This window comes from Balaenoptera musculus, chromosome 6 (assembly GCF_009873245.2).
Source record: "Balaenoptera musculus isolate JJ_BM4_2016_0621 chromosome 6, mBalMus1.pri.v3, whole genome shotgun sequence".
Lineage (NCBI taxonomy): Eukaryota > Metazoa > Chordata > Mammalia > Artiodactyla > Balaenopteridae > Balaenoptera > Balaenoptera musculus.
In genome coordinates, this window is record NC_045790.1 from 33,608,037 (window position 1) to 33,714,232 (window position 106,196).

The window sequence follows — 106,196 nt, forward strand, 5'->3', positions numbered from 1 at the left end:
TTCTATGACTATGAAATGCCCAGAACAGGTAAATCCATAGAAACAGAAAGCAGATTAGTGGTCGCCAGTGGCTGGGGAAGAGAGGAATGGGAGTGACTGCTAACTGGTATGAGGCTTTCCTTTTGGGGTGATGAAAATGTTTTGGAAAAAGACGGAGGTGCTGGTTGCACAACATTGCGAATGTCTAAAACGCTATTGAATTGTACACTTTAAAACGGTTCATGTTATGTTATGTGAACTTAACTTCAATAAAAATAAACGGAATTGGTAGCTAAAATATTGAAAGCAATGTGAATCTTTCTCATATTCATCTTACAAACTCCTGGAGAGTTCTCTGGCTCAGCACTATGCGAGGGGTCCCTGGGTAGTATTTACTTTGGCGCTAATATGGGAGGCGGGGCCTCCAGGTGGCCGGCTCTAGGCTCCTCCCTGACGGGGCGGGGGCATGGGCGGGGCTTGGCGGGCTGGGGCGGGGTCTGGGGAGCTTCCGGCCGCCCTGAGGGGCGGAGGAGCGTCAGCGCGGATTTTGCTGGTTGCCGGGAGAACCCACGACAACAAAAGGCGCGGGCTGCGGCGGTAGCGGCGGCGCGGCGGTGCGAAGTGAAGGCGAAGAGTACTGCGCTGCGCTAGCCGCGGGAGACTGGGGTTTCTCGAACCGGTCAGTGAGTGGCAGGCGGGCCGGGCCGGGCTGGCGGGGTCGGGCCTGGTGCGGCGCTGGCCTGCTCTCTGAGCTGGTGTCCCCGGCCGGCCGTTGGGAGGAGAGGGGGCCGGCCGGGGGATTGGGAGCCGCCGCGGCTCGGCTGGCGGGGAGGGCGGTTGGGGCGCCCGCAAGGCGGAGCAGTGCCCCCCGAGGGGCCTGGGCCTATGCTGGGACTCCCAGGCGAGCGGCCGGGGAAGTTGGGTGCCCCTTGAGGTAGAAGGGCTTGGGGAAGACGGACGCGCGGGAACCCCGGGAACCCCGGGAACCCCGGACCGAGCCTCACGGAATCGGATCCTGTGTATTTCTTGTTTTCATGCTTCCAGCTGCGGTATCTGAAGAGGGGTGGAAAGGCCCACCTTCCTTGGGGGTTTCGTTTTGTCACAGGCCTCCTTTTTCCATTGCGGATGTTGAAACTTCGGTGCATTCTAAGCTCTGCGGAAATCTGAAAGACCCTCCCTTAGAGCAGGTGATAATTGAGAAAGAAAGGGTGCCCAGATTCTTTCTTTGAAACACTTTAAAAATAAAACTTCGCCCACTCCAACTTTAAAAATCTTTGTTGTTTCCCCTGTTCGCTTCCTGTCTTCTCCATCTGTTCTTTATGCATTTGGGGCCTTTTCTGAGATCCTTATGAGATTCACTATCCATTTGCCAGAAAGTTTCTTACGAAAATATTACTTACAAACTACAATTTTTAGACAGTCACTACTTCTGAAAAGCCAAGGGCACGGGGTGGCAACGGTATTTGGAGACACTTTTCTGATCAACGACATGGCATCAGTGATCAAATATTTCTCCTTCCTTTGCTCAGATTTCAAAACTCCATTGAGTATGCCAGCCAGTCGGAGTTCACCTTTCTTTACATTGATTGGTGAGATTAATACGTACGCTTCTGATGGCTGTAACTGATCAGAATCTGAAGAAGTATAAGTGCTATGGATTTTTTAAAAGACATGTAAATTCTTTTTAAAATGTTTTAAATTTACTTTTTATTTATTTTTTGGCCGTGCCGCAGGGCTTGTGGGATCTTAGTTCCCCCACCAGGGGTTGAATCCCCGCCCACAGTAGTGAAAAACCCAGAGTCCTAACCACTGGACCGCCAGAGAACTCCCTAAACGTAAATTCTTGTATATTAATTTTTTGCAAGCTATATGTTTATGGGCCCTTATCGGTTTTTTACTGATTGGAGTAGGTGAATTTCTATTGCCTTTGTAGCCAGATTGTTTGTAGACATTCCTATTAAAGAAAAAAACCAAGAAAGTGAAAACATCTCAATTACACTTGGCACCTTTTATTAACAATTTCATTGGAAGTAGTTAGGTTTAGCTTAACATAGACCATGGCTTTTGTTTTAATGTGATGGTATAAAAAAAAAGAAATAGGGGCTTCCCTGATGGCGCAGTGGTTAGGAATCTGCCTGCCAATGCAGGGGACACGGGCTCGAGCCCTGGTCCGGGAAGATCCCACATGCCTGCAGATCAACTAAGCCCTTGCGCCACAACTATTGAGCCTGCACTCTAGAGCCCGTGCGCTGCAGCTGCTGAGCCTGTGTGCCACAACTACTGAAGCCCACATGCCTAGAGCCGGTGCTCCACAACAAGAGAAGCCACTGCGATGAGAAGCCCGTGTACTGCAACAAAGAGTAGCTCCCGCTCGCTGCAACTAGAGAAAGCCCACATGCAGCAGCAAAGACCCAATGCAGCCAAAAATAAATAAATAAATAAAATTTATATATAAAAAAATAAACTAATTTGTATGATAAAAACTCCTAATATAGGTGTTCAGAGACATTTGGAAGAATCAAGTCGTACTACATCCCTGTAGTTTCTTTGGAAAAGTTTGCAGTACCAAATGATTGTAGAGTCCTTTATTATCCAGGAAAAGATTTATCATATTTATGAATATTTATTTTTTCAGTGAAGAATTTCACTAGAATGATTAAAACTGCCAAGGTTAGGTGCATCTCTTTGGCCATTAAAGATAGTTTGTTGACTCTGTTTTGGGATTTTACAGCACAGGGGAGCTGATATTTTTTTACTCTCTTTGGACTCTTAGTAGAGTGATGTAAATGTTTTTCTGTTATTGTGATCTTTTTCAGACTGTCCACTCACAAAATTATAAATGCACAGTATTGCTGCAGAGTTTTTTTAAAAGGCTAGTAAGTATTAGATATGTCTTAACATTCCATTGCATGTAGTGCTGAAAATGTTATTTTAGTCCATTAGTCTGCTAGGTTACTTAATGATAGTGTTCAAGACTCTTCTCCAAAGAGCCCAGTCCCATCCTAAACTGATTATTTTTCATCTGCATTTAGATGTAGATTACTTGTCACTTTTCAAAAAACTTTTATATGGTGTAAGCGTAATGCTACCAAGACTGTGAGCATTCATGTACAAGTTTTTATGTGAACATATATTTTCATTTCTTTAGGGTATATACCTAAGAGCGGAGTTGCTGGGTCAAATGATAACTCTGTGTTTAACTTTTTGAGGAACTGCCAGACTGTTCCAAAGTGGCTGCATCATTTTACATTCCCATCAGGTTTCCATATTCTTTACCTTCTTGCCAACACTTATTATGATCTGTCTTTTTTATTATAGTTGTGTTAGTGGGAGTGAAGTGGTATCTCATTGTGGTTTTGATTGCATTTCCCCCATAGCTAATGATGTTGAGCGTCTTTGCATTTGCTTATTGATCATTTTTATATCATCTTTGAAGAACTGTCTTTTCCGATCATTTGCCCACTTTTTTTTTTTTTAGTTTATTTATTTTATTTATTTATTTTTGGCTGCATTGGGTCTTCGTTGCGGTGCGTGGGCTTCTCATTGCGGTGGCTTCTCTTGTTGTGGCGCACGGGCTCTAGAGCACAGGCTCAGTAGTTGTGGCACACGGGCTCAGTAGTTGTGGCGCATGGGCTTAGTTACTCTGCGGCATGCAGGATCTTCCCGGACCAGGGCTCAAACCCATGTCCCCTGCATTGGTAGGCGGATTCTTAACCACTGCGCCACGAGGGAAGCCCACCTTTGCCCACTTTTAAATTTGGTTGTCTTTTTACTATTTAGTTGTAGTAGTTCTTTGTATATTCTGGATACAAATCCTTATTAGTTATATGACTTGCAAATATTTTGTCCTATTCAGTGAATAATCTTCACTTTCTTTTTTTTTATGTTACAATATTGTATTTCTTTTTAAAAAATTTTTATTGTAGTATAGTTGATTTACAATGTTGTGTTAATTTCTGCTCTACAGCAAATTCAGTTATTTATATATATATATATATACACACACACACACACATTCTTTTTTATATTCTTTTCCATTATGGTTTATCACAGGATATTAAATATAGTTCCATGTGCTATACGGTAATACCTTGTTTATCCATCCTATACATAATAGTTTGCATCTACTAACCCCACACTCCCACTCTGTCCCTCCCCCACCCTCCCTCCACCTTGGCAATCACAGGTCTGTTCTCTATGTCTCTGAGTCTGTTTCTGTTTCATAGATAAGTTCATTTGTGTCATATTTTGTTTTATTTTTTATTTTATTTTATTTTTAAAATTTATTTATTTATTTATTTATTTTTGGCTGTGTTGGGTCTTTGCTGCTGCATGCGGGCTTTCTCTAGTTGCGGCGAGTGGGGGCCACTCTTCCTTGCGGTGCGCGGGCTTCTCATTGCAGTGGCTTCTCTTGTGGAGCACGGGCTCCAGACACGCGGGCTTCAGTAGTTGTGGCACGTGGGCTCAGTAGTTGTGGCTCGTGGGCTCTAGAGTGCAGGCTCAGTAGTTGTGGCACATGGGCTTAATTGCTCCACGGCATGTGGGATCCTCCCGGGCCAGGGCTCGAACCTGTGTCTCCTGCATTGGCAGGCGGACTCTCAACCACTGTGCCACCAGGGAAGCCCTCATATTTTAGATTCCACATATAAGTGATATCATATGGTATTTGTTTTTCTCTGTGTGACTTACTTAGTATGATAATCTGTAGGTCCATCCATGTTGCTGCAAATGGCCTTATTTCATTCTTTTTTATGGCTGAGCAGTATTCCATTGTGTATATGTACCACATCTTCTTTATCTATTCATCTGTCGATGGACATTTAGGTTGTTTCCATGTCTTGGCTATTGTGAATAGTGCTGCTATTCACAGCACTAGTCTTTTCACTTTCTTGGTGGTATCCTTTGAGGCACAAAACTTTTAAATTTGATTAAGTTCATTTTATCTACTTTTCCTTTTACTGCTCATTGCTATTGCTTTTGCTTTTGGTGTCATAAATGAGAAACCATTGCCAAATACAAGATTACAAAGAGTTACCCCTGTGTTTTCTTTTAAGACTTTTATAGTTTCAACTCTTACGTTTAGGTCTATGAACGATTTTTTTTTGTTTTGTTTTTTTAAACATTTTTGAGTATCTTTTTTTTTAAGTTTTATTTATTTTTTGGCTGCATTGGGTCTTCATTGCTGTGCGCGGGCTTTCTCTAGTTGCGGCAAGCGGGGGCTACTCTTTGTTGCAGTGAGAAGGCTTCTCATTGTGGTGGCTTCTCTTGTTGTGGAGCATGGGCTCTAGGCAAGTAGCCTTCAGTAGTTGCAGCACGCAGGCTCAGTAGTTGCGGCATGCGGGCCCTAGAGCATGTGGGCTTCGGTAGTTGCGGTGCACGGGCTCTGTAGTTGTGGCTTGCAGGCTCAGTAGTTGTGGTGCACGGGCTTAGTTGCTCTGCAGCATATGGGATCTTCCCAGACCAGGGATCAAACCCGTGTCCCCTGCATTGGCAGGCTGATTCTTAACCACTGCGCCACCAGGGAAGTCCTATGAACCGTCCTGAATTAACTTTTGTATACGATGTGAGGTAGAAGTCCAACTTCATTCTTATGCATGTGGATATCCAGTTGTCCCATGACCACTTGTTGAAAAGACTATCTTTTCCCCATTGAATTGTGTTGACACTGTTGTTGAAAATCAGTTGCCCATAAATGTGAGGATTTATTTCTGTATTCTCAGTTCTTTTCCATTGATCTTTAAGTCTGTCGTATGCCAGTACCACACTGTCTTGTTTACTGTTGCCTGGTTTTAAAATTGGGGAAGTATGTCCTCTAACTTTGTTCTTTTTCATTATTGTATTGGCTATTCTATGTCCCTTGAATTTCCATATGAATTTTAGGATCAGCTTGTCAGTTTCTACAAAGAAGTCAGCTGGGATTTTGGTAGGCATTCTGTTGACTCTTTAGATCAGTTTGGGGAATATTGCCATTTTAATATGTTAAGTCTTCCAATCCATGAACATATGTTTTTCCATTTATTTAAATTTTCTTTACTTTCAACAATATTTTGTAGTTTTCAGAGTGTAAGTTTTACACATCTTTTGTTAAATTTATTCCTAAATTTATTTGATTCTTTGTAATGCTATTGTAAATGGAATTGTTTTCTTAATTTATTTTTCAGGTTGTTCATTGTAAGTATAGCTGCCAATTTAATTTTTTTAAAACATTGTCCCTGCAATTTTTAAAAAATATTTATTTATTTTACTTTTGGCGGCATTGGTTCTTAATTGTGGCACATGGCATTGTTCGTTGGGACGCACAGGTTCAGTAGTTGTGACGCGCAGGCTCTAGAGTGCATGGGCTCTGTAGTTGTGGTGCACGGGCTTAGTTGCCCGTGGTGTGTGGGATCTTAATTCCCCGACCAGGGATCGAACCCACATCCCCTGCATTGGAAGGCGGATTCTTTTTTGTTTGTTTTTAAAAATAATTTATTTTATTTATTTATTTTTGGCTGCGCTGGGTCTTTGTTGTTGCACGCGGGCTTTCTCTAGTTATGGTGAGTGGGGGCTACTCTTTGTTGCCGTGCGCGGGCTTCTCATTGCAGTGGCTTCTCGTGTTTCAGAGCACGGGCTCTAGGCTCACAGGCTCAGTAGTTGTGGCTCATGGGCTTAGTTACTCCGCGGCACGTGGGATCTTCATGGACCAGGGCTCGAACACGTGTCCCCTGCATTGGCAGGCGGATTCTTAACCACTGTGCCACCAGGGAAGCCCAGAAGGCGGATTCTTAACCACTGGACACCAGGGAAGTCCCCCAATATAATTTTTAATGTATTAATTCCACCAGAGATCTTCAGAAATAAGTACCATGTAATTTAGGAGTGGAACAGCAGTTTTTCTGTTAGTTTTGGTTATTTTTGAATAGAAAATTTAGTTTTAAATTTACATTGACTTATAGAAATCCTTAAAACTATTTTCATGGATTGATTTCTAACATTTGCGACAAAGAGGAGATGTTATTTTTTTTTTTTTTGGCTACGTTGGGTCTTCGTTGCTGCATGGGCTTTCTATAGTTGCTGAGAGCAGGGGCTACTCTTCGTTGCGGTGCGCAGGCTTCTCATTGTGGTGGCTTCTCTTGTTGCAGAGCACGGGCTCTAGGCACACGAGCTTCAGTAGTTGTGACACATGGGCTCAATAGTTGTGGTGCGCAGGCTTAGTTGCTCCGTGGCATGTGGAGTCTTCCCAGACCAGGGCTCAAACCCGTGTCCTCTGCATTGGCAGGCGGGTTCTTAACCACTGCGCCACCAGGGAAGTCCTTGCCTTATGTTTCTAATTCCCCAATTATTCAATATTTAGATTAATGAGCTGGGAAACATATTACCACTATAGAAAGAATAGCATAATGGAATCCCATGCACTTATCACTTTGCTTCATCATTTACCAACTCAAGGCTCCCATCCCCTAGATTATTTTGCAGCAAATCCAGACATCATATCATTTCATCTATAAATTATAGGTATACTTTTTCAAGACAGATTTACTCTTTGTAGCTATCTTATATTAGAACAAAACCTGCTTTAATTGACTTTGCTTTAGAAGTTGCTTAGTTTATTAGGATAGAGAAGTCAATAACTAAATTTTGTTTTTATTTTGATACACAGGGGTCCAGATCTTACGTAAAATGGATGCTTCTCACACTAGATACTGCATATTAAGTAGAAAATCTATTTAGTAAAATCTAAGCTGCCATGGAAGAAATACCAGTAAAAGTTGCTGTAAGAATTAGACCTCTGCTGTGCAAAGAAGTTCTTCATAATCATCAAGCTTGTGTGAGAGTTATTCCAAACACCCAACAAGTTATCATTGGGAAAGATAGAGTCTTTACTTTTGATTTTGTTTTTGGCAAAAATTCCACTCAAGATGAAGTTTATAATACCTGTATAAAGCCACTAGTGTTGTCACTCATTGAGGGCTATAACGCAACCGTTTTTGCCTATGGACAGACTGGATCTGGGAAGACATACACCATTGGAGGAGGCCATGTTGGTAAGATTCTCATACTCTTTGACTTTTATTTGAGACAGTAGAATGAAGCTGAAATACCACAGTGCCTGACACATAGTAGGTGCTCAGCATATTAACTGAATGAAATAATCAATAGGATAACAGATGTGTTCATAAGATCATCATCTTTGAAAGATTTGTTTTAAATATTGAAGTTTCATTAAACAATTTATGATTATATTTGCTTGAGGAAAGACGTTTAAGACAATGTTCAGTATTCAGCCCTTTGCTGTTTTTCCCCAGTTTTGAGATATAATTGACATGTAACTTGTATTAGTCCAAAGTATATAGCATAATAGTTTGATATATCTATATATTGCAAAATGATTACCACAGTAAGTTCAGTTAACATCAGTCACCTCAGTTACATTTTTCTTCTTGTGATGAGAACTTTTAGGTTCTATTCCCTTAACAATTTTCACAGCTTGGTCACATACTTACAGCTATATTGTTTTTTTTTAAGAGGCCATGAATACGATTTTAATTCCTTAAGGGAAAAGGTTATTAAAGTTATCTATTGTCCTAAAATATTTTAGCTGCTCTAAAATACTTCATACCAAAAGAAATAGATCACCATTAGGAAGAGTTTTTGATGTTTTTTTCTGCTAGTTTAAAAAAAATTAATGTTCATTGTAAAAAGAATTGCAAGTGATGCTTAAGAAATCTAATTAAACAAATGAAAGCTCCTCTCATTCCCAGGAAATAACAGTTTGATGTATACATTCAGAGTCCTCTAGACATTTTTCTAGGTATATTACAAGTACTCACACATGTAGTTTTTTGTTTTTTTTGTTGTTAGTTTATTTGTTTGATGAGGTATTTCATACCTGTGATTCTGTAACTTTCTTTTTGCATTTAACGATATAAAATATCATTTCATTTCTTTCCATTTGGGTCATAGAATTTCACCTCATTTTTTTGGGCTGTACATATAATGTTCCATAGTTTGAATGGATCATAGTTCATCCATTCCAGTATTAATGGACAGGATTAGTGGTTGGTTTTGATTTTTACTGTTATAAAAAGTTACAGTGTACATATCTTTATACATTTAACTTTGCATCCATTTGTTAGTATTTCTGTAGAATAGATTCCTAGAAGTAGATTTGTTGAGTAATGGGTATGCACATTTAAAATGTGGATAGATACTGACAAATTATCCAAAAGGGTGTACCAGTTTATATCCTGCCACCAATATGTGAAAGCCATTTATTTGCTCATATCCTTGCCAGTTACTGGAAATCATAAATCCAAAATTTTTTTTTCACTATCTGATAAGTGAAGAATTGCACTTTGTTGTTTGAAGTTACATTTCTTGGTGTATTTGTGAAAATAGCATTTTTGATTTCCCAGGCTATCTGTAAGACACCAATTCTGGGTCAGTCATCTGCTGTTTGATTATTGACCATGGAAATAATGTAGTTTTTTTCTCCAATAAATAATTTATTGAGCTTTTGCAGTGGCTAGAGTACCATGCTAGGCACTGTGGTAGATGAAAATCTCTTATTTTTCAATATGATGCTTATCTAAACTACTGTTCATTTCCCTGCTTTTCAGAACCTTGGATTTACCAACTTTTTACCAGGCGTAATCTTCTCTAAAAACTTTCATTTGCATACTCTTTAAATAGTGTATAAGAGCTAAATGATGGCTATTAAAGTATAAAACTTTACAGTTTTTCTCTCTGAAATAGTCTTTCAGGAATATAAGAGTGACAGTGCAAATGTGATCTTTAGGTTACCAGAATACATTTTGAAGCTTTATTTGTAAATATTATTTGTAATTCAGCTTTTTTTTTTTTAAGTCTTTTGAGTTACTGTGCTTTGTTATCTGTTGAAGTGGGAAATGAATGAGCTATTTCTGATCAGCCTCATATTCTGGCTAATCTAGAATGCATATATTCAATATATGCTGGAGTTTATAGATAGTACTATTGGCTAGTTCCTGGAAGCTCTCCAAAAGGAATTTTCACTTTCTCTTGTACTGGAAAAACCTGCAGCTTCCCATATTTGCTACATGATGGCAATCAAAGGCGGTCCAAGTTAGTAAGGTTCAGATTTTCAGGATGTTTGTTGCCAAAAATCTGAACATTGGTAATCTTCAACTTGGAAGCAAGTTGTTTTTAAGGTTCATTTGTAAGCCACCTTTTTGTAGCTTGGAATATATTTTCCATGGAACAATGCTAAAAATGGTGGGCAGGTTTCTAAATTGGCCTACAGAAACTTATTTAACTTTAAGTCCAATTTATTCTTTTACTTATTCTAAATTTTATCTTGTACATTTTTTTTTTACTATTTTAAAAATTGTGGTTAAAAAAATAAATGTAAAACAAAATTTACCATTTTAACCATTTTTAATAGTACAGTTTTATGACATTAAGTATATTCACAGTGTTTTGTAACCATCACTGCTCTTTCCAAAATTTTTCATCTCCCCAAATAGAAGCTTTGTACCCATTAAGCAATAACTGTCCTCCCCCCGCCATCCCGTGGTAACCTCGAATTTACTTTCTTTGACTGTAAGTTTGCCTCTTCTAGATATTTCATAGAAGTGGAATCATACAGTATTTGTCCTCCTATGTCTGGCTTCTGTACTTAGCATAATGTATCTAAGGATATCCTACATGTTGTAGCATGTATTGGAACTTCATTCCTTTTTATGACTGAATGATTTTCCATTGTATGTATAAGTCATCTTTTGTTTATCCATTCATCTGTTGAGGGACACTTGAATTGTATTCCCCTTTAGGCTATTGTGACTAATGCTGCTGTGAACATTGGTGTACAAATATCTGAATCTCTTGTATGCATTTCTATTCATTCATGTTATTGTGTTAATCTGTGTTCTGCGTTGCGGAAGTGATGGAGGAGAAGAGGCAGTGATGCAGGAGAAGAGGTGTAGAGATGTTCCCTCCCTCAGTCCTGGATTGAGGTCTTGGCTTGGGCAGAACTGGTCTTTCTGTACCTCTCTTCTGCATATGTCCTTTGCTGCCATTAGACCCTGGCTTGCTCCCCTGTCCCTTTCTTATGCCTGTTTACCCTCAAACTACCTGTACCTTTCCATCCCAGAAATCTCAAAACATGCTTTTTGGCTAAATGTGAAGAAATATGACACAAATAATTTTTTTAAAAGGGTTCTTGCTAACATAAATGAGTTGCATTCCAATGATTGGGATTCTCCCCAGACCATAATAAATGATCTAAAGAGAGATATTTTAGATATTTTAGGTACTACCTGTACCTATTTTGAACTTCACTGGTGCCACTTATGCCTATTGCATTCCTGGGGTTTTCAATAAATATTTTCTTATTAAATCTTTTATTTTTGCCTTAAACTGTTATATAAATATCATTTAGTTTTTTTCATTGTCATGTCATTTGATTGTAAGCTTTTTTTATGCTGCTTCCAATTCTATACAGTATATTTAGTTTATTTTTAAGTTATTTATATTTAAAACTTTTATTTTTAGACTATATATATTTATTTCTAAAGGTAAAAATTCAGATATTACAACCATAAGATAAAAGTAAAAGTTTTCCTTTCTTTTCTCTCCCTGTTCTAACTCCCCAGAGGTAACCACCATTTTTTGTGAATTTTTTCAAAAATATTCTTTGCATAGATATGTATGTTTTCTTTTATGCAAATGAATTTGCTCTGCAGTTGCTTCTTTTAACTTTATGGCTCTTAGACATCTGTTTAACAATAGGTGCATGGTATACCATTGTTAACCATTCTCCTACTAATGGATTTATTAGTGTTTGGAATTTTTTATCAATTACAAGAAATTTTTACTGATCCTTATACAACACCTTTGGGTATGTGTACATGTATTTCTTTAAGACTATATCTGAGTCAAAGGGTGATCACGTTTCAACTTTTGATACTATTGATACTAATGTTTCTCCAAAAAAGCTGTGCTGGTTAACATTGTCATAGTATTCTAGAGGACCAATTTGCTCACCTTGAGGAAATGGGGCATTATCAAATTTAAAAATCATTGCTCACATGACATTTTAAACAGTGAATAATCATAAACAGTGATCACAGTTTTTCATTAATTACATTGATGTTCACAATTACATTGTGAATACAGTTTTTCATCAATTACAATGATGTGATTTTTAATAGTATTTTAGTGTTAATAATTGAGAGAATGCTGGGTAAATCAGTCTTTATTGTATCTTAAAATAATGGTTACATTTCTCACTTCCCCTCTGTTTTACCCACTCTCGCTGCCATCCAACACCCCACTTCTCTCTGCTCCTCTTTGCAGCAGAACCTTGAAGGTATTATCTGTGACTTGTGGTGTCAGTTCTCCTCTCGGTCTTTCTTACACTCACTCCGTTCAGACTTTCACCTCCACTACCACTGACACTGCAATTGTCAGGATATCACAAATGCCCTTCACTTTACTAAATTTAGTGGTCAATTCTCATCAAACCGGCCTTTCAGCAAATTTGATGCATGCTCTCCACTTGGTTTCCAGGCCACCACATTCTTGGTTTCCTCCTACTTAACTGGTCACTCCTCATGCTCTCTTGCTGGTTCCTGATAAGTGAACCAACAAATGATGAAGTGCCCAGGGCTCAATCTTTGGTATTCTTCTCTTCTGACTCTCAGCTTTTCCCCTTGGTCTCATCCAGCCCTATGACATTAAATACCATCTATATATAGCTTCCAGTTTTTTACCTCCAGTCCAGACGACTGTCTTGTACTCTAGTCTCATATATCCAACTGCCTATTCAACCTTCCCAATTGTATCCCTAATAGATACCTCAAACTTAATAGGTCAAAAAATGAACTTCTGCCATTTTCCCCTTAAACCAACTCAACACACACTCTTCCCTATATCAGTTGATGGCAACTCCACTGGCTCAAGACAAAATCTTGGAGTCATCCTTGACTCATCACTTTCTGTCACATTCCATATCCAATCTGTCAGGGAATCTTAATGGCTCTCCCTTCAACATAAATCCAGAATCTGGTCACTTCTCACCTTTCTCTGCTGCCAACCTTATGCCACCATCATGTCCACCTCTCCCCCGAACCCTCTAGACTCCTGGATTAGTGCACTGGTCTCCTAAGTGGTCTCCCCACTTCTGCCCCTACCCTTCTATGATTGAGGCAAAACGCAGCAGACAGAGTGGTCTCTTTTAAATCCCAAGTTACTGCTCTGCTTCAGTGGCTCTCATCTCACCCAGAATAAGACCTAAAGTCTATCGTGGTCTCCAAGGACCTACATGGTCTTGTTTCTGTCACCTCTCTGACCTCATGCCCTGCCACTCTCCCCTTGCTCCCTCTGCTCCAGCTACAATGGCCTCCTTGTTTATGGATCACACCATTTTAGCACCTTTGCGCTTGCTGTTCTGGGACATTCAGATACCTACATGGCTCCTCTGCCACCTCTTTCAAGTTTCTGCTCAAATGTCAGCTTCTCCGTGATGCCCACCCATCATGACTTTCCTATTTAAAGTTACAAGCACCTCCCATCAAATACACTTACACTTCCAGTCCCCCTTACCTTGCCCTATTTTCTTGTCCAGGCATACTTAATGCCTTTTAATATACTATATAATTCACTTATTCTTTTTTGCTGTTGTCAGTCTCTCCTAGTACAGTTCCTTAAGGGCAGGGATCTTTTCCTTGTTTTGTTCACTGATGGTTCCCAGGGTCCTAGAATACTGCCTGGCACATAGTAGGTACTATATAAATATTGAATGAATGCATGAATGAAGTTTGGGTAAGAGCATGCATGTGAAAACTTTCACTTCTGAACTTTATAGAAAAAAATGTTCTATTTTTCTATTTTAAAAATTTATAATAGAAATTTGAGAAAATAAATTTATTGATTGTAGCTTTTCTTATATCTTAAATTTCAGATGTGCTTTCTTTCTCTAAATTTTCAGCTTCAGTTGTGGAGGGTCAAAAAGGTATCATTCCTCGTGCTATCCAAGAAATATTTCAAAACATCTCTGAAAATCTTAGCATTGACTCTAAGATAAAAGTGTCTTATATAGAAGTATACAAGGAAGACCTAAGAGATCTTCTAGAATTGGAGACATCTATGAAGGATCTTCACATCAGAGAAGATGAAAAGGGAAACACAGGTAAAGTAGCCTACTTAGTTGATAGTCTTCATTAGCAAATGAATATGATTTAATTCAGTTTCTGGATATTTTCCAAGGATTCTTTAAAAACAGACATAGAAACAAAATGCATTTGTTTTTGCTTTTAAATTGAATAACTTATTGATTACCAGTAGCAGTTAATGCACCCAGGTGAAAAGTAGAAGTTCAAGGTGGTTGGTAAGATGAAGTTATTAAGGTGTAATTCCAGATACAGATGACCCTTGAACAATGTGGCGGGGAGGGTGGCGATTAGGGGTGCCGACCCTCTGCGCAGTCAAAAACCCAAGTATAATTTACAGTCGTCCTTCTGTATCCATAGTACTGCCTCAGCGGATTCAACTAACCTCAGATTGCGTAGTACTGTAGTATTTACTATTGAAAAAAATCCACATGTAAGTGGACCTGCACAGTTCAAACCTGTGTTGTTCAAGGATCAACTGTAATTATTTCCTATAATTGCCACCTCCCCCGCCCCTGGGCTGATCTTAAGAAAGTGTGACATAGGCTAAATTAATTTTTGTACTTTTTTTTCTCCCAGAGTTACCCTGAGGTTGGGGATGGCTTCTGCCTTTGGTGTTTTGGTGTTCATCCAAGTTGATCCAAGAACTCTCCTTTCTTCCTTTCTGATTTTTGTCCCAGCACTCCTATTGCTTCCTCTTTTTTTTAATTTTTTAATTTAGAGTTTATGTGTTTGCTCCTTCATATTGACATTTACTCGTCCTTTGTTGTGCTTCTCAACGTCTGACGTTCTGTGCTGTCAACCTGTTAATCTCGTTAAATATCTGTTTGTTTGGAAATGGGAGAACGTTAGAATGGGAAGGTCAAAATACAAGTATTTTAAAGAATAACACTTTCTGATTTTCTGACTTAAAAGGTAATATGTTCAACGTAGAACTTTTTGAAAACATAGCAAAGTATAAGGAAGAAGGTTAAAGATCATCTTTAATCTCAGAACTCAGAAATAGCAACTTCCAATTTTGGTGTGTTTCCTTACAGATTTCTTTTTCTACACACATCTGATTAAAAAAAAAAATACACTCACAACCGCACATATTGTATTGCATCTTATTTTTTCACTTAATATTTATATTGTAAGAATTTTCATGTCATTAAATATTTTTCAAATTTATGACTTCATGTGGTCATGTAATTTTGTCTTCTGAATATATTATAATAATCGATTTGACTAATAGTCCATTATTGGACATTTTGGTTGTTTCCAGATTTTCGTGATTATTAATAACAATGACTGTTCTTAGATGTCTTCTTCTCCTAGAAAACACATTTAGTGGAACCTTCCTCCTTCCTGGAGATAAAGGATCCTGCCAAGGGAGTGATTCCCTGGGGGAATTTCCTGGCAGTTAGGAAAATAAGATGGCTCGCTCCTTCAGCAGCAGCCTGCAGGGGGCAGTAAAGCTCGCCTCTGTAGGCCCTGTCCTGGCAGCTCTGGCATTGCTGGATGTTTGAAGAAATAGGTTATTGTTTTGTTTTTTAGAAAAAAAGCATACATAGTACTTTGTGACCTTATTAGATAATTTTGTATAGTTTATCTTTTCTGGATGAAATCCAGACTGATGTTTTGAGCTTCTGTAAAATGTAATTATTGAATGTTTTTATCTTTTATTAAAAGTTACAAAAAAAATACATGTTTATTGTAAAATAGACAGTACGGAAGTATACACTATCACGCCTCATAAACTTAGTGATGGAAATACTCCACACCTGATAGCAATCCTGCAAAAATTTTGGTAGGATGTAACAGTCTTAAGACAAATTACCACATATCTTATAAAATGTCCCAATCACAACCAAAATGCATTTGTTTGACATATTTATTGAGTTTCTCTGTATCAGGTGGTAGTTGGTATCTAACCTGGATGCTGCACAATTAGCATCATCTTGGAAGCTTTTTAAGAAATACTGATTTCTGGGCCCCACTTTTCACAGATTCTGATGAATTAGTTAAAGATGGGGCATGGGTGTTGGTACTTTCCCTTTTATAAAGCTCCCAGGTGATTTTCAGCTGGGTTTGAGGACCATAGATAGTGCTAAGCTATAGCCTAACATTAGAAAACTTTTAGAAAAGTTATATTGTGCTTTATGGTTAAATTGTTATATTTTATAATCACTGATAGTTTAGCACTCCCTGTTGTAGTACAGGTACATTAGAACTTTAAATGAACTGGGCTGTTAAAAAAGGTGTCATGATGGAAACAATGCAAGAAAAATGAATATTTTTTAAAGAAACAGTGACATGACAAGATCTGATTAAAGAGGGAGCTTGGTGCTGTAATTCAAGCACAGACTTGGGAGGTTTACTGCTGTGATTCAAATCCCAAATCCACCTACTCCTTTTTGAAATATTTTTGGATATAAACAAATAACACATGTAGTAAGCTTAGGTTATTTTGGGTTCTATTCTGCCGTTAAAATAGAAACTTTTTTGACTTTTTTGAATTGCCTTGCACTCTTATATTATGTAGGGGAAACCTGTTTTTAAAATGAATAAACAACTTTATTTATATTGAAATTTTCATTTATCATTGGTTATTTACCAAAAACTTTAAACCTTAGGATGGCTTGAATATTAACGAAACTCAAAAGAAACTAATTTAATTTAATTTTAATTAATCTACTACTGATTAATTCTTTTGAGTTATATATATAATTAATCTATTATCTTTCAATCAGTATATTAGACTCTACAAATCAAAATACTGGAATAAAGAATTTTTCTTTTGTCATGTGTTTTAAAGAATTGAGTGTGATGTGTGATTCCAAAAAAAACCCACAGATTGTTTAAAACATACATATATATATGACATCTTTTAGAATTTAAACATCAAAATGAATGCCATCTATTGAAATAGTCCTGTTAGAAGATTATCTAAAATTATTTAATGATGTTGCTGATGTTACTTTTATTTTGAAATGCTATGAATTTTTTTAAAGGGACTGTCTTAGCTGGGCAGTATAAGCAAATGATAATTGTTGTGTGGTTAATTTAACTCTACTGGATTTTTACTAAAACTTGCTGTTGCTATTTTAAGTGATTGTTGGGGCCAAGGAATGCCAGGTGGAAAGTGCAGATGAAGTGATGAGTCTCCTGGAGATGGGGAATGCAGCCAGGCATACGGGTACCACCCAAATGAACGAGCACTCCAGTAGGTCACACGCGATTTTCACAATCAGCCTTCGTCAAGTGGCGAAAAATAAAGAGGCAGCTGAAGATGGATCGTGGTATTCCCATCAGCATATTGTCTCAAAGTTCCACTTTGTGGATTTGGCTGGATCAGAAAGAGTAACCAAAACAGGGAATACTGGTGAACGGTTCAAAGAATCCATTCAAATCAACAGTGGCTTGCTGGCTTTAGGAAACGTAATAAGCGCTCTTGGGGACCCACGCAGGAAGAGTTCACATATTCCATACAGGGATGCTAAAATTACCCGGCTTCTGAAAGATTCCCTGGGAGGCAGTGCCAAGACCGTCATGATCACCTGTGTCAGCCCATCCTCCTCGGATTTTGACGAGTCCTTAAATTCTCTCAAATATGCCAACAGAGCACGCAACATTAGAAACAAACCCACCTTAAACTTCAGCCCCGAGTCAGACCGTATGGGCGAAATGGAATTTGAGATTAAGTTGCTTCGAGAAGCTTTGCAAAGCCAGCAGGCTAGTAGCAGCCAAACTAGCCAGATCCATCGGGAGGGGACTCCTGATAAAAATAGGATCCATTCTCTTGAGGAGCAAGTTGCTCAGCTACAAGGAGAATGTTTGGGTTACCAAAATTGTTTAGAGGAAGCCTTTACCTTCCTGGTGGACTTAAAAGATTCTGTCAGACTAAACCAAAATCAGCAACACAAACTGCAGGAGTGGTTTAACGTGACCCAGGAGGTCACCTCATTCAGAGGACACCAAGGCATTGGAAACCTGGAAGAAGGACCACAGCATATTACAGTTCTCCAGCTGAAGCGAGAGCTTAAGAAATGCCAGGTACTTAGACACTACCTTTGTAAGTAACTTGTTTAAAGACTAAATTTATCTGGGCAAGTAAAGAGTCGTTTTGGAATTTCAGAAGTTTTTTTGGAAAGGATTATATATAAAATCTCATTTGCCTTTACTCTGTTTCTTTTTCCCTTTTCCTATTGCTTTCTCCTCATAATTCATCTCTTTCTTGGCTCCTCCTCCTTTCTCCTTCAAATGTATTCTAATTTGTTGTATTTATTAAGTAGGCTCTTGTGGGACTGGTCATTAATTTAGAGGATGAAAAGAAACACAGTTTCAGAACAAAATTAGGTTAAGTTTTATTGAGTTTTTAATCCCTCTTTAGGTCAGTGCTTCTTGAAAGAAAAAAAGTACTTCATCCCTTGAGTTTGGTGTTTTGATTTTTTAGACAAACAAATAAATCATCATATTTGATAATATTTAAGGAATGTAGCTATGTACATGTATACATATTGTATATATGTATATTGAGTTGAAAATTACATTTTCCCACTTTTCATTTGAAAAACATTTGTTATTTAAAGATTATGTGTCACTGGGGAAATAATGGAGAATAGACATACCTAGTTCTGCTTATGTGGAGTTTGCAATCTGGTGGGCAAATGGATATTCCTCCATTTTTTTAAAAATAGGAAAACATACGTAATGACGGCTTTCTAGTTAGAAATCTTTCCTCAATATCTATTTGTATGTATTAGAAAGAAACCTCTATTACAGCAATTCTCAAACTTTTTGCTCACAAGGTTTCTTTACTTTCTTCAAATTGAGGTTCCCTAAAGAGCTTTTGTTTATGTGGGTTGTTATCTATTGATATTTACCATATTAGAATTAAAACAACAAATTTAAACTATTAATTCATTCAGAACTAACAATAATAACCCGATTACATGTTAATATAAAGAACATTTTTTCATTAAAAATAACTATTTTCCAAAACAAAAAAATTTAATAACAGTGGAATTGCTTTATATTTTTGCAAATCTCTTTTCATGTCTGATTTAATAGAAGACAGGTGGATTTTCATATCTGTCAGCATGCAATTTGTTGCAATATGTTGTTTTAGTTGAAGTATATGAAGAAAATCCAGCCTCATCTAGATTTGTAGTTGGAAGAGAGGAATATTTTAATGACTTTTTCAGATAATTGTGGATATTGTTTCACATTACATTAAAACTCAACAAGCGGAAATTTCCTAAAGTTTACCTGCAATGTGGGATTTGAAACCATTTTGTTACATTAACATTCACTGATTTTTATCTTGTACTTTGAATGGATATTTTATCCACACATGATTTTGAATCAACCTGCATTGGACACTTGAAAAATATTTGTTTACTAAGTTATGCAGATCTTTCAATGCTGACACATTTCACTATACAGTATCAAAAAAAATCACATTCCTTAATATCACCACTGACCTCACCTGCAAGGTCTTTAATTACTGAAAGCTGTCAAGTTTACAGTAGCAGAAGTGTTTTCCAAAATTCTAATTTTTGCATGAAACTTGAATTTTATCATTTGCAACAAATACTATTAGTTGTTTTCCTTGAAATGATGGTTCTGTCACACATACAAGTGTGAATAGTTTGTTGTTCTTTAGAGTAAAAATAGCACCCTATGAAAAATGTGGCTAGTTCAGCTTGCAACTCAAACAATTGCACAAGATTTTTTGCCCCAGATAACTATCACCCTTCAGTATACAGCAGAACTACTTTATGCATACCTCCTATTTGACACATAGAATACTAAAAAAGTACTCGTGTTGAGATTTAATAAAATCATGTTTATTTCTTCATCAAGATATTCTTAAGTGAAATAAGTGAAACTGACATTTGTTGGTTTGTTTGTATTGTTAGTGCACAGCAGTGAAGAATACAGTGACTACCACTACAGTTTGGTGACACTTTCTTTATTCATACTAGGAGCCAGCAGTTTTACATATCATTGTTTTTGCACCATCAGTACAAATGACAACATGGTGAAAAAGGCAAATATCATTTTAGTATAACTAGGAAAATGGTTTTAACCTCATGGATACCCTGAAAGGATCTAAGGTTAATGCTAAAAGATTCACTACTGAATACACTATGAGAACTGCTGCTCTTTTACAAAGCTTTGATCTTTAAATATAAGCATATAAAGTACTACTTTTAAAATCATGGATTTTTTTTTTTTTTAAGGCAGTAACTCTGCTCTGCCTTTTTCTTAAATAGAGCAGGCCTGGCCCTTCCTCTTTGGTGTAAGAAACTGGCAGAACATTAAGTACAGGTAATAGGAAGCTTGAACTTTGTGGTACACTATAGGAGTTGGTGGTAGAAAGCATGCTTCTAAGATGACTGATTTTGGAGGCCCACAAAATGCGGGTGAGATGGGTAGTAACCTCCTCTCTCCATCTGTTGGAAACTCTAAATTTAAACTTGCTCTATCTAGATTATGTACTCTAGATTATGATATCCCAAAGATATTAACAGTCTTGATGAAAAATGGTACCATGATCAGATTGTTTTGGGAAATGCTAGATTGCAAAAAACAAACAGGTTTCTTAATCCAAAGACTTCCCAGAACTTTGAAAAGTACAGATGTATATTATGAGTCTCCAGGTGAGAGATATAGCATTCAGTGTTTCCCAATTTAAAAAAATTGATTCCCTTTTTTGGTCTGCAATCTTCTAGGCGTAGTAATCTATGGATACCACTGAACAGCAAATAGACAAATGATTGGTGTCATTCCTTACCCCATATGTCTCTTTAAAAAATTGTTTTTTAAACTTCATTTTCTGTTCTTTTTTTTCTGTGAGAGAATATAGTAGTTAAGAACATGGGTAACAAACTTCCAAGGTTTGAATCCCAGCTCCTCTGTTTACTAGCTTTCTGACCTTGGACAAATACTTAACCCCTCTGTGCTTCAGTTTCCCTGCCTGTAAAATGGAAACACTAATAATAAGCTCTGTTTAGGGTTGCTTTGAAAGCTATTAGAGCATTATTAGTTCCCATAAAGTGATGAGAAAGATGCCTGAGCTATAGTAAGGCTTAATACACATTAGCCTATTATGATCTCCTCTCATTTATTCTTCATCTACCTGGGCCTAGGTTATACATCTGTGGCAGCTAAGGGATTGGACTCAGTAGTTGTAGGTAGGGCCACGTGCCAGGGGTTCTGTGAAGGCAGCTCGTCCCCTCATAAATACCTCTTAAGGCTCTTTGTTACTTTTTTATTCCATAATTTGAACACAAGAACAGTATGTGAACACGAATATACTCAACAGATAAACACTTTTAAATAAATAATAAACAATAAAACTGTAGTTTATAAAGTATATGTAAAAATATTTAAATATGCAGCACTGGGAGAGCAGTTACATTTTAAGCTTCTCGGATGGGCAATTAATTGCCCATAGCAGAGGGTATTAACTAATGAGAATTATAGTTATATTTTATTTTAAAAAGAGAAAAGTCATAAAGGTCATATAAATATATAGGGTTATAAGGACCATCAGGGTCATGCGTCCCCTCCTTATTTGGTCATTCAAAGATCCCAAGCAGAGAAAAGAGGGGACTTGCCCGAAGTCCCAAGGGAAGGCTGTAGCAAATTCAAGGCTGGCCTCAGTCCGTGGGTTCCCAGTTCAGAGGCCCATCCACCTCCACGCCACCACCTGAGGGGTCACGCATATGCTCTGGTTTTGTGAATTAAATCTTGTTTGTAAAGAGAGCACCATTTTGTAAATAGCTACTCATTCTTCTCTTTTCCTGTGGCTTAGCGGAAAGAGCATAGGGTTTGGATCTAGAAAGGCCCTGGAGCTGACTGTCAGGAATTTGGTTTATCCAGTGTGTTGTCTTGGGAAGAGGTGTTAACTCACTGAGCTTTAGTTTCTTCATGAAAAAGGAATCATGTCTATTCAGTGAGATGTTTTTAAAATGCCAAGTTACAATCTAACAAAGTAGACCCTTGACCAATGTTAATTTTCTGTTTATTTAGTTCAAAATTTGTTTTAAAAGTATTATTTGCATGTCCCGAGTTTATTTGGAGACAGGCAAACTAAGAAAACTATATGTTTAACCATATTTCCAGACATCTTCAAAATATATCTCTTTTTAGTGAAAGGGTGCAAAATTAGCAAATGTTCTTTATTTAAACATCCAAATGCATTGTTATACTCTATAGGCCAGTTTGGAAAATGTGACCTCTCTGATTTTTAAAAACCCACATTAAAATCTCATGGCAATTCTAGAAAACTTATAAAAATCTCATTGAATGTACTCTAGAACTTGAATAACTGGCTTCAATCTTAAAATGCAGGAAATAAAAATAAGGAAAATCTTCCTATCTTTGTGGTGATTAATTCTTACATTATAGCAGTAATAGGTCCTCTCAGCTGTTTCGGCCTTTCTTATAAAGAAACCAGAAACAAAGGATAAGACAATTTTAAGAGACATCTTCAAGGTGTCATTAAACCACAGTTTTTGTGGTATTATGTGGGCTCTCTCGAGTATTTTCCACATTGAATCTCTCTTGTGCTTTCTTTCCCTCCTCCCAGTGTGCTCTTGCTGCTGATGAAGTAGTATTTAATCAGAAGGACCTGGAAGTGAAGGAACTAAAGAATCAAATGCAAATGATGATGCAGGAAAACAAAGGACATGTTATATCTTTGAAAGAAGCGCAGAAAGTGAATAGGTTGCAGGTAGAGTTTTTTAATGTACCTTGCTCTGTATATTTCATTGGAATAGTACATGACTAAATAAAATAGCATTGTAAATGATAAGTGGGAATGTTTGCAAAAATAGGTTTCAGATGAAGAGTTCTGAACACAAGCACCTGAAAGAGTTATTACAGTTTTCCTCCTAAATTGGTGTGAAGGGAAAACATTTTTATTGTTAGCTTGACTTGTATTTCAAAAATACAAAACCTTATACCCAGGAGCTTAATTTGCAAATCATGTTATGGTTATCCTTTCTTTATACTTTCCCTTCCATTGTTTGCCAAGTAATAGGCAATGTGATATTGTCAGGTGTTGGAAGGTAAACACATAATTTAAACTTTTTGATTTGTTAGATTATTGTTTTATACTCCATCAGTGATTTGCTCTGTAATTTTGGCTAAATCTTTCAATTTCTCTATCTTAGCTTTTCTGTATTAACATGGATGTGCCTGCAGAGTAACATGGTATGTCCCTAAATATTATACTCCCTGGCTATGAACTCTTCCACCCCCCAAACAGTTAATTTCATTTAAAGCCTTTAGCTTCCTATCAAGGAGTAACTACTGCCCTGAGTAATAATCTGATTCAGGACAAATTAGACTTTGATTTTGACATTATTTTTGTTTTCTTTTTTAATTCTTCTAATTCTGTAATAATTTTAAAACATAAAACATATATAAAATAAAATGTGTTGTTCAGTGATTTATGACAAAGAGAACAGCTGGGTAACCACCACCAGTTCGGGAAATAGCACACTGCCAGCCCCTCGGAAGCCCTTAGTCTCTCCTCCTCGGAGAGAGCTGCTCTCCTAATTTTCATAATGATAATTTCCTTGCTTTGCTTTGTGGTTTTACTATGTATCCTTGAACACTACAGTTTAGTTTTTGTAATTTTTATAAATTTAATCATTCAATATATATTCTTTAGTATCTGGTTGCTTTTATTGAACATTTTATCTGTTCTGATTCATCCACGTTGTTGTGTGTAGCTGTAGCTTGATTAGTTTATAGCTGTACAGGATTTCATTGTATGAATATACCACAATTTATTTTTCTGTTCTACTGTTGATAGACATTTTTTTCTATGAATTTTCTTAAACATGTCTCCTGGTGCACACGCACACACATTTCTTTTGGATTTGTGCCTAGGAGTTGAATTGCTAGGTCATAGGGTAGGCGAATCTTCAACTTTAGTAAATGATACCGAACTTGTTTTCCAGTTTAAACTTGCACCAGCACTGTATGAGCAATCCTGCTGCTCCACTTGCTTGCCAGCATTTGTTATTGTAAATTTTTAAATCTTACGCAATCTGGTAGGTATGTAATATTATTTTATTGTGGTTTTAATTTGCACTTCCCCGATGACTAGTGAAGTTGAGCACTTCTTCATGTTTTTTTTCCTATTTGGATACCTTCTTTTGTGAAATGCTCATTCAAGTTTCTTGCTTGCTTTCCTATTGGACTGAGTCTTTCTATATTATCTTCTAGGAGCTTTATTCTTTTGCCTTTTACATTTTGCTGTACAGTTCTCCTGAAATTGATTTTTGTGTATGGGGTAAAGTAAAGGTCAAATTTCAATTTTTTCCCATATAGATATCCATTTGTTCCAGCGTCACTTTTTGAAAAGGCCATCTTTTCACCACTGTTCTGAGTGCTGTCTTTGTCATAAGTCAAGGTTCATTCATGCATGCATCTGTTGTATATTTCTGGGACTTCTGTTGTATCCCATTGGTTTTTCTGTCTTTGGACCAATGTCACATTTCTTATTTATTGCAGGTTCCTAATAAGTCTAGATATTCTGTAGAGCAAGGCCTCTGCTCTGTTTCCCTCCTCCCCAAGAATGTCTTGGTTGCTCCATATAAATTTTAGAATCAGCTTTTCAAGGACCACAAAAACAAAACAAAACAAAACAAAAAACTTTTTTGTGATTTTGGCTGGGATTGCATTAAATCTATAAGATACATTTGGAAAGAGTTAACATCTTTTGATCATGAGTCTTTTCACTAACCCATGAACATGGTATATTCCTCCATTTACTCATGCTTTCTTTGGTTTTTCTCAATAATGACTCTTTTGTGTGTATGTAGAAGTATTGCACATCTTTTGTTAGGTTCATTCCCAGGTACTTAATTTTTTTATGTGATTATAAATGGAATCTTTTCAGATTTTCATTTTCTTAATTGTTTGTTGGTATGTGTAACTGTATTGATTTGTTTATGTTGATAGCTTGTACCCAGCAACCTGATTGAATTCATTTTTTAATTCTGATATTTTATGTAAATTCTTTATGATTTTCACTTATAATTATGTCATCTGCAAATGATGACATTTTTATTTCTTCCTTTATGATCCTTATACCTTTTTTTTTTTTTAACTTTACTTCATTGACTGACATCTTTAATACAGTGTTGAATACAAGTGTTGATACCAAGCATCCTTGTCTTGATTCCAACTGCAGAGGAAAAGCTTTCACTGTTTCACTATTAAGTATCATGTTTGCTGTAGATTTTTTTTTTTTTTTTTTTACTTTTTGGCTGCATTTTGCGGTACGCAGAACTTCCCCGACCAGGATCAACCCGTGCCCCCTGCAGTGGAAGTGTGGAGTCTTAACTGCTGGACCACCAGGGAAGTCCCGATATATATATTTTTTAATTTATCCTTTATCAAACCAAGGAAAATTTCTTTGCTGAGAATTTTTATTATGAATGGATATTAAATTTCATCAAATGATTTTTCTTTATCATGATTTCCTCCCTTTATTCTGTTAATGTGGTGAATTATATTGATTTTTCTAATTTTTAAACCAATCTTATATTCCTGGAATAAACCTTTCTTTGGGTCATGATGTATTGTGTTGGGGGTCCCCAAGACCACCCTCAGGTTGGATGATGCACTAGGAGGACTCAGCATATAGTTGTGCTCATGGCTAAGATTTATTACTATGAAAGGAGAGCAAAGGGAACGGGGACATAGAGTGAAGTCCCGGAGAAACCAGGCACAAGCTTCCAAGAGTTGTCTCCTGGTGGAGTCACCCACATGTACTTAATTCCCCCAGCAAAGACTGTGACAACTCACGTGAAATGTTGTCTACCAAGGAAACTCAGTAGAGACTCAGGTTTTATTGAGGGCTGGTAATGAAGGCATTCTCTGCCCAGCATGTACCAAAATTCCAGACTACCAGAAGGAAAGCAGGTGTTCAACATAAACCACCTTGTCTGTACAAACACTTTGAGCACAGTGAGCCACTCTTACCAGTTAGGGTGTTGGGAACCCTCTTAAGATCCAAGTTCCCAGACACCAGCCAATGGACAACCTCTTAAGCAGGTCTTTCAAAGGATAGCAGTCAGGTCTGCTGTGTTAACTGTTTTCTACAAGTGTCCTTGATTTGGTTTGTGATTATTTTGTTTAGGATTTTAGCATCTCTATTCATGTGTGAGATTAGCCTGTATTTTCCTTTCTCAAAATATTCTTGTTAGATATTGTAACAAATTAGGTTAGCCTAATAATATAGGTTAGGTAGCATTCCTTCTCTTTCTATACTTTGGAAGAGTGTGTGAAAAATTAGTGTTATTTCTTCCTTAAGTGTTTGGTTGAATTCACCTGAAAAACATTTGGGACTGGAACATTTCTTTGTGGAATGTTTTATTATGAATTCAATCATATTTTCTTTTTGCCCCCCTTTTGATAAGGTGTATTTGTCTAAGAATCTGACAACTGTGTCTAAGTTTTCATACTTATTGGCATAAGTTTGTAATAGTCTCTTATCTCTTTAATGTTTTTAGACATGTGATGATATCCCCCTTTTCATTCCTGGTTATTTGTGCCTTCTCTCTTTTTTTTTTTCCTTGATCAGCTTCACCAGGGGTTTATCAATTTTATTAGTCTCTTCAGAGAAGAAATTCTTGACTTTGTCGATCTTCTCTAGTATATGTTTATTTATTATTTAATTAATTTCTACCCTTATCTTTATTATTTAATTTTTTCTGCTTTATTGGGGGATAGGATCCTATGCTATCTTTCTAAATTCTTTAGATGGATGCTTAGTTCCATTGATTTTTAGCCTTTCTATATATTTTTAGCCTTCTATAATATATGCATTTAAATTTATATGTTTCCTCCTAAGCTTATTTTTACCTGCATTCCACATTTGCCTCAAAATATTTCCTAATTTTTATTGTGACTTTTTTCTTTGACCTATGGGTTATATAGTTATTTTATTTCCAACACATGGAGGATTTCTTTTTATTAAGTTTTAGCTTAGTTGCATTTAGTAATTTTTAGCTTAATTGTATGATTTCAGTTCTTTGTGTTGAAACTTGCTTTATGGCTTAGCATAAGGCCAGTTTTTGTAGATACTACAGAAGTGTTTGAAAAGAATGTGTATTCTGCAATCATTGGGTTCTCTTAATCCTGTTTATCCTGTTATTCAAATCTATATTTTTACTCACTTTTTTGGGGTCTTTTTGTCATATCAGTGATTTAGAGTGATGTTAAAATCTCCCACTATAATTTTGGATTTGTCTTGAGAATAGTGACCATTTTATATATTTAAGCTCGGTTATTAAGTACATAGAAATGTAGAATTGTTACATCATCCTGGTGAATTGACCTTTTTTTTTTTAATCACTTTTTACTTCATTTTATCTCTTCTAATGTTTTTTGCCTTAAAGTCTATTTTATATTAATATAGCTATACCAGCTTTCTTTTGATTAATATTTACATGGTATCTCTTTTTCCATCTTCTTTTTAATCTTTCTATGTCTATTTTAGTTGTGTTTCTTGTAATTAGCAGGTTAGATAATTTTACAATTCTTTCTGACAGTCCTTATCCTTTAATTGGATTACTTAGTTCATTTCTGAATTTAACATAATTACTATTACATTCTGGTTATAATCCCACCATTGTGATTTTTACTTATCCTATCTGCTCTATGTTCCTTTTTCTCTCCTTCTTACCTTCTTTTGGATTAATTGTGTATTTTTAAATTTACTTCATTACCTTAGAAATTGTACTTTCACTTTTTTTAGTGGTTATTCTGGAGAGTATACCATGCACCCTTGACTTAGTACAGTCTAATATTAATTGGTATTTTTACCCTTTTCCTAGAGAGTATAAGGACTCCATTTAATATTCCCCGTCAACTTATATGCTATTGATATTTTATATTTTAATTATCTGAATACATGACTTTTAAAATAAAGTTACATTTTATAGCTCAGCATTAACACAGTGAAAGTTTAGGTTTTTTTTTTCTCCTATCTAAACATTTTAATACATGTGAAATATTAAGATGAATGACATTTCTTGTTTACATAATTTTGTGCTTATAAAACAAAGATTGATGTTAGAGCTTTCTAGATTGGATATACTTCAAAATTTTTCTTTAGAGGATATGTAAGAAGCTAAACCACACACGGTGTCTCTCTCCCCCCCCCCACCCCATAATTTGTTCTGCCTTTGATTTCCAAGTTCTTTCTCCCACGACTCTCAATTGCCTATCTTCTATCTCTTTGTGTTTCTGGCTTTATTTTTCACTGAGTAAAGGCTTTCACTTCACTGCACCTGTTACCACTTTCTGTCCCCTTTGCTGTCACCTCAGCTATTTGCAATTTTCTACACTTTTCAACTTTCTAGTCTCTTGTTACTTCTTGGATTTCACTCTGAAGGTTCAAACTTTTATAAAGATCAGCTAATCATAGTGCTTCAGGTTGGCAAGCTAACCAATCACAGTGTGTGGGGCACTGTCTTGCACACTCTTTAGGCTGTATTTATTGGTGCTTACTATTCAAAAGTTTTTACCACTCAGGACAATCCTAAATTCTTGTGAACACCAGAAGGCTAGTCTTTGTTTTTTTGTTTTTTGGGTTTTTTTTTTTTTAGAAAAAACAATTTTTTTTTTTTTTGGCTGCGCCACGCACCCTGCAGGATCTTAGTTCCCCGACCAGGGATGGAACCTGCGCCCCCTGCTGTGGAAGTGCGGAGTCTTAACCACTGGACCGCCAGGGAAGTCCCAGAAGGCTAGTCTTTGGATAAATGAGGTTTTACTGTTTTGTTAAGGTAGTTGTAATTTTGGTCGATGTACAGTTATTTTTAATCATTACACACATACTGAGGTTCTCTGTTTTTAAAATTCTTATCTCTCTTCTACAAAGAATGAAAAAATAATAGAACAACAACTTCTTGTGGATCAACTGAGTGAAGAACTAACAAAACTTAACCTGTCAGTGACTTCGTCAGTTAAGGAAACTTGTGGAGATGGGCCAGATGCCAGGATACCTGAAAAGAGACCATATACTGTACCATTTGATACCCGTTTGGGGCATTATATTTATATTCCAGCAAGATCAGATTCCAGGAAGGTAAAGTCTAAGCATTAATTTCTTTCTTAATATGAGATTTAAAAAATATTGTATATAATATAATATCACAGTGTATTTGTATAGTCTTAGCAAGGTTTTTTTCCATTTGGTTTCACACACTTTTGTTTATACTCTTCTTTTTTGTTTGTTATGCATACTCTTTTTTAAATCATGCTTCTTTTTAATAAAAAAATTAATAGGTAGGAGAATGTATAGATATATTTGGAAGGAATAGTTGAAGATAATGCTTACATTTATCAAGGAGAAAAAAGCTACCCTTTGCCATTGTATTTTTAGACATGACTAAGTCTGATATCTTCATGAATTTTTTCTATCTTTAATTATACCAAGTTGATGAGGTTGGAAGTATTTATTTTGACTTATTTGGTCTGTCTAATTATTTTCAAAATGACATTTATGTGTTATTCAGTCTTGCCAAGTCTGACATAATCAAGACTATATAAAAGTGAGAATGAAGTTTCATCTTAATTTTTATTTATTTATAAAAATATGTGTGTGGGTGGTAAATATGTGCACACACTGATTTCTCTTGAAAAATCAAGGAATCTCCACCATGGAAAAGACTAATTAGCAGATTCATGAATTTTGGTTTCCATTTATTAATTTTAGGACTGGAAATGATTTGTTTGAGATCTATACATTGGTTACAGTCAAAGGGATAAGAAATATGAGAGGTGTCATAGACTTTGCAGTCAGGCTGGCTTGGGTGTGAATACCATCTCTACGGTGTAGGCCTGGATGGATGACTAAAACCATGTGAACCCCAGGCTGCTTATCTGTCAGAATGGGGGACCTGTGGGAGTGTATGGAGGATTTACATGAGATGGTGACTCCAGAAGTGCCTGGCACACTGCATCCTAACACATGTTCATGGGGTGCCTCTACTGTGTCCCAGGCTCCATGCCTCAGAGCGAGTGGGAGAGATGCTACTGTTACCTCCATAGTTTTCAATTTTTTTTTAAGAAATTCACGTTCTTTTATTTATTTATTTATTTATTTATTTATTTATTTATTTATTTATTTATGACTGTGTTGAGTCTTCGTTTCTGTGCGAGGGCTTTCTCTAGTTGCGGCAAGTGGGGACCACTCTTCATCGCAGTGCGCGGGCCTCTCACCATCGCGGCCTCTCTTGTTGCGGAGCACAGGCTCCAGATGCGCAGGCTCAGCAATTGTGGCTCACGGGCCCAGTTGCTCCGTGGCATGTGGGATCTTCCCAGACCAGAGCTCGAACCCGTGTCCCCTGCATTGGTAGGCAGATTCTCAACCACTGCGCCACCAGGGAAGCCCTATAGTTTTCAATTTTGAGTGGTTGGATTTAAAATTTAAACCATCGTTACTATTAATTTCAGTTAAACTTTTTAGAGTTATTGACATTTTCTTCTTGGTTGAATACATGATAAATTTTCATAGAACATTTGAGAAGAAAGATAAGATCTTTGTAGGATTCAAATTGGATATCTATTAATTCAACTTAATTATATATCAAGTCTTCTATATTAAAAAATTTTTTTTTTTACTATTGGCTAGTAATGTGAAAGAATTTCCTGTTTCTGTTCATTCTTTGTTTTTTTAAAAAAAATTTTTTTTGGCTACGTTGGGTCTTCATTGCTGCATGTGGGCTTTCTCTAGTTGCGGCGAGTGGGGGCTACTCTTCGTTGCATTGCGCGGGCTTCTCATTGAAGTGGCTTCTCTTGTTGTGGAGCATGGGCTCCAGGCGCACGGGCTTCAGTAGTTGTGGCACGTGGGCTCAGTAGTTGTGGCTCGCGGGCTCTAGAGCGCAGGCTCTGTAGTTGTGGCGCACGGGCTTAGTTGCTCCGCGGCATGTGGGATCTTCCCTGACTAGGGCTCAAACCTGTGTTCCCTGCATTGGCAGGCAGATTCTTAACTACTGCGCCACCAGGGAAGTCCCTCTGTTCATTCTTTTTTTTTTTTTTTTTTTTTAAACATTAGTTTTTTTTTTTGTTTTTTTTTTTTTGTTTTTTTTTTTTAAACTTTATAGCTACTTTATTTATTTATTTATTTTTGACTGTGTTGGGTCTTCGTTTCTGTGCGAGGGCTCTCTCCAGTTGCGGCAAGCGGGGGCCACTCTTCATCGCGGCGCGGGGACCGCTCTTCATCATGGTGCGCGGGCCCCCCACCACCGCGGCCCCTCCCGCCGCGAGGCACAGGCTCCAGACGCGCAGGCTCAGCAGCTGTGGCCCACGGGCCCAGCCGCTCCGCGGCACGTGGGATCCTCCCAGACCAGGGCTCGAACCCATGTCCCCCGCATTAGCAGGCAGACTCTCAACCACTGCGCCACCAGGGAAGCCCCATGTTCATTCTTTTATTTTATAATAATAACATTTTTTTCTGATTATAAAAGTTAGACATATTTATTATCTCTCTCAGTCTCTGTTTCTTTCTCTTTTTACTAGACGTTCACACACACACATTCTTTGAGGAGACAGAGCTCCATGGTCTCTTGAGAAGGGGTTAGGCCCCTCTGTTCCTTTTTTTTCCAAGATTTTTTTAAAAAAAATTTTATTTATTTATTTATGGCTGTGTTGGGTCTTCGCTGCTGTGCACGGGCTTTCTCTAGTTGCAGTGAGCGGGGGCTACTGTTCGTTGCAGTGCACGGGCTTCTCATTGCGGTGGCTTCTCTTGTTGCGGAACACGGGCTCCAGGTGTGCAGGCTTTCGTAGCTGTGGCACGTGGGCTCAGTAGTTGTGGCTCCTGGGCTCTAGAGTGCAGGCTCAGCAGTTGTGGCACACGGGTTTAGTTGCTCCGCGGCATGTGAGATCTTCCCAGACCAGGGCTCAAACCCGTGTCCCCTGCACTGGCAGGTGGATTCTTAACCACTGTGCCACTAGGGAGGTCCCTAGGCCCCTCTGTTCTTATCTCTAGTTGTTTGCTTAGACCTGAAACAGCCATGACTGGAATAAAGACTAACACAGTTATTGTTTCAAATTAGCAAATTATTATTTTTTTAATTTTAATTAGTTTCATTGCCCCCTTTCACTTTCAAGGGTTTTGGTTTGGAAAACATATTGTGTGGTTACCATAGCTTAGGAGAGGGCAGATACACTATAAGACTTGTAGCTCCTCTGTGGTTACAGGTAATCTCAAAGTTCCCTTATGACCAAGTGGGATTAAGATGTAACAGAAAGAAAGAACCAGTGAGTTTGCCAAAAGATTGCTGTGACGTGGAAGGAAAAGACCCAACCAGAGAGACTGCATTATGTTGAGGAATGGCAACACTTACTCCCAGTGCTGTTTCCTTCACCATGGATGGACATATATTCAAATTAGCAAATTCTTAGTTTTGTTTTTAAAATTTTCCTTCTACCCCAAAAGAACCCTTCTAGCCACTAAAAGAAGGGGAAAAGGGAGAAAATGCAAAGGTAATATGATCAGCAGTTTTGAGAGTTCTCTTGCTCCTATTGTGTGTCCAGGAATCCTGACCCCCACTCTTGCTTGGACTGGTTACTGCAGCAGACATGAAGGCTTGCATGGAAAGACACAAAGCCTGCCAAGCCTTGTTCAAGTCCTGTTTCCTGTTCCATTGTTCTAGAGTGAGCGGAACGTTTCATATTAAATACCAAAACTAGTTAAATTAAGCTAAAGAAGACGTCTGAAATGTCATTTCATTTTTTCACCACTTCATTTTTTCCTGGATTTCTGTCTCCTTGGCAGAAGTTGAGCTAATATTTTCCAGCTCTAATATTTTCTTTTAGAATTTAGCTCAAATATTTTCTTGAAGTAAAAATAGTCTGACAGGGAGATTTTTCCTTGACTTAAAATACTTTCAAAGGAAAAGGGGAACAATGGCTTAATTAGTTTTTAAATTGATTGCGTAAAGAGTTTGATTTTATTTCTTATATGCTTGTTTATACATATTGGAGGGAAAGAGTGAAAAGATCTTATTTATTTTAAAAGTGTATTATATGTATATAAAACATATATATATACTTTTGTAGCTAGCTTTTGTCACTTAATGTATCACAAATGCTTGACAGTCATTAAATATTCTATATCATGATTTTGACAGGTAATAATATTTTATCCTAAGGACATACCATTGTATACTTTTTCCTATTGTTGCACATTTAAGTTGTTTGCAACCATCTCTTAATCTAAAAAGTTTAATTACAAAGTGGAATTTTAGGATTTATCTACTTATGTAGAAATCCTAAAGAAATTGCCCCTCACAACTAAATAGTATAATTTACCAAATTATTAGGAAAAACGAGAAAGAAACTCATTTGTCTCAACAGATACCAGAAACTCATCTAATGTAAACTCATGTAAAATTGAATCTAGATTTAAATTTAAGGAAAAAAATGTAACAGAGGTTTCTATTTTCTTAACATGGTAAATATGATATAATTAAAGCCAAATGCCAGTGTTATATCAGTACATACCAAAAAGGCACTTTGGAAGGAAAAAATTACAAAGTGGTACCAGTCTTTACTTAGGTTTAAAATAATACCACACATGCTGATGATGCTACCATTTTTCATGGATTATAAGACTCACATTTTTTTTTCACTTTATCATCTTTGGTGGTAGGATATGTTTTACAATTGATGGTATGTCATAGATGATAGCTTTTTTCTTTCTTGCTGGTATAAAAATAATGGTGTGTCTTACAGTTGATGACATTTTAGATTTGATAAAATATTGTATTATGAAAAGGAAATTAAAGCAATAGGTAAATAATATCACTTTCAGTACTTGACATAATTGTATAGTAAGAAAACCAACAAAAATGTTCTTAAGGGATTTTTTTTTTCTTTCTTTCTTTTCTTTTGGCTGCCTCGAGTCTTAGTTGTGGCACGCGGGATCTTTTTTTTTCATTGCGGTGCGTGGGCTCCTCGTTGCAGCACACAGGCTTCTCTCTAGTTGTGGCATGAGGGTTTTTCTCTCTCTAGTTGTGGTGCACGGGCTCCAGGGTGCATGGGCTCTGTAGTTTGTGGCGTGTGGGCTCTCTCATTGAGGTGCGAGATCTCCGTAGTTGTGGCATGCGGGCTTAGTTGCCCTGTGGCATGTGGGATCTTAGTTCCCTGACCGGGGATCGAACCCGCGTCCCCTGCATTGGAAGGTGGATTCTTTACTACTGGATCACCGGGGAAGTCCCAAGGGATATATTTTTTTAAACCTTCTGGAATCTCCAAACTCACAAAAGTGGAAATATCTGTAAAATCTTTTCTGTTTTTCCTGAATGAATTACATTTTTATTGAGTCACAAAATTCTTAAGCATTAAATCCCATACACTGAAGTCAACAGCCTTTTCAGTTTTCATTAAGATTTTATCTTTCACACAAAGGCCATTTTTTTTCTCACAAAATAATTAATTAGTTTTGCTTTTTAATCACTTCTTTGCATAGATTGTTGCTCATGGTGAAGCAGAGCTGTGTGAGATGTGTCTGCTGAGCTTTGACCAGGTTCCCTTGCCAGCCCAGCACTCATTCCTGCAAAACATACCAACTTCACAGTAGCAAAATGACAAATTACATCTTATGAACCTTTATGGAACTCTCAAATTCAACTATAAAATTAAATATGTGAAAGCCACAATCTGTGGTAAATGAGTTGCAACACATCTCATGAAACAAAATCAAATGCATCACTAGTGAGAAGAGATTATCTTATTGTATGATGATTGAGAATATTACGCTCAGGTCTGGGTACAACACCTAAGTCAAATTAGATTATTTTTGGAGAACAACCAAGTTGCTGAAGGACCTTGGAGAAAATCTGAAGTAACTCTAGATTTAGTCTGATTCAGAGGAGACATGACAACTGCTTTCAAATATTTGAAGGCTTCATTACTGTTAGACTTTGTCTCTAGAACTAGGACCAATGAGAAGCAGTGCTAAGGCAATATAAAGAGGGATTTATTAGTGAGAACTGTCAAAGTAATATGAGAGGTCTCAGGGCTTGTGCAGGTTCCCACAGTGAATTTGTTTAAGCAGAGGTTAAATGATAATTTGCAGTATTACAGAGGAGAGTCAAACATGGGATGAGTTGAACTCTAATCTTTAAAGTTCTGTCCAGTCCTGTTGCTATGTAATTCTTGGAAAAAATGGCTAAAATAAAAAAATTGCCTTCTAGTTGGATACACTTCAGTTATCTGAATTATTACTCAGCTTACTGAGTACTTACATTGTGATCAGTGTTGCTTGGGGTATGGTTGAAAATGCAAAAATATTCTTTGTTGGGAGCAGGGAGTGCAGAAGCAACTGAAAGAAGCAGGACCCAACACTTAGGTAGGAAGGGGCCAGATTATAGAAGGCTTGGTGAGCCAGAAGGGGCTAAGAACCATTCTTTTGGGTGGAATGACTGTTAAGGAATTAATTTACTGAATGTTACTCATTGTGGCAGAACCCATTTGGTGTTCATTATTAAGCTGGGTCATTTGCTTTTCTTTGTAAAAAGAAAATTTTAAAGCAAGTTACAATCCCAGAGAACAAAGTTTGATTCTGAACAAAAAGTTTTATTTGCTCCTGAAATAAAGCCCTCCTCCCAGCCCCCAACCCCACCCTCAACAAAGAGAAACCTTGAATCCTGTTGGTTATGGTGCAGACGGCCATGCTAGGTACAATGTGCTTGTTAGATAAATACTTCTTGAGTTGGTTGGTTCTTCTGTAAATAATCTCCGTACCCCAGAATTGGGAGGCCACCTAGAAAACTTTACCCCCCATCCATCATGGTGCTGATGTGACGGATGGTCTTATTAGGTGACCAACAGTGGAGGCACAAAAATCAAGTATCAAGGAATATCCAGTATCAGGTTGGCTTTCCTGGGAGGCGGTGTGTAAAGGACCTACGTCAACTGAATCTTCACACCATGTGATATACACATTCTACTGTATGTAGTAATTTTAATAGGTTATAATGATTTATGTTAATAAATTGAATGTCTCCTCTAAGATCTTATTATTTACCTTTTTTGAGAAATTACCCTGAGGTTTGGTTATAGAGAAGTGGTTAAAAAGGAAATATTTGGTAACAGAAACTAGAATAAAAGTATAAAGGCAGTATCTAATTCATTGTTTTCCAAGGTGAATTTTTGAGAACTTAAGGCCAATAGAATAATATCTAGAAAGTTTCCAGGCTAGTCCATGAAAATCTATTTATCCCATGATACATATTAAATGTCACTTAGAGCATTAATTCAGCTCTCCCTGACTACTACATGTAAAGTCTGAATAGATACATTCAAATTTCCAAATCGGGAATATTTTGCCCTGGCAGAAGGAGTGGTAGTGACTCTGGATTTCTCCATGTGGTGGGATTTGGATTAGAGGGGAATTGCAGATCCTTAGCAGCACTGCAATTCTCCAAGTGTTCAGAACTGGGAAGATTGCGGTGGGGTGGGTAACAGTTGTCTCCTATTACACTGTGTATGGGCTTCACATTTGTTGGGGAGTGCCTGAGCTATGTTTAAGAGCTGTGATGTTGGAACTTCCCTGGTGGTCCAGTGGTAAAGAATCCGCTTTACAGTGCAGGGCCTGGTCAGGGAACTAAGATCCCACATGCCGAGGGACAACTAAGCCTGCGTGCCACAACTATTGAGCTCACGTCTCAACTAGAGCCGGCGCACCACAACTACAGAGCCCATGCGCCCTGGAGCCTGCGCACCACAACTAGAGAAGAGAAAACCCGCAGGCCGCAACTAGAGAGAAGTACACACGCCGCAATGAAAGATCCCGCGTGCCTCAACGAAGATCCCGCATGCCGCGACTAAGACCCGACGCAGCCAAAAATAAATAAATAAATAAATAAATAATCTTTAAAAAAATATATTAAAAAAAAAAAAAGAGCTGTGATGTTTTCACTCATGCCTTTTTGGTTTCATCTTTGAGTGCTATTTTCCCTGAAGCTATACAAGCTTTCTAGAAGAGGAAGAGCTGTGTATAGATTCTGAAAGAAGTGTGTGTCCATGAGGCACAATAGTATTGTGAAATGAATTTTGACTTTTTTTGTGGGCGGGGGGGGGGAGAATGTATATTTTCAGTGATTGGCTATTTTAAGAGTACCTGTCTAACCCCTTTAAAAAACATTTTGAGTGATAGGATAAAAACAGACACTTTAAAAATCACTTTTTTTGTTGTTGGGTGGGGGAATCACTTGTAAGGTCTACACAAGTCCTTCTGTATACTCTCTGGATCGACTAGTTGCCGGATTTCGAACACGAAGTCAGATGCTGCTGGGTCACTTAGAAGAGCAGGATGAAGTCCTCCACTGCCAGTTTTCTGATAACAGTGATGATGAAGAGTCAGAAGGCCAAGAGAAATCTGAAATTAGGTATGTTAATATAGACTGATTTAATAAACATAATTACATGATGCAATTAATATATACAGATGTAGGTTTTTTTCATTATATCTTTTTCCATTTAGTAGGAGAGTAAGTGGTTTTTGCTACATGCACTGTCAACTAATGTGTTATGAAACCAGTGTTTGAACACAAGTCGTCAGTCTAACAACTGTAAAATAATTTTGCTTTAAAGCATTTATGGTGGTTGAATTTTAATTTTCAGAGAGAATGATTTTGGATTTCCTAATTCTGCTGCCACAGTGGCAACAAGCATGATGAATTTTCCACTGGGTCCAACATGGTGGGGGATATCTTTTTATTTTGTAGAATATTAGTAAGTTCCATTTATTTTATATTAATCATAATTTAAAGAATAATTTTGGGGGAAACATTTGAGGGCAGATTAGAAACCACTAACAGACAAGTTACCTTTGATCCTGATATTTTTTTTTTAGACATAAAGGTTGCTCGTGGATTCAAAAGCCAGGCTCTGTTTGTTCTCTTGTTGAATTGAATGATATTCAGGATCAAACACAAAAGTCAAGATTGGAGAATGAAGGTACACAGACTTTCTCAAGTACTTTAGATCTAATATTTATGACACCTCTCTTTTTCCTCAGGCAATAATTTAAGAAGCATCTGGGAATTCTCCAAGACGGGAACTTGATTAGGAGTGCTTTCCTGGCTTTTCCTCTCTACCTCTGATTTTTCGTCCTTTTTTACTCCTTAATGAAAACAGTTTTTCCACCAATCAATTCAAGCTAGAGTTATAGGCTAAATCTCTCAGAATGGGGATTTTATATTCAAACGTGAGTTGATATGCATTGTACTCTTGACTTCTTTAAGATGCATCTTAAGTAATTTACTAGCTGTTTACTGCTTCACTGGCACCGATGCCTACCATTAGTGATATATTTGGCATTAGAGCCAACTTAGTCTAGTGGGTGCTTGTAATGTTCACAATTGACGAGAATTTTTATGCATCAAAAAACAGCATAAAAGACATTCATGTTGCAAAAAGTATACGCGGAGATTTTAGCTCATTTCTCTTAGCCTATGTGTGGTCACAACACCAAGAGTAAAAGTACAGAGAATATAAATAACATGATAAGTCCTACACTGTGAAAATAGCATCTTTTTAAGAGCCTATGGGGGACTTCCCTGGTGGCGCAGTGATTAAGAATCCACCTGCCAATGCAGGGGACACGGGTTCGAGCCCTGGTCCGGGAAGATCCCACATGCTGCCGAGCAAGTAAGCCCACACACCACAACTACTGAGCCTGTGCTCTAGAGCCCGTGAGCCACAACTACTGAGCCCACCTGCCACAACTACTGAAGGCCGCACGCCTAGAGCCCGTGGTCCACAAGAGAAGCCACCGCAATGAGAAGCCTGCTCACCTCAACGAAGAGTAGCCCCCGCTCGCAGCAAGTAGAGAAAGCCTGCGTGCAGCAACGAAGACCCAATGCAGCCAAAGATAAATAAATAAATAATAAATAAATTTAAGCGCTTATGCGTGTAATATTAAAAAATGAAATTGAGATAAATTTTTAAAATGTATAAATAGTGTAGAGAAGTGCCACCCAAGTAGCCATCCTTGCACTGTTTGTTACTGGTCTACAACCAGGTAAGAAACTTAATGTCAGGATGTAAATCAGTGCACCAGCTCCTTCATTGAGGAAGTCTCACCGTGAAAAAAATGTCAGCTGAGCTAAAAGAGTGAGGTAATTGATTTACGTTCTGGTACAAGACAGAAACAAACAGTGTGAGGCCACACTCTTATTAGCCTGGGGTAGAGGGAGACTACATTCTCTGATTACCATAAAACTATGAGTTAATAGGAAAAAAATTAAAACCTCTACCTATCTGGAGATTTTATACCTTTCTTAAATAACTCAGGTTAAAGAAAAGTCAAATTGCAGAATATCTAAGGGTAATGAAAAACTGTATCAGAACCTACAGGATATGACTAGAGCATATACATATGTTTTAAGGAAAGGAAAACTCACTGTGAGCTGGGAAACTAAAGTCCCAATTGCCATGTATTTTTTCCTTTTTTTTTTTTCTCTTTCTGTCTGTCCCTTCCTCTGTTACCTCTAGACTGCTTGTGTGTCTGCCTTTTGTTTTTTTTAACTCTACTTCTGTCAAATATTTCTGAGCAGATAGTTTTATTTCTCAGTTTTGTTTCTTTTATTTTAAAGATTTAAAGATTGAATGTCTCCAGGAGAGTCAAGAGTTGAATTTGCAAAAATTAAGGAATTCAGAACTCATACTTACTGAAGCCAAACAAAAAATGAGGGAACTTACTATCAACATCAAGATGAAGGAAGATCTGATTAAAGAATTAATTAAAACAGGTAATAGTATCCTGTGAACCTGCTTATATGAGAAAGAAAAGCTTCTAAAGTTGCTTCTGATGTTGTAACATTTACTTTAATTTTTGATGCTCAGGACTATCCACGTTAGCTTGGAATTCAGTCTAACAGGGTGTGCTCTAGAGCCAGTGTGTGGAGGTTAATTATCAAAAGAACTTTGTTATATTTGATTTCATCTATGAATTTTTCTAACCAGTGTGAACTCTGTGTTGTGCTGAAACTCTATGGCACTTAATGTTTTTTGCCACTTTTTAGAAACATTATACTAGGCATCTGGGATAAGTCTGAGATGTTTTCCTAGTTCATTTTTAGTAAATACTTATTTTAAATTATTAGTCTTTATTTTCTTGGATGGTTCATTTTTAACCTTAATTATAAACTTTATATTTTAAATGTAGCTAATTTTTGTTTTTCTGAAGATATAAGGATTTGTCCTGGAGAGCTGTCCTCTTGAGTGAGCCAGGCTTTCATCTCCTCCCCTTAATCTACCAGGTTGGGCATATGTACCACATCCTCTCCTCACCCTCCAACTCCATTAGGCTTGCCCTAAAATGCACATCTCAAGCTTTTTGGGTTCCCCTCACTAATACACTCAAAGTGTAAGCCTTGACTACTCTGAAATTCAGTAAAGAACTGAAGGAATAAGACACACTAGCGTTTCTTTCCCCCAATTTCAATGCAAAACAACTCTGGTCACATTTGGGGAAACTGAAGGAAATACTATCCTCCTCTTCTTCAAGCCCAAGACTATAATCACACTCAAACTACACGAATTGTGGGACCCAAATCCTCTGCCAGCAAGGAGAAACCTGCCTGGCCTCTCCCTCCTCTTTCCTGCAAGCTTGCTTTCTGGCTGTCGGTCCTCCTTTCTCAACTTCCTCTCCTCTAGCTGCTGTCCAAAGCGTTTTCCTTTCTCATTCCTAGTGGTGTATGGGCTATGCATCGTCCCAGCTCCAGTTATCCCAGATGTTTGATTTTGACCATTCTCCTTCCTCATAGGCAGGATCAATGCCAGTAAACCTCTCTTAGGAGTATCTAGGAAATGGTTTAGGGGTTTAAATAGCTTCTCCATCCCCATGATTTTAGGATAGTGAGTGTAGAAATTGAGGATATTTACCACTCTGAAATAAACGACTTTCTTTCATATAGGTTATCCCACCATGGGATATCTAACTAAACAAGCACACTTTTGTAGCCTGGTATACCCATCCTGGTTGCCTTAAAATAGAGGATACCTGACCTTAAACAGAGAAGGTCCTCTTCTTGTTCATTAGAACGAAGGGCAGTTTGGAGCTTTCCTAAAGACCCTTAGAAATGGTGATTAGCAAAAGGGTCAATGTGTACTTACTTTTCAAAGTCCTCTCACTGAAGACTTCCCCAAACAGTAGCTACTTCAGCCAAAATTAATAACAATGACAATTATACTGTATTTCATCAATTTTAATACACACTTTTTTCACATTTTAATATCTCTGAAATCAGGATGCATCTTAAAAGTCAGTGACATTTTAGCATTTTGTCATGGTATAATTGGTACTGTATTTTTTTTTTCTTAGTGGTTCATAAAATATTGGCGTGTTAAACAATTTATGGGGTCATAGATTCATTAAAACATTGTTGTCATAGGTATTTTGAAGTTAGTTGAAATCATAGAATTGTAGAGCCAGAAGACAACTTACAGTGCATTTAGTTCAATAACTCCCTTTATTAAAAAATTAAGAGCTTTACAGTATACCAGTATAACAACATGTCCTGGTGATTATTCACCCCATGACCTCTAGACTCTTACTTCCCACCACCACTAGTTTGCCAGTCTGGTTCAGGACAGTTGACTATTCAGAATAAATCAGAACCAAATTCTTAGGGTCAGTAGCTGGGCTTAGAATGAAAAGAGATATAGAAATATCTATATTCTATTTTTCTCTATGTTCTAAATATTCATAAGAAAAGCATTTTAAAAAAATTTATCTTTAACAAGTTCAAATGAAATGAAAAAGGAGAGGGGGCCAGCTCTATATTAAAGGATTCTTAAGAAACATAACAAGAAGATGTACTGTGACCTTGTTTGGATTGTGATTAAAATAGACTAATTGTAAAAGACATTTTGAGACAGTTGGGGAAGTCTGAATAGGAACTGGTGGGTATTAGCATTGTTAGATGTGATAATGACTTTTTGGTTATTTTCATATTCTGTTTAGATGCTTATTGAAGTATACATAGGTGATGACATTATATCTGGGATTGCTTTAAAGTTTTTAAGTAAATTAAAGAAGAAAAAAGGTATAGATGAAGTAGCTGTGGCAAAATCTTGATAACTTTTGAATCTGGGTGATGGACTTTCATTATATTATTTCTCTACTTTTGATATGTTGAAAAATTTTCGTAATAGTAAAAGAAAAGAATTCGGAGACAGATTATGGGTGGTAGGAAGACGAAGTGTAGTAAGCAAGAGGCCAATGAGTCACCCCAAATACCTTTTAACTGAAGTTTGATGCCAGCAAAGGTAAACTGCAAATTCAGAACAAAAGATGAACCAGGGAGAAGATAGAATGGCACCAGATGGGGACAGTCATTAAGGAACTAATTATTAAAAGGACAGGTGGCAAGTTGTGTTTGATGGGGATGGGAGGGACAGCTGGATTTTTAATGCTATGCCTTAAATAGTTACTGCCCAGCTTTTTAAGAGTAGGGAAATTTTATGTTTTTGGTGTTTTACTTAGTTTTTAAACATAATTTATAATTGTTATTACTATTATTATTATTATGAAGGTAATGATGTCAAGTCCGTAAGCAAACAGTATTCTCTGAAAGTAACAAGACTTGAACATGAAGCAGAACAGGCGAAAGTGGAATTAACTGAAACGCAAAAGCAGCTAGAGGAACTGGAAAACAAAGATCTTTCTGATGTTGCTTTGAAGGTAAAATTACAGAAGGAATTTCGTAAGAAGATGGATGCTGCGAAGCTAAGAGTCCAGGTAATTTAAAAAATATAATTGAGAAAACGTATTTAAGGCTTCCTGATTTTGAGGATTCTTGTACCTAGTTAGGAAAGAAGGAGGATTCAGTTTTTACTAGCGGGAGGAACTGGACGGCAAGTTTTCTTTTCCAGTATGCTGGTGGGTTTACATAATTTTAGTCTGGGTAGTATATTTCTTCATTCAGGAAGTGTATTATTTTAATCTTTTTATCAAAAACCACATGGTGAGAAATAAAGATAACCACAGAAATAGTGTCCTTTTCTGAAGGATAAAAGATTAACTAATGATTAAATAATATATATAAAACATCTGGTATGTATATAGCACTTTCTTGACACTCAACAAATATGATAACTGTTTCAGACAGTTTTCTGAAATCATAACTGATTGGTTTAAGAAAGGTTAATAACTTTGAGTACTACATCTTATTCTTAATTTCCTAATGCTGGACTTTGCTATAACCTCAAATATAGCTACAGTTAAAAAATTCTATTCTTTGAGAAATATTCCATTATAGAGAGATTTTGTGTATGAAGCTGTTCCCAGATGCTTTTGGTATAGTCAGAGTGCTTTGTTAGTTTGCTTATAATGAATTTACTAAAATGCCTTTTCCAGTTCTTTTGATTCATAATCTATTTTTAAAAATATTTTATTTATTTATTTATTTATTTTTTCACTGTGTCGGGTCTTAGTTGCGGCATGTGAGATCTTTCGTTGTGGCATGCGGGCTCTTCACTGTGGTGCGCAGGCTTCTCTCCAGCTCACAGGCTCATTAGTTGCGGTGTGCAGGCTCTCTAGTTGTGGCGTGTGGGCTCCAGAATGTGCAGGCTCAGTAGTTGTGGTGTGAGGGCTCCAGAGTGCATGGGTTCTGTAGTTGTGGCATGCAGGGTTAGTTGCCCCACGGCATGTGGGTTCTTAGTTCCCTGACCAGGGATCGAACCAGCGTCCCCTGCGTTGCAATATGGATTCTCAACCACTGGAGCACCAGGGAAGTCCCTGATTCATAATCTATTGCTTTCATATTGTTTCCACTGTACATAGAATGGAATTGTAGTTAACCTAGTTAGAGCATTAGTTATCTATTTTTGAAACTGCCACAGTTATTTTCTTTCAACAAGATAAGTGTTCACCGCACACCTCCTGTGTGCCAGGTCCTATTCTAGGTGGGGATGCAGAAGTGAACAGAGCAAAAAAGTCCCTTCTTCAAGGGTTTTTAATGCCATCTCAAACATCTGCACATCGCCATTAAAATTTTTTTTTTACTTAAGTAGCTTCTCAAGTCAACACCAAGTTAAAATAACGTGACTTGACACTTTGCACTTTCCTTCAGAATACATATTTTCCCTTAGCAATTCACCTCAGAGAGTCTTGCGATCAATTTTTTTTTATTTCTTGACCGTTAAATTAAGGCTGCGACGTCTAACAAAGTACTCATTTTAACAAAACGTTAGTAGAACAAAACAATTAAGAGCTTTCCCTTATGATTATTTCGAAATTTATTTATAATTTCATAGGTTTATATCCTACCTTCAGTTCTTTTTTTTTTTAAAGACATTTATTCAGCCTCATGATCAGACTATTACATTTAGCAATCAACAGCATGAGTGCAAAAAAAAAATCTACATTAAAACCCTTTGTTGGAATGCTTTACACTTTCTGCAGAACAGAAACTAAAATAACCTGTTACACAATTAGTCACAAATACAGCCCTTGAGGTTTTTTTGCCCATACACATGAGTATTGTCTAAAACATGTCTTCTTTGTAGCAGCTAGGCCCTGCCACCAATGTGCTTAGCCGAGTTCACAAATCTGTTGTAACCTGTAGCTTCCCTGTCACTTCCCTGGCTCTCCTCTCCTGCTAAGCTTTGTTTCCTGGCAGTAATTAAAACCTTCTGCCACTGCCATAGCTACTGCTGCTGCTGGAACTACCATAGTCACCTTGGTTTCACAGTTTGGCAAAGTATTGGCCTCCACCACCATAGGGGCCAGAACTTCTGCCTCCAAAGTTTCCTCCTTTCATGGGTCCAAAATTTGAAGATTGTTGTAATTGCCAAAATCATTGTAGCTTCCGCCACCTCCAAAATTGCTTCCGTCATTACCAAATCCATTACTGCCATCCCCACTGCCACCATATCCCCCACCACCACGGCTGCCACCAAAGGCATCTCGACCACTGAAATTTCCTCCGCGACCAGAGTTGTCATTCCCACCAAAACCACCTCCACGACCACCACCAAAGTTTCCAGAACCACTTCCTCCTCTTCGGCTGGATGAAGCACTAGCCATCTGTTGCTTAGGTAGGGCTTTCCTTACTTCACAGTTGTGGCCATTCACAGTGTGGTATTTCTGAATGACAGTCTTGTCTGCGGAGTCATGGTCATCAAAGGTTATGAAAGCAAAGCCTCTCTCTGTTTTTGCCACTGCCTCAGTCATGATTTCAATCACTTCAGTTTTCCCACACTGTTCAAAATAATCTCTTAGGTGATGTTCTTCAGTGTCTTCTTTAATGCCACCAACAAAAATCTTTTTCACGGTTAAGTGGGCGCCAGGTCTTTGAGAATCTTCTCTTGAGACGGCCTCTTTGGTTCCCCGACTCTTCCATCCGCCTCGTGTGGCCCTGCATCCGTGGCCGCATCCACCTCCTCCGCAGCGGCATACGTGACAAACCCGAAACCTCTGGAGCGCCTGGTGTTTGGGTCCCTCGTTACCATACAGTCTGTGAGCGTTCCCCATTGCTCAGAATGGCTCCTCAGACTCTCATCAGTTGTTTCAAAGCTCAAACATCTGATGAAGAGCTTCCGCAGCTGTTCGGGCTCTTTGGGAGACTGACTTAGACACGACAGCAGTAGAGGGGGGAGACTTCAATGATGCTTACTCGGCGGCGTCCACGGGCAGAAAGGTTATCCTACCTTCAGTTCTGATTGTAATTCTTATACTCAATATTAATAAGTAAGAACCGATCTTTTACTGGTAATCTGTCTATTCAGATTTTCTATTTCTTCATGATTCAGTCTTGGAAGACTGTGTATATCTAGGAATTTATCCATTTCTTCTAGGTTATCCAATTTTTTGGTATATAATTGTTGATCATACTCTTTTTTTTTTTTTTTGGCTGCGTTGGGTCTTCATTGCTGCACACGGGCTTTCTCTAGTTGCGGTGAGTGGGGGCTACTCTTCGTTGTGGTGCACAGGTTTCTCATTGCGGTGGCTTCTCTTGTTGCGGAGCACGGGCTCTAGGCGTGCGGGCTTCAGTAGGTGCGGCACGTGGGCTCAGTAGTTGTAGCTCGCAGGTTAGAGCTCAGGCTCAGTAGTTGTGGCACATGGGTTTAGTTGCTCCGCAGCATGTGGGACCTTCCCAGACCAGGGCTCGAATCCGTGTCCCCTGCATTGGCAGGTGGATTCTTAACCACTGTGCCACCAGGGAAGCCCCTGATCATACTCTTATGATCCTCTGTATTTCTGTGGTATCAGTAGTGACTTCTCTTTCATTTCTGATTTTATTCATTTGAGCCCTCTCTTTTTTTCTTGCTGAGTCTGGCTAAATTGTCAATTTTATTTATCTTTTCAAAAAACCAGCTCTTAGTATCACTGATCTTTTCTATTGTTTTTTTTAGTCTCTATTTCATTTATTTCTTCTCTGATCTTTTTTATTTCCTTTCTTCTACTAACTTTGGGCTTTGCTTGTTCTTCTTTTTCTAGTTCCTTTAGGTGTAATGTTAGATTGTTTATTTGAGATTTTTCTTGTTTCTTGAGGAAGGCCTGTATCACTGTACACTTCCTTCTTAAAACTGCTTTTTTTGTGTCCCATAGATTTTGGACAGTTGTGGTTCCATTTTCATTTGTCTCAAGGTATTTTTTGATTTCCCTTTGATTTCTTTGTTGACCCATTGGCTGTTTAGTAGCACATTGTTTAATCTTCACGTGTTTGTGTTTTTTCCAGTTTTCTTGAAATAGCCAAAGTTATTATTTTTCTAAGAAGGTTATTATATTTACCGTATAAATCTATAGCTTAAGCCTTGTGTGTGGATTTAGCAAAGATTATTTTTATGGTTGTGATTAAAAGATTAAATGAAAGATTATTAATAGGGTTTGAATTATCATGTTCTTTTTGTTTTCCATGTTTCTTGTTGTGTATCTTTTTCTGCTGAGGGTACTGATGAGGAAAGGAAAGAACTTAATTAAATTCAAAAGAAACGTCTCATAGCCGGAGGACTGAAAGAAGTGTTCCACGTAGTTTTAGAGATTTCTGTGCCTTTGCCGTATGCATGCACGACTGATGGGGATGGGGATGCTAAAGATGATAAGGTGGTGGGGATGAGAAGAAGTGTGATAGTTAAGTGTCTACCAAGTGCTATATACATACTAGATGTTTTATATGTATTATTTAATCATTATTTAATCCTTTGAAGTGGGTATTTTTACACTCTTACAAATGAGGAAGCTAAGGTTTACAAAGGTAAAATAACTCAGAGTCACATAATTGTGATGATAATAACGGTTTTCAGTACTCTAACATTTCATACCATTTTAACATATTGAAATACTAGTGGTTTTATTGGTATAATGAATTTATTTTAGTTTTTTAAAACTTAAAAAATTTGTTTTAATTAAAAAAATCTAAAATCTGTATTCTTTGTCTTTAGATATATATAGCATTATATGCTGCATTATATGCTCTGTTTAATGCTAACAGAGGTGCACGTTTGAGCATCTGTGGAATAAGTGCAAATGACAACCTATCTCACTTTTAAATAAGATTATCAGTAGTTATACTGATATTTTCAATATCATGTGGAAAAGACACTAAAATTCTAGTATTAACATTTTTTTGCTCCAGTATTGCAATACTGTCAAAAATAAGTGACAAAGCCAGGGTCCAGATCCAGGCATGGGAAACTGCAGAGTCCTGTGGCCTCCACAAGCTAGTAGTACTCAAAGTAGTCCATCTGCAGATTGTTCATTATTGGTCTGCAGTGAGATAAAGGTAAATGGGAGCACAGCTTCTCTCATCAACAAAGTCTTGCATGAAAACATCATCAGCTGAATCTAATAATGTGCTTCATGGTGCAGGCTGACAACAGTCTGTGAGTGGTACCGGTCCACAGACCACATTTTGAGTAGCGCTGCTCTAAGCTACAATGCCTCTGTGAATACTTAGTTTAATTAAAACAAAATGTGTTTATGTCAACAATTTATCACCAAGATAAAGGAAATAATTGTAGTCTGCATAACTTACAAATGACTTCACCTTAACTTTTTTATGTCACATAAGAGGTACTTACTTAGTGCAATGCTAAAGTACAGCATACAAATCTAATATATGTTTGCTTGTTTGATCAGGATTAAATTGAAACACTCTGGTATTTTATATTAGTAAACTCTTCAAAAAATTTTAATGCTGTCTATGGATAACTTTACCTAGAGAGGAAAAGCCTTATTTAAGGTAATTAAAATAGTAATTACAATGGTTGGTCACTCAGGGAAAATGGTATCATTTCTGATCATCTTAACTCAGGGATTAATGATTTAGGCTGCAGCTGGATATTAAAGATGAGCACAGTGGAATACTATGCAGTCATATAGAAAGAACAAATCTATGAGAAAACACCTCTAAGATACGTTAAACAGAAAAAAAGGGGAGGTGGAGAATAGTCTACCTAGAATATAAAGTTACTTATGTGCATATAAATTATTTCTCAAGGAATATTTAAGAAATTGGTAATTTTATTTCAGGAAACAGGACAGGTAGATTAGGCGTCTGAGAGAAGAGTCTTTTTAATTATAAGTTTAGTTTTGTATTGTTTTAATTTTTATTATGTACATAAAATATTTTAAAATTAAAACAATAAAAAAAGCAACAATGTCAATTTTGTTCTGTTTGGCTGTCGGCACCAGGAAGTCTCATTATTCTTTATATCTGGTGAAAATTATGATATTTGCCTGACTGTAAAAGTAGAAATGTAGAAAACAGTTGTGAAACTATCAAGAATAAATTAAAATCTAGGCAAAAATGCCCACCTGTGTCATTAAATGAAAAGTTTAAGTTTACTGGAGGGATATGAGAGGTGCAGTTTTTCATTTTGAAATATTCCATATGATCCCAGGTCTTACAGAAGAAGCAACAAAATAGTAAGAAATTGGCATCACTGTCGATCCAAAATGAGAAACGTGCTAATGAACTAGAGCAGAATGTAGATCACATGAAACATCAAAAGGTACAGCTGCAAAAAAGACTTCAAGAAGAAAATGAGAAAAGGAAGCAACTGGATGCAGAAATTAAGCGGGATCAACAAAAAATCAAAGTAATATTGTCATACTTTCCTGCTAAGCATAATATGAAATGTTCAATGTCTCAGAGCTAATGTAACCAAGGTCTTGATTCAGTTGGCTTGTGAGGTATCTCACCTTGGCCTGTCCTTGGCTGCTGTCCTCATTCACTTTAAAACTTTGTTGATCTACATAGTAAAAGCTATTTATTGAATTCTGAGTACTGTCTTGAAGGCTTTGACTTCCCAAAAGAAAGTGCCGTGATAATTTCTCTAACTAGGATCTTAACTTCAGTTGAGGCTGTCAAAAACACAAATTTATAAAGCTGACTTTCTAAAAAAAATATCTAACATTTGAATAGGATTTGCCATTTTCAAAGTGCTTTGACATGCATCGTCCATGCGGCAGCATAGAAAAAAGTACAAGGTAAAATGGTACCATTTCATTCATAGTGTGCAGAAAAGTGATCAGACCTGTATGCCCAGCTGTTCTATAGAATGGATTGGGCCGGGGAGGAACTAGTGGTGTCAGCCTGGGCTCTGGAGCCAGGCTTGCATGTATTCAATCCCAACTCTCTCTGTTCCTGGCTAGATCATTTACTGAGAAAATCACTTACCCTCTCTGTGTCTGTTTATTCTTATCTAAGATGGCCTTATCATACTTGCCTCAGTAGGGCTCTTCTGAAGAAGAGAAGGATGATAATGATCATAATAACAACAAACACTTATCTAGCACTGTGTACCAGGCTCTGTTCTGTTCAAATGTTAAGCCAGACCCAAGGTTTGGAACATAATTGGAGATTTCCTAGATTTTAAACTTTGGAAAATAATATATTCTCAGACCTTAAAAAAAAAAAATGACAGAATTTAGTGATGGAAGGGAACTTAAAAGAGCATTTAAGCCAAATTACTGATTCTTTTTTTTTTTTAATCAGCTTTATTGAGAGATACTTCACATATCATACAGTTCACCCATGTAAAGCATACAGTGAGTTTTGGTATATTACATTATTGATTTTATAAATAATATAACATGAAATTGACCATTTTTACCTTTGTTTAAGCGTATAGCTCAGTGCCATTAATTACATTCGGTGTTGTGCAACCATCACCACTGTCTTCTTCCAAACTTTTTCATCACCCTTAATAGACACTTGGTAGGGGGCTTCCCCTCCCTGGTGACGCAGTGGTTGAGAATCTGCCTGCTAATGCAGGGGACACGAGTTCGAGCCCTGGTCTGGGAAGATCCCACATGCCGCGGAGCAACTAGGCCCGTGAGCCACAACTACTGAGCCTGCACGTCTGGAGCCTGTGCTCCGCAACAAGAGAGGCCACGATGGTGAGAGACCCGTGCATCGCGGTGAAGAGTGGCCCCCGCTTGCCGCAACTAGAGAAAGCCCTCGCACAGAAACGAAGACCCAACACAGCCAAAATAAATAAATAAAAATAGACACTTGGTAACCATTAAGCAATAATTCCCTTTCCCCTCTTCCCCCCCAAGCCCCTGGTAACCCTAATCTACTTCTCTCTTTATGAATTTGCCTATCCTAGATATTTCATAAAAGTGAAATCATACAATATTTGTCCTGTATCTGGCTTTTTTCCTTTAGCATCATGTTTTCAAGGTTCAGCCATGTTGTAGTATATATCAGAACTTCATTCCTTCTTATGGCTGGGTAATATTCCATTGCATGCATACACAACATTTTGTTTCTGCATTTATCTTATAGACACTTGGATTGTTTCCACGTTTTGGCTATTGAATAATGCTGTGATAAACATTGGCATGGAAGTAACTGTTCAAGTGGCCTGCTTTCAATTTGGAATTGAAATACCTAGGTGTGGAATGCTGGGTCATATGCTAATTCTATGCTTAGCTTTTTGAGGAACCACCAACTGTTTCTGATAGTGGCAGCACCATTTTACATTCCCACCAGCAATGTATGAGGGGTCTGATTTCTCTGCGTCTTCATCAACACTTGTCATTTTCTGTTTCTTTTTTATTGTAGTCATCCAAGTACATGTGAAGTGGAATCTCATTGTGGTTTTGATTTTCATTTCCATAATGACTAGTGGTATTGAACATCTTTTCATGTGCTTATTGCCCATTTGTATATCTCTTTGGAGAAATGTCTTTTCAAGTTCTTTGTCTACTTTTTTAATTGGGGTTGTCTCTTGTTGTTGAGTTGTGGGAATTCATTATGTATTCTGGACATTAAACTTTATCAGATACATGACTTCCAAATATTTTTTTCCATTCTGTAGATTATCTTACATTTTCTTTTCTTTTTTTAAATTTGTTTATTTATTTATTTTTGGCTGTGTTAGGTCTTCGTTTCTGTGCGAGGGCTTTCTCTGGTTGCGGCGAGCAGGGGCCACTCTTCATCGTGGTGCGCGGGCCTCTCACTATCGCAGCCTCTCTTGTTGCAGAGCACAGGCTCCAGACGCGCAGGCTCAGTAGTTGTGGCTCACGGGCCCAGTTGCTCCACGGCATGTGGGATCTTCCCAGACCAGGGCTCGAACCCGTGTCCCCTGCATTGGCAGGCAGATTCTCAACCACTGAGCCACCAGGGAAGCCCTTTAATTTTCTTGATAATATTCTTTGATTGTGGCAGCAGATTCTCAACCACCGAGCCACCAGGGAAGCCCTTACATTTTCTTGATAATATTCTTTGATGCACCAAAGTTTTACATTTTTTATGAAGTTCCAACTTATCTATTTTTCCTTTTGTTGCTTGTGCTTTTAGTATCATATCTAAGAATCCGTTGCCAAATCTAAGGTCATAAGGATTTACCCCTATGTTTTCTTCTGGAGTTTTACGGTTTTAGCTCTTATATTTAGGTTCCTGGTCCATGTTGAGTTAATTTTTGTATATGGTGTGAGGTAGGGGTCCATCTTCATTGTTTTGCATGTGGAAATCCAGTTGTTCCAGCACCATCTATTGAAAAGACTATTCTTTCCCTGTTGAATGAACTTGGTACCCTTGTCAAAAACCAATTGGCTGTAGATTTATGGATTTATTTCTAAACTTTCAGTTCTATTCCATTTGTCTATATGTCTATCCTTGTGCAAGTACACACTGTTTTGATTATAGTAGCTTTGCAGTAGATTTTGGGAAGTAAGTCCTCCAACTTTGTACTTTTTCAGGATTGTTTTGGCTATTTGAGGACTCTTGAAATTCCACATGAATTTAAGGGTCAGCTTTTCCGTTTCTGCAATAAAGGCCATTGCAATTTCTTTTTTAATGCTTTAATTGTGTTTAATGCATGGTTCTTTTTTTTTTTTTTTTTTTTACAGCAGCACTCAACAAATTTTTATTTTCAAATTATTCCTTTTACGACGATCCATTCTTGGCTTTTTCTCTGTAGATCCACTTTTTAAAAATTTATTTATTTTCTTTATTTTTTTGGCTGCATCTGGTCTTAGTTGAGGCATGCAGGATCTTTCATTGTGGTGCAGGCTCTTTGTTGTGGCGCAGTGGCTTCTCTCTAGTTGTGGCATGCAGGTTTTCTCTCTCTAGTTGTGGCGCATGGGCTCCAGGGTGCATGGACTCTGTAGCATGCAGCACACAGGCTCTCTCATTGAGGCGCGCAAGCTCAGTAGTTGTGGCACGTGGGCTTAGTTGCCCTGCGGCATGTGGGATCTTAGTTCCCTGACCACGGATTGAACGCAAGTCCCCTGCATTGGAAGGTGGATTCTTTACCACTGGTCCACCAGGGAAGTCCCAGCCATTGGAATTTTGATATGGATTGTGTTGACTATGTAGATCTCTTAGTGTAGTATTGGCATCATGACAATATTAAGTTTTCCTATCCATGAGCATGGGGCGTCTTTTCATTTATTTAAATCTTCTTTAATTTCTTTCAGAATGTTTTATAATTTTTAGTGTACTAGTCTTTTACCTCCTTGGTTAAATTTATTCCCAGATATTTTATTATTTTAGATATTATTATAAATGGAATTGCTTTCTTAATTTCCTTGAGTTACTCATTCTTAATAATAATGGTAATAATCATTATTATAGCAGTAAATAACATTTATTATTTGTCTTCAGTCAGTACTGTGCTAAGCGCTTACGTGCTTTATCTCATTTGTCTTTTTCTCTTCCTGTATTTTCAGCTTTTCCTCTTCTCCTAGATTCTTTCTTTAAACATCTTAGACTTTTCTTATCCTAAAATTATTCTCCTTCAACTTTATATTTCTCTCTCTCACTTCTCCCCTTTATAACCAAACTTCTTGTATTTGAGAAGTTTGAAAGTTTACTGTATTTGATTCTGTTTCCTTTCCTTTCATTTGTTCTCTTCTCCTCTCCAGTCTGGTTTCTGGGTCTTGGCTGTACCGTTCACTTCAAAGCTCTTGAGCAGTTCACTAGTGCTCTCTCTGTCACACCTCAGCTGCATCCACCATAGTTCACCACTCCCTCCATCTTGAAATATTTCCCCCTTTGCCTTTGTGAAATTATACTCACCTTGTTTTTTCTTCTCTTATTGCTTGTTCTTTGTCTTTGCTAGCTTATCCTACACTATCATTTCCTTACCTATGGGAATTACTCAGGGCTCTAGCCTATGCCCTCTTATCTTCATACTCGGTCCTGGGTGACCTCTCACCTTGTCTTTTTCCATGACTGCAGTTTAACTCTGACAACTCCCAGATTTAATCCTTAATACCAGATTTGCCATTTGAGCTCTGGATTCATATATCCAACCATTGACATCTTTATTAGGTTGTCTTATAGATGAATTCCCTTACTTATCTCCCCACTATTCCTCCTCCCTGCTCCCTTCATGGGGGAGAAAATATAGTTTTCCAGTGTACTTTACATGACATTTCAATGCATTCAGTTGGGTAAGCTAGAAATTTAGCAGTCATCCTTGACTCTGTCCTCTTCCTCATTACCCATATCCAATGAACCACAAAGTCCTATAAATTGAGTCTTCTAATATCTTGAATCTGTTCAATTCTCATTTCACTGCCAACAGCCTCGTCTGTTCGTTGCTGTCCTTCCTCCAGTGTGAGGATTAGGCCTGCCTGTCAGTCCTGTGGTCTTGGGTCTCAGCTTCTCATCTCTCATGAACCCTGGCTTAAACCAACAAGACATAGCACTCTCTAAATCTGTGTTTAGGGAAAAGAAAAAACTTTTGAGCAGAATGCATAGTCTGCTGAACTGCAACTCTGCCTGTAACTTAACTTTTACATTCTTATCTAGGGTAATTTTGTTCCTTCTTTCATTCTAGGGAAATATGACCCATTTAAGGGGAGAATGAGTATTCCAGAAAAAGGAACAGTCTGCCCCAAAGATATATTGAAGTTTCTACTACTTCATGCAAAAACAAAACCTGCTCAGAGTCCTAAGGGATATCTTGTCTTCTGTTTGGAGCTAACTCTCTAACATTCCATTTTTCACTTGACTAAACCATTTCCAGAGAATACTATGACTTCTGCATAGGTTCTCCGTAGAGCAGCAGTTCTTAACTGAAGACTATGGATGAGCTATAAAGGAAAGGTATGGGAACCCCTGAAATGTGACCTGGGCTTTTTACTTCTCTAAGCACCAATTTCCTCATCTATAAAATGGGATTTATTATGGTATCTGTTTCACAGGATTATTGTGAGGATTAAATGGGATAATTAAATAGACGTAAAAAGTGTAGCACAGTACCTGGTAGACGGTTATTTTACTATTATAATAGAGATTACAATATAAGGTAAGGTAATAATGTCTAGAGCAACATGCAAAAGAGGGGATTAGACCACCGCAGTACACTTTTAAAGCATTGTGTAGAAGAATAAGAATAGTAGGTAGTCAGCTCCAGTATAAGGTGCCTTTATTTCAGCATCCTGAAGTTGCTGTGACTGTGACAGGGGCTAAATTATAACTGTGACTAGAGCTAGGGAAGCATGAAATTTAATGGGTAGTAAATATAACAGGGTCCAAATGCACTCATAATTCAACTCAAGTGGGCATAGAAAATTTCTTTAGTCTATAGCAGACCTGTGTTCCTTATGACACCCCTCCCACCCTGCCCTGCCAAACCAGTCTGTTCAAACCTTATTCTGATAGTTTAAACATTTCCTTCAAATAATTCTCAGTTCTCTTGAATAAGAATATTCAGTCTCTTGGCCTCTTCCTCCCCATGATTCTCAAAGATAGAGTCTGGTATATGTGGTGTTCGGGTGTGTAGCTTTATTGCATCACATGGTGTTGAGGGGGAAGGGACTTCTGAGTTTCATTTGGTCCTGGATGTGACTGGCTGGAATCTGCTCTCTCTTGTTCACCTTTCCCTGCTTGGCACTTGATGTGAAGCCAGTATAGTTCATAGATTGGTCTCACTTTCAGCTTAGAGCCTGAGGTGCTTTGGCTTCATCTCATCTCCTAATGGCATTATAAATCCCTGTTGAGACTATCAATCTTCCATCCTAGCTGCTAGCCCAGTGGCCTGTCCTCACCTTCAGTTTTGGGGTCAATTCCCCACAATAACTGACCCTATTTGTTCTCAACTCAGGATCCTCGTCATCTGAGGCCAAGGAGTCCAATTAGTCTCTGTTTCCTGATCGTACTTCTCTGTTCTTTCAGCAAGACTGGGCAGAACATGTGGGTGTGGGGCCTCTGCACTTGCAGTCCTCATTTTCTCCGTCTGCTCTCAGTGATACTTTATTTATCATCCCCTTTCTGGGCCAAAACTCAGAGAGAAGAAAATTGGGACACACATCTTTTTTACTGTCTCTTTTCTCTTTCTTCCATTCCAAGGCTGAAAATGTAGACTTCCCTTTTACTTCCTTTTATCTAGTATTCTGAAAATTACCTATGGAAAAGATACAATTTTCATTTTATTATTAATTTGTCACAGCCCAATACCTTTGTAAACAAGAACTAGTAGAAAAATGAAATAAAAACTAAAATATACAGTCTATCTTTTAATTATTAGAATTCAACAGACATAAAATTATTCTGTTAAATTGTTGTAATAAGGTTCTAAACACTTACTTTTAATTTCTGTACTTATCCATCATGGACCAGTAAGAAATAACAGTGCGGACCAGTTCACTTTGAGTTCATGGCCTCCTTCCTGATTCCTGCTAAGCTTTGGGGGTGGATGGCAACATCGTCTCTAAACCCCAGCAGAACACAAGGGCCCTCTTGACTTGACTCTTAAGATGTGAATGGAAACTAAAGGAATTGGAAAATACTCTTCGGAGGACCATGATCAGTCTTGAAAGACTATTTTCATGCTGCAAATCTGATTTTTGAATGCTGGAACTGAATATAACTTTCTTTTATACATTTCTCCTGGATAAATTCTAATATCCCCATTGCAGATGGGTGCGTTGGGTGGACTAACTGAAGGTAGTGTGAACTCAGAAAGGCAAGAGAAGAAAGAGCAGATTTATAATTTTCATACTCTTATCCCTGTTATGCAAATTTGTAACACTGGCAAAGAATGAAAAAAAAATAACCTAGTTTTTCTAGTAAATCCTGATTTTACTGTGAGATTTTATTGCTTGATGAGGGGCTAAACATTATTTTCTTCTTAAATGGCCCCCAACCTTCATCTACTCGTTTTCTTTTTTTTGCAACTAAGAAAGTAAATGTTAAAATGATTATCTGCATAAATATTTTAATGATGACCATGTAGTAAAGCAATGAGGTATTTTCAATTCCTGTTTTCTATAGGAACTACAGTTAAAAACAGAACAGAAGAAGGTCTAAAAACTGAAAGCTGAGGACCTTGATGCATTTAAGATGAAAAAGGAGAAAAGGTTTCGTCTTGGAAAGTATAGACCAACTCCAGGTTTGGTCGATTCTATTTAGTGTTTCCTGGTTTCTCTGCAATTGATGATTGTCTAAGTAGGGGTAAAAAGTGGTGGACTCTGAATAAAATCTTCAAACACTAGACTTTGCCACATGAGTACAAAATTTCTAATATTTCTTGTGAATTTTTTGTGTTATTAAAAAATTAATTTCCCATCCGGAAATGTGCTATATTCTTATTTCAGTAGAAATGGGTTTATTTGAATGTTGTGGAATATAAACATGAAAACTAGATTGTATTTATTCCCATGTCAAGACTGGTTTATTCACCTGGAAACATATATTTCTAAAGATAAGAGCTCTCTACTCAAGCACAACCAAATTGTATATGCACCATATATAATATATTAAAAAGCTATTGTTTTAGTGCCACATTTAAAAAAATGAAATCCATAGATTAATATCAAAGTTCAAAGAAACAAAATTTTAATTTTATGAAATTAGAAATGGCAGTTCTAAAAGTCTTAAGATTACTGTGCTTAAAACTGTAATTACCCTCAAATGCAAATACATCACCTTAATTCTGAAAAATTTATTTGCTCTCTCTTCTTAAATCTTATATATTTTAATAGTAAAATTTAGGACATGAATGTATTCTCAGTTATTTTTCTAGTGTATTTTAGAAATTAGTTGAAGAGCTCTCTCTCTGACGTGCTTGGTAATATTTCTGGGTGGAAGGGTATGTGGGGGAGTAGGTGAGGTAGGAATGCATAGAATGGTTAGACCTGCTTTTCAGAATGTTAAGGATCTAAATTTAAATGAATACAGTAATAGATTCGCACAGCTTGCACTGATTATGTCAGGTTAAAAATAATAATAAAACAAACAAACAAACAAAACCTTCATGCTTTTTAATGTTGTAAAACAACATTTCCAGAATTTGACTCTAAACAAGAACAAGATTATAAATTAATCATACGACTATCCAAAGAGCTTTTACTAGGACATTGATTTGATATGAAGCTCTCTTATAAGAAGAGAGTATTTAAAATTGGAACTGTGTGGTAGGAATATTTATTTTAAGAAAGACAAAATAAGAAATTTTCAGAAAAGTTACTAAGATACAGTGAATTGCACAAATCATAACCTTTATTATATCAAATGCAGAAAAATCCATTCATTTATTATTATTTCCCTAAAAAAACCTGTATTATGTTAGCAGACTCCTACCCATTCTTCAAAGGCACAGCTAAAATATTGCCTACTCTGTGAGGGCTGGCACTGACATTCTTCCGTTTCTCAGACAGAATCCGATCTCTCCTTCCATTTTGCATACATAGTACCTAGGAGTTAGCTGTATACACATTTATTATCAAACCGTCATAATTTTTGGTTTCTTTCCTGTTGTATGGAAGCTTACAGAATATCTGTTATTCATCTTTCAAACCCCACTCACAGTCAAGAAATGTTTGTAGATATGTTTTAAGTTAATTGCTAGTCTTCATAGGGTCTCATATATGGAGTTTCTAAGGTATAGCTGGATAAACAAAGCTAAAGTATTTCTGTAGTTGCTCTGGGATATGCTTCCTGTTCCTAATAATTGTAGAGCTGCTATTTTTAGGCCTCATATTATTGGATGTGCTGTTGCTTATAGGACCATACTATCTAGGTCTGGATGGAAAACTACATAGCTCTGGACCTGCTTTGCCTTGGCCACTTTGCTCTCTTTTTCTCATGCATATTCACTTCTTGTTGTCATAATATAGATTTCTAGGGACAGTTTTTATCAAGTTTGAGAAGAACTGGAAAATAGTACTATATTGCTTTGTTTTCTTATTATTTGTTATTTAGGTGGCATTGCTTCATTACTATGTCCCAGTGCAGATGGGCACTTGGTAGAGTTCATCTTGGACAGTCATTCCATTCACATTTTTGTTTGTACTTATTTCTGGGTATCCTTAACTCAAGAGAATACTGAGATGTTTGTTTTGGAAATCTTTATAGCTCAATTTATTTTATTTTGTAATTATTTGATGTTGACAGGCTACAATGCAGAGTGGATTTCCATGCTCCATCCTCTATGTCTTCCACAATGTGTATTCATTTATTCACATCATTAGTTGATTGATTGAATCAAGAATTCATTTAACATTTTATTGAAAGCCAATCATGGGCCAGGCAGTAGAGCAGGCACTGGGGCTAGAGAGGCAAAAAGCACTGTCCCTGCAATCAGTCAAGGAGCTCAAGTAGGGGAGAAAGACCGTAGAACAATCAGTAGTATTAGTGCTGTGATAGAGGTGTGCACCTTTGTAACAGAGAAGATTTCCAGCATGTTCTCAGAACTAACTCTCAATATAAAGAAAAACTGTCAGCCTGAAAAATCTCAGACTCAAACATATTTGTGGAATAAATTTTAATTCCTTATAAAACAACACAGAAAGATGTTACTTAGAACCACTTATTTCTTGACAGTTTTGGACAGACACTATTTATTATTCTCACTGTTCATTTAAGGTATTCCAGATAGTTTTAAATGTTCATTTAAGGTGTTTTAGTCAATCTGAAGTTATATTATTACCATATAAATTTTATGGTGAAGAAAAACAAATTATAACATTTCTTTGGAATTTTAATGTAGAAATTGGATGAGCAAAAGAAATGGTTAGATGAAGAAGTAGAGAAAGTTCTGAACCAACGCCAAGAATTAGAGGAGCTGGAAGAAGACTTAAAGAAACGGGAGGCCATAGTTTGTAAGAAGGAGGCCCTGTTACAGGAGAAGAGCCATCTGGAAAATAAGAAGTTACGATCTAGTCAGGTATTCTATTTAATATGCTCTTTGATTCTGGTTGTAAGCCATATAAACTAGGATTTATTTTTCTCTATGAAGTAAATCATACCACTGTAAAGTTAGAAACCAAAAGAAAACTTTTCTGGTTTTCAGTGTATTTCGCTTATTGGTGCTTATTTAATGACTATCACTAAAATCTATCTTGAAAGTAAAATGTTCAATGTTCTACCAAGTATGATTTACTTATTATTAACTTTTTTGGGGTATTTAAAAAATTGTAGTATATTATACATAACATAAAATTTATCATTTTGACCATTTTAAAGTGTACAATTCAGCGGCATTAATTACATTTACAGTGTGGTACAACCATCACTGTTGTCTATTTCCAAACTTGTTATTGCCTCAAACAGAAAACTCTGTAACCATTAAGCAATAATTCACCATTTCCCTGGCAGCCCTATTATTAACCTTAGTGGATATTTTAAAAATAAATTGTACCATTTGATGCTGTAGAGTGAACATTGATAATTTGGAAGAATAGCACTTGAAACGTTCTATCACTACTCCCAGGGGTTTGCAGGTTCCTATAAAAGAAAGAAGAGTTTGTATAATGAAGATTTGTTTATTTTTCTAATTATAAAGACAAGGGGGACTTCCCTGGTGGCACAGTGGTTAAGAATCCGCCTGCCAATGCAGGGGACATGGGTTCAACCCCTGGTCTGGGAAGATCCCACATGCCTTGAGCAGCTAAGCCCGTGTACCACAACTACTGAGCCTGTGCTCTAGAGCCCATGAGCCACAACTACTGAGCCCACGTGCCACAACTACTGAAGCCCGTGCATCTAGAGCCCGTGCTCCGCAACAAGAGAAGCCACCGCAATGAGAATCCCACTCACCGCAACGAAGAGTAGCCTCCACTCGCTGCAACTAAAGAAAGCCCATGCGCAGCAATGAAGACCCAATGCAGCCAAAACAAATTTTTTTTAATAAATAAAGTTAAAAAAAAAAAAGACAAGGGTATCTTTACAAAAAATTTTGTTGTAGGACTTGGGTTCTCTGAGCCAGTCAAAGAAGTGGTTTTATGAAGGACTTCACCTCAGTTTCAGGTTTTGAAAAAGGAATGATTGTGGAGGGAGTAGAAGGACCAGGAGAAGCTTTTTTAGATATGTGTATATATATATTAGATATATACATACTTTCAATAATAGCAGTAGCAACAATAGCATCTAAAAATGAAGCTAGCTTGCCCCAGACTTGACAAAGACTGCCTGCACAAACCTTTGCCTCCAGCTGGCCTTGAGTCTGGGGTCAGTCTATAATATTGAGTCATGGAACAGAGAGATCAAGTGACCTGCCCTTTATTAAACCTGCCTGTCATCCAGCATCTAGACCACTGGGATCTGAGGTGATGGTGACATGTTCTTAACTTCTCCACCTCAGTATAACAGGTGGACAGGCATGGGGACCTGCACTTAACCTCTGCTCTGTCCTCTGTCCGCAAACATGTTGAAATAGCTTTTAGCAGCAGGCTGTTGGACATTGGGGTAGGGGCAGCCCCTCCAACCCGCCTAGTTGCTGGTGCTACATCCAGGTAGCTTTTTACATTGGCTGTCAGGGTCAGGTTTTAAAAGCTGTGACCCACGTAAATGACAGCAAGGAGGTTAACAAATTAACGTATCAAGTGAATAAATAGGAAGAAAATACCTGGCACCTTTATGATATGTTCTGTATCACAAAAGAAAAAAGAGGAAAAAATAAAAAAGGAATAAGAAGGAGACTTATTTCTGAAATACATTTACTTCATGATACAGGGGAAAGAAAGAAAAGAAATAGCGGTTTTCTAGTTTCAACAAGATGTAATATTTAGGAAGTCAGAACATACTGAGGTAAGCAGAGAGTGCAAATAAAGGAAACCCACAGGAAATCATAGCAAAATTGATTCTTTGAAGATTGTTTTAATAAAACAGAACAGAAACTTGAGACATATTCTGGGTTCTTTTTAAAACAAAAGTCGTAAGAATAATATTACATATTTTTTCAGTATTTAAGAAATACCATAAGATGCGATCATATGCATTTCAGACAAGAAACATGATATAAAAAAGCCTATATTCATAACATATACTGATTTAAGTCAAAATGAATCAAAGACCTAGATGTAAGTGCTAAAACTATAAAAGTCTTAGAAGAAAACATAGGTATAACTCTTTGTGACCTTGGGTTAAGCAATGGTTTCTTGGATATTACACCTAAAGCACAAGCAACAAAAGAAACATTAGATAAATTGGACTTCATCAAAATTAAAAATGTTTGTGATGCAAAGGACGTTATCCAGAAAGTGAAAAGATAACCCACAGAATGGGAGAAGATATTTGCAAATCATATGTCTGATAAAGAACTTGTATCTAGAATAGATAAAGAACTCTAACAACTCAATAATAAAAAGACAACCCAATTAAAAAATGGGCAAAGGATATAATAGAAATTTCTTCAAAGAAGATATACAAATGGCCAATAAGCACATGAAAAGATGCTCAACATCATTAGCCGTCAGGTAAATGCAAACCAAAATTTAAATGAGATACTGCTTCCCACCCACTAGGATGGCTAATCAGAAAAATAGATAATAAGTGTTAATGAGGATATGAAGGAATTGGAACTCTCATACACTGCTGGTGGGATTGTAAAATGGTGCAGTTGCTTGGATAACTATCTTGTAGTTCCTCCAAAGGTTAAACATAGAATTACCAAATGACCTAGCAATTTCCACTCCTAGGTGTATATCCAAGACAAGTGAAGACATACGTGCACAGAAAAACTTGTACATGAATGTTCATAACAGCATTATTCATAATAGTCAAAAAATGAAACAACCCAAATGTCCTTCAACTGATAATATATAAATGAAATAATGGGATATTATTCAGCAATAGAAAGGAATGAAGCACTGATACATTCTACAACATGGATGAACCCTGAAAACGTTATGTTAAGTGAAAGAAGCCGTCACGGTAGCCGTTCCATAGAGACAGAAAGTAGAATACTGGTTACTTAAGACTGGGTGGGGCTTGGTGAGGAAATGGAATGACTGCTAGTGGCATGGGGTTTCTTTTTTGGGGCTGACGAAATGTTCTAATATTGATTCTGGTGATGGTTGCACAACTTGGCGAATATACTAAAAACCATCTAATTATATACTTTAAATAGGTGAATTGTATGGTATGTGAACTATATTTTAGTAAAGCTATTACTCAAAAAAACTATAGGGCTTCCCTGGTGGCGCAGTGGTTGAGAATCTGCCTGCTAATGCAGGGGACACGGGTTCGAGCCCTGGTCTGGGAAGATCCCACATGCCGCGGAGCAACTGGGCCCGTGAGCCACAGCTACTGAGCCTGCGCGTCTGGAGCCTGTGCTCCACGACAAGAGAGGCCGCGATAGTGAGAGGCCCGCGCACCGCGATGAAGAGTGGCCCCCGCTTGCCACAACTGGAGAAAGCCCTCGCACAGAAACGAAGACCCAACACAGCCAAAAATAAATATAAAAATAAATAAATAAATAAGACCTGGTGCAACCAAATAAATATTTAAAAACAAAAACAAAAAAACAAACAAAAAAAAAACTATAAACCCATAAAGGGAAAAAACAGTAGGGGAGACAACAGAGGACAAAAGGTTACCAAAAAATGTAAGATGGAAAGCAGATAGATAAGTGGTTACTGACTTAGCAGAACAGAAGAAGCTGAAATCCAAATGTCTAGAAGAGGGACATCAATGAGAGCCAAGCCTTTAACTTTAGCTTTTTTTTTTTTTTTTTATAACAGCTTTAGGAGATATAATTCACATAAACGTGAAAAAGACTCAGAAATGAAGGGACCATGATTTTTAGACGGCAGGAGTGAGGCCTAAGGATGAAAACAGGGCATAGTCAGGAAAGCATCCTTTTCTGATTCTGGGACTAGATGATTTATTTTCTGAAGATTGAACCAGGTACAGCAGAGCGCTGGGGTAAGTCAAAATAAACAGGGAATGAATGAAAGTCTGAATCCTGAGATATCCATTTCCTAACCCCTACTTGGATCCCAAAATGCTGGCAGCCAGACTTATACTTCCCAGCAGGAGATTGGTGGATTTTTCTGAAACAGTCACAGAAAAAAATACCTTAAAAAATTTATATTTGGGAGCCCCCAACTAAGTAGCCATATCCCAGATATACCCTATTGTGACACATCTTACCCACCACAGTTTATCAGGATTTTAATACCTGACTCTTAAGTATGATGGATATTTCAGGAATGCTACTAACATTAAAGACAGAGGCCAAAACAAAAGAAAAAAAAAAAGAAGCTCAGATAAATTAGAGCAAGGAGCTGAAAAAACTTCTTAAAAAACCTTAATATCTTCAAGGTGGTAAAAGATGATACTCTATCCATAAAACAAGAATTGCAGGCTATAAAAAACATGAAAGAACTTTTGGAAATTAAAAGGATTGGAGGATAATGTTAAGGAAGTATTTCAGAAAGTAAATAAAAAGATAAATAGAAATTAGGAGGAATAAAATTTAATCGGCAGGTAAACCCACAAAGTCCATCATCCAAGTAACAGGAATTCCAGAAAGATACAACAGAGAAAACAGGAGAAGAGGAAATTATCAAAGACATAATACAAAAAATTTGCCAGCACTGAAGATATAAGACTCTGGGTTGAAATAGCTTATCAAAGGCACAGCAAAGAGTACTAAAAGCATATCATTGTGAAGTTTTGAGTACACTAAGGGAAAAAATATATCCTGAAAGCTTCCAGATAGAAGACTAGTCACTTGAAAATCTTGAGAGTCAGAATGGCATTAGACTTCTCAGCCTTCTTCATTAGACGTTAAAAGACCTGAAGCAGTCTTAAAACTCACAAGGAAAATGGTTTCCAAACAAGGATTCTCTTTTTAGCCTAACTATCAATCAAATGGGAAGGTAGAATAAGGATATTTTCTGGTGAAAAAATTATCTACTACCTAGCCTATCTCAGGAAACTACTAGAGGATGTGCTCCTTAAAAATGAGGGTGCAAGCTATGATAAAGGAAGACTCAGGATCCTGCAAATGTGATCTAACTGGAAATTTTCAGGATAATACCAGAGGAAGTCCAGGAACAACTAGTCCAGTTTGGAGCAGGAGGATGGCGGCTCCAGGCAGAATGTTCATGTATTCACAAAATCATGTAAACTGACCATTGGTTTATCTAAAAACTGTAATACAACTTATGTTGGGAGAATAGAGGGAGGGGAAGTACAGAAGAGGAGGCATAGGAGTGCTAAATCCTTGTCTTCCGTAATAGATAATCAGCAGACAGTATCTAAAATTGGTAATGTTATTTAGAAACATGGACATGAACACCAGAAGAAATAGCTTAAAAGGTTAAAGATGGTTGTTTCTAGGGAGCAGGACTCAGGGGAAAGTGTTGGGTAGGGGACTGCTTTTTAAAAAAATTATTAAACTTTATGGCAGTATATACATATAATTACTTTGACGAAAAACTCTTTTTAAGATTATCTTAAATTGGTCATAATGAAGATCACCGTAAATCTAACTGGCCATAATTTTGACCGGAATGAAATAAGAGTAGAAACAAATTGTATGTTTAAATAACAACAAACCAAATGTCAACCTCTGGGAAATGTTAACATAATTAATTCTACTATGTAACAGGCCAAGAAAGAAAAGTTTAATTTGGAAAATAATACGAAAGAAAAATACTGCCTCTCAAACCTGTGTTGTATAGTCTGGTTTGGCCAAGCAATACTTAGTAATAAATCCATTGTTTGAAAAATCTCCACTTTTTAAAAAAAGGTATTCAACTTAAGATTTTAGAAAATGAAGCTCCCCAGCCCCCCAAAAAAATCCATGGGAGAAAACAATAATGTAAAAGCTAAAAATATGTTCACTTAGTAATTTTCTCTGTTTTTCCTAATTTATTTACAGTCTGGATTTCTAATAACTGATCTTGGGGTGTCTGGTTGATTGTCTTTTTAGGCTTTAAACAGAGATAGTTTGAAAATATCAACTCGCCTGATCTTGTTGGACCAAGAGTTGTCTGAAAAGAATGTGCAGCTCCAGAGCAGCACAGCTGAGGAGAAAATAAAGATTTCAGAACAAGTTCAAGCCCTCCAGAAAGAAAAGGATCAGCTACAGAGACGAAGAAACAGCGTGGATGAGAAACTTAAAAATGGTAGTGTGTTATCACCTGAAGTAAGTCAGTATGCTTTGGAACTAGAAGTGCTGTATGATGGATCACTTGGATGATTTCCTCCATCTTTGTTACTTAAACATAAAAATGATAAATCTGGTCAACTTTGTTTCCTTGAGACTTTTGTCAGATGTAATGAGTCTACCTGTCACCTGTTTGGCGCCATGAGGCATGCTTGACTAGAGACTGTGATGTCCTCTCGTAGAGGTCCATGAACATGGCCCCTTCCAGGCATTGCCAGGGACTGGGAGACTAATGTTTCTTTTGAGTATGGTCTTTCTCAGCTCGGGTTTCTCATCTGAAATCACAGAACACAGAAAAAGATTTGAGGGACACTTTTTTTCATTTCTCCCAAAGAGGGCACCTGTCTCCTCTCTATGTATCTTTCTTGAATGATACTTGGTAATTCATCACATATAACAGATGTCTAGGTCATTAAGGGTTAATTCTTTCAGAAAGTGTGGGAGCATGTTCCACTCTAAGTCCTAGCCAAGTAGATGCATAAAACTCAAACCCCAATAAAAATACCTTTTAGGATTTTTCATTTAGGGGAGGATATGGCTTCTCTCACCTTTATTTTTTTTAACTATGTAAAAGATGTTTCATTTGTTGGCTAGCAAACTGTCCCAGACTTTGTCTTCTCAAAATTTTACTTCAGTTGGCAGTGGTATCCATACCTTATTACTTTATCAGACAAAGATGAACTTTTTTTTTCTTTTTTAAATTTATTTTATTTATTTATTTTTGGCTGCATTGGGTCTTTGTTGCTGTGTGCAGGCTTTCTCTAGTTGCAGCGAGCGGGGGCTCCTCTTCATTGCTCTGCTCAGGCTTCTCATTGCAGTGGCTTCTCTTGTTGCGGAGCACGGGCTCTAGGTTCACGGGCTCAGTAGTTGTGGTGCACGGGCTCAGCTGCTCCGCGGCATGTGGGATCTTCCTGGACCAGGGCTCGAACCTGTGTCCCCTGCATTGGCAGGCGGATTCTTAACTACTGCGCCACCAGGGAAGTCCCAAAGATGAACTTTTGAGCCTGGATTTTCTCTGCAAATATTTATAGTTGATGTCCAAAGTAAGGGAAAGCTGCTAAGAGAAAGTAAGTGGCTGGGAATCATCTATCTTGTAGTGTTTTAGATTGGAGCAAGTGTGACAAGAAGTGAAAGGGGCTGGTTAAGAAGGAACAGGGGAAAGGATTTCATGACATTATTGTTCATTGAGTTGATGAAAGAAATTGAAGACAACCTTGATTGGGGGCTATGTGACATTATAAGCTTCTACTGCCCTATTTTATAACTTAATTGGGGTAGCTTTGCCAAGGATCACAGAATGAGGTTGTCCTCCTGAGGCTGTTAAATTGGAGCCCCAAGCCTACAGATTTGAAGGTCTGAAAGCCTTAGATTCAGCAAAACATATGAGGATTTAAGGAATTCTTGCCTGCCCAGGACAGTTACTGGGCCCTATGGGAGAAAAAAAAAGAAGGAGAAAACATTATGCTTCTCTTGAGGAATTCATACTACATCTGAGGAGACAGACAGAAAGATGAGAAAACTCTAAACCCTGAAGAACATAAAAAAGCAAGTTATAGATAATGTAATAAAGCTATACTTACTACATTATTTATATAAAACAGTGCAGTGATCATTTGGGGGAAGATTCAATTAAGGCAGCCTTGGTAGATCAGAATCTTGAGCTGGATTATGAAAAACATGGTATATATTGATATAAGAAAGAAGGCCATTTTAGATAGAACACTGTTAAATAAGGCATAGAGATGGGAATGAGCAAATTATGTTTGCAGAGGGGTAGAGTGTCCATTCTTTTTTTAATTTTTATTTTTTTGTACAATTTTTAAGGTTACACTCCATTTACAATTATTACAAAATATTGTCTATATTCCCTGTGTCGTACAATACATCCTTGTAGCCTATCTTACTCCCAATAGTTTGTACCTCCCATACTCCCACCCCTATAATGCCCCTCCCCCCACACTGGTAACCACTATTTTGTTCTCTATATCTGTGAGTCTGCTTCTTTTTTGTTATATTCACTAGTTTATTGTAATTTTTAGATTCTGCCTATAAGTGATATAGCATTTGTCTTTCTCTGACTTATTTCACTTAGCATAATGCCCTCCAAGTCCATCCGTGTTGCTGCAAATTGCAAAATTTTGTTCTTTTTTATGGCTGAGTAGTATTCCATTGTGTATATATACCAATTCTTCTTTATCCATTCGTCTGTTGATGGACACTTAGGTTGCTTCTGTGTCTTGGCAGTTGTAAATAATGCTGCTGTGAACAATGGGGTGCATGTGTCTTTTCTAATTAGTGTTTTTTTTTTTCTGGATATGTACCCAGGAGTGGAATTGCTGGGTCATATAGTAGTTCTATTTTTAGTTTTTTGAGAAACCTCCATACTGTTTTCCACTGTGCACCAATTTACATTCCAACCAACAGTGTATGAGGGTTCCCTTTTCTCCACATCCTCACCAACATTTGTTATTTGTATTCTTTTTGATGATAGCCATTCTGACAGGTGTGAGGTGGTATCACATTGTGGTTTTGATTTGCATTTCCCTGATGATTAGCAGTGTTGAGTATCTTCTCATTTGCCTGTTGGCCATCTGCATTTCTAGAGGGTCAATTCTTATCTTCAAGAAACATTTAAGTTTCTATTTGATGAGGAATTCTGTAACTAAAAACATTATGTAGTGTTTTGTGGTGAAAATGCAGCACAATGCATGATACCTGTTTGGCAGCCACCCTGGATTTGTTTGAGGGAAGGGTGAGCCTCCTACAGTTGGTGGGGTTCCATTTAGTCCTGTGAGCGTCTGTGTACCCTGCTTCCACATGGTTGGTTCTTCTTAGTGTAGCTTTGAAATGGGCTCTGCTCTCACCACTGTTTTCACGCCAAGATTGATAGTACTAAATAGATCTCCAGTAGCAGGCGATCGGGAACATGAGATTCTGCTGTGACACAAGACATCAGTAAAATCTACGTGGAATGGTTTGCTGTTTTGATGTCTTTAAACTTGCTCAGAATTATTTTTTCTTTCCACAATAAATCACAATATTTTTTCTAATTGTATTACTTCATGGGAAATGATAGAAAGATTTTAGATCACTAAACTAGTACAGGATTACCCAACAATTTAATATAGACAAATCACCTCCTTTTTTGGGGGGTAAAATCCAGAAACTAAAATTTAGAAAAAATAAAATACTTGAACTCTATTTTTCTAATAATGCAGAACAGTTACCTAATAAGTGGAGTATAGGAAGAATACATATGAATATCTATGTTTATTTCATCTTTTACATTTTCAATTTCATGTTTTATCATTAGAAAATGCATATAATTTATAGAGAAATACATGCAGTGCTTGCTCAAAAGGTTTCGTTTGTCGTGTTTGTTTTTTACTAATGGGAAATTTGTGATCTAAAATGTTTGGAGACCACTGCTTTAGATCCTTGTTACTCTCAGTGTGATCTCTGTACCAGCAGCAATAGTATCACCTGGGAGCCTGTTAGAAACGCAGAGCCTCAGGCACCACCGAGACCTGCTGAATTAGAAGTCTGCATTTTTACAAGCTCCCTGGTGCACGTTTGGAAAGCAGTGCTCTGTGACAAAGCATAGTCAACTCTTGATAATCTAAGCTTTGAGTTGTGGCAAATTCTTCATCCTGGGACAGCTTCCCATTGCCCCTCTTCTTCTCAACCTACAACGTTTTGCTGGGTTAGATGGAACCACAAATATTTATATGCTGGAGCCTCACTAGAGCGGGCTATCCTCAGGGTTCTATAGATATGCTGCCTTACATTATCTCAGTGCTTCCCTAACTTAGATCCAAAACTATAGAAACTAAATTTGTACCAAATTGTTCTCAGCCATTACATAAAGGCAAACTCTTTCCACATTTATTTTTTTTGGGTTTTTTTTTTTGTGACCTTTCTAAACTGTTTTAACTTACAGGTCTTATAAAATGTCAGTTTTATGGCAATAAATATTAGCTCCTGTGCTTGCAGAAAACATGAACTTACTACTTTGCAGGAGAAAGAGTTATCAGCAGAACTACGTCTTTTTCACAAATAATGGGGCTCACTGTGCTCAGGTGTACTAGGTAATCCTTTCTCTCTTTTTTTTTGAATTTTTGAATTTTATTTTATTTATTTTTTTATGCAGCAGGTTCTTATTAGTTATCCATTTTATACATATTAGTGTATATATATCAATCCCAATCTCCCAATTCATCACACCACCACCACCCGCTGCCGCTTCCCCCCCTTGGTGTCCATACATTTGTTCCCTACATCTGTGTCTCAATTTCTGCCCTGCAAACTGGTTCATCTGTACCATTTTTCTAGGTTCCACATATATGCGTTAATATACAATATTTGCTTTTCTCTTTCTGACTTACTTCACTCTGTATAACAAACTCTAGATTCATCCACGTCTCTACAAATAACCCAATTTTGTTCCTTTTTATGGGTGAGTAATATTCCATTGTATATATGTACCCCATCTTCTTTATCCATTCGTCTGTCGATGGGCATTTAGGTTGCTTCCATGACCTGGCTACTGTAAATAGTACTGCAGTGAACATTGGGGTGCACGTGTCTTTTTGAATTATGGTTTTCTCTGGGTATATGTCCAGTAGTGGGATTACTGGGTCATATGGTAATTCTATTTTTAGTTTTTTAAGGAACCTCCATACTGTTCTCCATAGTGGCTGTATCAATTTACATTCCCACCAACAGCGCAAGAGGGTTCCCTTTTCTCCACACCCTCTCCAGCATTTGTTGTTTGTAGATTTTCTGATGATGCCCATTCTAACCGGTGTGAGGTGATACCTCATTGTAGTTTTGATTTACATTTCTCTAATAATTAGTGATGTTGAGCAGCTTTTCATTTGCTTCTTGGCCATCTGTATGTCTTCTTTGGAGAAATGTCTATTTAGGTCTTCGCCCATTTTTAGATTGGGTTGTTTGTTTTTTTAATATTGAGCTGCATGAGCTGTTTATATATTTTGGAGATTAATCCTTTGTCCGTTGATTCATTTGCAAATATTTTCTCCCATTCTGAGGGTTGTCTTTTTGTCTTGTTTGTAGTTTCCTTTGCTTTGCAAAAGCTTTTAAGTTTCATTAGTCCCATTTGTTTATTTGGTTTTTATTTCCATTACTCTAGGAGGTGCATCAAAAAAGATCCTGCTGTGATTTATGTCAGAGTGTTCTTCCTATGTTCTCCTCTAAGAGTTTCCTCTAATAGTGTCCGGTCTTACATTTAGGTCTCTAATCCATTTTGAGTTTATTTTTGTGTATGGTGTTAGGGAGTGTTCTAATTTCATTCTTTACATGTAGCTGTCCAGTTTTCCCAGCACCACTTATTGAAGAGACTGTCTCTTCTCCACTGTATATCCTTGCCTCCTTTGTCAGAGATTAGTTGACCATAGGTGTGTGGGTTTATCTCTGGGCTTTCTATCCTGTTCCATTGATCTATAGTTCTGTTTTTGTGCCAGTACCATATGGTCTTGATTACTGTAGCTTGTAGTATAGTCTGAAGTCAGGGAGTCTGATTCCTCCAGCTCTGTTTTTTTCCCTCAAGACTGCTTTGGCTATTCGGGGTCTTTTGTGTCTCCATACAAATTTTAGGATTTTTTTTGTTCTAGTTCTGTAAAAAAATGTCATTGGTAATTTGATAGGGATTGCATTGAATCTGTAGATTGCTTTGGGTAGTATAGTCATTTTCACAATATTGATTCTTCCAATCCAAGAACATGGTATATCTCTCCATCTGTTTATATCATCTTTAATTTCTGTCATCAGTGTCTTATAGTTTTCTGCATATTAACAAATTGAAGAATAAAAACCATATGATCATCTCAATAGATGCAGAAAAAGCTTTTGACAAAATTCAACACCCATTTATGATAAAAAACTCTCCAGAAAGTGGGCATAGAGAGAACCTACCTCAACATAATAAAGGCCATATACGACAAAACCCACAGCAAACATCATTCTCAATGGTGAGAAACTGAAACCGTTTCCTCTAAGATCAGGAACAAGACAAGGATGTCCACTCTCACCACTGTTATTCAACACAGTTTTGGAAGTCCTAGCCACGGCAATCAGAGAAGAAAAAGAAATAAAAGGAATACAAATTGGAAAAGAAGAAGTAAAACTGTCACTGTTTGCAGATGACATGATACTATACATAGAGAATCCTAAAGATGCCACCAGAAAACTACTAGAGCTAATCAATGAATTTGGTAAAGTTGCAGGATACAAAATTAATGCACAGAAATCCCTGCGTTCCTATACACTAATGATGAAAAATCTGAAAGAGAAATTAAGGAAACACTCCCATTTACCATTGCAACAAAAAGAATTAAATACCTAGGAATAAACCTACCTAGGAGACAAATGACCTGTATGCAGAAAACTATCCACATTTGTTTTTGGTAGAATATAATCATAGTGGTGCATTCTAAAGTCAAATATTTTCTTGGGTTATTCACTTTTTTTCTTTTTAATTAATTAATTTATTTATGGTTGTGTTGGGTCTTCGTTTCTGTGCGAGGGCTTTCTCTAGTTGTGGCAAGCGGGGGCCACTCTTCATTGCAGTGCGCAGGCCTGTCACTATCGTGGCCTCTCCTGTTGCGGAGCACAGGCTCCAGACGCGCAGGGCTCAGTAATTGTGGCTCACGGGCCCAGTTGCTCCGCAGCATGTGGGATCTTCCCAGACAGGGCTCGAACCCGTGTCCCCTGCATGGCAGGCAGACTCTCAACCACTGCGCCACCAGGGAAGCCCGGTTATTCACTTTTATTTTCTGGTTCTTCTTATTCACCTAAGTACCTTTCAGAATTTAAGTTTGTTTTTCTTAAAAAGGTGAATATTATTTTCTTCCTTATGGAGTGATTATCAAATCTTCAAATTCTTGATGGTTAGTAATTGCACAAAGAAATAAAATGGCTGCTGAACATTTTTTTTCCAAAATGGCTCTTTCAGGAGATTTTATAAAATGGCTTTAAAAAAATAAGTATTATTCAACCTCCCATTGGAATAGGTTATTACCTACCTTTTCCCTGAATTCCAGAAAAGGAGTTCCAGAAGTCATTCTAACTATTCTTTGGGGAGATCAGAAATAGTAACATTATTTTTCTTTGAAATGCTATGGGGAGGAGTGGAGAGAAATACTTGGGTCATGTACCCAAGACATATGAAAATGTTTTTTTCTCCTCTCCCTTCATTAAGTTGTTCAGCAGATACTTACTGAGTTTAAACTATGTAATATGTACTGTGCTAGGCAATAAGGATGTGAGTATGGACAAGACCATCTGCCCTCAGGGAACTTAAAGTTGAGGTGGCCTCCACCACAAGTACGGGAATACAAAAATATATATCCAAGTCTTACCACGTCCAAAATAATTTCTTACCAGAGATTTAGATCCCCCAAATAAGATGTTATTTGGATAATTCAGAGAACTGCTAGGTTTTCTGACAGGAATTCATCAGATTTTTTTTTTCCTACAGAGGAAATCTTCTTTGGCACATGAAAAAAAAGGTTTTGCTGCCACCATTTTTAGTGCCTACATTTTCCCTCTAATGACATCTCCTAGGAATCTTATGAAATATTTCATGTCCTTAAATCCTCACTACTTTTTCTTATGCTATACTGTGTTTTTTCCCTAGAGACTCTCCTCTGATTACTAGTTCTTAATAACTATTTTAATATATTGCTTCTTTCCTTCCTAGCAATATATTGTTTTGATAGATCCTTGAAGGGACCCCCGAGGTCTCCAGATCTCACAGACACATAATATGCACTTTAGGAGCCATGGAGGGAGATAACATGATAACACTGTCAAACCTGTGGGCTGAGGCTTTGTTCAAGTGTATTCCTCCGTGATCAGCATTTGCTTATGACCTTGGGATGTTTCATAACTCACCTAACCTTCTTCCTCTTCCATTTTACTACCCAAGGTTTACTACGAGGATTCAATGATTATTTGTTACATATATGTGTGAGTGTTTGTGTGTGTGTGTGTACACACAGTGTATTGTGTAGCATAGGAAGCACTCAATAAACATTTTTTTTAATTTAGTAGAAGAATGGTACTGTCCATTAGACTCAAATAGCATAATAAGATCTTAGTATATGACAAAGTCCGAGTTATACTGTTTCATTTAAAATGAGTGATTTCTATTGTATTATATCTAGGAAGAACATGTTCTTTCCAACTTGAAGAAGGGATTGAAGCTTTGGAAGCTGCAATTGAATACAAGAACGAACGTATCCAGAGTCGCCAGAACTCGCTCAGAGCTTCATTTCAAAATCTCTCTCATAGTGAAGCAAATGTCTTAGAAAACTAATCTGCCTGAGTCCTGTGAGATTAGAGCTATTCTTTTCAGATATTTCAATAAGGTTTGTTTTTCAGGGACAGAGGATTTTCTTATAAAGAGGGGTCGAGATGCTTATACAGCTCACACTTATGTAGAATTTACAGTACTGAATGTTGTCATCTGAAATCTTTGCACTTATCCAAGTATGTAGGCCTAACTTTGTGAAGTTCTTAAAGTTGAAGGGCCTTTTGAAAGAAGGGCTTTCGGGAATAGTTTTAAAAACCAAAGAATTTAAGTTATATTCCTCAGTCACTATTTCTTGGTTGTATGTTTTCTAGATTTGATTGTTGCTACTCAGCATTCGTGAAAAATCAAGGGCCCTCCAGGTTTGGGTTCCCTTTCCTTCATTGCTGTAGGGTAGGGGTAACCTGTACTTTCTTATTATACCCTATGAATTGAAATGGAGGTGAAATGGTGCATCAGTGACAAAGATAGTAATAGATTTTAGCATTAACCTGGATGGGCTTAATATAAATTAAAATATTTTATACAGATTTGACAGCTTACTGATAGAGATGTTTCACAGCATTGAAAACTATATCTGTCTTTTCTCTAATGTTTCTCTTAAGATATATATTATGAAGTGTTAAACAAGTAGATGACTCTTTTTCTCTGAAAAATATATTCAGTTTAAGGGAATAGCAGACAGTTAATGAAAAATGAAACACAGAAGTTTTAAAATAAAGTTCTAATTCTGTTAGACAATTGAAATAAAGATGACTAAATTAATGGAAATGTGATACACAGCCCTCCTCTCGGATAATTACCATCAGTAGTAAGCTTCTATTTTTTTTTTTTTTTAATAGTTTATTATTTATTTATTTACGGATGTGTTGGGTCTTCGTTTCTGTGCGAGGGCTTTCTCTAGTTGTGGCAAGTGGGGGCCACTCTTCATCGCGGTGCACGGGCCTCTCACTATCGCGGCCTCTCTTGTTGAGGAGCACAGGCTCCAGACGTGCAGGCTCAGCAATTGTGGCTCACGGGCCTAGTCGCTCCACGGCATGTGGGATCCTCCCAGACCAGGGCTCGAACCCATGTCCCCTGCATTGGCAGGCAGATTTTCAACCACTGCGCCACGAGGGAGGCCCCAAGCTTCTATTATTGATGCAAGTGCATCCCATCACTGGGTGTGTGGAGGGCAGAAATATGGTGCATATTGTCTTAGGCTTTGATACAGATAACTCTTCTGTGGTGTTCTTAGAGCAAGGGTTCTTAACCCAGAGCACCCAGGTGAAGGTCAGTGGATTTTCTGGTCTTAAGAACTCTTTGAAGAAATGAGTATTTTTCTGGAGAGAATGTCATTACATTATTAACAAGTTCTGTGACACAGATATTGTCTGAAGTGTTTTTACTTTATATCAGTGCAGAGAGGAACCCACTGGACTAAATGTACAATCTGAGACCAAACTCTATAGCTTAAAAATTCTGTCACTTATTTATAACATTCATTTTGGAGTTAAAAATGAGAATTATGTAGATGTTACAGAAGTCTTTAGATTCTTGATATCTTTTTAGACTGGAGAAATAGAGTTGTAGGATTATAAATGTAAACTACAAATATCATGTCTAAGAAATGATGGAGGGGTGATTGTTAGAGTAGAGCAACATTATATTTAAAATGAAGTTGTTACCAATTCAGAATCTCAACAAATTAAAAAGGCTGTTAGGTTATCTTGTGGGTATATTACAAAGCATTTGCCTGGTTATACCATGGGGATTAAGGGAGTTCATCTTTATGAAGTCTAAGAGAAATAAATTAGTCTATTATATTAGGCTGTCTAAAACACACTTAAAAGATCAAAAAATGTCTTTGCTAGGTGGTTAATTTGCGAGAAGCTGAACGGAAACTACAGTTACAGAATGAAGAAATTAAAATGAAAGTTCTGGAACGGGATAATGTGGTTCGTGAGTTGGAATCTACGCTGGAACATCTGAAATTGCAGTGTGACCGGAGACTGACCCTTCAGCAAAAGGAACACGAGCAAAAAATGCAGCTTCTGTTACATCATTTCAAAGGTAACTGCCCCTTCTCATCAGTTGTGTAAAGGTGACGTGTAGGAGGGGGATTGGGAAAGGAAGGTAGGACAGAATTGAATCACTTAAAGCCCAACATGCATAAATAGTTACTACTTATATGTGTTTTGTGCTTTACATGTTTGGTCCACATGTTGGGATAGTTGACTTTGATGTAGGGCTATTCATGCTTGAAATGCCATCTCCTCTGCCTGTCCCCAGTGCCACACAGAGAACTGCTGCAATCCTGTACTTTGTTGTGGTCTACTTTTTATGTAGGAATGTGGGATGACTTCTGGCTTGGTGGTGTACAATTGAAAATTCCCCATCTCTAGGATATAGAACCTTGATATTTAAATCACTTTCCCTTCATAAAATTAAAGTGATAGGTTCTGTCAGATTTCTGGTTATATTGTTACAGTTTTCAGTAAATTATAAATTTTATGCATTAAGGTTATAGCTTAGGTCAAAATCAGTCTACCATTGATGGGCACATAGTGTTATCAGTGCACAGTAGTTCAACCATCAACTGTGGTATGGAGTTGTTATAGCAATTGGTCTTCACAATACCTGGACTTATGGCTGGTACACACAGTTGCTATGGCAACAAAATCACTGCCTGGCGATACTTCAACGCCTGGAATGCTTCAATCCAGGTGGCTTGGCTGCTCAGTCTTGCTTCTCATGAATCTATAGCTGGAAATGTGCTAAAAAGGATCTGGAAGAAGCAACCTGAGTAAGCAGAAAATTGGAAAATATATGCATTTGAGCGTTGAGGCAGTTTGCCTCTAAGTTAATTCTATAACGAGTTAATTAGCAACCAGTTGCCTGATGACAGGATTTCCTTGACTGGATTCCATATGTTATTTCATTCAAACATGCTTTCCTTACCTTATGTTAATTCTGTCCTAAGTCTCTAAAAGTGATATTTTAATAGAATTTTTAATATGTTTTTCAAGTGGTTGGCATTTTACCACAAAAGTTCATGCTTTAGCCAAATGAGAACATTTTAAAAATCATTCGTTTCTATAGCTGGGACAAGTTTTTCATAACAAAGTTATAACTGAAAATGTTAACAACTTATGAATTTTCTAATTTCAACTGAATATAGGCCATAAAATTAAGTTCATTTTTATGATATCCTTCATGGGGATTCTGATTTGTGATGTTATTAATCTAAAATGTTTTTTAAACAAGATGATGGGTTAATATAAAATATACAGATATACTTAGATCAATTTTACAAAACAACCAATTATAACAAAAGAAAATTACAAACCAGTAGGACCATTTTATAGATTTACCAATAGGAAAGAGTAGGTCTGAAAGTGTGTATTTCTGAAGGTCAGTAAACTGCGTTTTACTGGTTCTAGAACCTAACCCAAAGCGGACAGTTTTAGACATTCCTAAACGTTAATTAGAAGCTTTAAAATTATATTGTGTCAAAAAAAAAAAAATTATATTGTGTCATAAACTAGAACTTTACTTAGCTTCCCCCCCCTTCTCCTTTTTGGTGGTGTTTTCCTTTGTAATTTAATCTTTCTAGACTCTTTTGACAGGTTTCTGGTTTTTGAGGGGTTTTTTGGTTATATATTTCTTGGCCTATAAACTTATGCTTATGACTTTCCATACATCCATGGTTCCTGATATAAACTTTAAGACATTGATGCAGCTGGACAGAGTTACAAATGTGAACCTTACTTTCTGCTCTTCTGAGGATAAATTTAGTTAGTAGCTACTCAAAAAGTGCTTATGAATCATGAAAAATGTGGTAGTTGGTAGGGATTAGGGTGGAGAAGGGCTCATCTTACTTTGAAAATTTTACAGGCATAAGACTCCAAATTGTAGCTGAAAACAAATCCAGCCAAGTAATAGATACATGTAACATACTTCTGACCCCTACAATAGAGTCTGGGAGCTCTGTTAGAATGTTCAATCATTTACTTTAAACTGATTTTAAATGTAAATTTCTGTTTTATAGAGCAAGACGGGGAAGGCATTGTGGAAACTTTAAAAAATTATGGAGATAAAATCCAGCAGCTGGAAAGAGAGCTTTATTTCTATAAGAAAACCAGCAGAGATCTTAAGAAGAAACTTAAGGAATTGGTAGGGGAAGCAATTCGACGACAACTAGTACCATCAGAAAGTAAGAGATTTAGTGTTACTTGTCACTCCAACACTGTAGCATGGTTTGTAGTGGAGCCTTTCCCACTTGATTGGATTATTTAGGATTAGATATTTAACTTCTCTTTGTCTCTGTAAACAAAAATAGTTGTCTAGTCTATGTGTAAGACAGAACCACTGGAGAAAAGAATAAATGAACAAATGTATATGTGTGAAGGAAATGATCATTTATTGGATTGCCTGCCATGTACCAGGGGCTCTTGTATTCTCTAACTCACTTAATTCTTAAAATAACCCTAATTATAGGATAGCTGTTGTTTTCCTGTTTTATAGTAAATTAAGCCTTCTGATTATCATAAAAAAGTAAAATAGAGAATAATAAAAGTAAAGGTAAAATAATATTTATGTATTTCTAAGATCAGTCAGGTTTTTTCATATCATGACCTCTAGAAAGAAATTCAAACATATAATAAAACCCATCGTTGAGACAAGGATGTTTTCTTGCATAATTATATATAGATATGTAGAAATACCATCTTCCTCAATGAAATGATAAAACATGACAAAGAACTTTGCAAAAGCAAGAAGTGCCATGAAGGTGATATACTGTTATGATTAAAACATATTGTCTTACTACCATGTGTAAAATACATAGCTAGTGGGAAGTTGCTGTATAGGACAGGGAGCTCAGCTCAGTGCTCTGTGATGACCTAGAGGGGTGGGATGGGGGGGGGGTGGCAGGGAGGCTCAAGAGGGAGGGGATACAGGTATACGTATAGCTGATTCACTTTGTTCTACAGCAGAAACTAACACACCATTGTAAAGCAGTTATACTCCAATAAAAAGAAAAAAGAAAAAAACATATTGGACTTCCCTGGTGGTGCAGTGGTTAAGAATCCGCCTGCCAATGCAGGAGACACGGGTTCAAGCCCTGGTCCAGGAAGATCCCACATGCCGCGGAGCAACTAAGCCTGTGCGCCACAACTACTGAGCCTGTGCTCTAGAGCCTGCGAGCCACAGCTCCTGAAGCCCACGTGCCACAACTACTGAAGCCCGTGCGCCTAGAGCCTAGAGCCCAGAGCCCTTGCTCCACAACAAGAGAAGCCAGCGAGATGAGAAGCCCGCGCATCGCAACAAAGAGTAGCCCCCGCCCGCCGCAACTAGAGAAAGCCTGCACGAAGCAACAAAGACTCAACGCAGCCAAAAGTAAATAAATTAATTAAAAAAAAACAAACATATTGTCTTTAAGCCACCAATAGAGAGGAATCAATATCTCTAAAATAATGTATACTCATCTTATAAAAGAATTAGCCTTCCTTTAGAGAAAGTATTCTTCTAATAAGTTAAGAATGGCTTTTGAAAGTTGACTTTACAGCTCTTTTTAGCTCTTTTTTGTACCTGTAAAGAAAACTAAAGATGGGTACAACAAGATATAAAGAGTACCCCTGAAACTAATATAATGTTATATATCAATTATATCTCAACTTTAAAATATAATTATAAAAATGAAACCATAAAAAATAGAGAAACCAGTGGAAAATGATATATATGCACAATGAAAAGATATATACTGAATATATAATATAAGCAGAATTAACATAGTTTTAAATCTTAAAACTTAGTAATATTTTAGAAAAGTAGTTCTAATACTACCTTATATTTATTGTATTTATCATTTACAGGCATTTTCCCAAATAGTCCAATTTAGCCCTCAAACTCAGGGTGGGCCGGTATATGCTAACCTCATTTTTAGATGAGGAAATTAAAGCTTAGAGCAGTCCAGTGACTCATGAACCGACCAGTAATTAGAGCATGGTCTAAGGTCCCTGGTCTTCTGATTCCTGGTTCTGTGTTCTAGTATAAAAGTCGCTTTAGGATAGAGATGTGATACAAACATACGAATTCTGCCAAAGAGACTAACCTTTCTGATTTTCAATGTAGTAATGCAGAGGTATTTACTCATATAATTAAAACATTTACTTGAAATACTGCCTGCAACATATAGCTGAACCTTTTACTTGAAACGCTATCTGCAAAAAATTAAAATGTAAACAGGTATTAAGTAGGAAACAGAGCAATTAGCACAAACCCATTTTTGCTTTAAAAAATTCACTTTCAAATTTGAGATATCTGAAATTAGATGTTTACTGTTTAAATGGCCCATGTTTATACTGCTGAGTCCACTAGACATCTCTTAAAATGACAGTGTGGTATATGGTGGTAAACAGGTTTAAGAAACCCTGGATCTGGGACTTCCCTGGTGGTCCAGTGGATAAGACTCCACGTTCCCAATGCAGGGGGCCAGGGTTCAACTAGATCCAGCATGCCGCAACTAAAGATCCCACACGCAGCAACGAAGATCCCACGTGCCACAACTAAGACCCGGCGCGGCCAAGATAAAATAAATAAATATTAAAAAAAAAAAAAAGACAGAAAGAAAGAAACCTGGATCCTAATCATGCTCTTTAATGAAACAAATACAAAAAGCTTTAAAAAAGCTAAATAATCTTGGAGATGTGTAAAGTGAGGATAACTCCTGTTTTACCAACTCACCTGGAAAGTCTAGTCTTTTTTTAAATTTTTTCGGCTGCACCACGTGACTTGTGGAATCCTAGTTCCCCGACCAGGGATCAAACCCCGGCCCCCAGCACTGGAAGCTCAGAGTCCTAACCACTGGACCACCAGGGAATTCCTGGAAGTCTAGTCTTAATAATAATAATGTTGAAGATGTTATCTCAGCTAATTTGCTATATCCCCTAGAACCATCTTAAATATCTTTATTTTTTGGCTAAAAAAGTAATACATAGTCATTATAGAAAACTTTGAAAATATAGAAAAAAATCAGAAAAAAAAACACCCATAATCCTACCCACAACTATTAACATTTCAGCATAATAATTCTTTTCAGTGTTTTCCTCATGCTTTAAAAAAAATTCATTTGGAATCATACTGGTGATATAGCTTGTACTATATCCTACCTCAAAATGCAGCTCCAATAAAATGACATTAAATAAGACTTGTTTGAATTATAAATATAGCAGTTTAAATATATCAAATTTTGAGTTCCCTAAACTGTATTATATGCTTAATAATCAGTATCCTAATTAATATATAACTGTCTTGGTATTCAGTTGATTGGGTTTTGTTAGTAGTCTTTTCATTGTCTGCCTACCAGACTTTATCTGCTTTGAATATTTTTAGCATTTTCAAATAGCAAAAGAATTAATCTTTTGACTAAAATATCTTGGTCACTTCTAAAAAGTGGCCAAAAAGACTAAAAGCGCTTGGTCATGCTTCTGTTACAGTGCATCTGTTTTCTAACATTTTGTGAGGATAAAATCAGTATATATGGACATGCAGTCTATGTACTTGTTTAAGTATTTAAAACTTTATACTTCTATTTTTATTGAATAATATTTTATTTATCCCAAAACAAAACATAAAAGTCTTGAAAGATACACAATTTAAGACATAAATTCTTATTTGGTTAAATCCAAGCAACTCTTTAAATTCAGCTTTAGCCATAATTAGAAGAATTTAATTATTGTTTCTTTTCTTTGGAGAGGATTGTTGTTTGAATATAAAAATACTTATATATCATTCATTTCAGAGCTTACACTGAATTTCACTGAGAAAGGAAATTCTTTTTTAGCAAAAAGTTATGAGCTTAATTATAAAAAATATAATATTTTGAAGACATTACACTGGAGGTACAAGTTTATGACACAATAAAAATTTGATGAATGTATATGATACTAAATGCATTAATTAGATTTGTGTGTTATACCATATATTTGTAAATATATAATTTACAATGTGGTCAATAACATTAGTAAAACCATTCATCTTTTTTTTTTTTACTTTTTATCTTAACATCCTTATTGGAGTGTAATTGCTTTACAATGGTGTGTTAGTTTCTGCTTCATACAAAGTGAATCAGCTATACATATACATATAGCCGGATGTCTCCTCCCTCTGGAATCTCCCTCCCACCCTCCATATCCCACCTCTCTAGGTGGTCGCATCGAGCTGATCCAGCTGTGCCATACAGCTGCTTCACACTATCTGTTTTACATTTGGTAGGGTATATATGTCCATGCCACTATCTCACTTTGTCCCAGCTTACCCTTCCCCCTCCCCATGTCCTCAAGTCCATTCTCTACATCTGCATCTTTATTCCTGTCCTACCCCTAAGTTCTTCAGAACCTGTTTTTTTTGGGATTCCACATATATGTGTTAGCATAGGGTATTTGTTTTTCTCTTTCTCACTTCCTTCACTCTGTATCACAGTCTCTAGATCCATCTACCTCGCTACAAATAACTCAATTTCGTTTCTTTTTATGGCTGAGTGATATATTCCATTGCATATATGTGCCACATCTTCTTTATCCATTCATCTGTCGATGGACACTTAGGTTGCTTCCATGTCCTGACTATTGTAAATACAGCTGCAGTGAACTTTGTGGTACACGACTGTTTTTTTTTTTTTAAAGACACCAATTGTACTTGAACATTTGTTACTTTTTTAAAATAATTAATTAATTAATTAATTAATTAATTATTGGCTGTGTTGGGTCTTCGTTTCTGTGCGAGGGCTTTCTCCAGTTGCGGCAAGCGGGGGGCCACTCTTCATCACGGCGCATGGGCCTCTCACTATCGCGGCCTCTCTTGTTGCAGAGCACAGGCTCCAGACGCGCAGGCTCAGAAGTTGTAGCTTACGGGCCCAGTTGCTCCGCGGCATGTGGGATCTTCCCAGACCAGGGCTCGAACCCGTGTCCCCTGCATTAGCAGGCAGATTCTCAACCACTGCACCACCAGGGAAGCCCCATGACTCTTCCTGAATTATGGTTTTTCTCAGGGTATATGCCCAGTAGTGGGATTGCTGGGTCGTATGGTAGTTCTATTTTTAGCTTTTTAAGGAACGTCCATACTGTTCTCCATAGTGACTGTATCAATTTACATTCCAACCAACAGTGCAAGAGGGTTCCCTTTTCTCCACACCCTCTCCAGCATTTATTGTTTGTAGATTTTTTGATGATGGCCATTCTGACTGGTGTGAGGTGATACCTCATTGTAGTTTTGATTTGCCTTTTTCTAATGATTAGTGATGTTTGAGCATTCTTTCATGTGTTTGTTGGCAATCTGTATATCTTCTTTGGAGAAATGTCTATTTAGGTCTTCTGCCCATTTTTGGATTGGGTTGTTTGTTTTTTTGATATTGAGCTGCATGAGCTGCTTGTAAATTTTGGAGGTTGATCCTTTGTCAGTTTGCTCCATTAGCAAATATTTTCTCCCATTCTGAGGGTTGTCTTTTCATCTTGTTTACGTTTTCCTTTGCTGTGCAAAAGCTTTAATTCATTAGGTCCCATTTGTTTATTTTTGTTTTTATTTTCATTTCTCTAGGAGGTGGGTCAAAAAGGATCTTGCTGTGATTTATGTCGTAGAGTGTTCTGCCTGTGTTTTCCTCTAAGAGTTTTATAATGCTGGCTTTACATTTAGGTCTTTAATCCATTTTGAGTTTATTTTTGTGTATGGTGTTAGGGAGTATTCTAATTTCATTCTTTCACGTGTAGCTGTCCAGTTTTCCCAGCACCACTTATTGCAGAGGCTGTGTTTTCTCCATTGTATCTTCTTGCCTCCTTGATCAAAAATAAGGTGACCATATGTGCGTGGGTTTATCTCTGGGCCTCTATCCTGTACCATTGATCTATATTTCTGTTTTTGTGCCAGTACCATACTGTCTGGATTACTGTAGCTTTGTAGTATAGTCTGAAGTCCGGGAGCCTGATTCCTCCAGCTCTGTTTTTCTTTCTCAAGATTGCTTGGCTATTCGGGGGTCTTTTGTGTTTCCATACAAATTGTGAAATTTTTTGTTCTAGTTCTGTGAAAATGCCATTGGTCGTTTGATAGGGATTGCATTGAATCTGTAGATTGCTTTGGGTAGTATAGTCATTTTCACAATGTTGATTCTTCCAATCCAAGAACATGGTCTATCTCTCCATCTGTTTGTATCATCTTTAATTTCTTTCATCAGTGTCTTATAGTTTTCTGCATACAGGTCTTTTGTCCTCCTTAAGTAGGTTTATTCCTAGATATTTTATTCTTTTTGTTGCAGTGATAAATGGGAGTGTTTCCTTAATTTCTCTTTCAAATTTTTCATCTGAGTGTATAGGAATGCAAGAGATTTCTTAGCATTAATTTTGTATCCTGCTACTTTACCAAATTCGTTGATTAGCTCTAGTAGTTTTCTGGTAGATCTTTAGGATACTGTATGTATAGTATCATGTCATCTGCAAACAGTGACAGCTTATACTTCTTCTTTTCCAATTTGGATTCCTTTTATTTCTTCTTCTTCTCTGATTGCTTGTGGATTAAAACTTCCAAAACTATGTTGAATAATAGTGGTTAGAGTGGACAACCTTGTCTTGTTCCTGAATCTTAGTGGAAAGGGTTTCAGTTTTTCACCATTGAGAACGATGTTAGCTGTGGGTTTGTCATATATGGCCTTTATTAGTTGAGGTAGGGAAAAAGGAGTGCCCTATATGCCTACTTGCTGGAGGGTTTTTTATCATAAATGGATGTTGAATTGTGTCGAAAGCTTTTTCTGCATCTATTGAGATGATCATATGGTTTTTTCTCCTTCAATTTGTTAATATGGTGTATCACAGTGATTGATTTGCGTTTATTGAAGAATCCTTGCATTCCTGGGGTAAACCCCACTTGATCATGGTGTATGATCCTTTTAATGTGTTGTGGATTCTGTTTGCTAGTATTTTGTTGAGGATTTTGCATCTATGTTCATCAGTGATATTGGCCTGTAGTTTTTCTTTCTTTGTGACATCTTTGTCTGGTTTTGGTATCAGGGTGATGTGGCCTCATAGAATGAGTTTGGGAGTGTTCCTCCCTCTGCTATATTTTGGAAGAAGGATAAGTGTTAGCTCTTCTTTAAATGTTTGATAGAATTCACCTGTGACGGCATCTGGTCCTGGACTTCTTTTGTTGGAAGAGTTTACTCACAGTTTCAATTTCAGTGCTTGATGATTGGTCTGTTCATCTTTTCTTTTTCTTCCTGGTTCAGTCTCAGAAGTTTGTGCTTTTCTAAGAATTTGTCCATTTCTTCCAGGTGGTTCCATTTTATTGGCGTAGAGTTGCTTTAGTAATCTCTCATGATCCTTTGTATTTCTGCAGTGTCAGTTGTTACTTCTCCTTTTCGATTTCTCATTCTATTGATTTGGTCTTCTCCATTTTTTTCTTGATGATCTGGCTATGGTTTATCAATTTGTTTATCTTCTCAAAGAACCAGCTTTTATTTTTATGATCTTTGCTATGTTTCCTTCATTCTTTTTCATTTATTGCTGATCTGATCTTTATGATTCTTTCCTTCTCTCACTTCGGGGTTTTTTTGTCTTCTTCTCAATTGGCTTTAAGGTGTAAGGTTTGATTGTTTATTTGAGATGTTTCTTTTTTCTTGTGGTAGAATTGTATGCTATAAACTTCCCTCTTAGAAGGGCTTTTGCTGCATCCGTAGGTTTGGGTCGTCGTGTTTTCATTGTCATTTGTTTCTAGGTATTTTTGATTTCTCTTTGATTTCTTCTGTGATCTCTTGGTTTGTTAAGTAGTGGTATTGTTTTAGCCTCCATGTGTTGTATTTTTGCCAGATTTTTTTCCTGTAATTGATATCTAGTCTCATGGCGTTGTGGTCGGAAAACATACTAGATACGATTTCCATTTTCTTAAATTTACCAAGGCTTGATTTGTGACCCAAGATATGATCTATCCTGGAGAATGTTCCATGAGCACTTGAGAAGAAAGTGTATTCTGTTGTTTTTGGATGGAATGTCCTATAAATATCAATTAAGTCCATCTTGTTTAATGTATCTTGTAAAGCTTGTGTTTTCTTTTTTTATTTTCATTTTGGACGACCTGTTCATTGTGTGAAAGTGGGGTGTTGAGTTCTGTACAATGATTGTGTTACTGTCGATTTCCCCTTTTATGGCTCTTAGCATTTGCCTTATGTATTGAGGTGCTCCTATGTTGGGTGCATAGATATTTACAATTGTTATATCTTCTTCTTGGATCGATCCCTTTATCACTATGTAGTGTCCTTCTTTGTCTCTTGTAATAGTCTTTATTTTAAAGTCTTTTTTCTGATATGAGAATTGCTACTCCAGCTTTCTTCTGATCTCCATTTACATGGAATATCTTTATCCATCCCCTCACTTTCAGTCTGTATGTGTCCATAGGTATGAAGTGGGTCTCTTGTAGACAGCATATATATGGGTCTTGTTTTTGTATCCATTCATCCATTCTATGTCTTTTGGTTTAGAGTATTAATCCATTTACATTTAAGGTAATTATCGATATGGTATGGTCGTATTACCCTTTTCTTAATTATTTTAGGTTTGTGTTTACAGGTCTTTTCCTTGTCTGGTGTTCCTGCCTAGAGAAGTTCCTTTAGCATTTGTTTTAAAGCTGGTTTGGTGGTGCTAAATTCTCTTAGCTTTTGCTTGTCTGTAAAAGTTTTAATTTCTCCATCGTCGTCGTCGCATCTGAATGAGATCCTTGCTGCGTAGAGTAATCTTGTTTGTAGGTTTTTCCCTTTCATCACTTTAAATATGTCCTGCCACTCCCTTCTGGCTTGCAGGGTTTCTGCTGAAAGATCAGCTGTTAACCTTATGGGGATTCCCTTGTATGTTATTTGTTGCTTTTCCCTTGATGCTTTTAATTTTTTTTGTATTTATTTTTTGATAGTTTGATTAATATATGCCTTGGCGTGTTTCTCTTTGGTTTTCTCCTGTATGGGACTCTCATTGCTTTTTTGGACTTGATTGACTATTTCCTTTCCCATATTAGGGTAGTTTTCAACTGTAATCTCCTCATATATTTTCTCAGTCCCTTTCTTTTTCTCTTCTTCTTCTGGGACCCCTATAATTCAAATATTTGTGCATTTAATGTTGCCCCAGAGGTCTCCAAGACTGTCCTAAATTCTTTTCATTCTTTTTTCTTTATTCTTCTCTGCAGTAGTTATTTACACTATTTTATTTTCCAGGTCACTTATCCGTTCTTCTGCCTCAGTTACTCTGCTATTGATTCCTTCTAGAGAATTTTAAATTTCATTTATTGTGTTGTTCTTCATTGTTTGTTTGCTCTTTAATTCTTCTAGGTCCTTGTTAAACGTGTCTTGTATTTTCTCCATTCTGTTTCCAAGATACTGGATCATGTTTACTATCATTACTCTGAATTCTTTTTTAGGTAGACTGCCTATTTCCTCTTCATTTGTTTGGTCTGGTGGGTTTTCACCTTGGTCCTTCATCTGCTGTGTGTTTCTCTGTCTTCTCATTTTGCTTAACTTACTGTGTTTGGGGTCTCCTTTTCGCAGGCTGCAGGTTTGTAGTTCCTCTTGTTTTTGGTGTCTGCCCCCAGTGTCTAAGGTTGATACAGTGGGTTGTGTAGGCTTCCTGGTGGAGGGGATTAGTGCCTGTGTTCTGGTGGATGAGGCTGGATCTTGTCTTTCTGGTGGGTAGGACTGCATCCAGTGGTGTGTTTTGGGGTGTCTGTGACCTTATTATGATTTTAGGCAGCCTCTCTGCTAATGGGTGGGGTTGTGTTCCTGTCTTGCTAGTTGTTTGGCATAGGGTGTCCAGCACTGTAGCTTGCTGGTCGTTGAATGAAGCTGGGTCTTAGCGTTGAGATGGAGATCTCTGGGAGAGCTTTCGCCATTTGATATTACTTGGAGCTGGGAGGTCTCTGGTGGACCAATGTCCTGAACTCAGCTCTCCCACCTCAGAAACATCGGCCTGACACCCGGCCAGAGCACCAAGACCCTGTCAGCCACACGACTCAGAAGAAAAGGGAGAAGAAAAGAAAGAAAGAAAGAAAAATAAAATAAAATAAAAAATAATTAGTAAAAATTTAAAAATAAAAAGTAATAAAAAAAAAGAAACAAACAAAGAAGAGAGCAACCAAACCAAAAAACAAATTCACCAGTGATAACAAGAACTAAAAACTATAAAAAAAAAAAAAACAAAAAATAAACCAGACAGACAGAACCCTAGGACAAATGGTAAAAGCAAAGCTATATAGACAAAATCACACAAAGAAGCATACACATACACACTCACAAAAAGAGAAAGAGGAAAAATACATACATAGCTATATATTAAAAAAAAAAGGAAGAGAGCAAATCAATAAACAAATCTACCAATGATAATAAACTGTAAATACTAAACTAAGATAATCATAAAGCCAGGAGCAAATTAGATGCAGAAAGCAACCCCAAGTCTACAGTTTCTCCCAAAGTCCACTGCCTCAATTTTGGGATAATTCGTTGTCTATTCAGGCATTCCACAGATGCAGGGTACATCAAGTTGATTGTGGAGATTTAATCCGCTGCTCCTAAGGCTGCTGGGAGAGATTTCTCTTTCTCTTCTTTGTTCGCAGAGCTCCCGGGGTTCAGCTTTGGATTTGGACCCACCTCTGCGTGTAGGTCGCCTGAGGGCATCTGTTTCCGCCCAGACAGGATGGGGTTAAAGTAGCAGCTGATTAGGGGGCTCTGGCTCACTCAGGCTGGGGGGAGGGATGGTTACGGATGTGGGGCGAGCCTGCGGCGGCAGAGGCTGACATGACGTTGCACCAGCCTGAGGCGCGCTGTGTGTTCTCCCGGGCAAGTTGTCCCTGGATCACGGGACCCTGGCAGTGGCGGGCTGCACAGGCTCCCAGGAGGGGCGGTGTGGATAGTGACCTGTGCTCGCACACAGGCTTCTTGGTGGCTGCAGCAGCAGCCTTAGTGTTTCATGCCTGTCTCTGGGGTCCGCGCTGATAGCCGCGGCTCTTGCCCGTCTCAGGAGCTCGTTTAGGCGGTGCTCTGAATCCCCTCTCCTCGTGCACCCTGAAACAATGGTCTCTTGCCTCTTAGGCAGTTCCAGACTTTTTCCCAGACCCCCTCCTGGCTACCTGTGGCGCACTAGCCCCCTTCAGGCTGTGTTCACGCTGCCAACTCCAGTCCTCTCCCTGGGATCCGACCGAAGCCGGAGCCTCGGCTCCCAGCCCCCGCCCACCCTGGCGGGTGAGCAGACAAGTCTCTCGGGCTGGTGAGTGCTGGTCGGCACCGATCCTCCGTGCGGAAATCTCTCCGCTTTGCCCTCTGCACCCCAGTTGCTGCGCTCTCCTCCGTGGCTCCGAAGCTTCCCCCCCGCCCACCCCCCCATCTCTGCCAGTGAAGGGGCTTCCTAGCGTGTGGAAACTTTTCCTCCTTCACAGCTCCCTCCCCGAGATGCAGGTCCCATCCCTATTCTTTTGTCTCTGTTTTTTCTTTTTTCTTTTGCCCTACCCAGGTACGTGGGGAGTTTCTTGCCTTTTGGGAGGTCTGAGGCCTTCTGCCAGCGTTCAGTAGGTGTTCTGTAGGAGTTATTCCACATGTAGATGTATTTCTGATGTATTTGTGGGGAGGAAGGTGATCTCCATGTCTTACTCCTCTACCATCTTGAAGGTCTCCCCCAAAACTCTATTCTTCTATCAATTTAAACCACTATAAAACTTTACATGTCAGGGTACTAGAGTCAGAAGATCTGGTTGGGATCCTAATTTCTTTTATTGGCTGTGTGACTATGGGTGAATAAATCTTTCTTTAGTTTGTTCCTTCAGTGTTGAAATTCTGGAAGAGGGAAACTCTATATTGTGAGGAATGTAAGTGGGCTTGGGAGTGAGCCTTTCCAATGAGCCCATCTCTGCTCTTTCTCATATGATCTTTAAAAATTAAGATGGCTGGCTCCCTCCCCCAGACACTGTGACCTGGGCGTCAGGATTTTTTGTTTTTTCATTGAAATATAGTTGATTTACAACATTCTGTTAGTTTCAGGTGTACAGCAAAGTGATTCATATATATATATACACACACACTCTTTTTCAGATTCTTTTCCATTATAGGTTATTAGGCCAAAGGATTTTTTTTTTTTTTTTTTTAGGCCAAAGGATTTTTAAAAGCTTCCAGGTGACACTAATGTGCAGCAAAGTTTGGGAGCCACTGTGATCACTATGATCAACTTTGTACCTGCTAATTCCACATGAGGATCTATGTCATTTGCTAGTTCAGGTTTTTTGTTTGTGAGAAGAATTTTAAAAACTAGAAAATCAATCCTTTTTTTCTTTTTTTATTGAGTAGAGTTGATGTATGATATTATGTAAGTTTCAGGTGTACAACAGAGTTATTCACAATTTTTAAAGGTTATATAGAAAATCAATTATGTTTTAAACCAGGGTCACAAACTAAAATGCCTGCAGGAGCCAGGAAGCCAAAGTGAGTGGTGGGACTGCAGCACTTGTCTAAATTGGCAGGGGCAGCTCTGCTCCAGCTGCTGTTGCCAGGCAGAAATTGTCAGTTTTTCTCATTTTTCTATAAAATCCGGAAATCTATATCTTTATATGAAACTTTCCACTTTTTAAATTTTGCATCATATATTATTTTATACGCTAAGTAAAACATGTCTGTGGGCAGATTTGGCTTGGGAGCTGCCAGTGTGCAACTTCTGTTTTTAAACTTGGTTCTCGCAGGACCAGAAGTGTACTAATTGCATCATCAACATATGTTAAAGTTGGCATTTTTTCTTTGCATTAGGTCTAGTAGGTATATGGACTTCCCTTAAGTAAGTTTTGTCTTTCATATTAGATTATTCTATGATTTGAGGGCCTCAAGCTTTGATAACTTCACTCACTCCTATCACTCATTCCAGCAGGGTGGTCCCCACTGAGGGGTATGCTGTCATTTCCATTTTGATGGTGAAAGCAGTGGCATGTACCCCAGAGTACATTCAGATGGAAGAACCCTGCTCTCATGCTTGGAGTGCCAATCAAGACTAGATTTTCACACATATAATGCCAAGTTCCAGAAGATTCCCTGGAGATATGACCAGGATTTGAAATGTGATTCACCAGTGGCAAGCCGAGCAGAGGCAGGTGTGGAAGGGCACCAGAGAGGCCTAAAGCACCTCTGTGTTTCCAGGGGTACCAAAATCTCTAGAAGACTACTTCTCAGTTTTGTTCCATTAATTGAAAGTTCTCAGTTATTCACATGCAAGATGCCTCTAAGTGAAGTAAGAATAATTCATGTTCACACTTCTGTTTATCTCAAAGAAGTCACTTAACAAAAAAAGCTGGAAGACGTAATTTATATTGCATGATAATAATGTAGTTATGTTAGGATATCATGATTAAAATACCTGTTTTGGAGGAAACCTCTAATTTTTTTTCTGCTTTTTGGATTATTTTTAGATCATGATGCTGGAAATGGAGTACAGAACCCAGAAGAAGCAGGCATGGTTTCAGAAGAATTCAAATGGGCATCCAGAACTGAAAGTATAAAATTAAGTGGAAGGGAAAGACAATTAGACAGTTCCACAAGCAGTTTAAGAACACAACCAAATCCTCAGCTCTGGGAAGAAGGCCCAGAATTACCACCAATTTATAGCTCTTTAGCACCCACTAGTGGGCATTTGTTAAGCAATGAGGACAAAACGGAAAGGAATGACAATCAGTTTACAAACTCTCACAGTCGACCAACACCCCAAATTCAGCCAGTAGGAAATGTGGCACAGTTGCATAGTGTCACGCCTGTAAAGTTGTGTCGCAAAGAGTTACGTCAGATTTCTGCCTTGGAACTGTCGTTACGAAGTTCCAGTCTTGGAGTTGGGATTGGATCTATGACTGCTGATTCCATTGAAGTAGCTAGGAAAACGAGTGACTTAAAAACTTAGGCATTTAATAAGAAAAATTTTAATTTAGTAGGTGGGTAAGATTCCTTTTTCTAATCTGTTAAAAATTAAAGCTTAAGCTCACTAGCTGTTCCCTCAGGATAAAAGAAGGGGAGGAAGTAATCCCTAATCTTTTTGTATACCGTGGATATGTATATCTTCTATATTATATTTGAGGACTTTTAATTTGTATTTCTATAATAACCAAACACATGCTTTATCAAGTAATGGAACATTTAAATGTTTCCACTTCTAAATTTGCTTAAAATTTTTTCCAGGCATATTTGAAGAATAAAACTAAGAGTAGAATAATAAACTAAAATATCCATCAAATGTATATTATTATATAATATAAAAGTATATTATTAAGTGTATTATTATATTATAAAAGTATGTTATAATACAATAATTATAATATAAATTTATATTGTTATTCTCAAATACAAGGATATTTTGTTATTTTTTAAAAAAACAGTTAAATATTATATCAGAGAGAGAGTCACCTGCTGTGTATGTTTTGGCTGAAACAGCTGAAAATTTGTGCCAGAATGCACTCGATGGGCTAAGGCAACTGGCTAGGTTTAGGGATTAAGGTTAATTTAGGGTCCTCAGAGGCTGAGTGATCGATCATTCTTGACTTTTTTTTTTTTTTTTTTAATAAATTTATTTATTTATTTTTGGCTGCGTTGTGTCTTCATTGCTGCGCGCGGGCTCTCTCTAGTTGCGTCCGGCGGGGGCTACTCTTCGTTGCGGTGCGCGGGCTTCTCATTGTGGTGTCTTCTCTTGTTGTGGAGCACGGGCTCTAGGCACATGGGCTTCAGTAGTTGTGGCTCGCGGGCTCTAGAGCGCAGGCTCAGTAGTTGTGCATGGGCTTAGTTGGTCTGCGGCATGTGGGATCTTCCCAGACCAGGGCTCGAACCCGTGTCCCCTGCATTGGCAGGCAGATTCTTAACCACTGCACCACCGGGGAAGCCCCCCATTCTTGACTTTTTAAACATGGTCTCTGCTCTTTTTTCTGGAATTGCTTTTAGAGTATTATATTATTGGTTTGCTAATATTATGGAATATAGGTTTATCATCTCTCTCCTGCCCTATCTATTCAGCATATCTCTCATTATGCTACTAAAATTGGGAGAAATGAATACAGTTCCATGGAATAGGGAAACAAGGATAGAATAACACTAAAGTATTCTAACATATCAAGGAAAAGGTATCTGGTCATATGGAGTACACCTGTAAAGCTTGACATCTAGCCAGAGGATCTTTAGCTAATAAGTTGATGGGCTTAATCTGAGATTTTTTCCTCTACAACCTGGTTAGTCAGGCCTGTACACAGGCCGCCCAGATTGCACGGGGGTTGTAAATATGTAAATGAAATTTTTTCTTCAAGATATTTTTGGTCTAAATCTTATTATATAATGTAAACCTCAGTTTGGAATTAAGAACTCAACATTGCTTTGCCCAACAAATTTTTCATCATATTTTTCAATCACAGAAAACATTTCATTATAATGACCAGAGGTATGATTTTGTTACTTATGTTGTTATTTTTGTTACTTTTCCAAACTTTTACTTGTAAAATAAAGTTTTTTCTTAAACCAATTAATGTTTGGGGTGGGCAGTAGCAAAATCACCCTGATTTATGGAATCTTACTCCATGAGAGTAACCCACTTTATTACTGACTCCAACTTTTCCTACCTGATGCTAAGTTTTTTCTTTTGTTCTTTCCTGTGTTGCTATTGACCCTGACCATCTTACCTAAGACCCAGACTGTTGCCCTGTGCTCAAAGACTGTTTTCCTTTTCTAGTTTCTAGCCCCTAGGAAGTAGGGTTCCTTGGTCTTACTGGTAAAAAAAAAGTTTCCTATAGGAGAAGAAAACCAAACCAAAACAAACTTCTAAGCTGGTGAATAGTTTCTAGATCTCTTAAGTATGGTATTAAAACTCATTTGAATTATGGGTTAAATAGACTTCTGTGGACTTAACCTGGAAACGGAACCACAAATTATAACTTCGGCCCAAAGAGAAACTGTTTCAACCAACAAATTTACAAACCAACTTAGAGATTTTATTTTTAACAGGGACTATTTGAAGTCCGATTCCTGTTTTCAGCTAGTTTTCTCTTTTTGCCTTTGGTTTATATGATATGTATTTAATATATATCCTATATAATGTGTGTTTTAGATAGATAGACAATGGCAAAAGGCCAGTGCCTTAGCAAAGCACAGCAATCATATATTTATTAATATGTACATATTTATTAATGAAGCCCCTAATTTTAAGTTCCTTATAAAATTAAGTAATAATTTAGAAATAATTCATATAAGAATGTATTTTGACATTGGAATTCTGCTTGCCCAAGAAATGGACACATATTTGCTTTACCTGTGGAAAATATAAACACATTTTCTAAAAGCCAGCTCACTAACAAAGCAAAAAAATTTATATTAAACCAACAATGAGTAGATTTGATAATGCAAATGTGAACTGACATCTAAATAACAAAGGTACAATTTTTTTTCTTCCTTTTGGTTAAACATACATCCTTTATATGCTATGATAGATTTCAGATAAATACTCAAACAAACACATATAAATAATGTCCTGGATAATATATTCTGGGAGTGAACCTCTTGTCTTTCTAGTTTAGTCAGTGTACTCACAAAGGAAAGAAAAACTGTCATCTCCCCCAAGGCAAGTTCAATTTTTTTTACATTAACTAATAATAAATTTACCCTCTGTTTCACATGCTCTCCTTAATCTAAACATTTTGTCATTGTTTGCCTTTTTGCGTGTATATGAAATATGTCTGTGGGGTTTTTTTTGTTCATTATTTTTTTTCCACCTATAACAGCGCATTTGGAAAGAAACATATTTGCCTCCATAAAGTACTAGTTCTTTCCCTAACTCCAGAGTGTTGTAGATAACAGAGTCGGAGACTTCTATGAGTATGGGAACTATGGGTGGTAAGAACATCAGTGAAGGTGCTTTTGTGCTTCAATGTTTGCTTTCTTTTGCTAATGTTTCCCCCCCCCCCCGCCTTAGTTCTTCGTATCTTCATGAACTCAGTGTCCAAGGAGTCAGCAAAAATATACATATGATCTTCAGTAACGTGGACTTTATTGCCATTGGCTTGTTTGTAATAATCCAGGTCAATAAAGTGATAAATGCTTATTTAAGAATGGGTGTCTTATATTTTAAAACAAAGTGTCATACTAAGTCTTAGAATGAATTGCTAAGAAGTCAAGTCCTTAGTGGGAGTTTGGTTCTATAGTCAACACAAATTCTCATGCATTAAATGCAAGTGTGGGGCTTCCCTGGTGGCGCAGTGGTTGAGAATCTGTCTGCCAATGCAGGGGACACGGGTTCGAGCCCTGGTCTGGGAGGATCCCACATGCCGCGGAGCGACTGGGCCCGTGAGCCACAACTACTGAGCCTGTGCGTCTGGAGCCTGTGCTCCGCAACAAGAGAGGCCGCGATAGTGAGAGGCCCGCGCACCGCGATGAAGAGTGGCCCCCGCTTGCCGCAACCGGAGAGAGCCCTCGCACAGAAACGAAGACCCAACACAGCCATAAATAAATAAATAAACAAATTTAAAAAAAAATGCAAGTGTGACATGTTTTGCTCTTTCATTTATTTCCTTAGGCACATACTTGTGATTTTATAAAACACTGGAGTATGAATAATGAAAGCTCAGTGTCCACTCATGTCTACCATTCCTCTCTCAACTTCACTGGAATTTTTTAAAGTATTCATTATGTATATTTTACATTTAAAGATATAACAGGCTGCAGGCTGCCTTGATAAGTATTGATAACATATTTCTTCTATGTTTATATTTTCAAAAATTGAAAATAAAGTTGAGAGTGAGATCTTGTCACAATAAATTTCTCAAATGCATTGGGTATGTAGTATTTTGAGCTCATCTGGGCAGTAGTGTTCAAAGGGTGGTTCTGGGAGCATCTTTCTAATGGGGAGGAGTATTTTATCACTGTCATTGTTTACCTTGATGCTGATAATAAGAAGTAGACTGACTTTTCATAAGTTTCATTGTTTTAAAATTCTCTACAAACAATGCACCCCTTAATGCCTGCATCAGGGGTGACTGCTTCCATTCCTTGCTTTTGGAATGCAGTGCATACGTGGCACCGAATACTAGAGTGGTGTTTGATTTTTATAATGGCCTTCATGTTGACACCAACAATACCTCAATGTGGTGGTAGTTAGAACAAGGGAAATTATAAAAAGAAAGCTCAGAAAAACTTGATGTTATAATGTTGGCTTTTGATATTTTGCATAGTTCTTATTTGTCCCTTTTTATATCTTTTTTCCTAGGAATGTCCACAATGAATCAACAGAATTGTCACTATTGTAATTTAACTGAACCCAAATATATTGACTTAGATTTAGGTATTAGGTTCTACTGGTAAATTATTACACAAAACTCTACTGAGTTATCTCTACAGTACTCAAAGAGAAAAACAGAACAATCTCACAGACTTTGTTATAATGAGCAAGATCCTTATATGCCCAAGGAACAGAACCATTCACAACAGAAGAGTAGAAAACTGAACATCTAAAAACTTGTATACTTACGATTTTTGGAAATTTAAAACTCCATTTATTAGTAAATACTTGTGTAATTAAAGTAGAACAAAAAATGCATCTTGAAACAATATTTGCATACTGTATTGTGTTTTCAAGCTTATTACAGTATATACAAAGCAAGGTATGATTTTTCAAGTCCAAAGTGGTAAATATTGTTAGAATTTATTTGATCTGAGGGGTCTCTTAAAAGAACCACTTCTTGAACCCTGCCCCAAGTAACAGCAACAAATTATAGGCAGATGATAGCTTACTTACCCCTCACTCCCCACAGTGTTCCAGGATTCAAATAGCTCTGATAAAAACAGAAGAAAAAGAGGTTTATTTTAAAGCATTCCATAGGCCAGCAAGGAATTTTCAAAAATGTTTTGAGAGAATATATTTTATTTCTCTTGAAATAACATAAATTTAACTTCGCTCTTTGGCTATCTCTATACCCTAAAGAATACTCCCAGTTAGTATTGAATTTGCCATTTGAAAATATACATCCCAGTTTTTAATACTGATCTCTCTTCCTATGATTACTATTAATTCAGGATTGTATGAAAAAAAGCCACCCTAGACAGAATTTGAATGGAAATTGTGGAGCCATTCAATAGAGAATTACAAGAAACATTAGTTTTAAATAAATTTCATCAGTTGTAACATAAACTGAAGAATTTAAGTGAAGGACTTAAGTGATTTTACCGGTGAAGAACCGTGGAGAGTATGCAAAAACAAACACTGTAGGCAGAATTGACAGGATTTATCTTTATAAAACAATACTTAACCATTTCGTTTAATTTTTCTCTCTGCTAAAATATCCCTGAATTTGTCTCCTGAAAAATCTTTGGCTAAAAGACTTCCATTCATAATTACAAACCAGCAGCTCTTAGACTGCCTTGAGAGGCTGAACTGATGTTATTCATTTTTGTTTGTGGCCTGCGTTGGTATTTCATTGTTCGCCATGAAAACGAGTAAGGAGTTAATCTGAATTGAACTGATTTATAATTTTGATAATTTATAAGTATTATCAAAGTTTTGTTGTTACTTTCTAGCATGATTATTTTTTCCTAGATCGGGAAAAGGGCAAGGTATTTGTATACTGAGGTGCCGGTCTTCTTTTGAAATTCATACCCATCACCTGGGGGTTGGGCCGCATTTAAATTGTTCCATTGGAGCCTGGAAGTAAGCCTGTCTGTTTCACTGGACATTTTCCCTAGGTGTCACTAGCTGTAAGACAACCAGAACATGATCAGAATGACCCAGGTTATAATCTTATTAATGGAGTACCTTAAATAATTATATTTTCTAAAACACCAAACAGCCATTTTTAAAAAAAAAAAACAATTTATGAATCACTCCCTTGCATTTAAAATCAAAATCTTATTTTTCAAATGCAACTCTAATTATTTAATAAATTATTTGGTAGTGAAACTACTGTTTTTACTACATGTAAATAGTTTGTTGCTTTATCAAATAAATATATAAAAGCACTTTGAAAACTAAAGCATCATACATGTTTATGATAGAATTACAAGTAGGTTTTCCATAGGGTTGGTTGTCAAAATGTGATAACTTTTTAGCACAAATGTGGTTGCTTACTTTATATATATATCAAAAAACATTTTCAAACAAATTCTCAGAGTTTTCATTATATATGTTAGCAACAGTAGAAATAACTAGTCTCTGGAAAGTTTCATGTGAATTCAATTCTCACAAGAAAATATTTTAAAGACTTGGCTGAGTCTATTTTTATAGGCCTCAGAAGTGCTTCATGACTATTTCTTTGATTTATAAACAAAAAATATGTTTTTACTGGGTTTTTAACCACCAGTTTTTGGCCATTTGTTACTTATTTCTTTAGTAACAATTACATTTTTTTGTTATTGATGAATTCTGGCTAGAAATAACTTTTCTGGAACTTCCCTGGTGGTGCAGTGGTTAAGAATCTGCCTGCCAATGCAGGGGACACGGGTTCAAGCCCTGGTCCGGAAAGATCCCACATGCCGCAGAGCGACTGAGCCTGTGTGCCACAACTACTGAGCCCGTGTGGCACAACTGCTGAGCCCATGCGCCGCAACTACTGAAGCTGGCACACCTAGAGCCTGTGCTCCGCAACAAGAGAAGCCACCGCAATGAGAAGCCTGCGCACCGCAACGAAGAGTGGCCCCCGCTCGCCACAACTAGAGAAACCCTGAGCGCAGCAACAAAGACCCAACGCAGCCAAAAATTAAAAAGAAAAAAAAAAAGAAGATAACTTTTCTTAGAACTGAAAAGTCTAGTTTCTATTTGGTAAATATTTTAAGCTCAATTTTTCCCTCAGGGAAACTGTAAAAGTTAATTTTTTGGTACATGTATAGGTATGTGATCAAATTAACAGCAAAGTCAGTCTTTGGCCTTTCATACTCTTAGCTACTATATACAAGAAGTATATTAGAATTAAATCTAACAATACCATGGCAGTCTCCTTTGTAAGTATTCTGAGGGAAGCTCATTTCCCTTAGTGTGCAAGTATCTGCCAATGTTAAGGAATATTTTGTCTCTATTTAGATCAAAGCATCCATGACCTGTGCAGCCAAGTAATCAAAGAGAAGGCCAAGACTTTAAGTGTAATGGAACCTATAATCAGAAGTATTCTAGTGGATTGTGAACAAATAGAGAGGAAGAATACTAACATACACTTTTCCTGGGAGAGTTACTTTCATTGGTCCTCTTATAAGGTTTATTACAAAGTTCACTATCTCACTAATCACTGAGAAGGGAAACTAGATGTAAGGACCTGATTATGTGTGTTTAATTGGCCAGGCTACAGCAAACCAAAACACCCTTCAGAACCAGGCCAGTACCCCGGGGTTTAGTTCTTGTATGGGGAAAAATCTGTGCCTCTTTCAAAGGGTGAGCTGATAATTAAAGTTACTTGTATTCTGAAGACATCACAAAAATGGCATCTATAGACAACTGATGGAAATTTTCTTTAGATATTTAATTTATAGGCATTTTTCTGCTTTATGTTTTCTATTAACCTTTTATCATTGAGGCTAGAGCTGAGAACTAAAAGCCCTATCACTCAAGGAACTTAATTGATTGCAGTGATGAGTACTATGGAGAAAATAAAGCAGGGTAAGGGAACAGAGAATCAAGGATGCTTTTTTTTTAGTTAGAAATTGTTTCTGAGTTAGGCAAACACACAAAGCTGTAAAAACCAGATGTAAGCTCACCAACTTAAAAATTGCTTTTCAATTGACCCAGTGCATGCATGCTCAAAAGGGGCAATTATCATAAATTGCATGTGAACACAGAAATCACATCCAGCCAGTTTTTATGGGAGGGGAAGAGCACTGACTAATTTTGCTGAGCCATTGGAAACTGCTCTAGATCTACTGTTTTGATCTATACAGTTGCTTAGGACTTATTTCAAGTTTAGGATCACATTTCACTTAAAAATTTTTTGAGATATAATTCACATAACAAAAAATTTACCATCTTAAAGTGCACAATTCAGTAGTTTTTAGTATATTCACTGTGTTGTGCAATCTTACTAATTCCAGAACATTTTCATCATGCCAAAAAAACCTCTGTTCTTATTAGTAATCAGTCCCAATTTTCGTTTTCTCCCATCCCCTGGCAACCACTAATCTCTCTGTCTCTGTGGAATTGCCTCTTTTTGCCATTTCATACATCCTTTAGTGTATGGCTTCTTTTCCTTAGGATAATGTTTCCAAGATTCATTCATGTAGCCTGTAAGAGTATGTCATTCCTTTTTATGACTGAATAATAACCCATTATGTGGATATACCACACTTTGTTTATCCATTCATGAGTTGATAGACATTTGGATTATTTCTATTTTTTGGCTCTTATGAATAACCATGCTATGGAATGCTATAAACATCTGTGTACAAGCTTTTGTGTGAATATGTTTTCAGTTATCTTGGGTATACGCCTAAGAGTGGAATTTCTGATTCATATGGTAAATCTACATTTAACTTTTGGAGAGATTGCCGAACTGTTTTCCATAGCAGCTGCACCATTTTACATTCCCACCAGCAGTGTATGAGGGTTCCAATTACTTTACATCCTTGCCAACACTTGTTATTGTCTTTTTTATTATACCCATCCTAGTGGATGTGAAGTGGTATCTCATTGTGGTTTTGAGTTACATTTTCCTAATGACTAATGATACTGAATATTTTTTTCATGTGTTTATTGGCCATTTGTTTATCTTCTCTGGAGAAATGTCTGTTCAAATCCTTTGCCCCTTTAAAATTGAGTTATTTGTGTTTTCAATGTTGAATTGTAAGAGGTCTTTATATTTGCTAGATACAAGTCCCTTATCAGGTATGATTTGCAAATATTTTCTCCCATTCTGTGTTGTCTTTTTACTTTTTTGATGGTGTCCTCTGCATTGCAGAAGTTTTTGCTTTTGATGAAATCCAATTTATCTTTTTTTCTTTCGGTTGTTTGTGCTTTAGTTGTCATATCTAAGAAACCATTGCCTACTCCAATATCATACATACAGATTTACACTTGTCTTTCCTTCTAAGAGTTTTATTGTTGGGACCTCCCTGGTGGTGCAGTGGTTAAGAATCCATCTGCCAATGCAGGGGACACGGGTTCGAGCCCTGGTCCAGCAAGATCCTATGTGCCACAGAGCAACTAAGCCCATGCGCCAGAACTACTGAGCCTGCAAGCCACAACTACTGGGCCCGTGTGCTGCAACTACTGAAGCCCATGTGCCTAGAGCCCATGCTCTGCAACAAGAGAAGCCACCACAATGAGAAGCCCGCGCACCACAATGAAGAGTAGCCCCCGCTTGCCGCAACTAGAGAAAGCCTGTGCGTAGCAACGAAGACCCAAGCAGCCAAAAATAAATAAATAAATAAAAAGAGTTTTATTATTTTAGTTCTTGCATTTATGTCTAGGGTCCATTTTGAATTAATTTTTGTATATGGTGTGAGGTAGAGGTTCAACTTCATTCTTTTGCATGTGGATATCAAGTTGTCTCAGCACCATTTATTGAAAAAAACTATCTTTTCCTTATTGAGTTGTTTTGGCACCCTTGTTGAAAGCTAATTGACCATAGATGTTTGAGTTTGTTTATGGACTCTTGATTCTATTCCATTGGCTTATATCTTATGCTAGTGCCACACTTGATTACTGTAGCTATGTAGTAAATTTTGAAGTTGGGAAGTGTCAGTTTACCAGCTTTATCCTTTTCCATATTGTTTTGGCTATTTGGGGTCCCTTGAGTGTGAATATGAATGTTAGGAACAGCTTATCCATTTCTGCAAAAAAGTCTGTTGGAATTTAGATAGGAATTACATTGAATATGTAGCTATATTTGGGGAGTATTGCCATCTTAACAATATTAAGTTTTCCAGTCCATAAACATGGGTTGTCTTTTATTTATTTATATGTTTAATTTCTTTTAACCATCTTTTGTAGTTTTCAGTGTACAAGTCTTATGCTGCTTTGGCTAAATTTATTCCTGAATATTTCTTTTCTTTTGATGCTATTGTAAATGGACTTGTTCTATTAATTTCATTTTCAGATTGTTCATTGCTAGTGTATAGAAATACAACTGATTTTTGTATATTGATCACAATTTGTGGTGGACAGTAAATTTGGGTTAGAAACACACCACACCATGAATCAAGGAACTTAGGTAATGTTTACCCATACAAACTGACTGAACGAGCAGAAATCCACCTTTTTTTTTTTTTTAAATTGGCCGCGCTGCACGGCTTGCAGTATCTTAGTTCCCTAACCAGGGATTGAACCCGTGCCCCGCTGCAGTGGAAGCTCGGAGTCCCAACCACTGGACTGCTAAGGAATTCCCAGAAATCCAACTTTTTGTTGTTGATGATGATGATCACTTTTTAGCTGATTATTTTAAGATTATTCCTTCAGGAATTATTTCTGTTTTTCTTATTGCTAGGTGAAGGATGGTAAGAGCATAGAGCACCGCTAGGTAATTTGGCTTTTGTAGTCTATAGTCTCAGGTCTTTCACATGTATTTTTCCTATTTAAGTAAAACACAAAAGGAACAATCCTCAGCACCCTGTCTCTCTGTATCATGAGGATACTTTCTGCATATTCCTCAATGCTATATATTTTAAAGATTAATGGTGATGCAGAGAAAGCTAATTTATTCAACCAATTTCTATGTGCTAGGTGTTATGCTAAATGCTAAATGCTAAAAAAAACCAGTTTAATAAATCACAGACCCATCCACCAAGAAGCACTCAGTCTGTTGAATAAAGACAGACAGTAACATTTTGACCATTTGAACGCGTACAAGGAGCCTGGCACTCTAGTGACATACAAGTGAGTAAAAGGCCAGGTTTCTGTTTTAATGGGACTCACAATATAAAGGAGAATATAATGGCTCTGGTAAAAATATAGAGGGCACTATGGGAATATGGAGGAATGGCTTTTAACGTTCAAGGGTAAGGGAAGGCTTCCCTTAGAAGGTGCCCCTTGTGTCTTAATGGACAAGTTGGGTTTTAGAAGGTATAAGAATAAGAGGAATGGCATTTTAGATCAGGAAACCCCATTACAAAGGCTAAGAAAGAGGAGACAACACCATATACTCAGGGAACTGTGAGCAGTTTAGTAATGGTCCTAGTACACTGGGGACTCCAAATAAGGATCTGCTGAGTGACTGAATTAGTGCTGGGTGTAAGGGATGGCTGAAGCTGAGGATAGGAAGGTAGCTTAGATCACAAAAGGACCACACTAAAGAATCGAAAGGCTATGGAAAGCCTGCTGCATTTATTCTGTACAATTTACACAGCAATTGGACTGGTTTACTTTTGCTACCCGAAATCCTTTTTCTTTAGACATAGTACAGATGATGTACAAAATACCAGAAGAGAATTTAAAACCCATTAGGTAGAACTAATTATTTACAAATAATTTATAGGTGATATCTATGTCTATATCTATGCATAACATCGATTTTATTCACTGCAAGGCTCCTGAGGAAAATCCTTTTTTTTTTTTTTTGGTCTAGTGTGAGAGGGTATTTTAAAAAATTAATTATTTTTGAAAGTATAAAATAGCCTTTCATAAAACTATTCCATATTCATGTAGGTCATTTTTCAAATTCAAGTTAGTGACGTTTGACTTCATATAAACAGTACACTATAAATAACACCATAGTAAGGGCAAGGGAAGGAGGTAGCTGAGTCAAAATACTAGCAAAGCCATATTGACATTTCTATTTTGTAGTGGGCAGTGTGAAGGTAGAATGAAAAAGTTCAGCTTATTTGATTTATCCAATTCTCTTGAAAAAGATTTTTTAAATTAATTATTAATCAGGAATAGTTCTACTTACAATCTTAATATTACTGTGGGATGATTAATGATCAGTCTATTAAATTGACTGAATTAAAAACAATAATACTACAACATTTCCCTCTTCTCAGTTGGCATTAATTTTTTCTTAAGTGTAAGAAAAAATTTTTTTCTTACATTTTTTCTTGTCATTTCTTTCAAAGTGACAGCATATATGGTTTGAGTCAAATAATTACAAGGCTCGTAACAATAAACAGAAGGCCCTGCTCCATTGGTCGTCACTCTGATGCCTGCTTCTCAAAGGAAAACTGCTGTTCTACTATTTGACTCCACGTTTCTCAAGAGCACGTTTCTACTGCCATGGCTTAGTTATTCCGTTTTAGCCATTTTATGCCATTTACTAATTTCCCAATATGCTTATATCCCATTGTTCAATGTTTATATATCTTAATCCCTATTTTATATATTGTCCACAGCATCCCATGTTATATCAGTCAGGAGAGGTTAATTATGCTGCATTAACAAATTACCACAAAAACCTCAGTGGCCTACAACAATAAAGGGTTACTTCTCATTTACACAGCATGTCGGTGGCAGGCCAGCTGCAGTTCGCTCTACGGTGTCTGCATTCAGGACTCAGATGGCCAGAGGCAGCCTCTAACAAGCGCCCACCTTGTGGCAGGGCCAGAGACATGGCTCTAAAGCTTCTGCCTGTGCCTCTATTTCCCTGGCCACTGTAATTCACCCTGCCAGGTCTGACATCAATGGGGCAGGGAAGTATAATTCTCCTCCAGGAAAGTAACATCAAGTATTAAACAATCATATAGTCCACCACAATTATTTTGTTTTCCCTGGAATTTATAGCCCCGTCTTTCTTGGGTTGCTTAGTTTTCTCTATACCCTATTCACCATTTCATCTCTATATGTTCCACCAGAGCTGTGAAATTTCTCTCATAAGGTTCAAACACAGTAGGTAATTGATTAATTCTGTGGTTTTTATAGTTGTTGTTGTTTTGTTTTTTCCTTGGAGACATCCCTTCTGGAGCCCTCCATCCTCCTGTGTCAGAGTAGACTGTTTGCTCTCCAGGCCTGCCACACAGTCATCATCCTGGAACTTCCCTTCACCTTTATCTCAGGAATTCTCCCTATTTTCTCCTTTGTTGGAGCTCCTGTTTACCAGGTAGGTCCTATGTGTTTCTGTTTCTTGGTTACACCCTTATTTTGATGAGGCATCTCCCTCTAGTAGATTCCTGAGCATATGTGAGTTAAAATTTTTTACTTTGACATCTTTTTCTGCTCCCTCCATTGTCTCTGTTTCCTCTGTTTCTTTTCTTTTTTTCTTCTTCTTCTTCTTTCTTTCCTTCCTTCCTTCTTTCCCTCCCTCTCTCTCTGCCTTTTTCTTTTTTTCTTTTTTTCTCCTGTTTGTTCATTTCAGGCTCTTTCATGTAAGGAGGTTTCTTCAAATATCTGCAGATCCTGGACTATTCACTATTGACTAACAGTGGATGAGAGCTTCTGTTGGTAGGAACAGGACTTGTCTACTGTTGGGCTTCATTGTAAAGAGATAGGTGACAAGCCACATTCTCCATTACAGAACCCCCAATTGTCAATATTTGTAGGCCTTTACTCTTGGACCAGCTGGTTTTCCACCTAGAGGAAGCTTCTAATTCCCTGACAGGATCCCAGCATTCTAGAATCTGAATTTGGGAATGAAGCTGGGGTGGGGGGGATATGTCTCATAACTCAACATGCACAACTTCATTTAATTCTGCTTTTCTACGAAGTGAGTCATCCTGTCCTTAGCTCTGCCTGGGGTCCAGAGGAGCTCTGAGTCAAACTCTCCAGAAAGTAAACTTCCTATCTGCTGAGTTAAGGCAGCAGGGAGTGGGTTAGGGACTGGGGGAAGGAAGGATCCCACTGTTCATCATAAAATCTTCATAATAAATTCTCATTCTCAGTTCCACTCTACTTCTGCTTTCAGAGGTGCGGCAGCTCTAGCTTCAGACCCTTTCCAGGGTCTGGGATGTGAAAAGGTTCACTCTGGCTGGCTCAACCTCCTCCCAGAAGCTTAGATATTAAATTTCCTAGTTTGGGTAAGTTAGTTGTCAC

General features: G+C 37.3%; 1 protein-coding gene and 1 pseudogene across 1 annotated transcript; one reads left to right on the forward strand and one right to left on the reverse strand.

Annotated features, from left to right (window-relative positions):
• Positions 1-490: 490 nt before the first annotated feature.
• Positions 491-92,518, forward strand: KIF27 (kinesin family member 27). Its single transcript, XM_036856630.1, is given in 23 exon segments — positions 491-658; positions 1,024-1,166; positions 7,619-8,003; positions 13,928-14,128; positions 17,200-18,143; positions 22,690-22,833; positions 29,005-29,211; positions 37,353-37,522; positions 37,990-38,093; positions 39,734-39,889; positions 42,677-42,882; positions 48,990-49,187; positions 56,825-56,896; positions 56,898-56,942; positions 59,541-59,717; positions 65,715-65,930; positions 74,138-74,147; positions 74,150-74,278; positions 74,281-74,301; positions 74,304-74,341; positions 76,137-76,335; positions 78,314-78,478; positions 91,723-92,518. Coding segments are annotated over 21 exon segments (4,182 nt in total). The 5' UTR covers positions 491-658; positions 1,024-1,166; positions 7,619-7,705; the 3' UTR covers positions 92,205-92,518.
• Positions 44,715-47,997, reverse strand: LOC118896904 (annotated as a pseudogene).
• Positions 92,519-106,196: the final 13,678 nt, after the last annotated feature.